The 129,047-nt window shown below is 42.0% G+C and overlaps 2 protein-coding genes across 9 annotated transcripts; one reads left to right on the forward strand and one right to left on the reverse strand.

The window, feature by feature from the left end:
• Positions 1 to 1,870: 1,870 nt before the first annotated feature.
• LOC112261467 (G protein-coupled receptor 137Ba) lies at positions 1,871 to 38,625 on the reverse strand. The gene is made up of 7 exons (XM_024436804.2): positions 37,948 to 38,625; positions 21,488 to 21,537; positions 19,986 to 20,238; positions 19,469 to 19,618; positions 15,514 to 15,639; positions 11,136 to 11,260; positions 1,871 to 9,210 (listed from the first exon to the last, which is right to left on the reverse strand). The coding sequence occupies exons 1-7, from the start codon at positions 38,332 to 38,334 to the stop codon at positions 8,952 to 8,954; spliced, it is 1,350 nt and encodes a 449-aa protein (XP_024292572.2). The 5' UTR covers positions 38,335 to 38,625; the 3' UTR covers positions 1,871 to 8,951.
• A 383-nt stretch (positions 38,626 to 39,008) lies between these two features.
• On the forward strand, positions 39,009 to 91,153 carry txndc16 (thioredoxin domain containing 16). Of its 8 annotated transcripts, XM_024436805.2 has the most exons (20): positions 39,009 to 39,125; positions 39,331 to 39,541; positions 40,188 to 40,270; positions 40,766 to 40,839; positions 41,014 to 41,088; positions 42,693 to 42,814; positions 43,158 to 43,248; positions 49,713 to 49,869; positions 50,213 to 50,379; positions 50,930 to 50,990; positions 53,070 to 53,181; positions 53,538 to 53,684; positions 57,108 to 57,167; positions 57,609 to 57,783; positions 58,562 to 58,698; positions 58,790 to 58,874; positions 72,599 to 72,737; positions 79,037 to 79,212; positions 79,626 to 79,816; positions 90,481 to 91,153. In XM_024436805.2, exons 2-20 carry the CDS (start codon positions 39,385 to 39,387, stop codon positions 90,735 to 90,737), a joined length of 2,466 nt encoding a protein of 821 aa, XP_024292573.2. In that variant the 5' UTR covers positions 39,009 to 39,125; positions 39,331 to 39,384; the 3' UTR covers positions 90,738 to 91,153. The 8 variants fall into 8 exon arrangements, with proteins under 8 accessions (XP_024292573.2, XP_024292576.2, XP_024292575.2 ...); XM_024436808.2 differs by lacking the exon at positions 39,331 to 39,541; XM_024436807.2 differs by lacking the exon at positions 90,481 to 91,153 and adding an exon at positions 80,951 to 81,079 and having other exon boundaries at positions 39,009 to 39,541.
• Positions 91,154 to 129,047: the final 37,894 nt, after the last annotated feature.

Genomic DNA, 129,047 nt, shown 5'->3' on the forward strand with positions numbered 1-129,047 from the left:
TGTTCCTGGGTCTTCTCCATTCCCAGGTGTGCCCCCAACAGGTGGGTGTGGGCCAGCTGAAGAACGGTTCCCACATACCGTCGGGGCAGCAACACTGCCTGTTGAAGTTCCCCCTGTTGGTGTGACACCTGATACAAAAGGTTATTCTTGATTTGGAAATGGGTTTATCACCAGTCATTCACCCCCGGAAGTAGCTGTCCATCCAACGCTATCACTTGGGCTGCGGCGGCTTTTAAGTTCGGATCCTCCCAATGGGCAGTCCCGAATTGTCCCCTCAGTTGGCCCCCCGCGTGCGTCTCGACTGGTCCCTTGAAATTGAGGAGGGGGAGGATGGGCTCCTCCTCCAGTGGGTCACTCAGACTCCGGACTTGTAGATAGAGGTTTGTCAACCGCTTGGTTCCGGGCCGCGCAAGCGACAGGCCGTCTTCGGCCGACTCATACCTTTTTCCTCAGATCATGCCTCCACAGTGCTGCGAACAGCAGGTCAATCTCGTCCCACGAGGAGGGGTACCGGCAACTCCGGTACAACACCCACTGCCATTTGGCAGCACCCTTGTGGCATCACGATATTGTCCCATACGGTTGGATACCGCTTTGTGTCACTGAGGACACAGGAAATGGACATCTCCCTACCACGTTTGGTCCCCTGGTTCAGCAAGCTCGTGGTTATTAGCATTTCTTCCGGAGTCTAATTGAGCTTCCGTGTCGTGTCCGTCAACCTTCACCGGGACCATGGGTGCCGTTGATTTGTGGTGCGCCCAACAGGAGGTGAAGTAGTTCACTGCGTGGCCCACCTCGCCTCCGGGGCTTGCTGATGGCATCGACTTCTCTCGAGAAGGGCAATTACAGGCAAGGTGCCCCCAGGCGCCACAATCAAAAAACCTCCTTTGGTCTCCATCTACCTGAGGTCATCGGTGGCGGGTCGGCTCTACCCCAGCCGTCTCTCCACGGGTATGCGATCCTTTGGCCCTGCCGACTGTCGGTTTGGGGTACACAGTGGTAGGGCTGTCCTTCCGTCCCTTTGGACGGGTCCCGACTCGGTCATGCTCCCACTTGATTTTTAAGGGTAGGGAGAAGTGCAGTGAATAGTGCCAGTTTTTAGAATGTCAATATAAATTCATGTAATTATGGTTGTTTGTAATTTTGTCTTGCCTTTTAATCATTATATGTGTTATTGTTTTTACCATCGAGGACCACTTTGGAAACAAGTGTTTTAGTTCTTTCAAGTGATATCCTCTGGGTCCACATTGTACATTTTGTTGTATGTCTGTTACCCAAAATAAATTAAATTCATCGTCAGGACTTTAGGATGACTTTCAGGATGATATCCAGGATAATGGGCTGCATGGGCTGTGTTAAGTGAGTGAACCGGAAAGTTCCCTTAACTCTGTGTGTGTGTGTGTTGGGGGAGGGATATTTGACTGCTCAGAAACATATTGTTGTGATACAAAGATCTATTTTAGTTAGTGAGGTAATAGTGTGGTTATACTGTGACCATTGTAGGTGACAGTAGGTCAGTGGAGACTTCTCAGATGAGGAAGGGGAGGACCATTCTCCTCAAACAAAATAAAAATATAACAAAAATATATTAAAGTCACCAAATCATTGATTAAAACTCACTGTTTTGCAATGAAGGCCTACAGTAACCTCCACAGCACCGTAGGGTAGCACAATGGTGTAGCCGGAGGACAACTAGTTTCCGTCCTCCACTGTGTACACTGAAATGTGAAAGTCCTGACAAGTGACTTACAAGGGATGCAACAAAACAAATAAAGGAACATGGACCGTAAACCAATACCGTTTCAGCTACATGGCACTTTGATACTGTATCAGGGTAAAAAAATTATACTTTGCACCATTTTTCTTGCAATAGCTTTTCATAATCAATTTATTGGTGAATGGTGAATGTTACTCACATGAAATATTTTGTATACACATGTAAAACGTGTTGACCAATCATTGATAGAATGTGTACAATACTCAGGGCCTTTCGAGGTGCTTATCCAATCTTTCTCAATGGCAGATTGGCTGTAAGGTAACTGAATGTAATTTGATGTAGAGATTATTTTCTATGACTGAAATAAATATAGGTCTGTACACAATCTGTTAAGTAAAAACATAAAGAACACACACCCTCCTTTCGGTGAGGTGCACACGAGCGAAAGATACTATACAAAAAAATAAAAAATTTGCACACTCATCTCTTCTTGCTGTAAGAGTAAATAGCTTGCCCAATCTCCTATTCCTGTAGCATGAGGCTGCTTAATGTACAAGTACACCCCATGGTCAAGAAGATGGTCTTTCGCACGGCCATATGCTGAGTGCCAAGCAAAGAGGTGTTGAGTCTTCTTTGGTTATAACTCACCCGGGGATTGAACCCCCAACCTTCCAATCTTTAGGCTAATCTCTGAGTGGCGATCAGTTTCACGGTTTCATATAAGTCTCTTAAATCAGGGTGAAATACTCTGATGAAGGCTTTTTAGCCAAAATGTTAGTAAAATTAAGAAGAGATGAATGTGCGGCTATCTTTTCCCTATCAAGGTCAGTAGCCTTTGAAATGATACACATTTATCATTGTCATTTCCAATCCTCCTCCAGCACATCAAGGATTATACACTTTACATGCCATCACCAGTACACAAACATGTTTTTTAATCCAAAAAAAAAAAAACACTTTCATAATGGATTTCACTGCCTATCTGTTCCAAGTGAGGCAAAACACTGGCTTTGATAACTCCTCACACGGACAGTTTTGACCACATGCTTGAGCATCCTTGTGAATATTGGTAAAGGCAGAAGGGTGTTGATTATGGATCAACTGTGAAATCAACATCAGTTGCATGATTAGATGCGAATCTGTGAAGCCAAATCTTGATCATACATCTTAAATCAGAGATGAGTGGGAATACAGTGGATTGAACAGTCTTGTCAAAACACACAGGAGCTCAAACCTGATCCGCTTTAAAACACGTATAATTGAATCATAGTCGAGGGTTCGGCCAAGATACAAAACCCAATTTCGACATCGTCGTTCACAGACCAGAGAAACCTCTGTGAGCTGATAATGTTGGTCAGGACTTAGGAATGCAAACCAACTCTTAACGCACTGGTTATGGTTTGCACCATCAAAGAAAGTGGGCGATTCATATTTATGTTTGATTTATCAATTGCAGTCACATTGTTAACCAGAGGGTTCTTGAGCCTTCAGAGAACTGGACTGTGTTCAAAACACAACGAAACAGGGAGACACTACCTGGACATCAAATAAGAAATGCAAATGTTAATTTTCTGTTGCAAAACAATTTAAAACGGTGTCCATTGCATGTTTTGATAAACATGCCCCCTCTTTGTTATTTTGCTATGTATAGAGTACCACAATGTGAGTCATAATATCCATAAAACCTAGGGGTCAAACAGGGAAATGGTTCCAATCAATTTCCACCATTTTAGAAACACTTAAAATGAAGTCTGTGTTTCTTATAGGCGTACCCTGGCATTATGTGTTGATAACTGTGCAAATCTCTTCAGGACAAGGTGACTTTTATCAATAGATTCGTCTGTATTTACCTCCCCAAATAGAAATACTAATTAGCTGCTAATGTGGCTATCCTAAAAAAAAAACTACAAATGCCATGATGATCTGGATGAGACCGCCAAAATCGAGGCAAAGGTAAGAATATAAGGGATGAACTATCTATAGCGGGAGTAGACGTGACACTATCTAATGTTAGCTAAATGTAGTAATGAATAAATTGGCTAAATTTCTTTAAATTGAAAATTCTGCAAACTGTCTTGTGCACATTTTAAATCGACACAATACCTGTTAGCAAAGGTGTCCGCTAGAGATGATGTGCAGCAGGAGTTTGCAGGGATTTGTAGTTTTTCATGATGTCTACTTTGATACTAATTAGCATATTCAAATCACAGTAAATAGAGCCAAATATATTGATGAAAGTCACCTTGTCTGAGAGATTTACATGGTTATAAAAACTTCACGCCAGGGTAAGCCTACATGAAACACAGCCCTTATTTTAAGTGTTTCTAAAATCCCCTATGGGAAAAATGAAGGATGGAAAACAAATGGAACCATTTCCCTGTTTGACCGCTAGGTTTTTGGGGTATTATGACATCTCCACAATGGGGCTCTATCATGCCCTTGAATGCAGCCTCTAGTTCTGCAGAGGACTTTTGTTATACCTTCTGTGTTCAGATGAAAATATTTATTTTAACAGGGTAGTGCTTGCAAACATCTTTAGTGATCTATGAAAGATGGGTAAACATGTTACATTCATTGGCCACCAATAAAGAATTTGAGACAAATTATAATTATTATAAAAGGCTAAACCTGCTCTTTGCTAGACACAAGCGCTTATATAGCAATAGATTTCACAGAAACAAAATCAGCAAAAAAATACAATACTTTCAACTCATACATTTGAACATAAGTTGCTGTTAAACAGATAGTTGAATATTTTTGCAAATAAGCCCTTTATCTAGTTCCCCAGAGTCAGATGAACCCATGCATACCATTTTTGTGTCTCTGTGTTCAGTTTGAAGGAAGTTGCCGACTAGCGATAGCGTAATTGCTAACTAGAGCTATAGCAATAGTCTATTGAACTAACGCTAGCTAGTATTGGCTCACAAAAATACCTCTAACTCCCTTCACACTGGACGCAAAGACATACAAAATGTTATCCACGATTTCATCGGACTATCTCTTTAAGTAAGGATAATTTGCAATCATGCCAGAGATGTATGTTCTTGGATATAAGGGTGAAAATATCAACATTTGCCAGTATTTTCCCATTGATTATAGCGGTCTGCTCGCTTTTGCTTACTGACAGAGATTTGCTGCAACCATCACACACGTATGCAACTTAGTTTGAGACTCCAAAGCAAATTAAAGGAAAGACAACCATCTGTTTGTTCCTACACCCAAATCCATTACCCTGCAGAATCCACCTCTAAAATTATTTTTTTTAAGGAAAAGGGGGAATAAAATACAATAAAAATCTTTAAAGCAGTTCCCCTGGCTGGCCGGAATTGGCTTATGGCCCTGGGAGGGTGAGAGGAAGTTCAACCTGCGGGTATACTATTGAGATAAATAGAGGACTCATATGTGTATCTGTGCCATTCTAGGGTAATAGACAGCAGCTCCATTAAGGCTATCTTTTAAAATAGTACATTTTCAATTGGCTAATCCCTCCTAATGACCCAGTTGGAAATGACTCCAACCGGGTCATCAGGAAGGATCAGCTAATGAAGATGGAAGTCCCACCCAATTGCCTACATTAAAAATGGGGGAAGCCCTCAATGGCGGTGCCCATGCTAAAACAGCCTTTTGGCCACTAGAGGCCTCTATCATTCTCTGTGGGTTATATGTTTTCACTTCCTGTCGAACTGGACATTTCCTGTATGACCACCACAGCACCAAAGGTCAAAAGGTGACATCAGCCATATGATGCAATGACAGTCCCAAACACAGAGATGTTGGGAGAAAATAGCATAGAATATACATAAAAAGCCTCCCGAGTGGCACAGCGGTCTAAGGCACTGCATCGCAGTGCTTGAGGTGTCACTACAGACCCAGGTTCGATCCCGGGCTGTGTCACAACCGGCCGTGATCAAGAGTCCCACAGGGAGGCGCACAATTGGCGCAGCATCGTCTGGGTTAGGGGAGGGTTTGGCTGGGGGGGCTTTACTTGGCTCATCGTCCTAGCTCCTTGTGGTGGGCTGGGAGCCTGCAAGCTGACCTCGGTTGGAGTTGGAGCGAAATTGGGGAGAAAAGGGGGCAAATAAAAACATTTAAAAAAATAATATACTTAAAATATGATTGCATTCGTCAGCAGATATTAATTGACATAACTCGTATAACGTCAACAACGACAACACTTGATCTCAGACATTCATGGAAGAAAGGAAACAAGAAAAGAATGGCAAAATAAAACCAAACAAAAAATTAAATATGATTAGAAGGCATATCAAATGTGTAGAGAGCAATTCCTCTTGCCCTCTCTGAACAGGTTTTTTTTTAATTTTTACTGTTCAACAGTAACAAACAAAGGAAAGTGTCACATCTGTGCCCACTACACCCTCTGGTGTTCATCCGGTGTCTTCCTAACCTTCAGTTCTCCCCCTGTATACACTCTCCCTTGGTGTGATTGTGTGGTTGGAAACAGGTGTGCTGGGGTCAGAGCTGATCCCTACCAGCTGCAAATCATCCAATAATCAAGATCTCTACATATACTCATCCCTGCCACCTCCACTCGGCCAGATCGTAATCTCTGCTCAGTCCGTTATCACGCTAGCCTTTTGTCTATTCTCAAGATCCTGTTACTTTGCTTTGCTCGTTTTCCTCCCGTACACAATTTTTTTTTGTCCTCCTCTTGCAGTTACCGCTCTGTCTCCTGTTCCACATCTCACCACCAACCACGTTGCTCTGGATATCACTCACCACTATTACCTTGGATTCCCCTCAGGACCCGTTCCCATGTTCTACTCAAACAACTCCAACCTCACTCTACACTCCTGGTTTTTGCAACTCATCTGAGCTACCCTGGTTCTGCACTCCCCAATTCTCTGATGAATGCACAAAAAGGTTTATTGATCCCGGCTTCCTCTTCCGAGTCCGCTCTTGGGTTCCCCCCCTTCGCTCATCGTAACAGGAAAGGAAAGACAATCAACAGTTTTCTTACCTCCTACCTAAACACTTTCTGTGCATATAAGCATGTTTAGCAAACACATTCACGCACATACTCGCCCTGTTTACCTGGGCCGTACCACTATCTCGACATGGAAAAGTCCAAACTAGTAGCCATGGAGTATAAAAAACAAACACAGAATCCAGTTAAAAATGAAAAAAGTAGGTGGTCATAAAGCTTATTAATAATTTTTGATATATACAGCATTTTGTGCAAGATGTTTTCCATAAGGAAAAAAAACTAACAATAACATGTAATGGCACATTTTCAGGTATCCTTGTATGGTGGTGTAGCCTGGTCTCAGATCTGTCTGCTATTTTTCCCAACTCTTATGGCCAATGGGGTGACTATGACCAGAGGTGCTGGCAAGACAAAACAAACAGATCTGGGTCCAGGCTAATGATGGTGATCGTGATGCTGTAAACTACCACATGGATACAGCTACTATTATAGTCAAGATATAGAGAGGGAGGGCGTCTTTAAGCCCATCTGTCACCGGTTAACCTGGTCCCAGATATTTTTGTGCTGTCTGGTGACAATGACCATTAGAGTTGTAAAGAAAACACAAACTGAGCTGGGACCTTGCTAGTGCTTTGCCAGGAGTAGCCTACTGTACTATAAAACTGGACCACAAACATTTTGATCTGATCACTCCGCCGATCCACACTTAGTCCGTACGTTCACTTTACTGGGTCCAGATCAGAAAATTCATTCAGAAACATATTGTTTCCCCACAGTCTATGCTCCATTATGGGCCTCTCGTCGAAACGGAGTTCCCAAGGAGCTAGGAAAGCTGGAGGCTCGAGACTACATTTTACACCCAACTCTCGATCTGTGCCCTCTTTGGCAAAAGTGGCCTTCCTCTTCCACACAGTCTTTGACAGTGTGAAAAATTCAAACACACAAAGTATTAACCCTTCCCACAGTGTCCCAGTGCACATTGGGCTCAAATACTGAGAGCATTGCCCATGATTCTAGCCCCATTTGGTGCTGGTTTAGAAGGACATTGCTCAGATAACAACTGGTCTTTACAGGGAAATGAGACATGGTCCAGGGAAGGAACACAAAGTCTGAGATTGTATAAAGACCAAGTTTACATTAAAGCCAGAGTCTTGTCCTCAGAATGTGAAGTGAGGGGATTTTTTCAAGTGCAAATGTCACCTCCAGACTCATGGAGGGGAGTCTGTGTGCAGGGGGTAGCGGGGAGAACTTCCCACTGGACCAAAGCAAAATAGGACATTTGGAGTGAAAGTCCATGTACTTGTCTGGTCCTTGAAAGAGATAGAGGACTAACTTTTCTGTTTGATGTCCGACAAACAGAGTGCGTGTGTGTGGAAAAGCTGAGAAGCACAATCCTTTCCTTACAAACACTTCTTAGGAATAGTACAATGTTCCAGGAAGAGCCCTGCACGGACAAGAGTGTAAAGCCCGAGCCCTACCCATGCCCACAACGTTCAGGCCCTACACTACCCAGGCCCAATTGCTTCTGCCAAATTTAATGCCCTGCCAAAAACCCAAAATCAGAAATAACTTCCTCAGTTTGTAAATCCATTAGCTGCTCCTACGTCTGTCACTCGCTCTGCATCTGCTCAGCTCATGGTGGCTCTGAGTCTGAGTATCCATAGCAATGGCTCTGCTTGGGCTACTTTTCATCACTCTAAACTCCTAAAAAACTCAAGGAACATTATTATTTTCTGTGAAATAATCTCTCCTGTTTTATATGTAATGTGGTTGAAGAACTTAGTTAAATATGACTGTACTGCACAGCAGAGAACACACATGGTTCAGCTTCAAAATGTTAGTGATCAATCTAGTGATACCCGAGCCCTGCCCGTTCTCTAGTTATTGATGAAAAAAAATAGACCCTACCTGGCCCTAACCCGATGTATAATGTCGGGGGCCGTTGGGCTCGGGTTGGTTAGCAGACCTCTGTTTCAGGACTGTGGTAATAGACATGTTGGAAAGCTTTTTTAATAAACAGAATATCACTCAGCTGACCATTCCCTAACCACCACTGACCTCAAATGATCTCCCCTCGTCTGGCCCTAGAAATCCCAATGGTCGTCACCATGCCTACAACAAGACGGGTAGTTAAGTAGCCCTGGTGGGGTGGGACCGGGTCGAAAGCTGGAATGAGGGAGGCGTGGCCACACACCGCCAGTCACAGGATCGCCAGGGTAACCCAGAGGGTCGTAGCCATGTAGCTGAAGGTCAGGAGCGCCCCTTTCCTGAGTGTTTTCTGGATTACTTTCAGGGGTATCTACTGGGGACGGCGGGGGTGGTTAGTTCTGGGGGTGCAGTAGTGATTCTGGGGGTAGAATAGTAGTTCTGGGGGGTGGAATAGTAGTTATGGTGCTGATTGGCCTGGATGTTGCCGTAGGCTAGGATAAGGGGTGCAGTGGAGGTCTGGGAGCCGGTGGGGAGATGGGGGATCCCTGTAAGGCTGCCGTTCCTCTGGGTGGAGCTGTACCAGCTGGGGTCCAACTGGGGCGTCGAGGACAGGAAACTACTGTGGAATGGAAGGGACAGGCTTAAATCAGCATTGTATCTGTATGGGGGATATAAGACGTTAGGTTGACTGGGGGATGTAGAATGTTATGTGTGACTGTATGGGCGACTGTGTAAAGGGAATATAGGAAGTTATATGTGACTGTGGTGCATATACAGTGCTTTGAGAAAGTATTCACACCCCTTGACTTTTTCCAGATTTTGTTGTGTTACAGGCTTAATTTAAAATCTATTAAATTGAGGTTCTGTCTCACTGGCTTACACAAAATAGTGGAATTATGTTTCTAGAAATATTTAGAAATTAACAAAAAATGAAAGGCTGAAATGTTTTAAGTCAAAAAGTATTCAACCACTTTGTTATGGCAAGCCTAAATAAGTTCAGGAGGAAAACAATAGCTTAATTCACAAAATAAGTTGTATTGACAATAATAGTGTTTAACATGATTTTTGAATGACTACCTCATCTCTGTACCCCACACATACAATTATATGTAAGGTCCCTCAGTCGAGCAGTGAATTTGAAACACAGATTCAATCACAAAGACCAGGAAGTTTTTCCAATGCCCCTATTTGTAGATAGGTAAAAGAAAAGCAGATATTGAATATCCCTTTCAGCATTAATTACACTTTGGATGGTGTATCAATACACCCAGTCACTACAAAGATACAGGCATCCTTTCTAACTCAGTTGCCGGAGAGGAAGGATACCGCTCATGGATTTCACAATGAGGCCAATGGTGACTTTAAAACAGTTACAGACTTGAATAAGTTTAATGGTGGTGATAACTGAGGATGGATCAACAACATTGTAGTTACTCCACAAAACTTACCTAAATGACAGGGTGAACATGCATCTTGTTTGCAATAAAGCAAAACATGTTTTTTTTTAAATGGCAAAGAAATTACATTTATGTCCTGAATACAAAGCATTATGTTTGGGACAAATCCAACAAATCACAGAGTACCACTCTTCACATTTTCAAGCATGGTGGTGGATGCATCATGTTATGGGTATGTGTGTCATTGGGAAGGACTAGGTATTTTGTTGTTGCTGATCAAATGAAATGGAATAGAGTTAAGTACAGGCAAAATCCTAGAGGAAACCCTGGTTCTGCTTTCCAACAGACACTGGGAGACAAATTCACCTTTCAGCAGGACAAGGCCAGATATACACTGGAGTTGCTAACCAAGAGGACATCGAATGTACCTGAGTGGCCTAGTTACAGTTTTGAATTAATTTGTCTTGAAAATCTATGGCAAGACATGAAAATGGCTGTCTAGCAATGATCAACAACCAATTTGACAGAGCTTTAAGAGTTTTTCAAAGAATAATGTGCAAATATTCTACAATCCAGGTGTGCAAAGCTGTAGGATGTTAGCTGTAATCACTGCCAAATATGATTCTAACATGTATTGTACAAACAAATATGAAAATGTATGTACTCACTACTGTAACTCGCTCTGAATAAGAGTGTGTGCTAAAAATGTATTAAATGTATTGACTCAGGTGTGAATACTAAAAACATGGTTTTCACTTTCATTATGGGGTATTGTGTGTAGATGGCTGAGAATTTTTTTAATTTAATCAATTTTGAATTCAGGCTGTAACACAACAAAAATGTGGAATAAGTCAAGGGGTAGGAATACTTTCTGAAGGCACTGTAGGTTGTTATAGATGACTTTGTACAGGGGAAATATGACGCGATAAGCGACTGTATAGCTGGAATGTAGGATGTTAGCATTGTGTACACGGGATATAGGTGACTGTGGGGGGTAAATAATGGCAATACAGTATGGTTTTAGGTGACTGTATACGGACAATATAGGATGCAATATAGGTGACTATGTACAGGGGATACAGGATGTTATAGGTGACGGAATTTACAATATAGGATGTTATAAGTGATAGAGTATCCTGTTACCCACTTCGGTCGATCTGCTCTGGAGTTGTTGCTCCTGGACAGGTCATCATCGCTGTCGTACCTCCGGGGGTTATCAAAAAAATAGGCCTTGGAACTGAAGCTGTGACTGTTGATCATTCCTCCTGGTGCCTGGGGAAAAGGACACACTCACAACTTAATAAGTAATATAGGACACGAAAAACATGCTTAAAGACTTTACATGAACTTATACCATAGTAATAAGACTGGAAATATTCTTGTAAGTACATGTATTGTGGGACCAAATCATTTCCAATGGGTCTCATGTGGCTCAGTTGGTAGAACATGGAGCTTGCAATACCAGGGTTGTGGGTTCGATTCCCACGGTGAACCAGTAGGAAAAAAGTAGCACTGCTAAATGACTAAACTGTCATCCTTTGTGTTTCAAAGTCAGTGTGGTTGTACCTTCCACCTGTCTGATAAATGAATGTCAATTTACAATGAGCAAAAATATAAACGCAACAATTTCAAAGATTGTACTGTGTAACAGTTCATATAAGGACATCAGTCAATTTAAATTAATTCATTAGGCTCTAATCTATGGATTTCACATGACTGGTCACAGATACCTTTAAAAAAAGTTAGGGGCGTGGATCAGAAAACCAGTCAGTATCTGGTGTGACCACCATTTCATGCAGCCCTTCACAGAGTTTATCAGGCTGTTGCCTGTGGAATGTTGTCCCACTCCTCTTCAATGGCTGTGTGAAGTTGCTGGATATTGGCAGCAATTGGAACGTGCTGTTGTACACGTAAATCCAGAACATCCCAAAATATGTTCAATGGGTGACATGTCTGGTGAGTATGCAGGCCATGGAAGAACTGGGACATTTTCATCTTTCAGCAATTGCATATAGATCCTTGGGGCATATTTGTGCATTATCATACTGAAACATGAGGTGATGAATGGCATGACAATTGCCCTCAGGATTTCGTCACGGTAGCTCTGTGCATTCAAATTGCCATGGGGCACTCTGACATCAGCAAACCACACGCCCACATGACACCATACGTCTGCCATCTGCCCGGTACAGTTGAAAACGGGATTCAGCCGTAAAAGCACACTTTTCCAGCGTGCCAGTGGCCATTGAAGGTGAGCATTTACCCAAAGAACGCCGAACTGCAGTCAGGTCAAAACCCTGGAGAGGATGACGAGCGCACAGATGAGCTTCGCTAGGATGTTTTCTGACAGTTTGTGCAGAAATGATTTGGTTGTGCAAACCCACAGTTTCATCAGCTGTCTAGTCTCAGACGATCCCGCAGGTGAAGAAGCTGGATGTGAAGGTCCTGGGCTGGTGTGATTAAATGTGGTCGGCGGTTGTGAGGCCGGCGGTTGTGAGGCCTGTTGGACAGACTGACAACTTCTCTAAAACGACATTGGAGGTGGCTTATTGCAGAGAAATGAACATTACATTCTCTGGCAACTGCTCTGGTGGACACTCCTGCAGTCAGCATGTCAATTGCAACACTCACTCAAAACTTGAGACATCTATGGCATTGTGTTGTGTGACAAAACTGCACATATTAGAGTGGCCTTTTATTGTTCTCAGCACAAGGTGCAACTGTGTAATGGTCATGATGTTTAATCAGCTTCTTGATATGCAACACCTGTCAGGTGGATGGAATATTTTGGCAAATGAGATGCTCACTAACAGTGATGTAAACAAATGTGTGCACAACATTTGAGAGTCATTTCTGGGATCTTTTATTTCAGCTCATGAAACATGGGACCAATACTTTACATGTTGTGTTTATGTATTTGCTCAGTATTGTTACGGCTTTCTTCCGTCGAAGGAGAGTCGGACCAAAATGCAGCGTGATGATGATTCATGATATATTTTAATGAAGGAAAACCTATACATACAGAAACTACAAAACTAACAAAATGAAATAATGAAAACCGAAACAGCCTATCTGGTGAAATACAAAACACTAAGACAGGATCAATCACCCACAAACACACAGTGAAACCCAGGCTACCTAAATATGGTTCCCAATCAGAGACAACGAGAATCACCTGACTCTGATTGAGAACCGCCTCAGGCAGCCATAGACTATGCTAGACACCCCTACTAGCCACAATCCCAAAACCTACAAAAAAAAAACATACATAAACACAACACAAAATAAACCCATGTCACACCCTGGCCTGACCAAATAATAATAGAAAACACAAAATACTAAGACCAGGGCGTGACAAGTATAGATGTACTGAGGTAGGCAAATATTTGACTAATGTGCATTCAAACACATATGATTCATGTGAGCTCCTTGTAGGGTTGGGCAATATATCCAATTCATTTGAATGTATGTTTTTGCACGATATTCCAAATGCCTGTCTCGCAGAATCAAGTTTTTGAAAATATTTTTCAATTTTATGAGCGTTTATGTCAGCTTGTTCACATTGTCTTTTTGGTCTCGCTCCTTCTGTACTGTGCACCTTCCCATTTACACCAGAGATCTGTATATAATGATGAGATGCTCATGTCTCTGCCCTAACAATGGGAGTCATTGTCCCAAAGGCAGGAAGGCAGACCTTTGGGACAATTCAAAATAAGCGCATTGGGCTTATTATTGACAGACTTTTGCGAGAGTGAAACCTCTCGCTTCTCATCTCCCTGCCGGTCAAACCCTCCCCTAACCCGGATGACGCTGGGCCAATTGTGTGCCGCCCCATGGGTCTCCTTCGACCATTGCGCCGCTCGGGAGGCCTCGTCAAACGGTTTTAACTCGCTATTTGCATTTGACCACGTACCACGTATCACTAGCGGCATTTTAGTCAGATAAAGATATACTAGCTGTTTAGTCTGTGTCTTATAAATGCACAACAAGCATAAAACAATGATAAGGAATTGTCAACTTGTTCTCATTCTGAGAAATAAGGTAGTGATTTCAACATCGGAACACAGAGGACAGGCTAGCATGCTGTTCAAACAGTTGGAGACGGACAGAAGGTTGTTCACAACAATTCAACTGTTTTGCCTTGTTACCTGAATTCAGAGCTTGTGTAATTAAACCTAGATCCAAGTTGGCTATCCTTGAAATATAAATATTAGCTGGCTACTCACTATCATGTGGGTTTGTGCTTGAGAGATTGTTTATGAGACCGGTGTTCATTTTCTATAATGCCTGCTACATTATTAGTGAATGTGCATTATGCATGGTTCTGATTAAATGTGTAACATAAAGGGCATTTTTATAGACAGACCTGAATGCCAGATCAGTGATTATTGCAACAACAACAAAAAGCAGGTACAACTATGTTGATCAAAAAATTACATCATTATTGGGTCTTATGGTTGTGGAAGGCATACTTTCTTTTTTTTTTTTCTTTTTTTTTAACTAGGCAAGTCAGTTAAGAACAAATTCTTATTTACAATGACTACCTAGGAACAGTGGGTTAACTGTTCAGGGGCAGTACGACAGATTTGACCTTGTCAGCTCAGGGATTCGGCCTAGCAACCTTTCGGTTACTGGCCCAATGCTCTAACCTAGGCTACCTGCCAACCCCGCATATATTCAGCCTAGGTATAATTTCACAAGCTCTGAATTCATTAGATTATTGCTTACTGTTTTAAATGCAGTATATTTTACCTTCAATTGTACAACAAAGCTTATTTAGAGAAAACATAAAACAAATCGAGATACAGTATATATCGTGAGTCGCCCATAAGTTTGAAAAATGTTAGATATTAGTTTTAGGCCATATCGTCCAGCCTTAGCTCCTTGATTGACTGGTATACAATCGTAGCACGCGCTCCAGCAGGTATATCTCACTGGTCACCCCCAAAGCCAATTCCTCCTTTGGTCGTCTTTCCTTCCAGTTCTCTGCTGCCAATGACTGGAACAAACTGCAAAAATCTCTGAAGCTGGAGACTCATATCTCCCTCACTAGCTTTAAGCACCAGCTGTCAGAGCAGCTCACAGATCACTGCACCTGTACATAGCCCATCTGTAAACAGCCCATGTATCTATCTACCTCATCCCCATACTGTATTTATTCATTTAACTTGCTCCTTTGCACCCCAGTATCGCTACTTGTACTTTCATCTTCTGCACATCTTCCATTCCAGTGTTTAATTGCTATATTGTAATTACTTCGCCACCATGGCCTATTTATTGCCTTAACTCCCTTATCTTACCTCATTTGCACTCACTGTAAATAGACTTTTTGTTTTCTTTTGTTCTACTGTATTATTGACTATGTTTTGTCTACTCCACGTGTAACTCTGTGTTGTTGTATGTGTCAAATCACTATGCTTTATCTTGGCCAGGTCGCAGTTGCAAATGAGAACTTGTTCTCAACTAGCCTACCTGGTTAAATAAAAAATAAATAAAAAATACCATCAGGAAGTAAATGGTCTTACTAGGTTCTGATTGGGCCTCTGTACCCTGAAGTAGACCACGACCAGACTGGTGGGTAGCAGCTCCCAGAAAAAGAGGATGATCCCAAAGATGATGTAGGCCTCTCCACTGATCTTCTCTATGTCTGCCTGGAGGGAAAACACACACAGATCCAACAATTAGAGAAATGAAACACAGAAAAAAATACACACATGGAGACACACACAAGTGCACATAATAGTTTGTAAGCCATACAGTTCGGAAGCTACAGACGATCGGTGGATGTGGTGGATTGAGATGCATTCCAATGCAAAAAACATATCTCTAGTTTAAACTATACATATACAGTACCAGTCAAAAGTTTGGACACATCTACTCATTCAAGGGTTTTTATTTCTTACGTTGTATAATAGTAGTGAAGACATAAAAACTATGAAATAACACATATGGAATCATGTAGTAAACAAAAAAGTGTTTAACAAATCAAAATACATTTTAGTTTTTGGATTCTTCAAAGTAGCCACCCTTTGCCTTGATGACAGCTTTGCACATGCTCTCAACCAGCTTCATGAGGTAGTCACCTGTAATGCATTTCAATTAACAGGTGTGCATTGTTAAAAGTTAATTTGTGGAATTTATTTCCTTCTTAATGTGTTTGAGCCAATCAGTTGTGTTGTGACAAGGTACAGTAGGGGTGGTATACAGAAGATAGCCCTATTTGGGATGATTAGGTCTGTTCAAACTTTTGACTGGTACTGTATACTTCTCGTGGCCAAAAGTTTTGAGAATGACACAAATATTCATTTTCACAAAGTCTCCTGGCTCAGTTTGTATGATGGCAATTTGCATATACTCCTGAATGTTATGAAGAGTGATCAGATGAATTGCCATTAATTGCAAAGTCCCTCTTTGCCATGCAAATTAACTGAATCCCGAAAAAACATTTCCACTGCATTTCAGCCCTGCCATAAAAGGACCAGCTGACATCATATCAGTGATTCTCTCCTTAACACAGGAAAAAAGCTTGTCTGGAGAAGACAAGGTGAGTGCTACCATCAGTCTTGTGTCATGCCAACATTAAAGCATCCTGAGACCATTCATGTGTGGGGTTGCTTCTCAGCCAAGGGAGTGTGCTCACTCACAATTTTGCCTTAGAACACAGCCATGAATAAAGAATGGTACCAACACATCCTCCGAGAGCAACTTCTCCCAACCATCCAGGAACAGTTTGGTGACGAACAAAGCCTTTTCCAGCATGATGGAGCACCTTGCCATAAGGCAAAAGTGATAACTAAGTGGCTCGGGGAACAAAACATCGATATTTTGGGTCCATGGCCAGGAAACTCTCCAGACCATTGAGAACTTGTGGTCAATCCTCAAGAGGCGGGTGGACAAACAAAAACACACAAATTCTGACATTGATTATGCAAGAATGGGCTGACATCAGTCAGGATGTGGCCCAGAAGTTAACTGACAGCATGCCAGGGCGGATTACAGAGGTCTTGAAAAAGAAGGGTCAACACTGCAAATATTGACTCTTTGCATCAACTTCATGTAATTGTCAATAAAAGCCTTTGACACTTATGAAATGCTTGTAATTATACTTCAGTATTCCATAGTAACATCTGACAAAATATCTAAAACCACTGAAGCAGCAAACTTTGTGGAAATTAATATTTGTGTCACTCTCAAAAGTTTTAGCCACGACTGTAGACTGATGAGGGGGTAAAATAATTGTATCAATTTTAGAAAATAAGGCTGTAACGTAACAAAATGTGGAAAAAGTCAAGGTGTCTGAATACTTTCCGAATGCTCTGTATATATACTGAACAAATATAAACTCAACATATAAAGTGTTGGACCCATGTTTCATGAGCTGAAATAAAATATCCCAGAAATGTTTCTCTCAAATTCTGTGCACAAATTTGTTTACATCCCTGTTAGTGAGCATTTCTCCTTTGCCAAGATAATCCATCCTCCTGATAGGTGTGGTATATCAAGAAGATGATTCAACAGCATGATCATTACACAGGTGCACCTTGTGCTGGGGAAAATAAAATGTGCCGTTTTGCCACACAACACAATGCCACAGATGTCTCAAGTTGAGGGAGTGTGCAATTGGCATGCTGACTGCATGAATGTTCACCACTGCTGTTGCCTGCGAATTTCTCTACCCTAAGCCATAATTAGAGAATTTGGCAGTATGAGCCCCACAACCGCAGATCAAGTGTAACCACGCCAGCCAAGGCCCTCCACATCCAGGTTCTTCACCTGCGGGATTGTCTGAGACCAGCGATCCGGACAGCTGATGAAACTGAGGAGTATTTCTGTCTGTATTAAAGCCCTTTTGTGGAGAAAAACTCATTCTGATTGGCTGGGCCTGGCTCCCCATGGCTGCACCCCTGCGCAGTCATGTGAAATCCATAGATTAGGGCCTAATTAATTGATTTCAATTGACTGATTTCCTTATATGAACTGTAACTCAGTAAAATCATTCAAATTGTTGCATGTTGCATTTATATTTTTGTTCAGTATTGTTTGGGATAGCTCAACAGAAAAAAATCTTGGCCAATCAACAACCTACCAACCAACCAATCAACCATTTGACTAAATGGGGTCAGCCCTCAACTGAGACAGAAACATACTTTAAGATAATTTCTCAGATAATCCCAAATACAAACACAAACCGACGTGGATAGATTAGATTGTAGACATAGAAACAGAAACAAAGACACGTGAGTGTGAGTGTGTGTGGGTCTGCGAGTGTATGTATTTGTGACACACTTACTCAACAAGACACATTTAAACCAATAAACCAAGACAGACAGTCACCCAAACACACACAGTGGCCCAAGACTAGCCTAGGGAACTAGGAAAACCTCCAGTACAGGGCCGTCTGTCTCAGGGTTTGAGACCAGATCTAGGTCACTAGCACCAGGCAGTCCTTTGCTGTGATCCCCCCCCCCTCTCATCGCCTGGCCTAGCTGGGTTATTTATAGACAAATTAAGACCTTTCCCCCACAGAGCCCATATCCTCCCAAATCCCCTCAAATGGATTGTTGCTGCAGAAGCCACATTGCTCTCAGCCACTCAGCAAACAGATCTGGTTAGAATGGCTCTGTCATCAATGTCTTCTGGACGGATTGAACTCAAGCCAAGTGTCAAATTAGAAGGGAGACTATGGAGAATGGTCGTAAACATGAGATGTATGCACAGATACACACAGAGGGACTCATACACACATACGGTACATATAGTGCTCGTCCTTAAAGATGAAACAACCGGATTTTGTGGATAGATGAAAAAGTATGAATTCAGTTATCAAAATGAAATTATAATTGAAAACATGTTATTTCTATCAGTACATGTGTGCTTTAGTGTTGTTTCTTTGGCAACTGTTGTATAAGTGGCATATACACTTAAATATAGAGTCATATAAAAAAGCTTAGTGTTCACAGGCACAAACAACACATGCACGCACACAAACACAAACGCTTATCGGAGCGTACGTGCGCACAGACACACACACAGAGTCATGTAAAAGCAGAACACACACAGACTTGAACATACATATCCACATTGTACACACATTGACACTTAAATTGGGCATACGCGTGTGCACAGTTGAGACAGAGAAAACCAAAAAAAATGTGTGTGAACTATCATCTATGCAACTAACGCAGAATGGATGTGACTGCGGATTAGTTGCAGACATAGCCTAATCATACAGACACACACACACAGTGTTTGCAGACTGATCAGCCCTATAATAGATGATTAATTATGTCAGACACCCGGGGTGAGTGTTTGGCTGGCAGAACAGCAAGCTCTGAATGTCTAGGACAGCAGAGTTCACTGAAGGTTTAACAGGTCTGACCCACACGCCCCTAGTCCTTTCAGTGACTTAACACTAACAATCTTCATGATCATCGTCAACATTTTACGCTTGTGTGTGTGTATTAACCACGGCTATCCTACCTGATCAGAGACGTTGTACCAGCTGTAGTTAAAGGCGCTGGGACGGTTCTCTGGAGAGAGAGCCACCACCACCAGGTTATAGCTGGCCCTGGACGTGTAGAGCAGGATGACTGCAGCACCTATGACAGTAGCTTGGCACACTGACGTACCCTATAGTGTAGGTAGGGAGAGGGTGAGAGAGATATTGTATACATTTTTTTTGAATTTTAGTCATTTAGCAGACACTTGTCCAGAGCGCCTTTCAGGAGCAATTAGGGTAAAGTGCCTTGCTCAAGGGCACAGACAGATTTTTCACCTAGTCGGCACAGGATTCGAAACAGCAACCTTTCAGTTACTGGCCCAATTCTCTTACCCGCTAGGCTACCTGCCGTATGGTGCAACTCTAGGGCACTAAGGGATGATATAGATGATTAATCAATGAATTGATTGATTAAGTAACTGATTGGTTAGTTGGCTAATTGGTTAAGTGACTTATTGGCTAATTGATTGATTTAATACTTGATGGATCGCCCAGTACCTTGGATTCGAGGTAGACGTTGGACGAGGACATCTTGGCAATCTTGAAAATGCACAGAGCCAGCGAGATGGCGCAGAGTACGAAGAGGCTGTCGTTGACCAGCACCCGGGCCAGCACCACCTGCCGCACCTCTGCCTCACCCGCCTCGCCCCCCATGCCACCCCCTATGCCCCCCTGCACCAGCATGGCGCATGTCAGGTTTACTACGAGGAAGAAAAGGCTGGCAAAGATGAACGCCAGACGCATGGGCAGCCTGCGGGAAAAAAACACAATTATAGGTGGTACAAGAACTAGCTTCCAATACACACCATTACAATAATTCTATACAACAATAAATGAATAAAGCTTAAAACACCCAAAACCTCATTCCATTCTACTGCATTGGCTCAGTCAATCTTCCCAGTTCCCCCTCCTCCACCTGCTCTTCTCCTCTCTTCCTTTACCCCCTCCCCCTTGCAGGATGTGTGTATGGGTTGTGTTTGTGAATGTGCGTGTGTGTGCATTTGTGCATGTGTGTGTAACCTACGTGTGTGGTGCTTGGGATTGTAGAGGACTGGGATGGAAAGGAGGGAGGAGGGTGTGTGGTGGATTTGGGGATTTGAGCTTGCAGCTTTTCATTTCGCATCAGACATTAATCGGCTGGGTGATCAAAGTGTTTATTAGTCCAGAAATTCAGACACCACCTTCCCCCGTCCACATCAAACAGTCAAGGGTGGAGACAGCTGAGACGAAGCTCAGAGGCATTATTAGACTTCATCAAGGTTACTGGACAGTCCGTTCCACTGTATCTACAATAACACACTCTAGGCATACAGTGAAAGTCAATCATTGATACTGTACAGAGCTTGGCCAACTTGGTTTTGTAACTAGGGCTCTGAGTATCTGAACGAGAGCCATGTTGTCACCAAAGGTTTGATCGATCCCATTCTAGTAAGAACGTACTAGAGTGTTGTTTTCATGTTATGTTATTCCCATTGAGTCATTTGCAATTGGAAGAAATGGTAGCAACTGCAATGCATCAACCCCTTTCACTTAGTAACAGATGACAGTGAAAGTACTGGTACCCCATTAATAATTTCATAGTAATAACACACTATCTTACATGATGGTGACCAGTGTGAGGAACTCAGTAGTCCATTATAGTTCAGCATTATAGACGGACGGAGAGTAAAAGGATGTTCAACATTGTTCAACATATGACATTAAAATGACACTTCGCTACAGATGACCGGTACATTTCGGAGGTTTGGGGGGGGGGGGGTTGACAAGGTCCCACCATAAGACTTAATTGTGTGTCTTTTCAAACAGCCATGGCATTTCAACTCTCATGGTATCATTTTAAGAAAACACTGTCCATTCCCATACACCAGCTTTCATTTGGGTTATTGGCCATTTGATGCCCTCCTGCCCAACATTCTCTCCCCTGCATTGTCCCTCGCCTCACCCCAATCAGTATAAACTCAGACTAACCCAGACACGGAGTCAGCAAAAATTCCACTAACTTGTATTTGTTGAGCTCTGGAGAATACTTTGCTTTGGCTTTAAACATTACCTGGGGAGACAGAGAAGGGACACATTGTTAATAACAGTTTACTCATCATTAAATATTCACACATTGATATTGCTGAGGAGCACAGAAAAGCATGTGGTGGCAGCAGTGTCACTCAAAACAGATAGAAATAGACGCCAACATGAATCAAAGGTGGGTGCCCTGCTGGTGGGCTACGAAAGGGGGTAAAGCATTGAATACATGCAATCAGTATTAGGTCTTCAAAATACTTTTCACAGTACCGAGCTGAACAGAGCCGAGCCCAACCAAGCTGTACTGAGCTGCCCTGATTACACAGCCACGGTCCACCATAGCCAGTCCAGTTTGGGACAGCACAATAGTGTGAAAAGGGTACAATTCTGGGGACAAAGGAGACCCCAACCGTTCTGCAACGTCTGCTGACTGACCGTCGGGGGACGCAGACGCCGATGGGGTTAAGGTCTCTAGTGACAGTGCCTTGGCATTCTGCCACAGAGGCTTGTTGAGAAATTATCAGTCAGCGTCTACAACTGAGGCGTGCCCAGATAGGCCTAAAATCTTGGCTAAATTTGTGGGGCTGGCTGGAAGCCAAATGAAGAGAGGGGAGCAGCGGGGGAGATAGAGACTCTTCTCCTCTTCCCTCTGCTCTTTTACTCTCCTCCACCTCTGAACCGCTGTGTCCCTTCCCTTCTTTCTAATCTTCACTGATGAAGCAGTCCCAGAGCAAAAAGAGTAGAGCACAGAGCCATCATGGGGCCTATTAACACATTCCTCGATACAGCAGTTTACACAACATGAGGATAATGTTAACAAGGCAAGGAAACTGTCCTCTATGTGTATTTCTAGTCGAATGTGGCTGTCTCGGACTGTGCCATGTGACAAAATAGCAGCCTTTAAAATTCTGGGGGTGACATTTTTATAGTTTCATCATTTTTGCGCTATGCACAATTATTTTGCATTATGGCAATGTTGCCCTGAATCTCTAACAGAGATTCTAACAAAACATCATCAAAAAGGACACTGCCACAGAAAAGGCAGCCATCATGATGAAAGAGATCCAGAAAACATTCTCTCACAGATGCTTCTCCCATATCAATGGTCTTCAAAGCAGGCCATTTCACGCTGTTATTATCAGTATCACTGGTCACCCTAGCGGAGCTCTGTCTGGGTGATCTTTGATATCTGACTTAGTGGTGAAATGCCTGTACAATGGGTTCCCAACACTTCTTCCCCTGGCAGAGCTATATCTCTGTGTGTGTGTGTGTGCGCGAGAGCAATATAGAGAGAATGAGAGAGAAAAATCATGTGTGAGCAAAGAAGAGGGAGAGTGCTTGTCATTGACACTATGGACAGTTGAGTGACACGCCTTACTAGATATGACACATTTTGAGTGAATCAACGGCCACTGCGAATCAAGAATTATAGCAAGCCACACACACAAACACACACACCTTGAAGGCTTCAATATTCACACACTCTAAGTATAAAACAAACAGGTAACACTTTATTTGGATAGTCCATATGTACTCTTGTTGACAGCTTTGCAAGCACTCAGCTCTCTTCATTGCGTATATGTTTGTGTTTCTCTAGATACTCATCCTCTTGCAAGGGACCGTGATTCTAATTAGAATCTACAAACTGACTTCTGTACAAAAAAAGTGCGCAAAAATAGTTTGTCTGGCATTTCTATTCTAACACTTATAGGCGTGTCCAGTGTCTACATTACTGTCCCGATTTGTTATGGGAAAGCCCAGCACAAACAGAAACTGAACTCTTCTTGCAAAGGAACCTCAAATACTCTTTTCACAATACTAAGCCGAGCCAAGCTGTACTTCGCTGGCTTGCACACATCCACCATAGTTACTGAAACCATGCTGGAAAGTATAATATGAAGTATTTTTTTTAAAACAGAGTCAGCACAATAGTGCGACCTCAGATCAGCACAATAGTGTGAAAATAGTAAAATAGGGGCACAAAACACCCGTATGTATGTATCCTCAACAGAATTCCCTAAAAATGGAAGCCATTACCAGGGCTGAAGGAAGTTCCAAAATGCGGAAAGGGTAGAAGAGTGGGTACGTGCTGAGCTAGTCCACAACTGTGAAATTCAGTCTGTGTCGAGATTCCCTGACACCTTTGGGAGAGAACGAGAGGGTTCGGATTCCATGGCACTGAACTCTACACATCACCTGATGCTGACAGTTATTTATTGGAGAGGGCATCGTTAAGTGTTTGTGTGTGTGTGTGTGGACCTAAAATGTTGTGTGCTCTTGCAAATGACCTGGTTCAGAGCTCATGAGCATGCATTGTGTGTTGTGTGTGTGCAATGTAATAATGTGTTGAAATATTACCCAGTTCAGAGAACGTGTACTAGTTTATGGGTCTGTATCTGAATGTTCCTGTATATGTCTGTGTAAGTGTGTGTGTGTGCATCTGAATTTTCCTCTTCATGTCTGTGTCAGACTGCTTGTGTCAGTCAATGTCAGTGTGTTGAGGGGGGTTTGGGGAAGGATTAACACCTGTGTAGTGGAGGTTTCCCAGTCTCTCCAGCCTGCCAGCCAGTCAACCAACCAGGCAGAAAGCCTGAAGCTAATCTGATTGCAGACTAAGGCTGGACTGGGCCAGATAGAGAGAGGGCTGATGGGGAGGCAGACAACAGAGCTGGGAAAGGAGGGTTAGTAATCAGGGCGTCATGCTCCCTAAAAATCTGTGGGGGCACAAAGTACGTGAGGATGACTTGGCGGGGCTAGGCCTGTGTCCTTAAATTGGCAAAAAAAATACTAATGTAAACACCCTTTTCCTGCACGCTAGAGCCATAATCATTATGCTTAATTCCATGTCAAAAATTTTGATTTTTCTGCATATTTAAGCATACCTCGAGCGGTTTGTATCCTCCTGACTGGTGTTAATTTGTACATTTTTAAAGAAACTAAATGTGCTTCTCTACAACTCTGCTAAAATCTGGGTGAACGATTGAAAGGAATGAGAGTCTTATTCAGTACATTAACCAATGGCTTGCTTCTACCATGTCTACCAACCTTGCCAGCAGGCATGCTAGCTAAGATAGTTAGACAAGCTTGCCACTCTAACATCATTGGTAACCTGAAATGGCTTACTGGTAGCTAGTTATGAGGTTGGGAGATTGGGAAACTATGTGGGCAAGCTAGTCAACTTCATAAAGTCAACTTTAAGTCAGCTAAGTCAACTTCATAAAATTGCTAGGTGGCTAGTAGTATTACAGAGAAACCCCCAAAAATATATATATATATATATTTTTTTTAACAGGACAAATCTGAATAGGACACATTTTTTAAACATGCTCCCTATGGCATGACACCTTTGTTAGTCATTCCTGCTTGTCCCCTATTCGACTAGCTACCCGGGAATCCACACTGAATTTTGTTCACCACTCCATTTTGAGAGTGAAACAATTGCGAAAAGGAGCAACATTTAGTTTGTATTTCAGCCTGATACTAAATTCTTAGACTCCTGGGCTTGGATTACTTGTCTACAACACTGGGTATTGGTTTGTTAATGTCTGTCAGTCAATCTAAGTCACCTGATTCTTAGCATAGATGGAAGGCAATGTCCCCTCTAAGCTGTGCACGTGCGCAGAGGAAATATCAGCCCATGGAGAGAAGCGTGAGATTGAACTTCACTCAACTTTCTTGAGTTTTCCATGTTAGTTAACACTATCGACATTTCCCTTAACCGTGGACATTGTGATCAAATCAATGCAATATTAGTCACTTTCAATGCAACATACCGAAACAAAAGGCTTAACGCATCGGAGTAGGATTCTATTGTGTATGACTCAGCCCGTAGACCAATTCGGCATAACCAATCAGAGCTGCAGTAAGCCTATATGCAAATGAAAATTGCCATATATGGATCTGTGCCCTTTACTTTGAACTGGACTGTGTTAACAGCTGTGGTCGTTAGTAGATGCACTTGTTTTGAGATCAAAGCAACATTTGCATGTAGCCACCTGTGCACATTTTGTTCATATCCTTTGCTAGTTAAAGATTTATTAGCCCAGTTACAGATCATTTGCAGTCAGCAATAGGGGAGTCATTGCTTCCTATAAGAGAAAAAAAACATTCATTTCTAGACATCTTTGAAATCAAATCAAATTTTATTTGTCACATACACATGGTTAGCAGATGTTAATGCGAGTGTAGCGAAATGCTTGTGCTTCTAGTTCCGACAATGCAGTAATAACCAACAAGTAATCTAACTAACAATTCCAAAACTACTGTCTTATACACACAAGTGTAAGGGGATAAAGAATATGTACATAAAGATATATGAATGAGTGAAGGTACAGAGTGGCAATAGGCAAGACACAGTAGATGGTATCGAGTACAGTATATACATATGAGATGAGTATGTAAACAAAGTGGCATAGTTTAAAGTGGCTAGTGATACGTGTATTACATAAAGATGCAGTAGATGATATAGAGTACAGTATATACGTATACATATGAGATGAATAATGTAGGGTATGTAAACATTATATTAGGTAGCATTGTTTAAAGTGGCTAGTGGTATATTTGACATCATTTCCCATCAATTCCCATTATTAAAGTGGCTGGAGTTGAGTCAGTGTGTTGGCAGCAGCCACTCAATGTTAGTGGTGGCTGTTTAACAGTCTGATGGCCTTGAGATAGAAGCTGTTTTTCAGTCTCTCGGTCCCAGCTTTGATGCACCTGTACTGACCTCGCCTTCTGGATGATAGCGGGGTGAACAGGCAGTGGCTCGGGTGGTTGTTGTCCTTGATGATCTTTATGGCCTTCCTGTAACATCGGGTGGTGTAGGTGTCCTGGAGGGCAGGTAGTTTGCCCCCGGTGATGCGTTGTGCAGACCTCACTACCCTCTGGAGAGCCTTACGGTTGTGGGCGGAGCAGTTGCCGTACCAGGCGGTGATACAGCCCGCCAGGATTCTCTCGATTGTGCATCTGTAGAAGTTTGTGAGTGCTTTTGGTGACAAGCCAAATTTCTTCAGCCTCCCTGAGGTTTCTTCACGATGCTGTCTGTGTGGGTGGACCAATTCAGTTTGTCTGTGAACTTAAAACTTGCTACCCTCTCCACTACTGTTCCATCGATGTGGAAAGGGGGGTGTTCCCTCTGCTGTTTCCTGAAGTCCACAATCATCTCCTTAGTTTTGTTGACGTTGAGTGTGAGGTTATTTTCCTGACACCACACTCCACACTTGTTGGTAATCAAGCCTACCACTGTTGTGTCGTCCGCAAACTTGATGATTGAGTTGGAGGCGTGCGTGGCCACGCAGTCGTGGGTGAACAGGGAGTACAGGAGAGGGCTCAGAACGCACCCTTGTGGGGCCCCAGTGTTGAGGATCAGCGGGGTGGAGATGTTGTTGCCTACCCTCACCACCTGGGGGCGGCCCGTCAGGAAGTCCAGTATCCAGTTGCACAGGGCGGGGTCGAGACCCAGGGTCTCAAGCTTGATGACGAGCTTGGAGGGTACTATGGTGTTAAATGCCGAGCTGTAGTCGATGAACAGCATTCTCACATAGGTATTCCTCTTGTTCAGCCAGCTGGTCTGCGCATGCTCTGAGGGCGCGGCTGGGGATGCAGTCTGGGCCTGCAGCCTTGCGAGGGTTAACACCTTGAAATGTTTTACTCACCTCGGCTGCAGTGAAGGAGAGGCCGCATGTTTTGGTTGCAGGCCGTGTCAGTGGCACTGTATTGTCCTCAAAGCGGGCAAAAAAGTTATTTAGTCTGCCTGGGAGCAAGACATCCTGGTCCGTGACTGGTTTTCTTTTTGTAATCCGTGATTGACTGTAGACCCTGCCACATACCTCTTGTGTCTGAGCCGTTGAATTGAGATTCTACTTTGTCTCTATACTGACGCTTAGCTTGTTTGATTGCCTTGCGGAGGGAATAGCTACACTGTTTGTATTCGGTCATGTTACCGGTCACCTTGGCGCTTTCAGTTTCACGCGAATGCTGCCATCAATCCACGGTTTCTGGTTTGGGAATGTTTTAATCGTTGCTATGGGAACGACATCTTCAACGCACGTTCTAATGAACTCGCACACCGAATCAGCGTATTCGTCAATGTTGTTGTCTGACGCAATACGGAACATATCCCAGTCCATGTGATGGAAGCAGTCTTGGAGTGTGGAATCAGATTGGTCGGACCAGCGTTGAACAGACCTCAGCGTGGGAGCTTCTTGTTTTAGCTTTTGTCTGTAGGCAGGGATCAACAAAATGGAGTCGTAGTCAGCTTTTCCGAAAGGAGGGCGGGGCAGGGCCTTATATGCGTCGCGGAAGTTAGAATAGCAGTGATCCAAGGTTTTGCCAGCCCTGGTTGCGCAATCGATATGCTGATACAATTTAGGGAGTCTTGTTTTCAGATTAGCCTTGTTAAAATCCCCAGCTACAATGAATGCAGCCTCAGGATGTATGGATTCCAGTTTGAAAAGAGTCAAATAAAGTGAGTCAGGTAAAGATATTTTTTTGTCTTAAAGGGGCAGTGTTGTATTTTGAGACAAGCTTCAATAACCGAAAGGCAGAGGGTAGCATAATTTGTCTGATTCTCTGTAAAAGAATTGTATGGGAATAAAAATGCATTTTATTTTGTCAAGTGGTTTCTTCCATTAAACAACAACAACATTTTCAGTCACCACCTTGTCTGAAGGACAAGTGGACAAACAGGTTAATGTCAAGCCCTGCATGTTTTTTTTCAAAAGTCTCATGGAATGTAGGTCAACTGTACATTGAACACCACACATTGGCTGCTACTGTAGGCTGAATGATAGAATAGCTATTTCCATGTTAAAATGTTATGGGGTGCATTTTCTCCATTGTTTTTGATGGTCGGACTCGTGACACCTACCGAGGGTGGCTCCCCTTCCAGGTCGGGTGGCGCTCGGCGGTCGTCGTCGCCGGCCTATTAGCGGCCACTGATTGTCTTTCCCCCCCCTCCTTGTATGTCTATTGTTAGCACCTGTTAGTGAGTCATTAGTTGGGATTTATTAGACAGCCGGCCCGCCTGTTTCTTTGTGCGGGATTAATTATTGTGACCTTCGGTTATGTAGTAGAGGAACGTGTTTGTTCCTGGTCGTGTATTCTGCTGTACTGTTTTCGTCCCCCGTGTTTGGGGCATTTGGTTTTGAGCACCCAGTGTTGCGTGAGTGCATTAAAGAGCACAGTATTGCACTCTCTGTTTCCTGCGTCTGACTCCACACCCACGACACCCGGAGCGTTACAGTAGGCCACTCTGGTAGGCCTACATGATGATCAAACAGCTACAGTATCCTACTTGGCAAATGTTAAAATTGCAGGACATGAAATTTGCTCAATGCCAAAAAAGATTAGAGGGAACATTGGTGGTAGGGTTTTTTTCTTGGATGTCTCATCGGAAACTAAAACATCCTGCGAAGATCCATGAGAAAGCACCGCTTCTAGGATGGTAGTGAAAAACCGAATTGTAATTGGGTCATAAGATACTTGGGTGGGTAGAGTGGTCAGTCACTCTTGAAAAACAGATTTTTTTTTCCCCCAATGAGAGTAACTCCGATAAACAGAAGTTCAATACAAAACGGACAGCAGGGAGGTTAGAGAGATGTCAGTATTCAGGAAAGTGTTCTAACTCTAGAACAGTGGTACCCAACCTTTTTTTTGAATCGTGGAACACCTTGATGGATCTATGAGTTTGATAGTTGCCATGGCGCCATAGTAGCAGCCTAGGCAGAGAGCTCCTGTAAATGTGTATTGTTTTTAAGTATTATTACGTCTTTTTTTATTCATTTATTTTGTTAGCTTATTTAGTATTGATTATAAATATAATCGATCCACAGTTTTAAGACTGGCTAGTCAGTTGGTGTGCTAAGATAACTGAGAGACCAGCTAACTAGCTACTTAGCCATTGTTTTAATTTGAAAAACAGAATAATTTGCTTGGAGATGGTAAAATCTTGTTGAAATTGTGCAGATCTCCAAAGTGGTTACTCCAAGACTTTTCCAGTAACTGATGTGCAGTGATCCTTTGGCGACCTAGCAGCACTTAGCTGGCATCACCCAGTTGGGTGCTACACGATGTTGGAGGAATAGTTTACCACAGACCCTACAGAGACTCTGGGGATGGCAAGGAGGTGCCTTGATCACCGGCTCCAGGCGTGTCTTCCTGACCTCCAACATGATTGGAACTACTTTTATTGATCTCACATACCACAGCTGGTTGGACAGGAGGATGGTACAGTGCTGGTGGAAAGCTATGGCTGGCAACAACACCTGACTCCGTACTTCAGGACGCTGCCACAGATCAAGAAGTACCAGGACCTCAGGTGAATTTAATTTTCATTGCATTGTATGAGGTTATCCTTCTTACTCAGTTTACTCTACTTAAGTTTCATACAACCACATAAATTCGGCCTTTAACTTGTCATGGTCTCAACTCACTGCGTCTGGATCATGGGATCATTGTCATGGTATAAATATTAGACTTGGCATGACCCTGAATATTAACTTAGTCTTTGGTTTATAAACCATAGGCAATCCAATTTGAAGGAGAAGACAATATTCACTGACAACCCAGTTGACTACTCTTGAATGTCCAATGCAGGCATTTGTTTTCTCTCAATTAAGTACCTAGCAAAAAATAATATGTTTCTTTTTCACCATTTTGATTGAAAATAATCAGTAAGGTACTTAATTGTTACCCAGAAATGATTTGATATTGAGATAAAAAGGGCTACATTGGGCATCAAAATGATCACTACTGTGCATGGTTCTCCCTTTATTGCAACTTTTTCACTATGTTGTTTTGATATTGACAAATTTAGTGGGGTGGTAAGGAATTCAGGTAAATATTTCAAATATGCAACACAAACTAAGTGTGTGAGTAGTATTTATGTCTACCTGACATATGATGGAAGATGTGTGTGCTGATTTTGTGGGGGAAAAATAGGATAAAAATGTGCATCACTTCTGTAGAATGGCCCATATCTACTGAAATAAAATAATCTTCGATCAATATTGTATAGTAATAGGCCTCCCATGTGGCGCAGCAGTCTAAGGCACTGCAGTGCTTGCTTGAAGCATCACTACAGATCCGGGTTTGATCCCGGGCGGTGTCACAGCCGGCCACGACCGGGAGACCCATGAGGCGACACACAATTGGCCCGAGTCTGTACGGGAGTTGCAGCAAGACTGTAACTACCAATTGGATATGACAAAATTGGAGAGAAAAAGCGGTAAAAAGTTTAAAAAAATATATATATATATAAAAATATATATATTGCATAGTAATACAAACACAAAACAGTTACCTATGCCTCGGCAGAAAAATGCCTTCTCTCAGGGTTTCCCAAACTCGATTCTTGGGACCCAAGGGGATGCACATTTTGTTTTAGGCCCTAGCACTACACAGCTGATTCAAATATTCAACTGATTATCAAGCGTTGCCCTATCTTCTATTGTGTCCCTAGGCAGGGAGTCTTGGCATAACTTTTATATAACTATGGGTTAACTGTGAGAAAGCCCACATACACACTCTTGGTAAATCGTCCGTCTGATGACTCAGCTAAAAAAAAATAAGCTTCTTCAACTAAATTACCCTCTTTATCCCTGGCAGTCTCGGTGGTTTTCTGGCAGATTTACAGGGGCTTAAACACATCATTTCCTGTTGACCTTTTCCCTCTCTATGAGGATGAACAACCCATTCAGAACTGCAGAAGCATCCCCTAGCCTTTACACTCACAGCCCCGGTCATCTTGTACACAGGTTAAAAATGGCAGATTTGGTCATTGAAATGTGCCTCAATTGGAACACAGTGGCTGTACAGTAACATACTATATATATATGATGTCAGAGCTCAGTCTGTCCACTTTACAGGGCTGTATGGGTTTCCCCATTCTAAATGTGTGTACCAAGCGCAACAAAAAGATGCCCCCATCCCCATTGTTGCTATCTGAGTGAGGGCAATGCAGTAAATCAGGAGGAGTTGATGTGTTCGGAAAGATGAGATGTTGAGGATTATAATAAATACCGCTTTGATGTCATGCAAGCAAACACCGGTGAGTACAAATGTGCATTTCACATTTCAAAATTTAAACTCATTTAATTTATAGTATAAACATTTATGATCGCTATGAATGATGTACAGTCAATAGAATGACATGCGTCATACCCTGGGTTGTCCTGAACAGAATGAGCCATATTGTGAAGAAAGTTAGTCGCGGAACACGCACTTGAATGCCCTCATGACTCCGTTAAGTACCTTGTGAAAGCCTAACACTGTAAGATCTGTAAAATACCATAAAAAAAGATTGTATTCTATAATTTAGCTAGTCATGTTGGCAATAGTTGAAATTATGCCCACCTGACCCAGATTAAGATTTATAATGGAATGTTTTTGCATTGAGTAAACAACAACAGCAATTGTGTTATGGTGGGGATACAGAGCTGTGTTCCCTACAAAAAAACTACAATGTGCTTGTTTCAGTTCCTCAACAGCAAAGCTAGTAGAGCAAAAAAAAAGCCCCTTATATTTTAAGGTTCTTTCTTTCCTTGAGTCATAAAAGTGCATTAAAATGACATAGGAACTGTGCCATTTGGAGAGATGTGTAGCCACTTGGAGAAACTAGTTAGGCCTCTCACTCAAACCCTTGTAACAGTTTTTTTCTTATGTTGCAACTACCCCACAATTTCAAGGAATATTCTTATTATATTACTGAATGTGTCCAGAGTATTTTCAGATTTTGTTATAGAAAAATGCTTCAATAACAGTGTAAAATGCACATAAAATCAACAGTGTAATCTTTGGTCTAATAATTTCCCCATAATCTCCAAAGTGCATTTTCTATTTATTCTGTTAGAAACATTTAAATATTGCCTTATCCATATATGCCAATTTCCATGAGTGTAAAGGGTTAATGTAATGTAATCCTTTAGTCAATCACAGTGGACTGACTCTAAGGTAAAGATCAATGTATACTGAGGTATCAAATCTGGGAGATGTGTCTACGCAGATTTCTCAAAAACGTATGTTATTCAAAAAAAGTTATTATGATTGTAGTAACAGCTTTATAAATAATATCGATTAATATATGCCATTTAGCTGACACTTTTATCCAAAGTGACTTACAGTTATGCGTGAATACATTTTCTGTATGAGTGGCCCCAGCGGGAATCGAACACACAATCCTGAAGTTGCAAGCGCCATGCTCTACCAATTAAGACACAGAGGAACACATCTAAACTTTAGAAGCTTTCAGTTGAGGGCAAAAGTTGAGAGTAGTAGATGAGAAAAAGTATTTTGAGCATAATAAAGAATACTATGGCACTGATGCAATAGGAAAGGAAGCCCATTGGGTTAATACATCTGGGTTGTGTTCAGTAGGGCACACTGTCACTCACCACTTTGCATTAAAAACAAACAAAAAAGCAGTGTTTTTATTGGAGAAGTTCAGGCACCTCCCCATTTTACTCTTGTTTCATAACATTTTGTCCCTAATGAATGCATTGCAGATTTCAGCAGACAGATGTTTATAAGGGAGAGTTCGAACCGTAGGTTATATGAGTTCAGTATTGTGAAGATATGCAGGGTCATGACTTCAAGTCAGAGGAATGCACCATTCTATTGTGTTCTCGGGGTCTAGCGCTTGCTTTGACAACGTCACGACTGGCCTTAAGCCAGTTTCATTCATGACTTGGGGTCAGGCTGTAAAAACCATTTGACTGGAACTTGAACACAATAATCTGACAGACAAAAACACTGAGACCTGGAAGGGCCTCTGTTTTCAATGCATGGTCCTCTTGCTACCAAGAAAAACCTGTTTGTCCAACCGGAGGCAGACAAACAGAGACAAACAGACAGGCCCCGTTTCCCAGCCTTCTCTCCATCACTCACAGAGGGGAGAGAGAGAAAAAGAGACACTGGGAGAGAAAGAGCAAGAGAGAGAGAGTGAGCGACTAAAAGAGGGAGCGAGAGAAAGAGATCGAGACTGGGAGGGAGAAAACAACAGAGAAAGACATTCGAAAGAAAGAAAGGAGATTTAGGTTTTGAGGAACAGGAAACTCATGGTGGAAAGGTTGTTGAGTCAGATGCAGATGACGCTCCACACATGGCCCATACTGTCTGAGTCACAGGTCACATGCACATGACGGGTGTAATGTTACACAAACGTTTGTGCAACACCTGCGGCCAGACAGTCACATTCATGCCACTCTCGGGAGCATAAGCAGAGGCTACCAAAGAGGTAGCAGAGACATGCACCTATATGGCAGATGTAGCTAGCCTAACTATCCTATCCACATCCTCACAAATTGTAATAAAATTGTAATCAATGCTTTTCATTTGCAATCACGACGGAAGAAAAACCGAAGGATGGACAATTTCTTGATTTCATTGATAACCACATTCAGGCAAGTCCAGGGGAAGAAACAAAACAACATTCCTGAATCCTGGTATTCCGAAAGGAAACAAATGATATTGGTGAATAAGAGCTCTGTTGGACTGGTCTGGTCACCTACTTCCACTGTGTTTGTAGGGTGAAGTTGCCCCAATACGCAGATCTTGGGTCAATTTAGCGTTTTCCCCAGATTTGGATTGGGGAGGGGAAGCTGATCTTAAAATGTAGGGTAAACTTCACCCCGGAGCGTATCCCACAGTCAGGTCTGTAGAATTCATAGGGCTTTGGCTGCCAATACTGTGCCATAGTGCCAACTCTGGCCTAGATAGTTAAACATTACGACACCGTACTACGTTCAACACCGCTCCAATCAGTCAATGGTGGTGCAGAAATCTTCATGAGACCACTTGTCTGTGTTGGAGTTCGAGTAGTCTCCTGTTTTTCGCCAATCTTCCACTCTCAGATCATTTATATCGCCAGGGCTTGCATAGCGATATCCAGTCGGAACGCATTATCTTTGCAAAGACACACCAGCTAACTTGTTACACACTTGTTTATTCTCAGGTGTTTGAAAAAGAGTGAATCCCCTTAAAAGTTGGAATCAATATTTCCTAGTTTGGGCAGAGAATGACACACCTTTTGATGACAAAGAGTCTTTAGTCAAGATGGTACCATTTGCTGTCTCTCTCTCGCCTCCCCCTCTCTCTCCCTTGTTTTTTCTCTCCGCTCTTTTCAATGTTGCATAAGTCACATGTCAGTTTAACTGTAATATCACACAGCAGCCAGCCGGGCTCCGGCAATGCATGCATTAGGCCAGACAGCAATTTTCACAGATCACATGCATAGGGGAATGGTTGTTTAATGTAAACAGTTGGTATTCAAGACACAGCAAGCCATAATGTGTTTCTGCCACACAACCAGGAGAGTTGCTGAAAGTGTAATCTGACAAATGAATTGTTTATCACTTCGCCCCCATCTCCTGGGATGAGGTGGGAGGGGAGGAGGGAGAGGGAGTATGGATGGAGGTAGACTTTTACAAGGGGAATACAAAAGCACATGACACCTCATGCATGGCTGTGTCATCGGAAAAGAGGACAAAAAAGCCTTGACACCTGACTTGTCTGTGAAACAGTCAACACACACACCTTATGGCAACAACTCCAGACCTAGCCTCCCCTTGATGGAATGCCATGTCAGATAGGGCTGTGACGATACCAGAGCTGCAATATTTTTTCCATGGCAAAAATGAAAACACGAAGCAGACCTAACTCTTTGGTCCTTCAAAACCAGGAAAATAAATAACTGACTCTGGATGAGAACATAATGAACTGTGTTTCCGACATTAGGGGCTGTTTTCCTAAAGAAGTTAAATACACTTCGTGTTTTGTTTCCTTGTCGCGATACTGATATCGTCCCGGCCCTAATGTCAGAACAAAGAAAAAATTATCAAATCACCAACTTTACTGAATTACCACAATTACCTAGGTATATTATAGTGTTACCCACAGATGACCTATTTCAATCAGAACTGTCATCATGATGCACCATACGGACTGTAAACACAAATCATCAACTAATTGGGGCATGTGTTACTTGAAAATTGCAACAGCAGGTACCAAGGGATATCCCACGGATTGTCCTCATAAACTCATGACGAACATACATTGAACAGATGATGAAGGTCACTGCCAAAGGTAATGGGATGCTTCCAGGTGCGATCTCCCTCACACAACAACCCCTCCAATACACTATGACCATCCTTATCCATCTTTACAAGAAAGGGTCTATATTTGGCAGATACATTTGAGAGACTTCAGATGATCTATGCTATATGTGAGGCAGAGGGCTAGAGCGCTTTGCTCCTATACTGCTCGCTGCCTACAAACCCCTTTTTGTGTGACTGGAATAGTACAGGACAAAGAAAGGGGTGATGTTATGCTTCTGATTGGCTACCATGTTTAAATGCCACCTTGTGGCAGTATCAGTGCACTTGCAGCCTTTCACTCGAGCAAGAGAAGCTTCGCTTTGCTGAGACTTGGGGAGAGAAAAACATTCACACACCCCTCTCTTTGCTCCTCTCCAAGCGATGGACATATGCCACACAGAGGATGCCAGTACTGCTCTGGGACACAGTAGGGATTGTCTTACAGGTTTGAGGGTTGTTGTTGCTGCTGTGTGCAGTGAGTCAGTACACAGTGGAACAAAGACAAGAGAAAGGGTGCATGAGAGTGACTGCTGTAGCCTACAGTGTGAAGAAGAGCTGATTGGAAGCAAGCATCAAACTATTTTCAGATGTGATAAGAGTCAAATTTAGACAAACAAGATAGGTTTTGAGGCTGTGGGAACCAGGTGAATAGTCATGATAGCAGGGTTGGTTTTAGTCTGCAAAGGAGATCTACTCTTTTGCACTGGATTTTCCTGCAAATGACTATAGGTTAGATTTGAGACTATTTTTCCAGTTGATAGTGATGTATCCTAAATAGGTAGACAAAGGTAGAAATATGCAATATACTCCTTTGTATATTTGGGTATTATTCTACACACTTTCTATTATTTTAATGAGCTCCACCACTAAGAAAGTACAGCACAGCAGAGCTCAGTAGAGTAGAGTACAGCACAGTAGGGTTCAGTACAGGAAGGTCAAGTAAAGTATAGTTCATTACAGTACAGTATAGTATACTCAACTCTACTGTACTGATCTCCACTCTATTCTACACTACAGTACTGTACTGAACTATATTCTACTTTTCTTTACGGTACAGTACTGAACTATACTTTTCTTTAATGTGCTGTACTGCGCTCTACTCTACTGTACTTTACTGTCTATACTTGTGAAACACAGACGTCTATGTTTGGGCCAAATGAAGGCCGGTCCAGACGTTCCTTGGATGTTGGAATCAAGGCCAGGGCGGACTGACCAAATTTCAACAACTTTTCAAAATGTATGGACATCCGGTGTTGGTCGGTGCTCAGTCGGTGAGGATGCTGCTTACAGTAAATGGAAAGAGAGGGATCTCATGGGTAGGTGCCTACCTCCTAACTGTTCTACATTTGCACACACTGTACATAGATTTTTCTATTTTTCTTTTCTATTGTGCTATTGACTGTACGTTTGTTTATGTGTAACTCTGTGTTGTTGTTTTTGTCACACTGCTTTGCTTTATCTTGGCCAGGTCGCAGTTGTAAATGAGAACTTGTTCTCAACTGGCCTACCTGGTTAAATAAAGGTGAAATAAAAAAAATAAAAAGGTGTTAGTAAGAGCTGGGAGAGGTGGCATTAATTAGAGAGAGGGGCTGTCTAGACTGTTCACACTCTTGCTTTGACCATCAGATGACAGAAAGAGAAAGAAAACAGTTATCAGCTGAACATGACAGTACTATGCCAGTGGAAAGGAGATGGCCCAATGGCTTGTGACTTCTATGATTTCCCATTGTAGCTTGCAATTTTTCGGAAATGTTGTTACCGATTTTAATCACTTAATAATTAATAAACAAAGTCGATATTAGTAAAAACACTAGAACTGATTGATAGGTCTACCTTTACTTCTGTGAACTTTCATTATCCTCCCTCCTCATGAGGGAGATAAATGAGACAAATGAGACAATATCTTCAAGATATGTATTGATGTATTTCTAATATCTTTTAAAATTTGTTGTGGTATTTTTTTTATAAGACTCCTTTTCCATCTGTCTGACAAGAATTCAAAACCGTTTGTTATTTGTATTTTTTGGGATGGAAAATAGTTGAAAAATGTATATTTGCCTTAATTTCTCAAAAATACAGACTCAGCTTTCATTTGACACCCAATTTGTCATGCGCCTGTGAACTTTACATGTTGGTGCTCATGGGTCCTTTTACATGGAAATGGCCCTATAGGCATATTGTCTGGAGACACACTCTTTACTCATAAATGTAGCATGATAAATTACACATACAAAAAAACATGATAAACATGTTTAGTTGATAGGCCTATAATAAAAATGGCGTATGACAGATTGTGTGTACATGAAAAACATGACATTGCAACATCAGAAAATGTATCAACATGCACTTACCTGTGCAAAATAAAGATTTAGCAGACACAGAGTGAAAAATTGGAGGCATACTGGAAAACAGTACAACAGCCAGTAAGGCAAAGGCTGCAACTGGTTTGCTTGGACAACGTTCTTGAAGTAGAATGAAAATAATGTAGTCCTTAGCGCTGACCACAGCAAACAGAGAAAAAGAAAGACACTCTGGTAGCTGAAGCGCTTGTGTCCATAACGCAAAATGAGCCAAAGTTGCAAGTAAACAAACACAAAAAGTAGCGAATATAGGATGGTATAAACAATGGTGAGTCCGAGCTCCACAGACGGAGGAACCGCAGCTCGAATCGGTTCATCACTTGAGTCCGTTACAGACGTGAAAACACTTAAGCTGACATGGTTTTCTTTCAACAACATAGCGAACGGATAAGTATAACAACAACGACTTAAATAAGCATATCTAATGTTTTATTCTAATATAGTAGAAGATCCAGTTTTTTATGTATTTTCCACGAATTTTGTATAATTTATTTTTTGATGTCCACTCAAAAACAAATGCACGAGCTTGATAATACTACACTAACTAACTAACCACCTACCGACATAAATCCGAGGGTTAACGACAGAACGGATGACTTAACAGCTATAGGTATAAAACAGACAAACAAGAAAACCCTCCAGTCTCTGCAAAGCAGCTCATCTGTGCAAAAAAACAACTCAGGAAAAAAAGGGGACGTGAAGTAGGGAGAGATCAGCTGAGTGAAGCTGCAGTTTTAGAGCCCGCCTACTGACCAATAAGCTGCAGCCTTGAACTAGCTCTCTTCCAACGCCATCTTGGCTCCCTTTCCATCACACATTGTGTTGAAATTACTGAAATGCCTCGCTTTAGAACCACAATGGTGTCCTTTTCAGTCCATATCGCCCTGTAGAGTTTTCTCTCCACCCACTATTTCAACATTGGTCAGTATGGTACCCAACCTCCAGAATCCTTCTTTGTGATTGGCTTGCAATGATGTCAGCTCTGAAGGCGCAGGCCCCTTAATTTTCGATTGGCTGTCAACCGCTTTTAAAAATCCATCACTCTGATTGGTTAGTTAGGTGGGACACAGGAAGATGAAACAGCAAAAATGTTCTAGCGGCCCTCTTTCATTTGGGTAGTTTAGCTACATAATTGAAGGTGAAAAAAAAACTGCTCGTTACCAGGTCGTGTAAGTTGTCTAAAAGCTAGTTCTATAAAATGCTTCTGCAATGTATTAAGAGTGCCCATATCGTGGTCATGGAATTTAAATGGCCCTTGTCTGGCTACTTTACCTAGGTAACGTTAGCTGAATAACGTAGCCAACGCGTTATGCCATAACAGACCTAGCCAGCTTGCATCGTCGAATGTAACTTAATTCCATTCATTTCTACTAGATTGTGTCGGTTCTATTGAACTGTTCTATTGAACGGTTCGATCCTTCATCGACCATGGCATGGTTCATATGTGTCGTCATACTTTTGCTCTGCTCAAAAAGTGAGCAATGCACCACTGGAAATGCCTCAAAACTCATTGAGCACACAGCTGCCCATTTTTTCGAGAAAATGCAATCAGGAAAGATGTATTTTATATACTTTGGAAAACAAGGTAAGTGACATTAACGGGTGAGGAAAAATATGAGCCCCCCAAGATGCCCTGTAGACTTGCTGGTGGACATATTGCACCGAATACTCTAACAATTGCAGTTCACGACCCTTGCTCAGGTAGGGACATTAATCTCCCCAAAGTGTCTGGAAGGCCCGGATTCAAGACTTGCAAGGGGTGTTGCACTAGCACCATTTGCTAAATTGGTGTCAGGAGTTGGATGGAACCCTTGAGGCCCTCGATAGTGCAACACGCTTGCACTTGCGTGTCTCAAACCAGGGTCTCTCAGCCTGCAGGCAAACTCGCTAGCCACTGCTCTAATAGGGTTAACTCGCTCTGAGATTGTAATGAGCCTACCTAGGTATGGGTTAATAAAATACTAAATTGTATTGTAATGACCCTAGGTAATAATTATCATACCACCTTCCCCATGGGGATTATATCCTAATTGGGGTTGTGGCTATTGGTTAGGGCATTTGTCATTGGGTTCACTGCTCGCTAGTTACCTCGTGCTATTTCCTTGTTTCATTACAGTATGTTTGCCTTTTTGCAGTGCAGTTGAATAATGTATTTCACACAATTGTTTACTATTAACGTTGGTGCCTTCTAACCCCACAGACTAATTCAATTTCTTTTTCTTGATTACAAGTCAATCCAACCATAGGTCTCTTCATTGAACAGCTGGAGAAGTCTGCAGATGTTCTAGAAGATTACGGTATTTCAGTTGCTAAGGTAACCAACACAAATCTTTATCCCTCGATTTACTCCAATTACCACTGGCTTTTGCTGAGTCAATGTTGCACAAGGAGAAATTAGATATTGATGGGAACCTTGGGAGGTTGTAGCGGTATTTAGATATATTTTCATATCTGTCTTAAAGTTTTATTTTGACATCACTGGACTACTGGATTGTTTGAGAACACAGCATGTTGTTGATTCTACTTGCAAATTGGAGCAACTTTTGTTCATTCCACAAGTAAGACAAATCCTCACTGGCTTATTGTTACTATAAGAAATGGTATGGGTCTTTGAAAGGACTGTATTGTTGTCGGCTGTAGAATGCATTGCTGGCTGCCAAAGGCCTCCTGTTAGAGAGACCTGGACTTCAGGTATTCTCTTTGACCACTTTTTGATCAACTTTGCACTACAAGTTCACTTATGTGAAGAGCAAAGTAAACAAACATCTGTTTAGAATGAATTGTTTTCATTGTCTATGCATGTTTGCAGGTAAATTGTACTAATGAACACATAGCAAAGTACTGCACTGGAGAGAAGCTGATGAAAAAAGTTTATTTGTTCAGGTGTGTATTGTATCTCCATTGTGGATCTTAAGGAGCTTGATTAAATATTGTGCTAACAGTACATGCATATTACACCTAATACAATGTCATTTTAGAATGCATTTTATGGTTTAAGATGAACAGATGGTTCTCACAAAAATGAACATAACTATTATATTATTTGTTGTCTTGCAGGGGTGGCAATGTCCTGAAGAGTTTTGACACAGACACCGTCTTCGATGTGAACGCCATAGTGTCTCACGTTCTCTTGTGAGTAAAGAGTTAACATTTCCCCTAAACACTGATACAGGGTTAGATATTGTATAACCTCTGTAGTGGTTGAAGGGGCAATCAGCAGTTGCTTACTACATCCATTTTTGGACATTTGTAAACATTTATGATACAGTATGTACCCATTTGATTCTTATATTCTTGAAGAATATGACTTAGAAATGCCTCATGAGCTTAGTTTAACTGTTGTATCTATACGACTCAAAATAAGCTTCTATTCCAATGTTTGTAAATCAAATAAAAAAATGCTGTATAGCTTCAAAATATGGTTAAAACAATAATTGTCATATCATGACTATGAATTTCAGTGACTACATTTCTCCAGACCCATCCCTCAGCTTTTTACTGAAACAGTGACGGGGATAATGCTTTGTTTCAACTGCAGGTTGGCCCTTTAAGGGTAGGGTAATCTGATCCTAGATCTGTGGTTAGGGGCGACTTCTACCTTGAGCTGGGAGTACAGTAGCTCACCTAGGGGTCAATCGATGTATAACTCTCACCTTTGGAACTCTTGCAACTCAGTCAGTCGGTGCCTGCCGAGTCAGTGTCTTTGTAGATGGTGTCTCCAATTAACAAATAATGGAGACAACTGATGGGTTATTTGAGCTAATCCATACTTTGAGCTTGGCTTTAGGCAGCTTCTCGCTTCAGCAGAAGCGCTGTAGCCTTACTGTTAGGAAGAGGCTTTGACAGACCTTTGACAGACCCGGGGCGGCAGGTAAACTAGTGGTTAGAGCGTTGGGCCAGTAACCGAAAGGTTGTTAGATGGAATCCCTGAGCTGACAAGGTAAACATATTGTAGTTCTGCCCCTGAACAAGGCAGTAAACCCGAAGTTACACTAATTTTATTTATCAAGAAATGACCGGTCACTTTAAAGGGTGACTGCACTTCTGTATTTGGCCTCGTTTTAGATTTGGTTCATTAACCAAAGGCAACCCAAATTTACCAAACGCATTATGATTGGGTCATCTGAATTGATGTTTACTTCTGTGCTGACAGCTGTGGGCAGGATTGAAACAAACCCAACCTTCATTTACGTTGTGATGCAGTCACGACCACAATTCTCGCAACTGTTTTGGACGAGACTGACTTTATGACCAATATTATCCTATTTACACTTTGTAGTCAATTTTGACAGTATAATAAATGCTTCTAACTCAGGCTGTTTTAAAAAATATATATATATATTATAAGTTGGTTTTTAGGGCCAGTTGCTCTTTAATTCAACATGTACGATATAGAGTACACTGACAAATGACATACCATTTTTCATTTGTGTGTACATAATGAATAGATATTCCCACACACCTTGCTTCCAGAGTCTCTATTATTGATTGTGCTATTTTGTGATGCAAAGTCAATAAATAATACCCTTTGAAAGCACTGTATGAAGGGACTTTTTAAAATTAATTTTAACTATTGTAGGGTTGAGTAAATCTTGAATACTGTTGCACAATGGAACGTGAACATGTACGAATGCATTTCACTCATTTGTCTACCGCAACCTGCTTAGGCGAGGGAATTTATTTATTGAATGGCCATATTAATGTAATGGTATGTATGTGACCTGTCCCTCCCTCAGCACTGTGCTTTTTGACGAGGTGAGGTACGTCCATACAATTGCTGAGCTACAGTCAGTGGAGAGGGCAGCTAAAGGCAAGGCTGATATTGTGCTAGGCCATGTCCAGGTCTTGGGCTTACCAGGTAAGGTCCAGTCTCCCACACTACCATAAAAGGTTAATAATAAGGAAGGAAACCACAAGGGGTGCATCTCAATTAGTCTGAGGTTTCCTCACTCCTCATCTGAGGGCATATTGCTTTCACCCAGCCTGGGTTTTTAGATTTAAGAGAAATCCATTTGACTATTGACTTGTTGCCAAGGATGAAAGTAGTTTTCATATCATACATTTCTTTTTCTCCAAAGCTATAGAAAATTATTTTGCTATTCAACCCCTTGGTTCCATTTTAGTACAGCCTAACACTTTGTACCAACTTCTCTGAGTTTTGTCATTCGGTGTAACCTTCACGTCCCTGTTATTCTATCCAGAGCACCGAGCGTTGATGGAGACAGCATTTGTGTACGGAGTCAAGTACCAGTTTGTGCTGACCACAGGAGGCCCAGTGCTGACGAACATGGGGTCAGTGTTCTTCCATCCATAGCCCCCTCGGGAACCCCAGGGAGAGGCCACCTCTCCCCAGTCACAAGATAAAGCTGGGTTGTGTTCAGTAGGGAACAGCGTGGCAAAACAATTTTCAAAGGAAAATAGGTTTGTGCAGTAGACCGTGTATTATTTGGAAAAGTGTTTTCATGAATGGGAATATTTTTAAGTGAACACCTGCAGTCAACTCTTGCAGTTTTCTTTAAATATATTTTTTCATTATGACGCTCACCGGTAATTCCCAGTCACGTGGTGTTTGTTTACAAGCACACAATGACAAGAGACCTGAGTCACTTACTGTCCGTTTATACTATACAAGTGTCACTCCTCCTAATGTGGGTGCTAGGTAGTTCTTCTTAAACTCAGCAAAAAAAGAAACGTCCTCTCACTGTCAACTGTGTTTATTTTCAGCAAACTGCACGTGTAAATATTTGTATGAACATAACAAGATTCAACAACTGAGACAAACCGAACAAGTAACATAGACATGGAAATGGAATAATATGTCCTTGAACAAAGGGGGGTGTCAAAATAAAAAATAAGTCCGTATCTGATGTGGCCACCAGCTGCATTAAGTACTGCACTCCTCCTCATGGACTGCACCAGATTTGCCAGTTCTTGCAGTGAGATGTTACCCCACTCTTCCACCAAGGCACCTGAAAGTTCCCGGATGCTTTTGGGGGGGGAATGTCCCTCCCCCTCTGATCCAACAGGTCCCAGATGTGCTCAATAGGATTGAGATCTGGACTCTTCACTGGCCATGGCAGAACACTGACATTCCTGTCTTGCAGGAAATCACACACAGAACAAGCAGTATGCCTGGTGGCATTGTCATGCTGGAGGGTCATGTCAGGATGAGCCTGCAGGAAGGGTACCACATAAGGGAGGAGGATGTCTTCCCTGTAACGCACAGCGTTGATTGCCAGCAATGACAACGGGCTCAGTCCGATGATGCCATGACACACCGCCCCAGACCATGACGGACCCTCCACCTCCAAATCGATCCCGCTCCAGAGTACAGGCCTCTGTAACGCTCATTCCTTTGACGATAAACGCAAATCCGACCATCATCCCTGGAGAGAAAAAAAACAACTTGTCAGTGGAGAGCACTTTTTGCCAGTCCTGTCTGGTCCAGCGACGGTGGGTTTGTGCCCATAGGTGACGTTGTTGCCGGTGATGTCTGGTGAGGACCTGCCTCACAGCAGGCCTACAAGCCCTCAGCCCAGCCTCTCTCACCTGATTATGGACAATCTGAGCACTGATGCAGGGATTGTACATTCCTGGTGTAACTCTGGCAGTTGTTGTTACCATCCTGTACCTGCCCCGCAGGTGTGAAGTTCGAATGTATTGATCCTGTGTAGGTGTTGTTACATGTAGTCTGCCACTGTGAGGATGATCAGCTGTCCGTCCTGTCTCCCTGTAGTGCTGTCTTCGATGTCTCACAGTACAGACATGGCAATTTATTGCCCTGGCCACATCTGCAGTCCTCATGCCTCCTTGCAGCATGCCAAAGTCACATTCACGCAGATGAGCAGGGACCCTGGGCATCTTTCTTTTGGTGTTTTTCAGAGTCAGTAGAAAGGCCTCTTTAGTGTCATAAGTTTTCATAACTGTGACCTTAATTGCCTACCGTCTGTAAGCTGTTAGTGTCTTAACGACCATTCCACAGCTGCAATTTCATTAATTGTTTATGGTTCATTGAACAAGCATGGGAAACTGTGTTTAAACCATTTACAATGAACATCTGTGAAGTTACTTGGATTTTTACAAATTATTTATTATTATTATTATTATTATTATTATTATTATTATTGAAGGACAGGGTCCTGAAAAAGGTACATTTTTTTTTTTTTGCTGAGTTTATTTACTGGATTAGCTGACAATGCTGTTGCGGTTGGAAGCTAATGGTGCGCTTTGATTGGTCACTCGCGTCACATCAGAGGATTTGAATAAACTTTAATCCTGCCCTGTTCAGCTCCCTCGCCTATGTTCGCATTGCTCATCGTTCCCCCAGCACAGTCTGCTTCTCTCGCTTTCCTTCCATTGAAAATTAATGGATCCAATGTTTCACCATGCTATGCTGCTTCCTAGTGTAAACGCAGAGTCACTGTTGTGCGCCAGGTGATCTACAGTGGTTCATCCTTTAAAAGTTGCAGTCTACTGCGGCGCAGCTTGTAGGGTGCCGCAGAATTCTATGGCACGTTATTTAAGTGTGAATCACTGGTACCATTAATGCGAGTTAGTGCTAGTTTGACAACCAGAGGGCATCTTTGAGAAGCATTTAATAGCCTTCAATAGTGGCTGTACTAGAGAATTTAAAACCTTTTTTTTTTAAAGCACATAGTATTTGGGACTGATTTTAAGAAATTGTAATATTATTGTGTTTCTATTCTAAGAAAAGAAAAAAAAACTTTCCGTTTCTGAAAATATGGCGCTGTACAGTGTGACGGTCAGGAGTACAGTACTGGGCTATTTAGCTAAAGAATCCCCATACTGGGCATGTGGGAGACCGGGGTTCAATTCCCTGGCAGGGAGGAAGGAGTAGGCTGTCCTTTTAAGTAAGAATTTGTTCTTACTAGACTAGTTAAATGGGGCGGCAGGGTAAATGGGGTGGCAGAGCGTTGGACTAGTTACCGGAAGGTTGCAAGTTCAATCCCCGAGCTGACAAGGTACAAATCTGTCGCTCTGCCCCTGAACAGGCAGTTAACCCACTATTCCTAGGCCGTCATTGAAAATAAGAATTTGTTCTTAACTGACTTGCTAGTTAAATAAAGGTAAAACATAAATAAATAAAGGTTACACTAAGAGCATAACATTTTTACTGTATAATTGTAGTCTAATCAATACCCAAACAGATTCAGTGAAAAATCTAATTGATCTACGTTGTTTTAGTTTGAACGTGCAGACTGCCACTAAGAACAGAACGGGGGAGTCAGCGCCATTATTAGTGCAATGCCCCTTAAAGTGTTGCACGGAACTCAAACCAACTGTGCGCATGCGCCATCGTGCATATCTGTATTTTGTCCCCCCACAACAAACGCGATCTCAACACAAATGTTAAAATATCAAAACAAACTCTGAACCAATTATATTAATTTGGGGACAGGTCGAAAAGCATTAAACATTTTATGGCAAGCTAGCTAGCTTGCACTTGCTAGCTAAATTGTCCTATTTAGCTAGCTTCTATTGCTAGCTAATTTGTCCTGGGATATAAACATTGAGTTATTTTACCTGAAATGCACAAGGTCCTCTACTCCACCAATTAATCCACACACAAAACGGTCAACCGAACCGTTTCCAGTCATCTCTCCTCCTTCCAGGCTTTTTCTTCTCGTGACTTTATATTGCGATTGGCAACTTTCATGAATTAGGTAACCGCCACTGACCTATTTTGTCTTTCAGTTACCCATGTGGGTATAACCAATGAGGAGGCACGTGGGTACCTGCTTCTATAACCCTATGAGGAAATGGGAGAGGCAAGAATTGCAGTGCGATCTGCGTCAGAAATAGAACTAACTTCTATTTTAGCTCTTCAACGCAGATGCTTGTTGGCGCGCGCAAGCAGTGTGGGTGCAATAATTGAATAATATAGATTTCAACATTTATTTTGCGACGTGAGCGGTGTAGTCAACCTGTTACTCTGTTCTACCCGGGGTGGGGGTCCACCCCTCCCTCCCTCCCTTCCCTGTGGGCTAGGTCGGTCTTCTGTGCGCAGCTCTGCTGCTCGTCCCGTGTCCCCTGCCCTCGTGCATCGAACCTTGCGCGCTTTCAGTGGATACAGCTGGAGAACTGCAAGGCAATCCCATTGTGCCCCACTCGGGATCCATGACCAATATATATTGTCCTGCTAATAACAGGGTTATTAATATATCTGTGAGAATATCCAATGGGCTTTTATTATAATCGCTTTGTTTAAAAAAAAATATATATATATATATATATATATTTGGAGTTTTCATTTTCAAATAACGTAAATTGAGCGAGGATAAAGTTAAGGCCGGCACGGGTATGCAGTGTCTTAGACCGTTGCGCCACTCAGATACTGTTACAATGTGACTGGTCGGGAGTGGGTTTAAGAGTAAAATAACCTTAGTAACAACAATTTTAGTACCGTAAGTAATTCTGAAATCGTGCACAATTATCCGTTTTTCTATTTAGGTTTGTCGCCCATTCATTGTCAGACACAGTAAGAGCACTGATGATACTTTTCGGTCCAACTCCCCCTTGCGCTGGTCTGGAGCAATGAAGTGGTGACGCAGGGTAAAGTACTAAACCACAAATTCTTATGAAATACTTTTTTCTTTACATAGTTGAATGTGCTGACAACAAAATCACACAAATTATCAATGGAAATCAAATTGATCAACCCATGTAGGTCTGGATTTGGAATCACACTCAAAATTGAAGTGGAAAACCACACTACAGGCTGCTCCAACTTTGATGTAATGTCCTTAAAACAAATTAAAATGAGGCTCAGTAGTGTGTGTGGCCTCCACGTGCCTGTATGACCTCCCTACAACACCTGGGCATGCTCCTGATGAGGTGGCGGATGGTCACCTGAGGGATCTCCTCCCAGACCTGGACTAAATAATCCGCCAACTCCTGGACAGTCTGTAGTGCAACGTGGCATTGGTGGATGGAGCGAGACATGTCCCAGATGTGCTCAATTGGATTCAGGTCTGGGGAACGGGCGGGCCAGTCCATAGCATCAATGCCTTCCTCTTGCAGAAACTGCTGACACACTCCAGCCACATGAGGTCTAGCATTGTCTTGCATTAGGAAGAACCCAGGGCCAACCGCACCAGCATATGGTCTCACAAGGGGTCTGAGGATCTCATCTCGATACTCAATGGCAGTCAAGCTACCTCTGGCGAGCACATGGAGGGCTGTGCGGCCCCCCAAAGAAATGCCACCCCACACCATGACTGACCCACCGCCAAACCGGTCATGCTGGAGGATGTTGCAGGCAGCAGAACGTTCTCCATGGCGTCTCCAGACTGTCACGTCTGTCACGTGCTCAGTGTGAACCTGCTTTCATCTGTGAAGAGCACAGGGTGCCAGTGGCGAATTTGCCAATCTTGGTGTTCTCTGGCAAATGAAAAACGTCCTGCACGGTGTTTGGCTGTAAGCACAACCCCCCCCACCTGTGGAGTCTACCACCCTCATGGAGTCTGTTTCTGACCGTTTGAGCAGACACATGCACATTTGTGTCCACCTGGAGGTCATTTTGCAGGGCTCTGGCAGTGCTCCTCCTTGCACAAAGGCGGAGGTAGCGGTCCTGCTGCTGTGTTGTTGGCCTCCTACGGCCTCCTCCATGTCTCCTGATGTACTGGCCTGTCTCCTGGTAGCGCCTCCGTGCTCTGGACACTACGCTGACAGACACAGCAAACCTTCTTGCCACAGCTCGCATTGATGTGCCATCCTGGATGAGCTTGCACTACCTGAGCCACTTGTGTGGGTTGTAGACTCCGTCTCATGCTACCACTAGAGTGAAAGCACCGCCAGCATTCAACAGTGACCAAAACATCAGCCAGGAAGCATAGGAACTGAGAAGGTGGTCCCCACCTGCAGAACCACTCCTTTATTGGGGGTGTCTTGCTAATTGCCAATTTCCACCTGTTGTCTATTCCATTTGCACAACAGCATGTGAAATTTATTGTCAATCAGTGTTGCTTCCTAAGTGGACAGTTTGATTTCACAGAAGTGTGATTGACTTGGAGTTACATTGTTGTTTAAGTGTTCCCTTTATTTTTTTGAGCAGTGTAGTTTCAGACTAAATAAGATGCTCGCAAAGCGCTCAGTAGCATTTAGCTATGGAAATTTACAAATACTTGTTAGCATTGCTAACCTTCAGATTACAGAGCCTCAGTGGTGTTTGAAAATAGTGCCCCTTGTGTTCAGTGTCTGTATTACCAAATATCCTGGGATGGAACAAGGTCGGTATGAAAATCTAGATACCACCCAAGTCTAACTAAAAATATTGGTCAAATACAGGATGTACATCCCCTTTCACTCTTGTTTCAAACAGATTTCTCTCTACTGACCATGACCGTGATGATACGGTGTATAAAAGAATATGCTATTGAAATATAATTCCCTCTTCTGTATGAAATGTGAAAGTCAGATGTCTAGTCCTGGATGATATACGTAGATGCCCGTTTGGTATGCATGGAATGTATGACCAAATGGGTCTGCACCATGACAAGGTAACTAGAATCCTCTTTCTATATATCTATAGCTTAGACTTTTGCTGAACTCCCAAATGACCCCTAGACATTTTGTGTATATCTGAAAGTTTGGATACCTGAGACTTTGATAGCCTAAATATACTTATTCCAATATTGCTTATACTTATCTTTCTTTCAGATCACACAAAAGGGCACAATTTACAATTCGGCATATTACGACTATTGGTGTCATCTTCCTCTTGTGCTACATTGCAGGGTGGAGGATATTTCATCTTTGACAGCAGGTCTGTGGTTCCTGCACTGTAAGGGTGCATCCCAGCACTCAGACTCCTGTCCACACACGGCCCTAAGGAGAGCCCTCACCACCCTCCACATCTACACCTTCCTCCAGCTGATGGAAGCCCCACTGGTGGTGAGAAGCCAGGTTGCCCAGTCTCAAATCAGTCTCTACTCCCTTGCTGGTGGTTGATTTAAGACAGAGTGAATACTGGAGCCACCCTCCTTCTGGCAGTCCCTGCCACAGTGTCTGCGTCCATTGTCAACAATATATTCACTTCAAAGACAACTTCAAAATTCAAAACAAGCAAATAAAACAGCCTTCTTGCTAAGACAACCGTTTGATTAGCGATTCTTAGGCTACAGGCAGAATACATATATCCCTTGTTGGTGGAACTCTAGTGATTTTGCTCCATCTTTTTGTTGTTATTGTTCATGTCTGGGATTAAAAAAGTTTACACAATTTCTCTCCCTATCAGAGTGAGGCCTCAGTGGAGCCCTCAGAGGTGAACATGGTCCACAGCCACCTCCAGGTGCCCCTGCTCTTCCTCTTCTCTCAGCCCCACACGGTGGCCCTTGACCGGGTCACTGCCCAAACTCTAGCCTGGAGGCTGAGAGGCCAGGTGGGCCTGGTGCTCATCCACAGGTCAGTACCAGCGGAGGGCCATGACAACACTGGCTCATCCTACCTTTTGTTGGGATGTGTTAATTTTTTATGAAATGGAAGAAAACAGTCTGGAATTGAGTTAAACAGGTTGTGTGTGTCTTATAAGAAATGCTTGTTTTTGTTTTCTTTTGTATGTTTTACATTTTAGTAATTTAGCAGACTCGCTTATCCAGTGCAACGTCATTCCCTTTTTTAAATGGGATTTTGAAACGTTTTGCTTCAGTGTTACCTAATTTAACATTACCCTGGTTATAGTCATCATGGGTTGGTAGTTCCTACCTATTGCAATATGGCTTGGTCCATGATCTTTATATCCCCTACCCTCTATGCACTCAAAGATCTGAAAGGATTTGTAGAGTGAGCAATATGGTAGTAGTTCTGATGAGCTTGGCACTGGACCCCCACCCTGTATTGTGTGTACCTATTCAATCCTTTCAGATGTACTTGACATGACCATTGAATTAACATGTAATCTATTCCAACAACACAAGCAAAGAGTAAACTGACTATTCTTTCTGATCTGTGGCAGAGAGAGTCCTGATGTAAAAATCCCACTGGAATACAATGCTGCTTACAGACTACCAGGAGAGGTGAGTCCCTTTTTTATTATTTAGCAAGTTACATAAATTGCTTTATAGAAAGCAATCCATTTCTCCCAACAAAATATTATTTGTGATGGCTATACCACCATGCTTATTTACAGTGAGCTCCAAAAGTATTGGGACAGTGACACTTTTTGTTGTTTTGGCTCTGCATCCAGCATTTTGGAATTAAATGATACAATGACAATGAGGTAGAAGTGCAAACTGTCCGCTTTAATTTGAGGGGATTTTCATCATATCGGGTGAACCGTTTTAGAAATTACAGCACTTTTTATACATAGTCTACCCCATTTCATGGGACCGAATTCACTTATGTGTATTAAAATAATAAAAAGTGTTGTCTTTGGTCCCATATTCCTAGCATGCAATGACTACATCAAGGTTGTGACTCTACAAACTTGTTGGATGCACTTACTGTTTGTTTTGGTTGTGTTTCAGATTATTTTGTGCCCAGTAGAAATTAATGGTTAATTGTGTTGTCATCGGATTCACTTTTGTTGTAAAATAAGAATATAATATGTTTCTAAACACTGCTACATTAATGTGGGTGCTACCATGATTACGGATAATCCTGAATGAATTGTGAATAATGAGTGCGAAAGCTATGGACGCACAAATATCATACCCCCCAAAAACGCTTAACCTCCCCTGTTATTGTAATGGTGAGATGTCTTGGGGGTATGATATTTGTGCGTCTAATTTTCTTACCCATCGTTATTCACTATTCATTCAGGGTTCTGTAATCAAGGTAGCATCCACATTCATGTAGAAGTGTTTAGAAATGTATTATATTCTTATTTAAAATAAGTGACTCAAATTGCAATACATTATTTATAGGGCCCTCCACTAATTGGCACCCTTGGTAAATATCAGCAAAACGGGCTGTGAAAAAAGTATTGTTTATCCTCTTGGTCTTTTATTCAAAATATTCACACCTAACTTTTTTTTAAAGTAAAATAATTGAAAGAATTTTTATCATAAACAAATATGTGTGCCCCAATTATTGGCACCCCTTCATTTAATACTTTGTGCTGCCTCCTTTTGCCAAGAACAGCTATGAGTCTTCTCTTAAATGCGTTGAGGTTGGAGAACACATGGCAAGGGATCTGAGACCATTCCTCCATACAGAATCTCTTCAGATCCGAGGTCTATGTTTGGAGTCTCTTCAGCTCATCCCACAGGTTTACTATGGAGTTTAGGTAAGGGGACTCAGATGACCATGGCAAAACCTTGATTCTATCGTCAGTGAACTGTTTTTGAGGTGTGCTTTGGATCATTGTCCTGCTGGAAGATCCAACCACGGCCCAGTTTAAGCTTCCTAGCAGAGGCTGTCAGGTTTTGATTTAATATCTGCTGGTACTTGGAGTCCATGATACCATGTGTCCTAACAAGTTCAGTTTGTTTGATGACCGCAAAGGCTTTTTTATGGCAACCCTCCCAAACAACTTGTGGTTATGTAGGTGGCATCCGATTGTAGTTTTGGAGATATTCTGACCACAAGACCCAACTAAGGTCTGCAATTCTCCAGCTGTGATACTTTGGAGATTTTTGGGCCACTGTCCTTGTCCTGCAAATATAAATATATATTCCAACAATAAATGTATTTTTCTAGAACTACACTATGCATTTAGAATTAAATATGCAGTGCTCTGCGTACCTTCAAAAGCATTCAGCAACCATTTATTCGAGAAACACTTTCTATTATTTGTCGCAAAGAAAGTTTGACGACAAAGAGAAATCCACCTGTCGAATGGATAAAAATGTTGTTGAGCTTTAGAAAATGTCTGCTATCTGCCGTTTCCATTCCACATGTCAATGTTTATGACAAATACTTTTGACAAATTAATCTCCGTCCATGAAAACCTGCCTACTCTCCCAATACTTTTGGCGCTCACTGTATGTGGTATAAAGAAGTCCTGTTTATTACCATTGTAGTGTACAATCAAAATGGCCTCATTTTCAACAGAAGTATATTGATTGGTGTTTGTCCTTCAAGGAGAAATTCTTTCCACAGCTCAAAAGTTACATAAACACACTTCGACACTAACAAAATGCTGTGTTTGTCAGGGTTCAGAGGTCAAGTACCTGATTCTGAACAATCTAGAGGAGGTTATCGACCTGTTCAGAGATGAGAGCACTCCGGAGGAGGAAGATGACGATGATAATTGGGCCACTCTTGGTAAGAAGGGGTCTTGTTGTAGATATATTTGTATTTCCTTTTCCTTGTTTCAGGTCAACATCATAAACAAATTGTACATGTATTGTAATGCCAACAAGAAACCAGATCACAGAATTTAAATGGTGACACCGAACATTTTTAAATTTCACTTTCAGTTCTCTGCACTCTACAATTTTTCATTAACCCTAAACACTTTTCATTATATTAAATTAGAAGGGGCATTGTAGAAACGTGTCTAGCCCCTCCCTAGGCAGGTGTGTAGATAGAAGTGGGTTGTTTATGAGTGTGCATTAATTTAAATGTTTATAGCACTCTGCTCCCACTGTACAATTGGTTGACTGCTTCTTTGTCACTAGATGTGCTTGATGATGAGGTGGCGGAGTCTGTGTACAGAGACAGGGCCCAGAGTCTGGACATGGATGCTGTCACAGAACTCACTGCTGACACGTTCCACAACGCAGTGGCAGAGAGTGACTACACGGTGGTGCTGTTTTACGTGAAATGTGAGCATGTTGCTTTTATATTGTTCTGTATGAGGTTTTAATGTGTAATCTGTTATTTTATTTATCACCTGTGGCCACAGCATGAAATGAGGCTAGAATTCAAGTGTGTGTGTGTGTGTGTGTGTGTGCGTGTGCACGCACATTCAACGACACTTAAAATATGATTTATTTGTATTATAAAATGGACAACTTAAACTATGGACTCTGATGTGTAAATGTGGCCAGGATGTTTAAAAAAAGGGCCTATCTTGGTTGCCAACTTGATTCTTACACGTACTACTAAAGTTAAAGCATTGGATTGGTTTAAACCAGGGGTGTAAAAATAATTTAAAGTATTACTTAAGTTGTTTTTTTTTTTTGGGTTCTGTACCTTATTTTACTATTTCATATTTTTGACAACTTTTATTCCACTACATTCCTAAAGAAAATATTGTACTTTTTACTCCATACATTTCCCCTGAGAACCAAAAGTACACTTTGAATGATTAGCAGGACAGTAAAATGGTCCAATTCACACACTTACCTAGAGAACATTCCTGGTCAATCCTACTGCCTCCGATCTGGCAGACTCACTAAACACAAATGCTTTGTTTTGTAAATGATGCCTGAGTGTTGGCGTGTGCCCCTGGCTATCCGTACATTAAAAAAAAAAAAATATTAAACTGTGCTGTCTGGTTTGCTTAATATAAGGAATGTGAAAGGATTTTCTCAAGTACATTTAAAACCAAGTGCTTTTAGACTTTTACTCAAGTAGTATTTTATTGGGTGACTAACTTAGTAGAGAATGACAGAAGTAATCTTTACTTTTACTATAGAATGATAATTGGGTACTTTTTCCACAACTGGTTTAAACATGGGTGTGAGCGTTTCCTTCCTTCCATATATTTTGCACCAGTCTTTGCTCTATTCCCTTTTTAATTCCAAGTCACATTGAGATCGACTTTTATAATTTCAACTTTAGGTCTTGAACCGAAGGCCATACAGCCATAATGCTCTCATTTGCACAATTGACCCCAGCGGGGGCAATGTGCGCAACTATACCGACACTCTGTCTACACGTTAATAACCACCGCATGCAATAAGGTTTTGGAACATCAGAAATTCTACATTCCTAGCACCCCAAAAATGATTTTACAAAATATACACTTACTGTGCATCGTTATAACACAAATTCCCACGAAGGTGTTGGAGAAACAAATAACTTTCTTCTGAAACTCGTCAGTCTATTCTTGGTTTGAGAAATGAAGGCTATTCCATGCGAGTAATTGCCAAGAAACTGAAGATCTGGTACAGCACTGTGTACTATTATTTGTTCTTAACTGACTTGCCTAGTTAAATAAACTATACAACCCAAATAGCTCCTCTAACGTTAGTCTTATTCTGAAATTGACTAACTTTTTTTTATTTTTTTACTTCATCCACACACTACCCCATAATAACAAAGTGAAATGTTAGCAAATTTATAATTTTAACATACCTTTATTTACATAAGTATTCAGACCCTTTGCTATGAGACTTGAAATTGAGCTCCGGTGCATCCTTTATCCATTGATCATCCTTGATGTTTTGATAACTTGATTGGAGTCCACCTGTGGTAATGATTTGGAAAGGCACACAAGCTGTTTATCTAAGGTCCCACAGTTGACCCTGCACGTCAGGGCTAAAACCAAGCCATGAGGTCGAGGGAGTTGTTGTGCACAGATCTGGGGAAAGGTTCAAAAACATTTCTGTAGCTTTAAAGGTCCCCAAGAACAGTGGCCTCCATTGTTAAATGGATGAAGTTTGGAACCACCAAGAAACTTCCTAGAACTGGCTGCCTGGACAAACCGAGCAATCGGGGGGAGAAGGGCCTTTGTCAGGGAGGTGACCAAGAACCCAATAGTCACTCTGACAGAGCTCCAGAGTTCCTCTGTGGAGATGGGAGAACCTTCCAGAAGGATGACCGTCTCTGCAGCACTTCACCAATCAGGCCTTTATGGTAGAGTGGCCAGACGGAAGCCACTCCTCCAGTAAAAGGCACCTAAGGACTCTCCGATCATGAGAAACAATTCTCTGGTCTGATGAAACCAAGATTGAACTCTTTGGTTTGAATACCAAGCTTCACGTCTGGAGGAAACCTGGTACCATCCAGGCTGTAATCTGTGCTAAAGGGTCTGAATACTTATGTAAATGTAATTTTTCTTTTTTAAAATTTGTAATAAGTTTGCCAACATTTTTTCAGTTTGTCATTATGGGGTTTTGTGTGTAGATTGAGGAAACATTCATTTAATCAATTTTAGAATAAGGCTGTTGTGTAACAGTGGAAAAAGTCTAAGGGTTTGAATACTTTCTGAATGCACTGTATGTGTAGAAATAGTTTTATGTAACTAAATCAAAATGAGCACAAACTAACAGTGAATTTATTTTTTTATTTTTTTTATTGTAGAAATTAAAACTAATAAAATCCCAAAACTATATAATAACCTTGCTCAGACAGGTGTTGGCTATGCCAGCGGACCATGGCTATGTTTCTGAGCTTGTACCTCCCAGTATTGCACTCAAACTCGAGCTGGACGCCAGCATAGGCTGAGGAGGGGTAGAATGTAAATAGTGATAATTTGAAATAAAGTACAGGCTATAACAGGGCTACACTGAACTCGCTAAACCGTCTGGAATTATTACTCCTGCCATGTACAAATGACTGACATGGCATATGCGAATAGGACTAGAATTACCTATGTGTGGTGGTTTGTGCTTGTGCATAACCCGACCACCCCCAGTAAAACTAATCCCGTCCGAATAGGGCTGTTTCCTCGTCTGCTGTTGCCTCTGCTGCATTGTTCTCAATCTCAATATCCCGGTTAATTTTGCTATTATGCACATAGCAACGTATGGAAAGGCGGCAATTCTTCTGAAGATTGTTTCAGAACCGCAGACAGCGACTATATCCAACATGGTAGAAAGCGCATTTGTTATAGAGTAACATTAGATTTATTAGTGTTGCGCCATTTTATTTTTTACTTAATATAACCATATACCTCTTCAGTATCACGTCTTAAAATGGACTGTGCTATCCCCGTGGCCTCAATGGATTAGTCCAGTGCAAATCATTCTACTAGTTTTCCTTTGATTATCATTTTCAAATGTATTTTATGATTCAGAATTGCCATGGCAAAGAAAGTCTCACACAGTTCTGTATAAGACAATCAGTGTACAAGTAGCATGGTCTCAGATTTGTTTGTGCTATCATGTCAACTCCTTGCCATACCAAACTTGTTTGGCATGATGACAGGTGCCCAGGCTAGTGTAAAAGACACCCCTCGGTCCTGTTATTTAAGATAATGTGGAATCCATAACATGTTTATTTGACTACTTTTACAATTCTGTTACGATTACACTACATTTCTGTATTGAAATGTAAGTCGGTCTATTTTTCTCCACCAGGGGATGCTGTCTCCATGGCTTTCATGCAGTCCTACATAGAGGTGTCAGAATCCCTAGAAGGTAATGCATTAAGACATGCATTTGAATGGTTGATTCAGCAGTTCTCCTTTCAATGTTATTGTAAATCACTGTACTTGAAGCAAAAGGGGTTAGGTAAGTTCCCTGATAATCTTGACAGTTAATCAATATGACCTTTTTTTTTGGCACTGTCAATAAGACGAGTCCTACAAAGACACTGTGGTCGATAAGACAATTTAGGCTCGGTCAATAGAACTATTTTCATCTGGTCAGTCAGATCAATATGCCTGACTGTCGGATACTTATTCCATTTGCATGTATATCTTTATGTATTTGATATCCAGATCTGTTGATTGTATCTATTTGGCATCTTAAGGAATGTGACGGTGTACTGTATATGTAGCCTATCCATTTTACATCAATGTGTCAGTTGTCTTTATGCATGTATCTAACGTGTCCTGTCTATCCGGATGTATCTATAAGACGCTGACGTCAGCGACGTGGAGCTGGCTGTGCTGGATTGTGGAGAGTGGACTGACGTGTGCAGCGCTCAGAAAATCCGCTCCTTTCCCACAGTCCGTCTGTACCGCCCACAGGAGCCTAGCCAGCCCTACCAAGGCATGCTGGGTACTGAGAGCCTGAACAGGTTCATCATGCTGTGAGTGACACCTCCACTAAAGTAAAATAGAACATATAGAATATTCTATTGCATTTATGGACATCTCCTTCAAACTAGGTATATGGGGCCAGTTCAGGTGGGTTCAAAGTTGCAGAATGTTCGGCTATAAATGTGTTGTGTACAGTAGATATATTGTTTACCCTCGAAGGAAGGCTCAAAAAACTAAAGCTAGAACTTCCTTCATTTACATGTGTGTTACTGTAATGCCTTCATTTACACGTTCTATTAAAAGGCCATTATGTAGAGAGAAAAAAGGATGGGAATCGCTGTGAGGTTACAATGGCAGTCGAACTTTGAAGGTGCTCAGAATAAATAAATAAAATTCTAGCTTAATTTACTTGTTACCGTAATGCCTTCATTTACATATTTATAATAACAAAGTGACATGGTAGTGTGTTACATATTACCTTAATGCTTTGTTTACATGTTACCTACCTTTCTCAAATTTCACCCTTTTCTGCACATTTATCAATTTGTTCTTATAACGGGTGCATTCTTTCCTCATCTGGAAGATGAGTGTGTGTGTGTGTGTGTGAGACATTTTTTTGGGGGGGGAAACACCGTTCTAAAGGGTGCCCAGCCATGTCTTCTTTCATAAAGATTTTAAAGCATTTTTGCATGTTAGTCAGACAGCTTCGAGTGGGGGAGAAAGGGATCAAACCCCTGTCTGAGCGGTTGCGTACATGTGATAAGACCGTCAAACCATGGGGCCTTTACATCACCATGTCTGTGTTTTTTCTTTTGGTGTGTGACCCAGGAGTCGTTTGGTGTCCCCTGTCCTCCTGTCCTCTCCTGATGAGGTGACATCATTCCTGGAGGGGGACATGTACCAGCGACATGCAGCTATCGCCCCTGTCACAGTACTAGGCCTGTTCAGCTCCACAGCAGACGCAGGTAGCGTATGTGTGTGGCATTAATATATATATATCATACAATCATGAATTAAAATGGAGTTCTCTCGTCTCATAGTGTGTGTGTCTCTCAGGAGTGCCAGTGTTCAAGGAAGCAGCAAAAGCACTCAGAGGAGAGACGATGGTCGGGTTGTTTGCTGACAGACAAGCAGAAATATGGTACAGTGCTAATTTAAAATCATGTGTGTATCATACTGGAGGAATCTATCACACCCAACAAGCTAGTTTAGGTGCAGGAACATAAGAACTAAAAGTAGTATTTATTTATCCAAGTGTGTGGGGACTTTTTTTTCAGTCTTCTCAAAGTGTATCATACTCCTAGGATTTTTTTTTTTCTCCATGGATTTTGCTTATGTATGTATCAAATCAAATTTTATTTGTCACATACACATGGTTAGCAGATGTTAATGCGAGTGTAGCGAAATGCTTGTGCTTCTAGTTCCGACAATGCAGTAATAACGAGCAAGTAATCTAACTAACAATTCCAAAAAAAACTACTGTCATACACAGTGTAAGGGGATAAAGAATATGTACATAAGGATATATGAATGAGTGATGGTACAGAGCAGCATAGGCAAGATACAGTAGATGATATCGAGTACAGTATATACATATGAGATAAGTATGTAAACCAAGTGGCATAGTTAAAGTGGCTAGTGATACATGTATTACATAAGGATGCAGTCGATGATATAGAGTACAGTATCAACGTATGCATATGAGATGAACAATGTAGGGTAAGTAACATTATATAAGGTAGCATTGTTTAAAGTGGCTAGTGATATATTTACATCATTTCCCATCGATTCCCATGATTAAAGTGGCTGGAGTAGAGTCAGTGTCATTGACAGTGTGTTGGCAGTAGCCACTCAATGTTAGTGGTGGCTGTTTAACAGTCTGATGGCCTTGAGATAGAAGCTGTTTTTCAGTCTCTCGGTCCCAGCTTTGATGCACCTGTACTGACCTCGCCTTCTGGATGGCAGCGGGGTGAACAGGCAGTGGCTCGGGTGGTTGATGTCCTTGATGATCTTTATGGCCTTCCTGTAGCATCGGGTGGTGTAGGTGTCCTGGAGGGCAGGTAGTTTGCCCCCGGTGATGCGTTGTGCAGACCTCACTACCCTCTGGAGAGCCTTACGGTTGAGGGCGGTGCAGTTGCCATACCAGGCGGTGATACAGCCCGCCAGGATGCTCTCGATTGTGCATCTGTAGAAGTTTGTGAGTGCTTTTGGTGACAAGCCGAATTTCTTCAGCCTCCTGAGGTTGAAGAGGCGCTGCTGCGCCTTCCTCACGATGCTGTCTGTGTGAGTGGACCAATTCAGTTTGTCTGTGATGTGTATGCCGAGGAACTTAAAACTTGCTACCCTCTCCACTACTGTTCCATCGATGTGGATGGGGGTGTTCCCTCTGCTGTTTCCTGAAGTCCACAATCATCTCCTTAGTTTTGTTGACGTTGAGTGTGAGGTTATTTTCCTGACACCACACTCCGAGGGCCCTCACCTCCTCCCTGTAGGCCGTCTCGTCGTTGTTGGTAATCAAGCCTACCACTGTTGTGTCGTCCGCAAACTTGATGATTGAGTTGGAGGCGTGCATGGCCACGCAGTCGTGGGTGAACAGGGAGTACAGGAGAGGGCTCAGAACGCACCCTTGTGGGGCCCCAGTGTTGAGGATCAGCGGGGAGGAGATGTTGTTGCCTACCCTCACCACCTGGGGGCGGCCCGTCAGGAAGTCCAGTACCCAGTTGCACAGGGCGGGGTCGAGACCCAGGGTCTCGAGCTTGATGACGAGCTTGGAGGGTACTATGGTGTTGAATGCCGAGCTGTAGTCGATGAACAGCATTCTCACATAGGTATTCCTCTTGTCCAGATGGGTTAGGGCAGTGTGCAGTGTGGTTGAGATTGCATCGTCTGTGGACCTATTTGGGCGGTAAGCAAATTGGAGTGGGTCAAGGGTGTCAGGTAGGGTGGAGGTGATATGGTCCTTGACTAGTCTCTCAAAGCACTTCATGATGACGGATGTGAGTATTGGAGTTTAATACGTGTGCCTTTTGGAATATCCTGTAATTCTACAATAACACCACATATTCAACAAATCCTGTACACCTAATGTTTGTCCTCTTTAGTAGAGGATGTTTATTAGAAGAGTTTTGAAATGATACAAATAAGGAAGATGGAGGTGAAGGAGATGGAAACTGGTTTGGTCAGCAGCAGTCATCTTGGGCAATGTAGATACGTGAATTATTTCTTCACTTTCCACACTCTGGTAAAGACTCCTCAAAGCCCTACCCTTTTCTTCAGCTTTTTCTTCGCTGGGACATTAAACATCCTTTTAAACATTTGCCGTATTTAATTTGAGTTGTGACCTAAAGAGTTATCTTGTCAGGTTGACACATTAATGAATGTCACTCACCACAATGGGCTGTAAAAAAATAAAACAATTAGATCTTAGTTTACTTTTACAACCAGCCAAAATATTGAAGATATTGATATTGCACTTGGCACTAACAATAAAGTTTGTTATTAGCAGTACATTGAAAGTAATTAATATGGTCAATAAATAGTAATAGTCTTTGGTTGGGGTCTGAGCAGATTATTTGTTGCGATTGCAAGCAATAGCTAGTCCAGGGTTGTGGAAACCTTTTAGATCCACTATTTATTCCATGGGACAAAACTAGATCTAGGGTATGACTGTGGCAATGCGTAGGTTCGGAGACATGTTGGACAAAACCCACTGAGTCGATGATTGCTTCGAAAGCCTTTTTGGAGTGGGTCTGTGGACTTTTCCATGTGAATATTGAAGTCACCTAAAATGTGAATATCTGCCATGACTGTGAGGTCCAATCGGAATTCAGACAACTAAGTCAGATAAGCTGTATCTAAGCAGGCCCAGGAGGCCTGTAAATGGTAGCTATAAAAGTGATTGAGTAAGCTGCATAGATTTTATTACTAAAGACAAATGTAGTCCTTTTTTCGTATTGAAATTTGCTGTCGTTAATTTTAGCAACACTTCTGTCTTTCGAGGGATACGGGGGGTGTGTGTATGGTTACTATTGTAAAACGGAGGACAGGCCTCATGTAACACAGTAAATAGGATTGAGGATTGAGCCATGTTTCAGTCATGCCAATCACATCGAGGTTATGATCAGTAATTTGTTAATTGACTGACTGCCTTGGAAGTGAGAGAACTAACATTAAGTAGTCCTTTTTTGAGATTATCACAATCTCTTTCAATAATGACTTTATTCCACTGAGATTGCTAAAGCGAACACTGCCAAGTTTTGCCTGACCAAGATCGAGACACAGACACCGTCTCAAGGGGGAAAGCTGAGCTTACTACACTGACTGCTAGTGGCAGACATTCTTCAGCAGGCCAGGCTTGGTCTGGTTTGTGGGAGAGTCTCAAAGGAGGCCAGTTATCTAAAACATCGATATTTTGGGAGTGGGCAGAAAACAGTTTTCAACCAGCGATTGAGTTGTGTGAGACTGCTGTAGAGCTCAACACTCCCTCTAACTGGGAGGGGGCCAAAGACAATTACTTGAGGCCAACATCTTTCTCTGACATGGTGAGTTTGGACCCAGGTACAGAGAAGAGACCAGATGAGAAATCAGTGGTTAGGGATAAACATAATACATTACTGAGAAACTGTAATGGAGGGAAGAGTGGGAAAACAACAAACACTAAGTCTCAAACTTAGGAGACAAACGCACACGGCACATAATTCAAACTTCAGCAAAGGACAACCAAAAACACACCTTTTTAACAGGGAAATCATAACTATTAAGTAGGACGCACCTGAGTGTCGTTAATGGCCCTAGGACGGCCTATGCTGCTCTGGTGACAGGTGGAACCATGACAGGACAGTACCTCCCCCTTCTAGGAGCAGCTCCAGCCTTGGAGCCAGAGCGACTACCACGTAGTTGGTTGGAGTCCCAGAACCAGGATGTCCCGAGCAGGCAGCCATGCTTCTTTAACAAAGCGCGCATCCAACCCGGAAACACCGTACACCTAGCGACCTGATCAGTGTGCACTGCGCCCGGCCCGCCACAGGATTATTTTTAAACAGCGCCCGGCCCGCCACAGGAGTCGCTAGTGTGCGATGAGACAAAGATGTCACATCTAGCACTGTGATGCAGTGCCTTAGACCACTGCGCCACCCGGGAGGCTCGAGTCCTACTTTTAAGGGAAGATCACCGGTGGACAGCCACACTCGTTGACCCGGTCGGAGGAGCCGAAGAGGCCTTCGGTGGCGGTTTGTGTGTTGGTGTCGAGCAGATGATCGGAGAAAGGTTGATCGCCCTCTGATCCAGGTGAGGCGACATCTTCGAATGAAAGCCTCGGATGATGACACCCCCTCTTCGGCATCTTGTTCAGAAAACGGTAGGCGAACCAGAACTGACACTCAATCGGCGACAGTCCATTGGACGAGTTCAGCAATGTGTTGTGAGCATACTCAGACGAGTAACTTGCACCAGTTGGCCTTTGTGGAGACAAAAACAGGGGAGGAACTTCTCCAGCTCCTAGTTGGCCTGCTCTGTTTGCCCATTCGACTGTGGGTGGAACCCTGAGGAGAGACTCACCGACACCCCCAACAGGGAGCAGAAGGCTTTCCAATACCGTGTGATGGACTGGGGCCCACGATCCGAGACAATGTCCTGAGAAAGTCTGTAGTCTCAAGACTCCTTCGCTGAGGGCAACTTTGGTAATGCAATGGGCTACCTTGGAGAACTGACCAACGACGACGAGGATAGTGGTAAGCCTTTGGGATGGAGGTAACCCTGTGATAGTCTACGGACAGGTGGGACCAGGGCTGGCTGGGGATGGGCAGAGGTTGGACCAACCCAGCCGGGGCTCTGTTTTTACGACTTGCTTTAGCCACGTGCAACATAAAGTCTGTTAGTGGGACCCCCGCCAGGGTCAGGTTCTCGGGTCTGGGCTTGTCGTACCATGGTTTCTATATTCCATAACAAGTGGAGAGACAATGCGGGAGCTGGGGATGATGGGCTCTCAGTCCCTCCTTGACAGGGCATCTGCTTTCTCGTTCTTGGATCCCGGGCGATTAGGCTGGAGTGAAGTTGACCCTGTAAAACGGAGCCCGCCTGGCGAGCATTCAACCTCCTGGCTTCTTGAATGGAGACCAAGTTCTTATGGTCTGTCCAGATCACGAAAGGATGAGGTGCCCCCTCCAACCAGTGTCTCCACCCCTCAAGGGCCCACTTGACTGCCAAGAGCTCTGTTGCCCACATCGTAGTTGCATTCCGCTGGCGAGAAACGCTTGGAAAATGTCCAAGGCATCCACCTCTACCACAAAGGGACGAGTAGGATCTGGATGAACGAGAATGGGTCCGGAGATGAAGTGTCCCTTGAACTCCATGAATGGCCTGTCAGCTTTGGGGGTCCAGCCGAAACAGGTCTGGGACTTGCAGGGTAGGGCTGTGAGAGGCACTGCCACGGCACCAAAGTTCTGTAAAACGCCTGTAAAAATGGCCAAACCCAAGGAACTGCTGGAGGAGTCTCAGGACTTGGCAGGCTTGCAGGATGTGTTCCGGAAGGGTCTTGGAGAAGATCAGGATGTCATTGAGGTAAAAAAAGACGAACCGACTCAACGGTTGACCAATGCTTGGAAGACTGCCAGTAAGTTAGATCATCTGAATGGCATGCTAAATACGCATAGTGGACACTAGGGGTGTTAACTTCTTGGTTACTGGGGGGGCAGTATTGAGTAGCTTGGAAGAATAAGGTGCCCAGAGTAAACTGCCTGCTACTCAGCCATAAAATCTAGAATATGCATATAATTAGTGTTTTCTATCCAAATATACTAATTATAAAGTTTCTAAAACTGTTTGAATGATGTCTGTGAGTATAACAGAACTCATATGGCAGGCGAAAACCTGAGAAAAAAAATCCAAGTCATGTTGCAATTCCTAAGGCTTCCACTATATGTCAACAGTCATTAGACTGTAAAGGAGGGGCTCTTTGAGTCAGTGGTCTGGCAGAGAGCCACGGGCTCGTGACGCGCGGTCATGAGTTAGCTCGCATTCCATTGCTTTTCTACAGACAAAGGAATTGTCCGGTTGGAACATTATTGAAGATTTATGTTAACATCCTAAAGATTGATTCTATACATCGTTTGACATATTACTACGGACTGTAACGGAACTTCTTGACATTTCGTCTGCTCCTAGTGAACACGCTTCGTAACTTTGGATTTGTTTACAAAACATGCTAACAAAAGTAGCTATTTGGACATAAATGATGGACATTATTGAACAAATCAAACGTATTGTGGAACTGGGATTCCTGGGAGTGCATTCTGATGAAGATCATCAAAGGTAAGTGAATATTTATAATGCTATTTCTGACTAATGTAGACTACACAACACGCTGGATATTTCTTTGGCTGATTTGGGCTCTGAGTGCCGTAGATTATTGCATGGTGTGCTTTTTCCGTTAAAAAAGATTGGATATTTATTTATTTAACCAGGTAGGCAAGTTGAGAACAAGTTCTCATTTACAATTGCGACATGGCCAAGATAAAGCAAAGCAGTTCGACATACAACAACAGAGTTACATATGGAATAAAACCAACATACAGTAGAAAAATAAGTCTATATACAATGTGAGCAAATGAGGTGAGATAAGGGAGGTATGGCAAAAAAGGCCATGGTGGGGAAGTAAATACAATCTAGCAAGTAAAAGACTGGAATGGTAGATTTGCAGTGGCAGAATGTGAAGTAGAAATAATGGGGTGCAAAGGAGCAAAATAAATGCAGTAGGGGAGAGGGTAGTTGTTTGGGCTAAATTATAGATGTGCAGTAATCTGTGAGCTGCTCTGACAGCTGGTGCTTAAAGCTAGTGAGGGAGAAGTGTTTCCAGTTTTTTGTAGTTCGTTCCAGTCATTGGCAACAGAGAACTGTAAAGAGAGCCAGCCAAAGGAGGAATTGGCTTTTGGGGTGACCAGAGAGGTATACCTGCTGGAGCGCGTGCTGCTATGGTGACCAACGAGCTGAGATAAGGGGGGACTTTACCTAGCAGGGTCTTGTAGATGACCTGGAGCCAGTGGGTTTGGCAACGAGTATGAAGCGAGGGCCAGCCAACGAGAGCGTACAGGTCGCAGTGGTGGGTAGTATATGGGGCTTTGGTGACAAAACGGATGGCACTGTGATAGACTGCATCCAATTTATTGAGTAGGGTATTGGAGGCTATTTTGTAAATGACATCGCCAAAGTCGAGGATCGGTAGTATAGTCAGTTTTACGAGGGTATGTTTGGCAGCATGAGTGAAGGCTGCTTTGTTGCGAAATAGGAAGCCAATTCTAGATTTAATTTTGGATTGGAAATGTTTAATGTGAGTCTGGAAGGAGAGTTTAGTCTAACCAGACACCTAGGTATTTGTAGTTGTCCACATATTCTAAGTCAGAACCGTCCAGAGTAGTGATGCTGGACGGGCGGGCAGGTGCAAGGAAGCGATTGGTTGAAGAGCATGCATTTAGTTTTACTTGCATTTAAGAGCAGTTGGAGGCCACAGAAGGAGAGTTGTATGGCATTGAAGCTCGTCTGGAGGGTTGTTAACAGTGTCCAAAGAAGGGCCAGAAGTATACAGAATGGTGTCGTCTGCGTAGAGGTGGATCAGAGACTCACCAGCAGCAAGAGCGACCTCATTGATGTATACAGAGAAGAGAGTCGGTCCAAGAATTGAACCCTGTGGCACCCCCATAGAGACTGCCAGAGTCCCAGACAACAGGCCCTTTGATTACACACATGGAGCTCTATCAGAGAAGTAGTTGGTGAACCAGGCGGGGCAATCATTTGAGAAACCAAGGCTATCGAGTCTGCCGATGAGGATGTGGTGATTGACAGTCGAAAGCCTTGGCCAGGTCAATGAATACTGCTGCACAGTAATGTTTCTTATCGATGGCGGTTAAGATATCGTTTAGGACCTTGAGCGTGGCTGAGGTGTTTGTTCACTTGGCTTTCGAAGACCTTAGAAAGGCAGGGTAGGACAGATATAGGTCTGTAGCAGTTTGGGTCAAGTGTCCCTCCCCCTTTTGAAGAGGGGGGTGACCGCAGCTGCTTTCCAATCTTTGGGAATCTCAGAGGACACGAAAGAGGTTGAACAGGCTAGTAATAGGGGTTGCAACAATTTCGGCAGATAATTTTAGAAAGAAAGGGTCCAGATTGTCTAGCCCGGCTGATTTGTAGGGGTCCAGATTTTGCAGCTCTTTCAGAACATCTGCTGACTGGATTTGGGAGAAGAAGAAATGGTGAAGGATTGGGCGAGTTGCTGTGGGGGGTGCAGTGCTGTTGACCGGGATAGTGGTAGCCAGGTGGAAAGCATGGCCAGCCGTAGAAAAATGCTTATTGAAATTCTCAATTATAGTGGATTTATCGGTGACAGTGTTTCCTATCCTCAGTGCAGTGGGCAGCTGGGAGGAGGTGTTCTTATTCTCCATGGACTTTACAGTGTCCCAGAACCTTTTTGAGTTAGTGTTGCAAGAAGCACATTTCTGCTTGAAAAAGCTAGCCTTGGCTTTTCTAACTGCCTGTATATAACTGCTTCCCTGAAAAGTTGCATATCACGGGGCTGTTCGACGCTAATGCAAAACTCCATAGGATGTTTTTGTGTTGGGCAGTCCGGTCTGGAGAGAACCAAGGGCTATATCTGTTCTATATCTGTATCTGACACAGCGGTTGCATTAAGGAGAAGTTTATCTAAAGTTCCATGTATAATAGTTGTATCTTTTATCAATGTTTTATTATGAGTATTGATGTGGCTCTCTGGAACTACTGCACATAACACGCCAATGTAAAATAAGATTTTTGGATATAAATATGCACTTTATCGAACAAAACATACATGTATTGTGTAACATGAAGTCCTATGAGTGTCATCTGAAGATCATCAAAGGTTAGTGATTTAATTTTATATTTCTGCTTTTTGTTACTCCTCTTTGGCTGGAGAAATGGCTGTTTTTCTGTGACTTGGTGGTGACCTAACAATCGTTTGTGGTGCTTCTGCTGTAAAGCCTTTTTGAAATCAGACACTGGCTGGATTAATGAGAACTGTATCTTTTAAAATGGTGTAAAATACTTGTATGCTTGAGGAATTTTAATTATGAGATTTTTGTTTTGAATTTGGCCCCCTGCACATTCACTGGCTGTTGGCGGGGTGGGACGCTACCATCCCGAATATTCCCGAGAGGTTAAAGGAAGTCTCCCACTCATCTCCCTCCCTGATTTTTCACCAGATTGTAAGCGTTGCGGAGGTCCAATTTGGTAAAGAATTCAGCCCCCTCGGTCAGCTCCAAGGCGGCAGACATCGGGTAGGGGGTAACGGTTCTTAATTGTGATCCTGTTCAGCCCTCGGTAGTCGATGCAAAGACACAGACCTCCAAACCTGCACCATCTTGGGATGTTGAGGAGTGAATGAAACCTGCCTCCAGCAACTTGTGAATATAATTGTCCATTACTGCAGCTTCAGGGATCAAGAGGGAGTAAATACGGGCCCGGGGAGGGGTGGTGCAGTCATATGGACAATGAGGAGGGAGGGTGTCCGCTTGCCTCTTACTGAAGGCCTCCCAGAGGTCGACTTATTCGGGGGGGAGAGCGGAGATGTCTTGGACTTCAATAGATGCAGGGGGACGCGGCGAGGCTCTAGGCGAGTCTTAGACATTTAGTCTGGCAGTTTTTACCCCAGTCTAGTAGGTGTCTTGTGAACCAGGAGAGTCGTGGCCAAAAGTTTTGAATGACACACACATTCATTTTCACAGGCTGCCTCAGTTTGTATGATGGCAATTTGCATATACTCCAGAATGTTATCAAGAGTGATAAGATTAATTGCAAAGTCCCTCTTTTCCATGCAAACATTTCCACTGCATTTCAGCCCTGCCACAAAAGGACCAGCTGTCATCAGCTGATTCTCTAATTAACATAGGTGTGAGTGTTGACGAGGACAAGGTTGGAGATCATTCTGTCATTTTGATTGAGTGTGAGTAACAGACTGGAAGCTTCAAAAGGAGGGTGGTGCTTGGAATCATTGTTCTTCCCCTCTCATGGTTACCTGCAAGGAAACGTGCCGTCATCATTGCTTTGCACAAAAAGGGCCTGCTGCCAGTAAGATTGCACCTAAAATCAACCATTTATCAGATTATCAAGAACTTCAAGGAGAGCGGTTCAATTGTTGTGAAGAAGGCTTCAGGGCGCCCAAGAAAGTCCAGCAAGCGCCATGATTGTCACCTAAAGTTGATTTAAGCTGCGGGATCGGGGCACCACCAGTACAGAGCTTGCTCAGGAATGGCAGCAGGCAGGTGTGGGTGCATCTGCACGCACAGTGAGGCGAAGATTTTTGGAGGATGACCTGGTTTCAAGAAGGGCAGCAAAGAAGCCACTTCTCTCCAGGAAAAACATCAGGTACAGACTAATATTCTGCAAAAGATACAGGGATTGGACTGCTGAGGACTGGGGTAAAGTCATTTTCTCTGAATCCCCTTTCCGATTGTTTGGGGCATCCGGAAAAAACTTGTCCGGAGAAGACAAGGTGAGCGCTACCATCAGTCCTGTGTCATGCCAACAATAAAGCATCCTGAGACCGTTTGTTGGGTTGCTTCTCAGCCAAGGTAGTGGGCTCACTCACAATTTTTCATAAGAACACAGCCATGATTAAAGAATGGTACCAACACATCCTCCGAGAGCAACTTCTCCCAACCATCCAGGAACAGTTTGGTGATGAACAATGCCTTTCCAGCATGATGGAGCACCTTGCCATAAGGCAAAAGTGATAACTAAGTGGCTCGGGGAACAAAACATCGATATTTTGGGTACATGGCCAGGAAATTCCCCAGACCTTAATCCCATTGAGAATTTGTGGTCAATCCTCAAGAGGCGGGTGGACAAACAAAAACCCACAGATTCTGACAAACTCCAAGCATTGATTTATGCAAGAACGGGCTGCCATCACTCAGGATTTGACCCAGAAGTTAATTGACAGCATGCCAGGGCAGATTGCAGAGGTCTTGAAAAAGAAGGGTCAACACTGAAAATATTGACTTTTTGCTTCAACTTCATGTAATTGTCAGTAAAAGCCTTTGACACTTATGACATGCTTGTAATTATACTTCAGTATTCCATAGTAACATCTGACAAAAATATCTAAAGACACTGAAGCAGCAAACATTGTGGGAATTAATATTTGTCATTCTCAACTTTTGGTCACAGCCACTACTGTATCAACATTTAATTTTCCTTATTTTATTTTTAAGATTAGCCTTTGTCGGTAGCCCTTTCCCCTGGTAAACAATGTATGATTGCGAGATTATTTTTAAGTCTAATATTGTGGGTAATGGAGTCTCCAATGACTTGTTTTCAATTTGCCAGAGCTAATGGTGCGAGGCTTCGGCGGCTCAGACCCCACTAGCAGAGGTGGGCAATTCCAATCCTCAGGGGCCTGATTTGGTGTAGCAATTTCTTTCTCCATCCCTAGCAAACACAGCTGATTTTAATCAAGTTGCATTCTAAAATGATCATGATTAGGTGATTGGAGTCAGGTGTGTTAGCTGGGGCAAAGCTGTGACACCACTCAGGCCCCCGACGACTGGAATTGCCCACCCCTGCGCTTAACACAGACCTGAGAAGGCTGGCTCTGGCTAGTTGCTTAGTGGGGGAAACCGGTTGAATGTGTCTATCGTCTGAATGAGCGACACCTGTTGAGCATGCCGACCAGCATGTCTTTCCAGAAGTCATGGGAATACGGTCCAGCTGCGGGGACTGCGCAGAGGAATTAACACTAGTACCTGTATTTATTGGTGGCACAGATGCTGGATCCTTCTTTCCTACACTTAAATTGCCCTTGCCTAATGATTTGTGTCTACAGCGGAGCTTGCAACTCGTCTATCCTCACCACAAGGCGATAGTTCTCCTGTATACAGTGCATTCGGAAAGTATTCAGACTCCTTTTCCCACTTTTTTACGTTACAGCCTTATTTTAAAATGGATTAACCCCCCCCCATCAATCTACACACAATACCCCCCTTTTTTTTCCTTGCAAATGTATTAACAATCTGAAATATCAAATTTACATCAGTATTAAGATCTTTTACTCAGTACTTTGTTAAAGCACCTTTGGCAGCGTTCACTGTCTTGGGTTTGATGCTACAAGCTTGGCACACCTGTATTTGGGCAGTTTCTCCCATTCCTCTCTGAAGATCCTCTCAAGCTCTGTCCGGTTGGATGAGGAGTGTTGCTGCACAGCTATTTTCAGGTCTCTCCACAGATGTTCGATCAGGTTCAAGTCCGGGCTCTGGCTGGGCCACTCAAAGACATTCAGACGCTTGTCTCGAAGCTACTCCTGCATTATCTTTGCTGTGTGCTTTGGGTCGTTGTCCTGTTGGGGTGAAGATTCACCTTCCAGTCTGAGGTCCTGAGTGCTCTGGAGCATGTTTTCATCAAGGATCTGTATAATTTGCTCTGTTCATCTTTCCCTCGATCCTGACTAGTTTCTCAGTCCCTGCTGCTGAAAAACATGGTGTCAGGTTTCCTCCAGACATTTCCTGGCATTCAGGCCAGAGAGTTCAAACTTGGTTTCATCAGACCAGAGAATCTCGTTTCTCATGGTCTGAGAGTGTTTAGGTGCCTTTTGGCAAACACCAAGCGGGCTGTTGTGCCTTTCGCTGAGGACCAGCTTCCGTCTGGCCACTCTACCAAAAAGGCCTGATTTTGGTGGAGTGCTGCAGAGATGGTTGTCCTTCTGGAAGATTCTCCCAGCTCCACAGAGGAACTGGAGCTCTGTCAGTGACCTTCTGGTTATTGGTCATTTCCCTGACCAAGGCCCTTCTTCCTCGATTGCTCAGTTTGGCCGGACAGCCAGCTCTAGGAAGGGTCTTCTCCATTTAAGATTGATGGAATCCACTGTGTTCTAGGGGACCTTCAATGCTGCATAAATGTTTTGGTACCCTTCCCCAGATCTGTGCCTTGACACAATCCTGTCTTGGAGCTCTACTGACAATTACTTTGACATAATGGCTTTGATTTTGCTCTGACATGCACTGTCAACTGTGGGACCTTTTTATATAGACACGTGTGTGCCTTTCCAAATCATGCCCAATCAATTGAATTTACCACCGGTGGACTCTAATCAAGTTGTCGACGCAGCTCAAGGATGTTCAATAAAAATAAGATGCACCTGAGCTCAATTTCAATTATAGTAAAGGGTCTGAACTTATGTAAATAAGATTTTTAAGTTTTTTTAAATTTGCAAACATTTCTACAAACCTGTTTCGCTTTGTTATTTGGGGAGGGGGGGGGTGGATTTGCTGAGAAAAAATAAATACATTTTAGAATAAGGCTGTAATGTGGAAAAAGTCAAGGTATCTGAATACTTTCTGAAGGCACTGTATTACGAGTACAGCAACTGCAATCAGAAGGAATAATGTTACTTAGCTTTTATTTTTTGGTCCAGAGGAGGCCCTGCAGATCTAAGGCATTGAATTAAAAAGACTAAATGAGGACCTTGGTAAGCAAGTTAAATACAGAGTTTGATGAAATAAGTTATTCAGAGTTGAAAAGTGAAAAAGTTGAGCCGGTAGCCAAGTCACAACAAGCAGTATGGAGACGGAAGGTGGAAATGCTTTGGGTCACCAGTCAAAAGATCCAACTAGACTGCAAATATCTGATGTCATGACAAATGTATGTACTAGTCTCACTTCGACTCATGGCGCTCATACGGCGACTGTGGGAAGAGACTACAATGAATGTAAAATAGATATGCCAACCTCAATATTTATCTGGAATAGGGTGCTTATTTGGGTATAGGCTTTTTTTTTTTTTTGTAATATAATGAATATTGATGTTCCTTCTGGGAGGGAAAAAGTTATTCTAATGTATTTCTGTTCTCAGGGCTGTGGAGTATTCTGTGACGCTGCCTGCCATTCTGGTGTCACGAGGACCTACAGGCCAAACTGAGGCTCATTCTCTCAACCTCTCCATGCCGGACCAACTGGTTACACACATCCAGAGAGCATTACTGGATACATTTGTAAGTCTGTGTTTGTATCACAGGTTGATAAACTCCATCCCCCAAAAATAATCCATCAAACATTTGAATGGATATAGTAAAAAAAAAACTATATTTGTGTGTGTGTGTGTGTGTAACAGTATAACTTTAGACCATCCCCTCGCCCATACCCGGGCGTGAACCAGGGACCCTCTGCACACATCAACAACTGACACCCACGAAGCATCGTTACCCATCGCTCCACAAAAAAAGAGCAAGGGGAACCACTACTTCAAGGTCTCAGAGCAAGTGACGTCACCGATTGAAACGCCACTAGCGCGCACCGCTAACTAGCTAGCCATTTCACATCCGTTACATGTACACATACTGTATGTGCAGACAGAGAAAGAGAGAGGCTATATATGGCCTGATTCAAAGATTTTATTAGTGGAATCAAGTGTGTAGTACTAGTTCAAAAATATATACCCCTTTGGGTCCCCAGGACCAGGATTTAAGAAACATGGACCTAAAAAATGAAGGGGTACGCCAGTGTTTTCATACTAGGGTGTCGGTCTGTCCGTCTATACGTGTGTTCATCTGTACAGCGTCCTTCTAAAATATAATATTTTTGGTCATTGTAATAATTTGAATTGTTGAACCAGGATGAGTGTAACATCTTCCTCTGAACAAAACAGAAACCGCTACTGTGTAAATATTTATTTTAAGTCGTATCACGCAATCTGATTTGATTTAAAAACGTAGAAACACTGATTACAATTTGCCACCAAATATTCTTAAGAAATAACAATTTCTCACTACCAGATATGAGACACATCACAGAAAATGTTTTGACACACACAAACCATTTGTTAAGATTACAAAAGCGTTCCCAGTATGGCATCTCATTTACGAGTACTTAACAGAGTATTTCCGGCCACCCTACAGTGGTTGCTCAACTAAAAGATTATGCTGTGAGATTTAGAGGTAATTTGCGGGTGTCTCTCCCTCTAAAAACAGAATAACAAACTGGCTTTATTTACAAATTAGTAAATAACCCCATGTTCAAGAATGGCCTTTTTTCTCATTCACTTCAGGTTATTTGAAAACAAAATATTGTTTTAAACAAGCAATAGAAAGTTGGTTGCAATTTCAGTTTAATCCACCAGAAAAGACAGAACAAATAATACAGCAAATATTGTGGTTAAACTCAAATATACTAATTGATTAAAAAAATACTTTATTAGCTGTACTAGATTTTCCGTTCCTCCTGAAAGCCCTAATCTGCTCACTTAAATTAATAGAAATCCTGGTCATGGTGCAACACTGTTACAGCATAGTCAAAGTGAGGAGAATTGGCGTTCTGCTGTATACTTATGGCCTATAAAAGTCACACCTTTCCAGTACTCCTCACCCCGGCCCCAACTCCACCCTTAACACAGTTACTATTCAGCTGTTTATTAAAAAAAGTGACTTTGAGCAAAGAGAACACACATTGTTTTCCTCAAACCAGCTTATTTTTATGGTGCTACCCGTTCCAGGGTTAGGACAGTAGGAAATGAGCCGGCCCTGAGAGGATCACCAAAACTAAAGGTATTTTGCCTTCAGTGCATTTTCTTAATAAAAAAATGTATATAGCCTATCATTGTGTAGGCATACTGTGTAATAAAATAGTTTAAATGAAGGTTAAATAAACAAATAATTGTGTACTAAAAACATGATGTTTTTGCAGAGCATACAACCATCCCTTGAGAAATGTGGACAAAGGGCTGGACAACAGGCCGCATCAGAAAAACGCATGATTGCCAAGAAAGCAGTTAGTTTTGCTAGATTCTTAAAATATGTGCACAGCATTTGTGTTGGAGTCACTTTTAATTCTTAATTGATCTACCGTTTCTATCATAGGCCACTGTAATCGATGGGGGCCATTCTGCTCATCTGATGAAGGTGCACATGGATCAGATTCAAACTTTGAAGACCGAGATCGAGTCATTGAAGGCACACCAGCAGAAAGAGAAACATTATCTGACAGAGATACAGGCAACAGCTGATGCATTGGTCCAGAGCCAGGCGGCATTGATGGAGAGTCGGCGGTAAATGACACAGTTGAAGAGGGCGAGGAACGAGATGGAGTCACAATCCATGCCAGGCACACCTGTGAGCTCTGGAACTCCACCTCCGACAGGCAGACTCAACATATACTACCGTTCAAATGTTTGGGGTCACTTAGAAATGTCCTTGTTTTTGAAAGAAAAGCAATTTTTCTTTGTCCATTTAAAATGGCATCAAATTGATCATAAAATCTGTGTGGACATTCAATGTTGAAAATGACCTTTGTTACTGGAAACAGCTGATTTTAAAATTAAAAAAATGGAATATCTACATAGGCGTACAGAGGACCATTATCAGCAACCATCACTCCTATGTTCCAATGGCACGTTGTGTTAGCCTTTTAAAATGAGAAACTTGATTAGCTAATTGATCATTAGAAAACCCTTTTGAAGTGATAGCACAGCTGAAAAATTTAGATTTAAAGAAGCAATAAAACTGGCCTTTAGAGTAATTGCGTGTCTGAGCATTTGTGGGTTTGATTACAGGCTCAAAATGGCCACAAACAAAGAACTTTCTTCTGAAACTCACTCTATTCTTGTTCTCAGAAATGAAGGCGATTCCATGTGAGAAATTGCCAAGATACTGAAGATCTTGTACAACGCTGTGTACCACTCCCTTCACAGAACAGTGCAAACTGGCTCTAACTAGATTAGAAAGAGGAGTGGCATGCCCCGGTGCACAACTACGCAAGGGGACAAGTGAGGCGTCCGTTTCTCAAACTAGACACTAATGTACAAGTCCAACTGGCAGCTTCATTAAATAGTACCCGCAAAACACCAGTCTCAATGTCAACAGTGAAGAGGCAACTCTGGGATGCTGGCCTTCTAGGCAGTTTCTCTGTCCAGTGTCTGTGTTCTTTTATCCATCTTAATCTTTTTTTTTTTTTATTGGCCAGTCTGAGATATGGCTTTTTCTTTGTAACTCTGCCTAGAAGGTCAGCATCCCAGAGTCACCTCTCAATTTTCAATTTCTTAATTTTCAACTCTATTTCATTCAAAACTGTAACTACTATTTTTTTTTAAGCTCTTTGAAGATGTTGGATTGTGGCTTGATGGCAATTTTCAAGTCTTTCCATTTTCCAGCAGATTTAAGTCAAAACTGTAACTTGGAAAATGCAATGTCTTCCTGGCAGTGGTGGGAAAATTACTCAATTGTTATACTTGAGTAAAAGTGAGTCACCCAGTAAAAAAGTACTTGAGTAAAAGTATTTGGTTTTAAATGTACTTAAGTATTGTTAGGTTCTAATTTTCAGAGTACAAACTCAACAGACACTAGGAAAGCTTTAAACAAAGTTTATTCTGCCCAGAGGGTCAATACAGCTGCATTAGACAAAAACATGGTTTTACTCATGGTAGTATCAATACCACACTTTGGGTGGAGTCTCCTCCTTATCACTAAACATTGCATCATTATTGCAGAGAGCTGAGTGATATGGGCCTTACACGGTTCCTCCCCTTATCAGTACTGCTACTTGTGATTTGTTTTCCCTGCACTCAGCCCTTCCCAAGCTTACCGATGGCTCCCTTCATGTCTATTAAACCTAATGATTAATAATATAAAGCTCAGAAACCAAACCTATCAGTATTAAAAGTAAAATCATTACACATTCCTTCTCTTAAGCAAACCAGACAGCACAATTTTCTTTTTTCTTTTCGGATAGCCAGGGGCACACTATCATTTACAAATTAAGCATTTGTGTTTTGAGTATGTCAGATCAGAGACCTTAGGGATGACTAGGGATGTTCCCTTGATAAGTGTGTGAATTGGACCATTTTCCTGTCCTGCTAAGCATTCAAAATGTAATGAGTACTTTTGGGTTCCAGGGAAAATGTATGGAGTAAAAAGTACATTACATTCTTTAGGAATGTAGTGAAGTAAAAGTTGTCAAATATAAATTAAGTACAGATACAAACACAAAAAGGTTGTATTTTTACCTAAGTACATTACACCATTGCTTCTTGATAAACAATTCCAGTGTAGGTTTGGCCTTCTGTTGCAGGTTATTGTCCGGCGGAGGTGAATTCCTCTCCCAGTGTCTAGTGTAAATGAGACTGAAGCAGGTTTTCCTCTAGGATTTTGCCTTTGCTTAGTGCCATCCCGTTTATTTTTATCCTGGATATGCTGATGTCAAGAATACCCATCCCATGAAGCAGCCACCAACATGCTTGAAAATAAGGCTGCAGTTACTCAGTGTGATGTGTTGGATTTGCCCCAACCATAAGGCTTTGCATTTCGGCCAGAAAGTGTATTCCTTTTTTTTTTTTTTTGTAATATTACTTTAGTGCCTTGTTGCTTACAAGATGCATGTTCTCTATATTTGTATTCTTCCTTTCACTCTGTCATGGGTAGGCAGGTAGCCTAGTGGTTAGTGTTGGACTAGTAACTGGAAGGTTGCAAGATCAAATCCCTGAGCTGACATGGTAAAAAACTCTGAACAAGGCAGTTAACCCACTGTTCCTAGGCTGTCATTGAAAATAAGAATTTGTTCTTAACTGACTTGCCTAGTTAAATAAATAAAAATGTATGTACTTATTGTGAAGTCACTGCAATGTTGATCCATCCACAGTTATCTGCCATTGAACTCTGTTTTAAAATCACCCACGGCCTCATTGTAACATCCCTGAGCAGTTTCCTTCCTATCCTACAGCTCAGTGAAGAACGACGGTTATCTTTGTCTGGGTAGTTTAAAACATAATCCACAGCACAATTATTAACTTGACCATGCTTAAAGAGACATTCAGGGCCTCCTGAGTGGCGCAGTGGTCTAAGGCCACTAGAGATTCTTGGTTCGAGTCCAGGCTCTGTCGCAGCCGGCCGCGACCTGGAGACCCATGAGACGGTGCACAATTGGTCCAGCATCGTCCGGGTTAGGGGAGGGTTTGGCTGGCAGGGATGTCCTTGTCCCATCGTGCACTAGTGACTCCTGTGGCGGGCTGGGTGCAGTGCACGCTGCCACGGTCACCAGGTGTACAGTGTTTCCTCCGACACGTTGGTGCAGCTGGCTTCCGGGTTAAGTGGGCATTGTGTCTTGAAGCAGTGCAGCTTGGTTGGGTTGTGTTTCGGATGACGTACGGCTCTCGGCCTTCGGCTCTCCCTAGTCCGTACCGGAGTTGCAGCGATGAGACAAGACTGTAACTACCAATTGGATACCATGAAATTGGGGAGTTAAAAAAAAGTGATATTCAATGTCTGATTTGTTATTGTTTTTACCCATCTACCAATGGCTGACCTTCTTTGAGCTTTCAAAATGTTCTCTTAGTCATTCAAAAATCATTTCAACCCCTATCATTTTCCATATAACGTATGTGATTTAAGCCAAAATTTAGGCCTAAACAAAGGAGCTGAGTACTTGTGCAACGACTAATATGTGTGTGTGTGTGTGTGTGTGTGTGTACAGTTGAAGTCAGAAGTTTACATACACTTAGGTTGGTGTCATTAAAACTAATTTTTCCACCACTCCACAAATTTCTTGTTAATTAACAAACTATAGTTTTGGCAAGTCAGTTAGGACATCTACTTTGTGCATGACACAAGCCAGTTTTCCAACAATTGTTTACAGACAGATTATTTCACTTAATTACAATTCCAGTGGGTAAGGAGTTTACATAGACTTAGTTGACTGTGCCTTTAAACAGCTTGGAAAATTCCAGAAAATGTCATGGCTTTAGAAGCTTCTGATTGACATCATTTGAGTCAATTGGAGGTGTACCTGTGGATGTATTTCAAGGCCTACCTTCAAACTCAGTGCCTCTTTGCTTGACATCATGGGAAAATAAAAAGTAATCAGCCAAGACCTCAAACAAAATTGTAGACCTCCACAAGTCTGGTTCATCCTCAGCTATTTTCAAACGCCTCAAGGTACCACATTCATCTGCACAAACAATAGTGCACAAGTATAAACACCATGGGACCACGCAGCCGTCATACCGCTCAGGAAGGACATAAAACTGAATATTTACTAGGATGAAATGTCAGGAATGGTGAAAAACTGAGTTTAAATGCATTTGGCTAAGGTGTATGTAAACTTCTGACATCAACTGTATGTGTGTGTGTGATATAGTTTTATTAATATTTAAAAATGTTCTATTTTGTGTAGATTGTGGACAAAAGAATGACACATACATTTTAATCCCACTTTGTAACAAAATAAAATCCAAGGAGGATGAATTCTTTTGCAACACATTGTATTTCTCATTGATCACCTTTTTTTGCCCTCTCTGTACCCCTTCCAGCCAGAATTGACAGTGGAGAACCTGCCCCTGTATCTGGAGGTTAAAAAAAAACTTCTGCTGCTCTTTGTGGGAGAAGAGGAGAGTGGGAGGAAAGGGAACAAGAGAGTATTGGATGATATGAGGAGTCTGCTGAACACAGGACTGCTCAACCCCTACCTGCCCTGCTGGATCCACCTGTATGTACCGGAGTATTACGTGTCCCACGTCAATGAAGGGTTGCAGTAGGTTTCAGAGTGTCGGGAACACACAGTTCAGGGCAAGGCAGCCATAGCCCACTTATGTAACAGAAAGGTTTAGTTCTAGTGGCATTAGCATTAAATGTTCATCATTTTCTTTATCTTGTCGTCCACTTGGGAGGAACATTTCAATATACTGTTTCAAGGCAAAGTATAATTCAGAATTGGGGTTTTATAACTCCATTGTCTTTTCAACTCTGTTTTCTGCCAATGACCCACTATTTTCAACACGGATTGTGTTTTACTTTTGTCTTTGAATTGAATCTCAGCTCATTGACTGAGTCATGGTTGGATGGAAAAACCAGTGAATGCAGGGTGTATTTTTGTGTTGAGGGGTATCTTGTGTGTTCCAGGGGTCGTACCCCTGCAGGTAAGGCTGTCCTGGAGGCATACCTGGGTTTCCTGCCCCTGCTTCCTGCCCTGGTGGTCTCCCAGCTGGCCACAGGAGGAGAGGTCTTCCACTACCCCACTGGCAGACCCTTAATGGTACAGCCCATTCTGCAGTGGCTGCAGAGAGTGGAGGATGGTGAAGAACCACCTGCAGGTATGGGGGGGGTTGTTAACGTACTTGGTTGGTACAGTGTCTCCTTGATTTACACACTTTACACTGGCAGTGACAAATGACCACTGTTAGAAATAAGTATCAGCAAAGAACAATTAAAGAAAAATAACTTTAAACTTGTACTTTACTTCCCCATATGGAAGTGCACTCTATGATGATTGACGAATGCTGCATTTGCACCTGCAGTTTCTGGCCTTTAAGGGGGTCACAGCCCTGCTGCCATGGCTGCAAGTTGAAGGCTCTGACTACCAGCTCCTATTTGCACATTCCCAACATCAGTTATTTCATTCACCACTGCCCATATGTATTACTTGTGTATAGAAGTGTTGTGCTACATATGCAAATCTAGGCATATCTGGTTGTGTTGAGAAGAGATGGTACTTTGTCTTCATGCACAGAAAGTGTGCATTGCATCACATTCTCCAGATCACACACATAATCTATGTAATCATGTCAACACAACCTATTAATCAACATAATCACATACATTTCCCATTCTCTACTGTATGGGTCAGTGAATAATGGAGTAGGCCGATCTTCTGGTCTTTTTCCTGATTGTGTCATTCAAGCCATTCTGTGTACGTACTGTATTTGCTTTTTTGTCAATTGAGTCTTTGCCAAGAGTCTGTAATCTCAGGTGGCGGTGTCCTGTCTGAGTATTGTACCACACAGCTCCATCTGTCACCACCATTCATGAGATCACCTCTATTTATTAATTCATTCAAACCTCTTTCTCCAGTGCCTTTTTGAGCTAATCCAATTGCTTTTGTTTTGTGGGCAGATTAGTATTGTATATGTGTGTGACAGACTGATGCCTTGCTGGTTTCTACCCAAAATGCACACTCATCGACAAACCTCCAAAGACTAGGCGTCAAGTTTTTATTTTAGTTATTCCACTTCTAGTGACAGGGGAAGCTGAAATGAAGGAAGTACAGTAGAGGAAGGCGGGTGTTTTCCTGAGACGCTTCTAATCCACTTCCTCTGTCTCTGGAGGGAACTGTATCTCTTAATTGTGTCTGATGGTTGCCAGTTATAGTCCTGTCATCATACAGCACTCACCATAGATTGAGGTTCTTTTCAGGCTAATGCCCCCTCTTTCTGGTTTGTGTTCATTAGGCATCCAATGGAAGAAAACGGACTGAAACAGGGATGGCCTACCTAGAGTTGTCCAATAAACGCTTGTTTTTTGTTTACTGTTCCAAAATGTTAATGTTTTGCATTACGTGCACTAATGAACACCACCCTGCGCTTTCTCTGTCTGGAGAAGCACATCATTCGTCAACTTGAAGTGTTCGACGTTTAGACCATGTTGATGTTTTTTATTTTCTGGAGCTGACTCGAGAGTTTTTATTCATCTATCATAATCAGAAACCCTATAGACATCAATTACAGTGGTTCAGTAATACGGTTGTTAAACTTTGACGGAAAGGTACATTTACTGTTAGGACATCTTATAATACTCGTGTTTCTATACCAAGCTTACTGTATCTTACATTTTGATTTGGGGTTTGAGCCGTATTAACATTTTGTTCAGTTACGAAATGTGGAAATATCGTTTAGAAAAAAATCTATACACCGAAGTTCTGTACACCGTTGCAGATAGCGCTGCGATGTCTAGAGCTGACACTACTCCCAATTCCACAAACTGAACCAGTCTGCTCTATACAATACATTTCTGTCTGGACGTTTGGTAACATTTCACCCTCCCGAACAAATCCGAGGTCTTTCCCACCAAACTCCTTGCATTTACCAGAGGGATCCAAACCCATTGAGAGTATGGTAAATGACTCCTTTCAAGCTCGACCAGGTGATAATGCACACAACCTGTGCATATATCTTGGCTTCTCCTCATTTATGTGTAATTCAAACAGACCCATTGTCTCAGTCTGAGTATATGACATTTACAGTTGCTTTCAAAGGCAAGCCCAATCCCACTAAAGCCTGAATTGACAGTAGAGTGGGTCATTGGCTCACATTTCTCTCCTCTCTATGCATTGATGGCTAATGCCATATCATATGGAAATGTCTTGTTTTATTTCAACCCCTTCTAGACACACTCACATTTGAGAGGTTGGAGCACAGGGTCAGTCATGGTAAGGAGACCATGGAGCAGTTTATGTTAAATGCCTTGCTCAAGGGAACAACAGTAGGAGATGGCCTTCAGGATTTGATACCAGCTACCCCTACCAGTAGATTTTTTTCAGTACCTCTTGTTGCTGGCACCCCTATTTAACCTCTAGGATCTACACCCATTGGCAGGTTGACAAAGTGGCTTGTATCAATTCCGACTGTAAATTTGACCTTTCAGTCGAACAGGCAATAATGCACAAAACCTGCATCATTACTCTGTGTAATTCAAGCATTGACTCATTGTCTAAGTACATTACATTTTACAGTTACTTTCAAAGATGAGCTCAATCCCACCAAAGCCTGATTTGACAGTAGTGTGTTGGCTCATGTTTCTCCCCTCTCTCGCTACGCATTAACTGCTAATGCATTCAACTCTCCACACAATGATCATTGTCCATTTTATCACAGAGCTGAACATTTGACTCTGCTTCATCCCAACTCTTTGAAAAACACACACACACAGCGAGAAGAGTTTTGAGCCGGAGATGAGCCAAAATGCAGGAGATGGCATCTAGGATTTGATACCAGCACATTTTTCAGACAGACCTGTGATTTGAAAGGGCAACCCTCTGGTTGATGGCATGCCTCTCATGTCTAGGATCTGCACCCATTGGCAAGGTGAAAAAATGACTCCTTTCATGGTCGACCAGGTGATAATGTACACAACCTGACTTTATTGTGTAATTCAAGCATTGTATTGTTGTAAATGTCATGTACTCAGACGGTTACTGTCAAAGACCAGCCCAATCCCACTAAAGCCTGAAATGACAGTAGAGTGGATTTTTGGCTCATGTTTTACCCCTCTCTACACATTGACGGCTTATGCATTCCACTCACCACACAATGAAGATGATTACTTTATTGTCCATTTCCTTGAGACAGCCACAAAGTCTCTTAGTCACTCTCTCTGTAAGCATGGAAATGGAAGATGGAATTGGCCCCATATTAAGTAACTGCTGTAAAAGCTGTATATATAAGTTGTATATAATGCAAAAATACAAAAATAAATAACACTGAACTATATTGTATGCAACAACAAAAAAAGTGAATATTTTATACTAATACAAATTGCTCAGATTTTGGTTTAACAAATAATAAAACAAATCTCAAAGATAGGCACCACAATTATTGGCTCACCTGTTTTCAATACTCCAACACCCTCCCTTTGCAAGGATAACGACACTGAGCTTTTTTTTCTAAAATGTTTGATATTGGAGAATATTTGAGGGATCTTAGACCATTCCTCCATACAGAATCTTTCCTGGTCATTGATATCCTTTGTCTGCACTTCTGAACTGCTCTCTTCAATTCAAACCACAGGTTGTCAATGTGGTTCTAGTCCGGAGACTGAGATGACCATTGCAAAATGTTGATTTTTGTGGTCAGTTAAGCATTTGATGTGCTTGGGGTTATTGTTAGACCGTTGCGCCACTCGGGAGCCTTAAGGCACTGCATTTCAGTGCAAGAGGCGTCACTACAGTCCCTGGTTCAAATCTAGGCTGTGATTGGGAGTCCCATAGGGCGGCTCACAATTGGCCCAGCGTCGTCCGGGGTAGGCCGTCATTGTAAATAAGAATTTGTTCTTAACTGACTTGCCCTGTTAAGTAAAGTTTTTTTAAATATATATTTTTTTTAAATAGAAGGTTTTTGGCTAAAATGTCCTGGTACTTGGTAATGTTCATGATGCCGTTGATCTTAACAAGGGCCTCAAGACCAGGCAAATAGTCCCATAACATCAAAGATCCATCACCAAATTTTACAGTAGATATGAGGTATTTTTTTGATATGCTGATATGGTCAGATGACATGAAAATCGAGCTCTTAGGCCACGCACACCAGTGGTGGGTTTGGTGTTGGAAAACGGACGCATATGCAGAAAAGTAACATTCATGTATAAGAGTTGTTGGTTTCATTTGAAATAATGTACATTCAGAATTATTTTCAAATACATACCAAGTATTATTTTAAAAATTCTTTCAAATACTTCCAACGATACTGTATGTATTTGAAGTAATTGTAAATACATGGCAATACCTTCCAAATAGTATTTTCAAATGCATTTCAATATTCAACTACTTGTTTATATGAAACAACAAAGGTTATCTGAATACTTTTTGACATTTTAATGAAAGGTAATTGAGGTGCCTGGTAGTATTTGAACCCAGGTCTGTTATCTGAGCTGACACTGTTCCCCGGGCCCCAAAGACGTTGTCGATTTAAGGCAGCCCCCCGCACCTCTGAATCATGCGGGAGACACATTTCAGTTGATGGCATTCAGTTGTACAACTGACTAGATATCCCCCTTCCCTTATCCGCAAGGAGAGGGTTATAGATTATTGAAAACGGGTGCCAATATATTTTCTAGATTAAAAAAATACATTTTGTTGAACAAAATCTCTCTGAGCAATTGAATTAGTATAAAATATAATGTTCCCATGTTTTTGACCATACAATCAATATAGCTCAGTATTTGTATTATTTATTTTGAACAGTATTTTTTGCTCCTCTTTATCAAGGGTGCCAATAATTTTGGATCTGACTGTATATATAGATCATGAGTATTATCTGTGAAGGGTCAAGCCCTTACTTTTAGTGCTACAAAAGTGTACAGGCTATCACATAAGCGTCTGGGTGTATATAGCACTTTTCTAGAACACAATGTGGTGGTGTTATTATTAACATGAATTGTACCCTTCTCTCTTAAAGGTATAGGTCACTCAAAGACGATTTTATTTGTTGTTAATACAACCCTAAAAAAGTGTGCATGTCGGTAGTCAAGTTTTAAAGATAGAGAACTTTCAGTACAGAGCAAAAACTGTGATGCAATTTGCATGTTAAGTGAACTATCCCTTTAACTTTATCTGTATCTGGTGTTTGATCCTGCTGGTCATTTTAGACTTTTTCTTCTGCTGTATCTATTTCGGAGCGCCAGTGGAGAATCTAATTCTAAATTGAAGTTCCACATGTTTTCATGGAATTATTCCTTATGTTCAGCAACCTATCCGTGACCTTGCACTAAAACCCAGCTGCATATTTGGTATTTTATTAGGATGCCCATCAGCTGCCACAAAAGCAACAGCTACTCTTCCTGGGGTTCACACAAAACCTGAGACATGACATAATACAGAACAGCTCAGAACTCAGAAGGACAGAACTACATTAAAACATGTTTTTGTCAAAGGCACACGCGTAGCCTACATATAAATACATGCACACAAACTATCTAGACCAAATAGGGGAGAGGTGTCGTGAGGTTTTGCTTAGTTTTAAAAAAAACAGGTTTGCTGTTTATTTGAGCAATATGAGATGGAACGGAGTTCCATGCAATAATGGCTATGTAATACTGTATGCTTTCTTGAATTTGTTCTGGATTTGGGGACTGTGAAAAGACGTGTGTGTGTGTGTGTGTGTGTAAGTTGACTATGCAAACAATTTTGGATTTTCAACACAATGTTTCTTTATAAAAATTAGTGATGCAGTCACTCTCTCCTCCACTCTTAGCCAAGAGAGACTGCCATGCATTGTATTTATATCAGCCCTCTGATTACAATGAAGAGCAAGGCGTGCGGCTCTGTTCTGGGCCAGCTGCAGCTTAAATAGGTCTTTCCTTGGAGCACTTGACTACATGACTGGACAATAATCAAGATTAGACAAAACTAGAGCCTGCAGAACTTGGTTTTTGTAGTGTGGTGTCAAAAAAACATATCTTCATCACAGACAGACCTCCCCCCATCTCTGCAACCATTGAATCTATATGTTTTGATCATGACAGTTTTTAAATTACTTGGCATTACCTTAGATTTGAGTCTCCTCAACTTGTTCAACAGCCACACCATTCATTACCAGATTCAGTTGAGGTCTAGAACTTAGAATAATTTGTACCAAATACAATGCTCTTAGTTTTAGAGATGTTCAGGACTAGTTTATTACTGGCCACCCATTCCAAAATGGACTGAAACTCTTTGTTAAAGGTTTGTGACATCATTAGCTGTGGTTGCTGATGCGTATATGGTTGACTCATCAGCATACAAGGATACACATTTTTTGTTTAATGCAAAGTGGCAGGTCATTGGTAAAAATAGAAAAGAGTAGAGGGCCTAGAGAGCTGCCCTGCGGTACACCACACTTTACAGGTTTGACATTAGAGAAGCTTCCATTAACGAAAACCCTTTGAGTTCTATTAGATAGCGCTGCCATATCATGGATTCAGAGGTTGAAAAGCCATAACACAAGTTATTTTCAACAACAGGTTATGGTAAATTACTTCAAAGGCTGCACTGAAATCTAACAGTACAGCTCCCACAAATCTTCTTATCAATTTCTTCCAACCAATCATCAGCCATCTGTACAGTACATGTTGGGTGCCCTTCTCTATAAGCATGCTGAAAGTCTGTTAAAATTTGTCAAACACAATTTATTTCCAACAGTTTGCTAAGAGCTGGCAGTAGGCTTATAGGTCTGCTGATAGAGCCAGTAAAGGCCGCTTTACCACCCTTGGGTAGCAGAATTACTTTGGCTTCCCTCCAGGCCTGAGGACAAATACTTTCTTCTAGGCTCAGATTAAAGATATGACATAAAGGACTGGCAATAGTCAGCTTTACCATCCTCAGTTGCTTTCCATCTAAGTTGTCAATGCCAGCAGGTTTGTCATTGTTGATCGATAAATCATTTTTTCACCTCTCCCACTAACTTTACAAAATTCAAACTTGTAATGCTTTTCTTTCATTATTAGTTTGTTTTATGCATGATGGCTCACTGCTCATTGTTGGCATTTCCTGCCTAAGTTTGCCCACTTTGCCAATGAAGTAATCATTAAAATAATTGGCAACATCAAATGGTTGTGTGATGAATAAGCAATCTGAATTGATGAAAGGAGTTGAATTTGTCTTTCTGCCCATAATTCAATTTAAACTACTCAAGTTGTTTTCCATAATTCTTTATATCATTGATCTTGGCTTCATAATACAGTTTATTCTTGTTTTTGTTGAGTTCAGTCACATCATTTCTCAATTTGCAGTAAGTAAGCCAGTCAGATGTGCAGCCAGACATATTAGCCACCCCCCCATCTCTTTCAACAATACAATTGTTAAATTCCTCATCAATCCATGGAGCCTTAACAGTTCTAACAGGCGGTTTCTTAACAGGTGCATTTTTATCAGTATTTGAAGAAGCAATTTCATAAATTCATCAAGTGCAGCGTCGGCATGCTCCTTGTTAATCACATCAGACCAATAAATATTTTTAACATCATCCACATAAGTCACAGCTTTATCTGAGCTCTTATACACTATTGAAGGATGAGATTGCCAAAAGGCCAGACTATTTGGCATGACAATTACATAAGTAGTTCACAAGAGGGCAGAAACCGACTGGTACCCAGGCTAGAACCGTTCCCCTTCTCACAGGTGTTCCTTCTCCATCTATTTAGTGGAAAAGGGTACTTAGGTATTCTACATACAGTACCAGTCAAGTTTGGACACACCTACTCATTCAAGTTTTTTTTATTTTCACTGTTTTCTACATTGTAAAGTAATAGTGAAGATATCAAAACTATGAGATAACACATGGAATCATGTAGTAACCAAAAAAGTGGATCCGCACCTTTTCTATTTTCGTCTAAAATGACATACCCAAATCTAACAGGCCAAGGATATGCATATTCTTGGTACCATTTGAAAGGAAACACTTTGAAGTTTGTGGAAATGTGAATGGAATGTAGGAGAATATAACACAATAGATATGGTGTAAGATAATACAAAGAGAGAAAAAAAGTTTTGTTTTTGTACCATCTTTGAAATGCAAGAGAAAGGCCATAATGTATTATTACAGCCCAGCAGCAAATTAAATTTTGCCCACTAGATGGCAGCAGTGCATGTGCAAAGTTTTAGACTGATGAAACATTGCATTTATGTTCAAAACATTGTATCAAGACTGCCCAAATGTGCCTAATTTGTTTAACTTTTCATGTTCAAAACTGCACACTCTCAAACAATAACATGGTATTATTTCACTTGAAAAAAAATCAAAATATATTTTAGATTCTTCAAAGTAGCCACCCCTTGCCTTTGACAGCTTTGCACACTCTTGGCATTCTCTCAACCAGCTTAATGAGGAATGTTTTTCCAACAGTCTTAAAGGAATTCCCACATATGCTGAGCACTTGTTGGCTGATTTTCCTTTACTCTGTGGACCAACTTATCCCAAACCATCTCAATTGGGTTGAGGTCAGGTGATTGTGGAGGCCAGATAATTTGATGCAGCACCCTCACGCTTCTCCTTGGTCAAAAATCCCTTACACAGCCTGGAGGCGTGTTTGGTCATTGTCCTGTTGAAAAAGAAATTATAGTTCCATTGAGCACAAACCAGATGGAATGGCGTAGCGCTGCAGGATGCTGTGGTGGCCATGATGGTTAAGTGTGCCTTGAATTCTAAAGAAATCACTGACCGTGTCACCAGCAAAGCATCCCCACGTCATCACACCACCTCCTCCATGCTTCACATTGGGAACCATACATGCAGAGATCATTCATTCACCTACTCTGTGTCTCAAAGACACAGCGGTTGGAACCAAAAAAATCCCCAAAATCTCAGATTTCCACCAGTCTATCCATTGCTCGTGTCTCTTGGCCAAGCAAGTCTCTTCTTATTGTTGGTGTCCTTTCTTTGCAGCAAACCAAGAAGGCCTGATTCACGCAGTCTCCTCTGAACAGCTGATGTTACTTGAACTCCGTGACGCATTTATTTGGGCTGCAATTTTTGAGGCTGGTAACTCTAATGAACGTAGTATCCTCTGCAGCAGAGGATCTGGGTCTTCATTTCCTGTGGTGGTCCTCGTGATAGACAGTTTCATCATAGTGCTTGATGGTTTTTGCGACTTGAAGAAACGTTGAAAGTTTGGAATTTTCTGGATTGGCTGACCTTCATGTCTTTAAGTAATGATGGACTGTCATTTCTCTTTGCTTATTTGAGCTGTTCTTGCCATAATATGGACTTGGTCTTTTACCAAATTGGGCTATCTTCTTGTCACAACACAACTGATTGGCTCAAACGCATTAAGAATTAAAGAAATTCCACAAATGAACTTTTAGGAAGACACATCTGTTAATTTAAATGCATTACAGGTGACTACCTCAATAAGCTGGTTGAGAGAATGCCAAGGATGTGCAATGCTGTCATCAAGGAAAAGGGTGGATACTTTGAAGTCTAAAATAAATGTATAAAACACTTTTTGGGTTACTACATGATTCCATGTTATATGATAGTTGATGTCTTCACTGTTATTCTACAATGTAGAATAACAGAAAGTAGTAAAAATGAAGAGAAACCCTGGAATGAGTAGGTATGTCAACTTTTGATTGGTACTGTATGTGTGAACAAACATTCACTCTCCCCAAATAGGGGCCTTCATCTGTATATTCTTATACACAGATAATGGGGTTCATCATACTTTTCACCCATAATTTTTTATGGCGGCTTTGGAGCAGGGGCTCCTTCCTTGCTGAGCTGCCTTTCAGGTTATGTCGATATAGGACTAGTTTTATAGATTTTATAGGTACTTTTGTACCTGTTTCCTCCAGCATCTTCACAAGGTCCTTTGCTGTTGTTCTGGGATTGATTTGCACTTTTCGCACCAAAATACGTTCATTTCTAGGAGACTGAACGCGTCTCCTTCCTGAGAGGTATGACGGCTGTGTGGTCCCATGGTATTTAGACTTGCATACTATTGTTTGTACAGATGAATGTGGTACCTTCAGGCCTTTGGAAATTGCTCCCAATGATGAACCATATTTGTGGAGGTCTACCCATTTTTATATGAGGTCTTGGCTGATTTATTTTGATTTTCCCATGATGTCAAGCAAAGAGGCACTGAGTTTGAAGGTAGGCCTTGAAATACATCCACATTGACTCAAATTATGTCAATTAGCCTATCATAAGCTTCTATAGCCATGACATCATTTTCTGGAATTTTCCAAGCTGTTTAAAGGCACAGTCAATTTAGTGTATGTAAACTTCTGACCCACTGGAATTGTGATAGTGAAATAATCTGTAAACTATTGTTGGAAAAATGACTTGTCATTCACTAAGATGTCCTAACCGACTTGCCAAAACTATTGTTTGTTAACAAGAAATTTGTGGAGTGGTTGAAAACGAGTTTTAATAACTCCAACCTAAGTGTATGTAAACTTCCGACTTCAACTGTATGTAGGTAGGTAGAAATGGAACCAAATGATCTGCTTGTATTCAATCCTTTTTTAAATAGGATATATGGGCTACTGTATAGGTGGAATGTGATAGTCTGCCTATAACCAGCCTGAGTAAGTTTGTTCTATTATAAGGTTACTGTATGCTCTCAAAAAACAACCCCTAGCACATCTTTTCATGGGTTAGTTTACTGTTTTACAGATTTCTTGAGCTTTTTCTTGTTTCTGTTCCTTCAGGTTTTTGTGTTCTACTATTTGAGTATGGTGCTTTCTAAACAGGTTCTGCTTCTGTTCTTCTCTCTCTCCCCCACCCAGGTGTTATTGTGGATGAGAAATGGATGCCCTCCATGCCCTTCTACGATTTCCTGTCCGTCATGGACCAGGAAGTACCGGGCTATGCCTCCCAGAGGAGCGCTAAGACAAAAACAAACCGGATTGAGAGAGCAGAGGGAGAGAAAGAGAAGAGCAGCAGTGGTGGTGGTGAAAGACAAGCCCGAACTGGAGCACACGACCCCCAAGGGTCACCCACCACCAAGCCTCCACAGACATCTCACCACCACTCTGAGCTATGAGGGGGATAGAGCAGCAGCCCTGACCTCTGAAAGCTGGAGGAAACCAATGACCGCTTTGATCAGATTCACCTCTAACAGATAAGCTACACTGAAGCTATTAGATAGTGATCGCTTTATGGGCTGTGAGATCCACTGAGCCTCCTAGTATGTGGTTTAGCTGTTTTACAGTGCATTGGGAAAGTATTCACACCCCTTGTCTTTTTCCACATTTTGTTATATTACAGCCTTATTCCTCATCAATCTACACACAATACCCCATAATGACAAAGCAAAAACAGGTTTTTAGACATTATAGCCACACAAAAAATACATTAGCATAAATATTTAGACCCTTTACTCAGTACTTTGTTGAAGCACCTTTTGCAGCGATTACAGCCTCCAGTCTTCTTGGGTACAGTATGACACTACAAGCTTGGCACACCTGCATTTTGGGGAGGTTCTCCCATTCTTCTCTGCAGATCCTGTCAAGCTCTTTCAGGTTGGAAGGGGAGTGTCACTGCACAGCTATTTTCAGGTCTCTCCAGAGATGTTCAAGTCTGGGCTGTGGCTGTGCCACTCAAGGACATTCAAAGACTTGTCCTGAAGCCACTCCTGCAATGTCTTGGCTTAGGGTCATTGTTCTGTTAGAAGGTGAAACTTTACCCTAGTCAGGTCCTGAGCGCTCTGGAGCAGGTTTTCATGTGACTTTTACTGAGGAGTAGCTTTCATCTGGCCAGTATCATAAAGGCCTGATTGGTAGAGTGCTGCAGATATGGATAATTGAAATGCATTCCAGGTGACTACCTCGTGAAGCTGTTTGAGAGAATGCCAAGTGTGCAAAGTTGTCATCAAGGCAAAGGGTGGCTACTTTGAAGATTCTCAAATATAAAATATATTTTGATTTGTTTAACACTTTGGTGTTACTACATTATTCCATATGTGTTATTTCATAGTGTAGAAAATAGTAAAAATAAAGAAAAACCCTGGAATGAGGTGTCCATACTTTTGACTGGTATTATGTATGTACATAAACTCAGCAAAAAAAGAAACGTCCTCTCACTGTCAACTGCGTTTATTTTCAGCCAACTTAACATGTGTAAATATTTGTATGACCATAACAAGATTCAACAACTGAGACATAAACTGAACAAGTTCCACAGACATGTGACCAACAGAAATGGAAATATGTGTCCCTGAACAAAAAAGGGGGGGGTCAAAATCAAAAGTAACAGGCAGTATCTGTTGTGGCCACCAGCTGCATTAAGTACAGCAGTACATCTCATCCTCATGGACTGCACCAGATTTGCCAGTTCTTGCTGTGAGATGTTACCCCACTCTTCCACCAAAGGACCTGCAAGTTTCTGGGGGGAATGGCCCTCACCCTCCAACCAAACAGGTCCTAGACGTGCTCAATGGGATTGAGATCCAGGCTCTTCGCTGGCCATGGCAGAACACTGACATTCCTGTCTTGCAGGAAATCACGCACAGAATGAGCAGTGTGGCATTGTCATGCTGGAGGGTCATGTCAGGGTGAGCCTGCAGGAAGGGTACCACATGAGAGAGGAGGATGTCTTCCCTGTAACGCACAGCGTTGAGATTGCCTGCAATGACAACTAGCTCAGTCCGATGATGCTGTGACACACCGCCCCAGACCATGAAAGACCATCCACCTCCAAATCGATCCCGCTCCATTAGTACGCGCCTCGGTGTAACGCTCATTCCTTCGACGATAAATACGAATCTGACCATCACATCATTTACAATGAAGATCTGTGAAGTTATTTGGATTTTTACAAATTATCTTTGAAAGAGAGAGTCCTGAAAAAGGGCCATTTCTTTTTTTGCTGAGTTTGTATATTCACCGACTGTATATATATTCACAGATTGTATTTATACTTAATGGAATAGTTAATTATGTTACAACTTGATGTTAGACGGTTACTCACCCTGAAAGTAAGGTACGGTTTGGCTTTCTCTAAACACTCACGTTCACTACACTAGTGAACAATGAACAGAAGTAGATTTTATTTTTAATTTTTATACTCTTTCAATATTGTTTCTAGACTGGCACAACTTTGGTTTTAGAAATGGGGGGGCATAACCTGTCTGGGGTCCTCCCTCAGATTTTTGGAGGGCAACTAAAGCTCATTTCCTGCATCTATACACAATCTACATATGTCCTTTTTGGGGGCACTTTTATTGTAATTAAAGAATATAATGTTTCTAAACACTTTCACATGAATGTGGATGCTACCATGATTAAGGATAATCCCGAATGAAGCGTGAATAATGATGACTGAGAAAGCTATGGATGCACAAATGTGACCAACCGGCTCAAATCAGTCTTATGTCGCAAAATTTGAAATTGTGTTTTTTACATTGGATAAAAGTAGACTCAGAGCTACAAAATGGCATATCACACACTGTTCCTCTAAAATGCAATGGGAAAGTAATTCTGCTTTGAAAATAGATAAACTTGTAAACTCACTTTTGAGAAATGGGCCTTTGAATTTTTGGTACCTACTGGAGAGCTCTCCTTTGTCTACACCTATTCAGAATTGTTCACGCCCCATCCATCTCTTTAAGGATTCACATGTGAGGTCATGTGCTAAACAATGAGTAGTGTAGTAAAGACTAAAAGTTGTAAAAGTAGTAGCCTACAATTAAGGATAAGTTCCACGTAATAAAGTGTCCAGATGAAAATATTTAATAAATATTAGATGACACTCAGACACACTTGTCTAAATTGATGGGTCATGTGAAAGAAATACTATAACCCCTAGCCGCATCCAGTGGTGGAAAAAGTACTACATTGTCATACTTGAGTAAATGTAAAGATACCTTAATAGAAAATTACTCCCATAAAAGTCACCCAGTAAAATACTACTTAATGTAAAGTCAAAGTATTTGGTTCTAAAAATAAAGTATCAAAAGTAAATGGAATTGCTCAAATGTAAAAGTATAAATAATTTAAAAATCCTTATATTAAGCAAACCAGACGGCACCATATATTTTTTTGACGGGCTAGCCAGGGGCACACTCCAACACTCAATACATTAATTTACAAACTAAGCAATTGAGTTTAGCGAGTCTGCCAGATAAGATGCAGTAGGGATGACCAGGGATGTTCTCTTGATTAATGTGTGAATTGGACAATTTCTGTCACAATGTCAGCAGCATACCACCCTGCATACCACTGCTGGCTTGATTCTGAAGCCTAGCAGGGTTGGTCCTGGTCAGTCCCTGGATGGGAGACCAGCTGCTGCTGGATGTGGTGTTGGAGGGCAAGTAGGAGTCACTCTTTCCTCTGGTCTAAAAATATCCCAATGCCCCAGGGCAGTGATTGAGGACACTGCCCTGTGTAGGGTGCCGTCTTTCGGATGGGACGTTAAACGGGTGTCCTGACTCTGAGGTCATTAAAGAATCCATGAATCCTTGTCATAAGAGTAGGGGTGTTAACTCTGGTGTCTTGGCTAAATTCTCAATCTGGCCCTCAAACCATCAACGGTCACCTAATAATCCCCAGTTTACAATTTGCTTATTCATCCCCCTCCTCTCCCCTGTAACTATTCCCCAGGTCGTTGCTGTAAATGAGAACGTGTTCTCAGTCAACTTACCTGGTAAAATAACGGGAAAATACATTTTTTAAAACAATGTAACGAGTACTTTTGGGAGTCAGGGAAAATGTATGGAGTAAAAAGTACATTATTTTATTTCGGAATGTAGTGAATGAAAGTTGCCAAAAATACACTGCTCAAAAAAATAAAGGGAACACTAAAATAACACATCCTAGATCTGAATGAATTAAATATTCTTATTAAATACTTTTTTCTTTACATAGTTGAATGTGCTGACAACAAGATCACACACATTTATCAATGGAAATCAAATTTATCAACCCGTGGAGGTCTGGATTTGGAGTCACACTCAAAATTAAAGTGGACAACCACACTACAGGCTGATCCAACTTTGATGTAATGTCCTTAAAACAAGTCAAAATTAGGCTCAGTAGTGTGTGTGGCCTCCACGTGCCTGTATGACCTCCCTACAATGCCTGGGCATGCTCCTGAGGTGGCGGATGATCTCCTGAGGGATCTCCTCCCAGACCTGGACTAAAGCATCCGCCAACTCCTGGACAGTCTGTGGTGGATGGAACGAGACATGATGTCCCAGATGTGCTCAATTGGATTCAGGTCTGGGGAACGGGCGGGCCAGTCCATAGCATCAATGCCTTCCTCTTGCAGAAACTGCTGACATACTCCAGCCACATGAGGTCTAGCATTGTCTTGCATTAGGAGGAACCCAGGGCCAACCGCACCAGCATATGGTCTCACAAGGGGTCTGAGGATCGCATCTCGGTACCTAATGGCAGTCCGGCTACCTCTGGCGAGCAGATGGAGGGCTGTGCGGCCCCCCAAAGAAATTCCACCCCACACCATGACTGACCCAAACCGGTCATGCTGGAGGATGTTGCAGGCAGCAGAACGTTCTCCACGGCGTCTCCAGACTGTCACGTCTGTCACATGTGCTCAGTGTGAACCTGCTTTCATCTGTGAAGAGCACAGGGCACCAGTGGCGAATTTGCCAATCTTGGTGTTCTCTGGCAAATGCCAAACGTCCTGCACGGTGTTGGGCTGTAAGCACAACCCCCACCTGTGGACGTCAGGCCCTTATACTACCCTCATGGAGTCTGTTTCTGACCGTTTGAGCAGACACATGCACATTTGTGGCTTGCTGGAGGTCATTTTGTAGGGCTCTGGCAGTGCTCCTCCTGCTCCTCCTTGCACAAAGGCGGAGGAAGCGGTCCTGCTGCTGGGTTGTTGCCCTCCTACGGTCTCCTCCACGTCTCCTGATGTACTGGCCTGTCTCCTGGTAGCGCCTCCATGCTCTGGACACTACGCTTACAGACACAGCAAACCTTCTTGCCACAGCTCGCATTGATGTGCCATCCTGGATGAGCTGCACTACCTGAGCCACTTGTGTGGATTGTAGACTCCATCTCATGCTACCACTAGAGTGAAAGCACCGCCAGCATTCAAAAGTGACCAAAACATCAGCCAGGAAGCATAGGAACTGAGAAGTGGTCTGGTCACCACCTGCAGAACCACTCCTTTATTGGGGGTGTCTTGCTAAATGCCTATAATTTCCACCTGTTGTCTATTCCATTTGCACAACAGCATGTGAAATATATTGTCAATCAGTGTTGCTTCCTAAGTGAAAGTTTGATTTCACAGAAGTGTGATTGACTTGGAGTTACATTGTGTTGTTTAAGTTTTCCCTTTATTTTTTTGAGCAGTGTATATTCTAACATTTTTTTGAGTGTATATCTATCCATCTATGTCCTTCAGTATAAAGGAGGAAATGTTGCTTACTTGTTGAGCAAAATCAAAGCTGTAATGCATCCTGATGTCTTTGCTTGCTGGTTCAGTAGGGCCCCCCAGAGACAACTGCAGGTCTTGATAGGTGGTCTTGCAGTCAACAACCATATTCTGGTAGACAGACCTCGCACTCTTAACAAGCAGGAGATGCTGCTCTTGCTTCTTCAGCTTGGCTGATTTAACAGCTTCTGGCAGATCTGAAGACCTGATAGTTGTTCCTCTGGCACTGCCAGCACAGGTCTGTCCTGGGCTTAGTGCTTGACATGCAGGGCAGCAATTTTCTCCACAGATTCTTGAAGGAAGACAGCCTGACTACAAGTAGCTCTGGAAAACACATAAATAATGTGAGATCAATAAAAGTAGTGCCAATCATGTTGGAGATCAATTAAATAATCAAAACATGTTTATGCTTTACATACCAAGTGTTGCCATCGATTCCTTGTGGAGGTGCCACACTGCTGCTATTGTCACATGGGATGGCAGCAGCTTTCCACCAAAGTGTTTGTGTCCTGGGTGGCGTCCTGGTAATATGACTGGTGGAGGAGAGTCAGGCGTGTTCTACTGATGCTGAAAAACAAATTCCATGTACAAATATTTTAGCATTATTATACAATTGATGCGAAATGGCATTCTGAGAACATCCCTACACACAGTTCATACACGTAATGTTAGCTAGCAAGCCAGCCAGCCATCTAATGTCAGCTAGCTAGCTAACAGCAAGCTTGTCATAGCTAGCTAAAGTTAACCAAATTGGTTCAATGTTAGATAGTTAGCTAGCTAACAGGGTGTAACTAGCAACACAAAATTCCATTCTGAGAAAACATCACTAATGTTAAACTCAGGTCATACACGTAAGTTAATGTTAGCTATAGCAAGCCAGCCATCTAACATCAACTAACGTTAGCTAGTTAACAGCAAGTTTTAACTGGGGGTCTTTTGTTTAGACATGTAAAGTTAGCTTGCGAAACAAACTATAATCCCAATCCATAGAGTACTAGCAATACAAACCGATTGTCATAGCTAGCTAAAGTTAACCGTCTGCTTTTGGAGCAGTGGCTTCTTACTTGCTGAGCTGCCTTTTAGGTTATGTCTATGGGACTCATTTTACTGTGGATATAGATACTTTTGTACCTGTTTCCTCCAGCATCTTCACAAGGTCATTTTGCTGTTGTTCTGGGATTGATTTGCACTTTTCGCACCAAAGTACTTTCATCTCTAGGAGACAGAACGCATCTCCTTCCTGAGGGGTATGACGGCTGCGTGGTCCCATGGAGTTTATACTTGCGTACTCTTGTTTGCACAGATGAACGTGGTACCTTCAGGAGTTTGGAAATTGCTCCCAAGGATGAACCAGACTTGTGGAGGTCTACAATTTTGTTTCTGGGGTCTTGGCTGATTTCTTTTGATTTTCCCATGATGTCAAGCAAAGAGGCAGTGAGTTTGAAGGTAGGCCTTGAAATATATCCACAGGTACACCTCCAATTGACTCAAATTATGTCAATTAGCCTATCAGAAGCTTCTAAAGCCATGACATAATTTTCTGGAATTTTCCAAGCTGTTTTCCAAGCATGCAGAAAGTAGATGTGCTAACTGACTTGCCAAAACTATAGTTTGTTAACAAGAAATGTGTGGGTGGCTGAAGAATTTGTTTTAATGACTCCAACCTAAGTGTATGTAAACTTCCGATTTCAACTCTATAAACAGTTTTTGCTTTGTCATTATGGGGTATTGTGTGTAAATTGATGAGGGGGGGAAACGATATTATCAATTTTAGAGTAAGGCTGTAACTTAACAAACTGTTGAAAAGTCAAGGGGTCTGAATACTTTCCGAATACATACATACATACATACATACATACATACATACATACATACATACATACATACATACATACATACATACATACTGTACAAACAGAAATACTCTTCAGTTTCATCAGCTGTCCGGGTGGCTGGTCTTAAACGAACCCGCAGGTGAATAAGCTAGATGTGGATGTCCTGGGCTGGCGTGGTTACACGTGGTCTGCGATTATGAGGCCGGTTGGACATACTGCCAAATTCTCTAAAACGAAGTTGGAGGTGGCTTATGGTAGAGAATAAAAACATTTAAATTCTCTGCCATAGGCTCTGGTGGCCATTCCTGCAGTCACCATGCCAATTGCATGCTCACTCAAAATTTGAGACATCTGTGGCATTGTGTTGTGACAAACGGCACATTTTAGATTGGCCTTTTATCAGCCCCAGTCCAAGGTGAACCTGTGTAATGATCAAGCTGTTTAAAAAAAAATGTACACAAAACTTGAGAGAAATAAGCATTTTGTGCATATGGAACTTTTCTGGGGTATTTTATTTCAGGTCATGAAACATGGGACCAACACTTTACATGTTGCATTTATATTTTTGTTCAGTATAGTATGTTCTGTGGATGGTATTAAACTGCAGTAAATTATGTCTGAGATTTAAGAGCATGACTTGGCATTCAAACACATCTGTATGCATTAATCCTTGTCAATAGTGTCTCCCAGGTCGAACTCACTTTTTTGTTTTGACATGTTTTGTGTCATCAGGAAAAGCCTCTGTCAAACCTTGATACAGTTTGGAAATCAATTTTTAGAGGTTTGTGAAACTATTTTAAGGCAGTCTGAATCTTTGAAGCTTCTGGCTTGTCCTGTGTTTGCTGCACAGAGAGAATAAACTGTTGCATCTGCAAAAGTTTACCTCAGCGCTCTCACAGACTGGCCTTCCCTGGTTTCCTGACCCTGCTGAGACCCCTGTCACCATCTGATCCTGCTCAGATGAGGCATGACAAAGAATTACCTTGGTGTTTATTTATACATTATATTATCCAATAATATAATCAATGGTTCAATAATTGTAATGACCATTATTCCCACATCACAGACTGTAGCCTACCATCAACTCAAGGTGGAACTTTGTATCCATTCATATACTGCAAAATTCACCTGAGCTCTGTATACTGGTCTTCCCTGGCTGTCTGACCCTGCTGGGACACCTGTCACCATCTGATCCTCTTAAGATCCTCTTATGATGGGCATAGTGTTGTGTACTGACTGTGCACCATGACAGTGAAGCCTGTAGAGCTGTTTATAAACCGTGTCAGTGTGAAAAGTAGGGAATTACCAAGGGAAACTGGCAGATCATTAACGTTACAACGCTATACTGACTCTAATAAAAACTTACATTGCATTGTCAAAAAACGTCAGTATATCGGCCTAAATCCAGCCGGTTGCAACCGTCAAACAGCCTACCCAACCGCTCTGAGGCGTCTGCATGGTCCTAAAGTACACTGTTCCCACAATTTATATCACAGTGCAATGATAAAACTGGGGGAGACAAAAATGCATATTCAGAATGTGTGGGGGTCATGTCCCCCCTGTCCCCTGCCTCTAGATATTACTGTGCTGTTGGAGCTAGAAACAAACATTTTGCTGCACCTGCGATGACATCTGCAAATCTATTTACGTGACCAATATACTTTTTGATTTGAAATTTGGTTGGATGCTACTTAAAGGTTATTTGGCCATTAAAAATAACATGCACACACCTCATTCACTTCAAATTGATTGTTACCTAATGGTAACTAAAGTTAGCTGAAGTTTGTAGCAGCTGTTTAAAGAACCAAACCATGGATGACTGTTTCTTCAGGCCCAGGAGACTACTTTCAGAGTGAGAAAACATCAAGTTGCAAAATCCTGAACTTCCTCTTTAATTTCTACTGTGTTTAGTGTTTTTCCAAAACCTCTTTTAAGTACGTATGTAGACTACTCAGTGAGTAGAAAATAATGATAGATCATCAAATAGAATATAAAACAAATGGTGAGTACTGGTGAGTACACATTCCTCACATTTGTTTTGTACTCTATTTAATGATCAAAAGTATCAATCCATTCTGAGATTTTGTGTCATATAAATGTCCTCTTATTGGTTCCTGATGGGGGCCTGTGGTTTCTCTGATTGGCTCCTGGCTGTTTTCCCCACCATTCTCCTTTTCATTCCAGAGTGTCTGTGCTATGGAAAGGATATGTAAGGGTCGGGCCAATTACCAGCAGGAAAATGACCTATGTATTTGGTTACTCACATTAACTTTAACAATCACCGTCACATTAAAGTGTGTGTGTGTGTGTGTGTGTGTGTGTGTGTGTGTGTGTGGGGTGAGGTTAACAAAGTTTTAAAATGTATTTCCATTGGGGCAATGAAGGGTCATTTTAATTGCTGATAATCTTATTGACTCTTGAAGAACTGAAATGTATGGTTCAACAATCTTCACCTATCATAACCCCAAATTTAGGGTTGTATAACTCCATAATGTTTTTGGTGTTGGGTCTTTGTATGCAATCCAGATGTACCTTCAACATACAGTGCCTTGCGAAAGTATTCGGCCCCCTTGAACTTTGCGACCTTTTGCCACATTTCAGGCTTCAAACATAAAGATATAAAACTGTATTTTTTTGTGAAGAATCAACAAGTGGGACACAATCATGAAGTGGAACGACATTTATTGGATATTTCAAACTTTTTTAACAAATCAAAAACTGAAAAATTGGGCGTGCAAAATTATTCAGCCCCTTAAGTTAATACTTTGTAGCGCCACCTTTTGCTGCGATTACAGCTGTAAGTCGCTTGGGGTATGTCTCTCTCAGTTTTGCACATCGAGAGACTGAAATTTTTTCCCATTCCTCCTTGCAAAACAGCTCGAGCTCAGTGAGGTTGGATGGAGAGCATTTGTGAACAGCAGTTTTCAGTTCTTTCCACAGATTCTCGATTGGATTCAGGTCTGGACTTTGACTTGGCCATTCTAACACCTGGATATGTTTATTTTTGAACCATTCCATTGTAGATGTTGCTTTATGTTTTGGATCATTGTCTTGTTGGAAGACAAATCTCCGTCCCAGTCTCAGGTCTTTTGCAGACTCCATCAGGTTTTCTTCCAGAATGGTCCTGTATTTGGCTCCATCCATCTTCCCATCAATTTTAACCATCTGTCCCTGCTGAAGAAAAGCAGGCCCAAACCATGATGCTGCCACCACCATGTTTGACAGTGAGGATGTTGTGTTCAGGGTGATGAGCTGTGTTGCTTTTACGCCAAACATAACGTTTTGCATTGTTGCCAAAAAGTTCAATTTTGGTTTCATCTGACCAGAGCACCTTCTTCCACATGTTTGGTGTGTCTCCCAGGTGGCTTGTGGCAAACTTTAAACAACACTTTTTATGGATATCTTTAAGAAATGGCTTTCTTCTTGCCACTCTTCCATAAAGGCCAGATTTGTGCAATATACGACTAATTGTTGTCCTATGGACAGAGTCTCCCACCTCAGCTGTAGATCTCTGCAGTTCATCCAGAGTGATCATGGGCCTCTTGGCTGCATCTCTGATCAGTCTTCTCCTTGTATGAGCTGAAAGTTTAGAGGGACGGCCAGGTCTTGGTAGATTTGCAGTGGTCTGATACTTCTTCCACTTCAATATTATCGCTTGCACAGTGCTCCTTGGGATGTTTAAAGCTTGGGAAATCTTTTTGTATCCAAATCCGGCTTTAAACTTCTTCACAACAGTATCTCAGACCTGCCTGGTGTGTTCCTTGTTCTTCATGATGCTCTCTGCGCTTTTAACGGACCTCTGAGACTATCACAGTGCATTTATTTATACGGAGACTTGATTACACACAGGTGGATTGTATTTATCATCATTAGTCATTTAGGTCAACATTGGATCATTCAGAGATCCTCACTGAACTTCTGGAGAGAGTTTGCTGCACTGAAAGTAAAGGGGCTGAATAATTTTGCACGCCCAATTTTTGAGTTTTTGATTTGTTAAAAAAGTTTGAAATATCCAATAAATGTCGTTCCACTTCATGATTGTGTCCCACTTGTTGTTGATTCTTCAAAAAAAAATACAGTTTTATATCTTTATGTTTGAAGCCTGAAATGTGGCAAAAGGTCGCAAAGTTCAAGGGGGCCGAATACTTTCGCAAGGCACTGTATGTTAAGAACTTTTATATAGATCTCATGGACTGTCTGTCCTTTCTTGCATCCATAGTTCAGTCTAAAAATGTAAGAGTTTTCCACCAATTTTTCAAGGCCCCATCCCTCAAACGAAGTTGCGGCCAGGGCTGCCGCTGTGCTGAAAACACAAACTCCTGATTGTGGCTTTAAAGAAACCTAGCCTTGTCCAGTAGACTCACTGGTTGTTCTGTGAAATTACGCAGTCAGTTTCTGAGATTAATGAAGACTAAAACCGCCTGCATGTGATTGTGAGATTTGGACATGCGAACACAATCATGGTTCAAGGTAACAGATTTTTGACAGTCAGAGCTACACCAAGTATAGAGAAGTAGAAGTGCCGAGTGGTCATTATTGAGTATTCATGCCTCCACTCTCGGTTCCTCTCTCACACTTACACGCACACACTTGTGGTATTAATCCTCTTGTGAGATGTTAGATTAGTAAGATCCTCTTTTTCCTCTAAACATTGAATCTATATTGTGACATGGCTGACTGGTTCAGCATGGTCAGCCTTTACTGACATGCGGCCTTCACAGAAGTCAGAGTATTCATGCTTCGGGGAGCTTTCATACGCATCCAATAAATTGGTCTGCACCTCACCACTCGTAGTGATTCATGGCTAATCTCTATAGCCATCCAGCTATTTACAAGCAACTGGCTAAACAAAAAAGACAAGACCTTACTTCTTCTGAGATGTTGGAGTCCGTTTCCCGGTGTTTGACATAGGAGCTCAGCCAAGATAGCATGAAATAAATAGGCTGCACCGTTTTCACACCTGCATCTCCATCCCGAATCTCCCCATTTCTCCCCAGCAAAATTAGCCTACATTTAGGCTACTGTTTATATTGAGATAAAAATCTGAATGTAATGCTTGTATGGATGTCAAGCCCAGTACATGTTCATGTTATCATCAATCAACTGCATTACAGTTAAAAACTACTTTGACTACCACCGATTTGAGTTGGAGACGTGCGTGGCCATGCACTCATGGGTGAACAGGGAGTACATGAGGGGACTGAGCATGCACCTTTGTGGGGCACACGTGTATACAGTACATGACTTGACAGCAAGCAAGCATTTAGATAGGCTTTCTCTGCCCTACTCTGAATCATTTCACAGTTATGGGGATGGTTTCCCAGACACAGATTAAGTCAAGGTTTTTAGTCCACAAGCATGCTTAGTCTGGGAAAGCAGCCCATAAAGTTATGGGTGTTAACCTAGGAGCCTGTAAAACCAGAGGAGGTGTTGAGTGGATACAACATGACACATTACCCACCCTGTTGAGTGCGCTCTAGGGGAACGTTTCCCCTAGATCTAAGACCAGCTTCCTCTTCTTCAATCATAACCATAACCAATAGTGGGGAAAATACAAAAGTGACCCAAGATCAGCGTCTATCACACAACATTGTCTATCCTCTCTTTGCTGGGGCACTGGGTCTGAAATGCTGTCTGGGTCTGAAATGCTGTCTGAAATACCATTTTCTTGATACTGTTTTTAGGCTCTGTCTGACAGGCAGCAACCCTCTGCTTAAGTTTCCCTGTCTTCCAGACATTTTATACTACTCCTATGGGCACATTGTTGCTTCTCCTAATGGAATACGCCTCTGCTCTAAAGATAGTATTTGCCTTTTCAAAGGAATGGAAAAATAGCAAATAGGGTATCCTTTTGGTTTGTATGCTCAGATCAAGAACCTCCATTTTCAGCCATTGTTTTGATAGGTAACATTGCTTATGATCCTTTTACTCCAATCGGTGTTCGTTAAAGAGTCGGTCAATGCCTGGATTCTATTGTCATTTTGTTGCAATGCCCTCATTTAGTGAATTGTTTTCAAAGACTGTGTGTGTTTTTTCTCTCTCCAGGCCCCTTTTGTCTAATCCAAACCTTCTGGTTGGTTCTCTGTGGAAGCTAGTCAGATATGAGAGATGACAGCCAGATCAGACACTGGCAAGACGGAGTGTTGGACAGGATTGCAGGAAAACAGTCTGCTCTGACAAGGTAAGATTGTGTTACACACACACACACACACACATTCTTTCATGTATTGTACATAGTCTGACTCCCATTTACACACATACTGTCACATACTGTGCATGTGCACAAAGACTGACTCCCATTTCCACACTCTCTCTTTTTCTTTCTCTCTCTCTCTCGTTCATACTGTACATGTGCTCAAAGTCTGACTATTTTCACACACACACTGTCATGTACTATGCATGGCCACATAGTCTAACACCCATTTCCAGGACATCTCATTTCCACCCGGACCCGTCCAATGAAGACCAGATGAGCGGTGATTTGATGCCGGGTCTCTGTGACTGACTACATCAGTGTTATGTATCTCTCTATCATATAATGATCATATGAAATTGAGTAATAGCGCTTGTCTGTGTGATTTGATCTATAGTTTGAGGGAAGCATCTCTATGAGCACAAGACTTTTAAAAATACGTGCTCTGGGATAGAGGTACTTGAACATTTGAGGCTAATGGATAACACTTAATTTCACACGTAAGGTCTATGAAAAGATGAACGATTGGGAGGGGTGAACTGCTTCAAAATGGACCATTACATTTGTGGTGGAGTTTGAGGGGAGCAATCCATTTCCAATGGGATTATTTCATCAGTCAAATTGAGGCGGTTGCTGTACTTACAGAAAGATTGCATCAATGCTGAGTAGTGTCTGCGTCATCTGGTCAAATGGAAGCTAACCATAGGGACTGGGAAGAGTATGGGTATATTAAATCGTAATGCGAAGGCGACTTTGGGGAGAGTTCACTAACCAAGGTATCACATAATTGAAGTTGAAGGAGGTTTTCACTTAAAATCTCACAATATACATGGCCCCATTCATTCTTTCCTTTACACGGATCAGTCGTCCTGGTCCCTTTGCAGAAAAACAGCCCCAAAGCATGATGTTTCCACCCCCATGCTTCACAGTAGGTATGGTGTTCTTTGGATGCAACTCAGCATTCTTTGTCCTCCAAACACGACGAGCTGAGTTTTTACCAAAAAGTTATATTTTGGTTTCATCTGACCATATGACATTCTTCCAATCTTCTTCGGGATCATCCAAATGCTCTCTAGCAAACTTTAGACGGGCCTGGACATGTACTGGCTTAAGCAGGGGGACATGTCTGGCACTGCAGGCTTTGAGTCCCTGGCGGCATTTTTATTTGATTTTAGTTCACCTTTATTTAACCAGGTAGGCAAGTTGAGAACAAGTTCTCATTTACAATTGCGACCTGGCCAAGATAAAGCAAAGCAGTTCGACACATACAACGACACAGATTTACACATGGAGTAAAACAAACATACAGTCAATAATACAGTATAAACAAGTCTAAATACGATGTGAGCAAATGAGGTGAGATATGGGAGGTAAAGGCAAAAAAAGGCCATGGTGGCCAAGTAAATACAATATAGCAAGTAAAACACTGGAATGGTAGATTTGCAATGGAAGAATGTGCAAAGTAGAAATAAAAATAATGGGGTGCAAAGGAGCAAAATAAATAAATTAATTAAATACAGTAGGGAAAGAGATAGTTGTTTGGGCTAAATTATAGGTGGGCTATGTACAGGTGCAGTAATCTGTGAGCTGCTCTGACAGTTGGTGCTTAAAGCTAGTGAGGGAGATAAGTGTTTCCAGTTTCAGAGATTTTTGTAGTTGGTTCCAGTCATTGGCAGCAGAGAACTGGAAGGAGAGGCGGCCAAAGAAAGAATTGGTTTTGGGGGTGACTAGAGAGATATACCTGCTGGAGCGTGTGCTACAGGTGGGAGATGCTATGGTGACCAGCGAGCTGAGATAAGGGGGGACTTTACCTAGCAGGGTCTTGTAGATGACATGGAGCCAGTGGGTTTGGCGACGAGTATGAAGCGAGGGCCAGCCAACGAGAGCGTACAGGTCGCAATGGTGGGTAGTATATGGGGCTTTGGTGACAAAACGGATTGCACTGTGATAGACTGCATCCAATTTGTTGAGTAGGGTATTGGAGGCTATTTTGTAAATGACATCGCCAAAGTCGAGGATTGGTAGGATGGTCAGTTTTACAAGGGTATGTTTGGCAACAAAGGATGCTTTGTTGCGAAATAGGAAGCCAATTCTAGATTTAACTTTGGATTGGAGATGTTTGATATGGGTCTGGAAGGAGAGTTTACAGTCTAACCAGACACCTAAGTATTTGTAGTTGTCCACGTATTCTAAGTCAGAGCCGTCCAGAGTAGTGATGTTGGACAGGCGGGTAGGTGCAGGTAGCGATCGGTTGAAGAGCATGCATTTAGTTTTACTTGTATTTAAGAGCAATTGGAGGCCACGGAAGGAGAGTTGTATGGCATTGAAGCTTGCCTGGAGGGTTGTTAACACAGTGTCCAAAGAAGGGCCAGAAGTATACAGAATGGTGTCGTCTGCGTAGAGGTGGATCAGAGACTCACCAGCAGCAAGAGCGACCTCATTGATGTATACAGAGAAGAGAGTCGGTCCAAGAATTGAACCCTGTGGCGCCCCCATAGAGACTGCCAGAGGTCCGGACAGCAGACCCTCCGATTTGACACACTGAACTCTATCAGAGAAGTAGTTGGTGAACCAGGCGAGGCAATCATTTGAGAAACCAAGGCTGTCGAGTCTGCCGATGAGGATGTGGTGATTGACAGAGTCGAAAGCCTTGGCCAGATCAATGAATACGGCTGCACAGTAAAGTTTCTTATTGATGGCGGTTAAGATATCATTTAGGACCTTGAGCGTGGCTGAGGTGCACCCATGACCAGCTCTGAAACCAGATTGCATAGCAGAGAAGGTATGGTGAGATTCGAAATGGTCGGTAATCTGTTTGTTGACTTGGCTTTCGAAGACCTTAGAAAGGCATGGTAGGATAGATATAGGTCTGTAGCAGTTTGGGTCAAGAGTGTCCTCCCCTTTGAAGAGGGGGATGACCGCAGCTGCTTTCCAATCTTTGGGAATATCAGACGACACGAAAGAGAGGTTGAACAGGCTAGTAATAGGGGTGGCAACAATTTCGGCAGATAATTTTAGAAAGAAAGGGTCCAGATTGTCTAGCCCGGCTGATTTGTAGGGGTCCAGATTTTGCAGCTCATTCAGAACATCAGCTGAACGGATTTGGGAGAAGGAGAAATGGGGAAGGCTTGGGCGAGTTGCTGTGGGGGGTGCAGTGCTTTTGACCGGGGCAGGAGTAGCCAGGTGGAAAGCACGGCCAGCCGTAGAAAAATGCTTATTGAAATTCTCAATTATGGTGGATTTATCAGTGGTGACAGTGTTTCCTATCTTCAGTGCAGTGGGCAGCTGGGAGGAGGTGTTCTTATTCTCCATGGACTTTACAGTGTCCCAGAACCTTTTTGAGTTAGTGTTGCAGGAAGCAAATTTCAGCTTGAAAAAGCTAGCCTTGGCTTTTCTAACTGCCTGTGTATAATGGTTTCTAGCTTCCCTGAACAGCTGCATATCACGGGGGCTGTTCGATGCTAATGCAGAACACCATTGGATGTTTTTGTGTTGGTTAAGGGCAGTCAGGTCTGGGGAGAACCAAGGGCTATATCTGTTCCTGGTTCTAAATTTCTTGAATGGGGCATGTTTATTTAAGATGGCATTTAAAAAAAATATCCAGGCATCCTCTACTGACGGGATGAGATCAATATCCTTCCAGGATACCCCGGCCAGGTCGATTAGAAAGGCCTGCTCGCTGAAGTGTTTCAGGGAGCATTTTACAGTGATGAGTGGAGGTCGTTTGACCGCTGACCCATTACGGATGCAGGCAATGAGGCAGTGATCGCTGAGATCTTGGTTGAAAACAGCAAAGGTGTATTTAGAGGGCAAGTTGGTTAGGATGATATCTATGAGGGTGCCCGTGTTTAAGGCTTTGGGGAGGTACCTGGTAGGTTCATTGATAATTTGTGTGAGGTTGAGGGCATCAAGTTTAGATTGTAGGATGGCTGGGGTGTTAAGCATGTTCCAGTTTAGGTCGCCTAGCAGCACAAGCTCTGAAGATAGATGGGGGGGCAATCAGTTCACATATGGTGTCCAGAGCACAGCTGGGGGCAGAGGGTGGTCTATAGCAGGCTGCAACGGTGAGAGACTTGTTTTTAGAGAGGTGGATTTTTAAAAGTAGAAGTTCAAATTGTTTGGGTACAGACCTGGATAGTAGGACAGAACTCTGCAGGCTATCTTTGCAGTAGATTGCAACACCGCCCCCTTTGGCAGTTCTATCTTGTCTGAAAATGTTGTAGTTTGTAATTAAAATGTCTGAATTTTTGGTGGTCTTCCTAAGCCAGGATTCAGACACAGCTAGAACATCCGGGTTGGCAGAGTGTGCTAAAGCAGTGAATAGAACAAACTTAGGGAGGAGGCTTCTAATGTTAACATGCATGAAACCAAGGCTATTACGGTTACAGAAGTCGTCAAAAGACAGCGCCTGGGGAATAGGAGTGGAGCTAATGTATGTAGAGTATCTCATGATAAGCTGTAGACCACACTATTTACCAAGAAAGTTTTCATCTGTAGATTTCGTAGCGATCTATTTACCACCACAAACCAATGTTGGCACTAAGACCGCACTCAATGAGCTGTATAAGGACATAAGCAAATAGGAATACGCTCATCTGGAGGCGGCACTCCTAATGGCCGGGAAATTTAATGCAGGAAAACTTAAATAAGGAGCCTTTTGGACCTAGACTTGGCGCTCCAGTACCGCTTGCCATGCGGTAGCAGAGAGAACAGTCTATGACTTTGGTGACTGGAGTCTTTGACAATTTTTGGGGCCTTCCTCTGACACTGCCTAGTATATAAGTTTATATATGTTCTACCCTCGCTAGTGCCATACCAGGTGGTTATTCAACCGGTCAGGATGCTCTCGATTGTGCAGCTGTAGAACTTTTGGAGGATCTGGGGACCCATGCCAAATGTTTTTAGTCTCCGGGGGTATTGTCGTGCCCTCTAAACGACGTGAAGATTTTTTTATCAAAGATTCTCTGTAATTAGTATTACGCGATCAAACTGATTAATCATGTAACTGTAATTAACTAGGAAGTCGGGGCACCAAGGAAAATATTCAGATTACAAAGTTATCATTTCCTAAAATAACTTTTCAGATATTTTATATCTGATCAAATAAGTCTTCTGATTAATTAATTATTTACTTTACCTCACGTTAGTCTCATTCCAAATTGTTGGTTATCTACACGAACCCAGTCTTCACTATGAGTCATCCATACATCAATTGTCTTAAACCATTTATGTATTACTAACTAAGTCATTCACAGAAATGCATAAACAAATAAACAAAGTCAATATGGTTACAAGAAATGATAAGGGAATGTGCCCTAGTGGGCTAAACCAGCATCGCGGCTTGGTGGACAAAACGGGGAATGGAGGTCAGCTGAGAAGTCACTACAGAGTTGATAATTATAACAATTGAAATGCTAATCCTTTACACATGAACGCTCACTCATTCGGGAACAATTGCAATCAATATATATATATATTTACGCTCAGTGTGTTGTCTTCATCGCTGTTGAAAAGTTTGTTTCTTTTGTAGAATTGTCCGTCTCTCTCTCTCTGTCGTCTGTTGTGGTTAGAGTGGTTTGTTCAGAGTGACATTCATTCATTTGTTATAGAATGGATGTTTCGGCGGTTGTCGTTCTTTGCGTTCAATGATGCCGAATTCCTAGCTGCAGACTAGTAATTAATATCAAAGACTTGTTCTTATTCTGTCGGTATCGATAGTCTAATAGTTTAACCACGTGGTATGGTTAAAATATTCAGCAATGGTCTGCAACCTTTGTACTCCCATGATTGAGAGAAACACGGTCTGGTGATAATTTCTCAAAGTTGGGTTTTATTCGGAATTGCAGAAAAGGAGCTGTCCCAGGATGCCTGACCCTAACTGGTTTCAGAGGCTGTCCTCTGATTTAGTTCAACTCCAAAGGGAATTGGAGTTTCCTTCCTTAAACAGTCCAAAATCATATTGTAAAATTGTGTAAACAGTATCATACTCATATATCATTCATCTTATACAACAATTAGATGTAAACCTCATATCTGAGGCTATTATATAAACAGCGTAATGTGGCCACACCGTCTCCCATGAGCTTCCCCAAGTTGTAACAAACGGACCAGTTTGTAATTGGATTCTTCACCAATCTTTTATACCTTTTCTGGAACATGAAATTTGTTTGGACCTCAAGTTCTGTGAGGTGAAAGAAATTCCTTTGTTCTCTATGAAAATTCACTCTGTCTCTTATACTGTGTGGCCATGAGGCAGGGTCTTCTCCTCAGGAATTTACGACCTCTCTCTGACCACAGCAGCCTAGTTGAAGGAGGCAGGGGGAGGCAGGGAGAGGGGGATGGGGCTTGCTGTACCCAAAGAGGGCAACGTCATGACAGTGATGTGGACACCAAAGGAACTCAAAACTCTCCCGTCGATGTGAATCGTCGTTGCGTGTTCGGCCCTCCTTTTCCTGTAGTCCACGTTCATCTCCTTTGACTTGCTCACATTGAGGGAGAGGTTGTTGTCCTGGCACCACAGGTCTCTGACCTCCTCCCTATAGTCTGTCTCATTGTTGTCGGTGATCAGGCCTACCACCATTGTGTCATCACCAAACTTAATGATGATGTTGGAGTCGTGCTTGGCCACGCAGTTGTGGGTGAACAGGGAGTACAGGAGGGGGCTGAGCACGCACCCCTGAGGGCCAGTCAGGAAGTACAGGATCCAGTTGCAGGAGGTGTTTAGTCCCAGGGTCCATAGCTTAGTGATGAGCTTTGTGTGCACTATGGTGTTGAACACTGAGCTGTAGTCAATTAACAGAATTCTCACATAGGGGTTCCTTTTGTCCAGGTGTGAAAGGGCAGTGTGGAGTGCGATTGATTTTACGTCATCTATGGATCTTCCGGTGGCGATATGCGAATTGGAGTGGGTGTAGAGTCTGGTGGTCCGCTTGAAACATGTAGGCATTACAGACTCTGAGAGGTTGAAAATGTCTGTGAAAACACTTGCCAGTTGGTTTGTGCATGTTCTGAGTACACGTCCTGGTAATCCATCTGGCCCTGGGGCCTTGTAAATGTTGACCTGTTTTAAGGTTTTGCTCACATCGACTACGGAGAGCGTGATCACACAGTTGTCCAGAACAGCTGGTGCTCTCATGCGTGCTTCAGTGTTGCTTGCCTCGATGCGGTCATAAAAGGCATTTAGCCTGTCTGATTGGCTCACGTCACTGGGCAGCTCCCGGCTGGGTTTCCCTTTGTAGTCTGTAATAGTTTGCAAGCTCTGCTACATCCGACGAGCGTCAGAGCCAGTGTGGTAGGATTAAATCTTAGTCCTTTATTGATGCTTTGCCTATTTGATGGTTCGTCTGAGGGCATAGCGGATTTCTTATAAATGTCCGGATTAGTGTCCCGCTCCTTGAAAACGTCAGCTGTAGCCTTTAGCTTGGTGCGGGTGTTGCCTGTAATCCATGGCTTCTGGTTGGTATATGTATGCACGGTCACTGTGGGGACGACGTTGTTGATGCAGTTATTGATGAAGCCGGTGACTGAGGTGGTATACTCCTAAATGCCATTGGATGAATCCCGGAACATATTCCAGTCTGTGCTAGCAAAACCGTCCTGTAGCATAGCATCTGCGTCATCTGACCACTTCCATATTGAGCGAGTCACTGATGCTTTCTGCTTTAGTTTCTGCTTGTAAGTAAGTTTCTGCTTCTTTGACCAGTTCGAGCTGAGTAATCATTGTTCTGATATCCATAAGCTTTTTTTGGTCACAAGAGACAGTAGCATCAACATTATGTACAAAATCATTTTAACAATGCGAAAAAACACACAAAATAGCACAATTGGTTAGGAACTTGTAAAAAGAGCCTGCGATGAATCGGTTCAATGGGCATTTTATGGTAAATTTGATGGTCCATTGTGGTATTTAGAGAAACATACTGGGCATGTAAGTAGTATTAGGGCTCTATTTAATCCATATCGCGGAAGGTCAGTGTTACAGCGAGATTGGAATTTAAAGGCAATATTACCACGCTTAAGGAGACTGCAGTCAAGGTAAACACTGCAAATGTCGGCTCTTAAGGAGACTGCAGTCAAGGTAAACACTGCATATGTCGGCTCAATTGGAAATGACCTTTAAATTACTATCGCACAATCTGTAATGCTTCAGCGATACGGATTGAATAGAGCTCTTAGTCAGGCTATGAAACCCCAGTTTCTTTGTTTTGTCTCAGGCCATCCAACAGTATGTCACCTCGGAGATCATAGGGCTTTTTATAGGTCTGTGGTTCAAACTCAGGAATGAGGATTGAGAGGACATTCTTAGGCCCAGTTGTGTGTGCACTTGTGTGTCTAAGAGCACATCTTTTATTGGGTAAGCAGCACACAATTGTGGGAAAGAGAACACAATACCTAGGGATCAGTGGAGGTTCCTCAGAGGAAGAAGGGGAGGACTATCCTCCTCAAGTGAATTTCATAAAAGTAGACATATTAAAGAAATATTAAAGTTATCCTTTTTAGCTAAAATTATACTAAATATATTTACAAATAATTGCTTAAAACACACTGTTTTGCAATGGTCTACAGTAGCCTCAACAGCACTCTGTAGAGTAGCACCATAGTGTAGCCGGAGGACAGCTAGCTTCTGTTCTCCTCTGAGTACATTGACTTCAGTACAAAAACTAGGAGGCTCATGGTTCTCACGGCCTTCCATAGACTTCCGCTGATTCTGTTGAAAAATGTTTCTTAAACAGAAGCAAACGGAATGAAACAGAGATAAACATACCTAAATATGTCCAATAGAACTCTCTTTTGCAACTGATGATTACACCCTAGATGGCCTAGATGCAGACAAGAGTGTGCAAGGCGGTATTGGAAGTGTCACTGTCTGCCACCTTGAGTACTCCAATGTTTTTCTCGACATGTGCACCTACGTTGTAAACTTTCATTCATAGGCTAGTATGTACAAACCTTATGATGGGTATAGTAGCCTAAACCTATCGATGTTACATTAAGCTGGGTGAATGGAATATGAATGACAGTCATCCAATATGCTGTAATAGAAATAAGTCCATGCTCTTAATTTTTTTTGCCCTCCCTCATCTAAAACGTCACTGACCCCCACTTCTAGGGATGCAGGTGGGTACCTGGTGAGAAGCCTTGCTTCGAGACTTAGTGGCTGTGTGGGTACAGTAAATGGAAATCTGGACATTATTTCAGTGAGCTCATAGGGGAAATGTGCAAATAGACATAAATATGATGTCACTTCCTGTCCGTGTGGTCAGTGTCTTAATCACAGAGGATTTGAGCTGTGTCTGAAAACATTACTAACTGTCAAATCCTTGCTTTCTCCATTCTTTTTTCCTCAATTCCTCCCAAGCTCATGTCAGAGGGAGGGACCTTGGATCCTCTCCTCCAATGCGCTTTGAAATCAATAGAGGAAACAAGGACGTAGGAAGACAGGATTTGACAGCAAGCAAATCCTGGACAGGCTAGATGCAGTTTCCATACACCAGTTATTTCCTTTCAAATCAATCAAGGCAACTGAACAAGTGCACATTTTGGGAGAAAGGAGAGATTATTGGGATGCAACCAATGTCTCCTTCTAGACCAGAGGTGCACAATTGGCAGACCTCGGTCCGGATTTGGACCGAGTGAAGGTTCTATCTGGACCTCGACACATTTCTCATAAATAATTGATAAATTAAATACTGATGAAACAACCCTTTTTTTCAATATACACATATGCGCTGGCTCAGCGCAGCTGGGAAGGTCCCAGACAGCGCCCCATACTGTCCAATCACGTGCATTATTTAAATCACTTCATGAAACTCAGCCAATCAAGTGAATGTTTACAATGCCAGTTAGGAGACTGATGTCTGGGGCGGCAGGTAGCCTAGTTGTTAGAACGTTGGATAAGTAACCGAAAGGTTGCAAGATCAAATCCCGGAGCTGACAAGGTAAAAATCTGTCGTTCTGCCCCTGAAAAAGGCAGTTAACACACTGTTCCTAGGCAGTCATTGAAAATAAGAATTTGTTCTTGCCTTGTTAAATAAACGTAATAAATAAATAAAATGTCAGAGAGAGAGACAGCGAGAGAAGTAAAGGCGGAAGTGAGAGGATAAATTATAGAATGGTGTGGTCAAAAGTTAGGAAAGTCGATACAGAAAATCAAGCTTTCAAAGAGGAGTGGACAGACATATGCTTTTATCCTTCCTGCAGTGAGTGTCAAACCACTCTGCCTGATATGTTGAGAGACTATGGCTCTGATAAAAAGTGCCAATGTGAAGCGCCACTACGGGACAAAGCACAGATCTTTTGAGCAAACATACCCACAGCAGACTGAGGTGAGGGTACGCAAAATAAACAAACTCAAAGCCCAGTATAATTGGTCCACCAGAGTCCTCTCCCATGCATTCACTGCCCAACAATATGCAAACGAATGTTCACTAAAAATAGCGTGGATTTTGGGTCAACACCAAAAGCCATTTACTGACGGGGGAGTGGTGATGGAGTGCATGAATGCTGTTGCTGAAACTTTACTTGACGGTAAACAAAAAGATGAGCTGTGTGAAAGATCAAGCAAATCCCAATGTCACATACAACAAGAAAGAGTGAAATACTAACAGATGTATTAACACAGCGTGATGAAGCTATATGGAATGCACCATGCATAGCATTAGCTGTTGATGAATCTATGCAGTGATAATGTCTATGTGAGTGATAATGCCTAGCTTGTGGTGAATGTTCGATTTTACCACACAGGGAAGAAGGAATTATGTGAAGACCTGTTAGGTACCACTCGAGACACATACAAGAGGAAGGGACATATTCATGAGAAAGAGGGGGATAGGTCTAAAACAAGTGGCCTCTCCCACCTCAGACGGGCCCTTGCCATGATAGGAAGTGAGCGAGGAGCTGCGGTACGGCTGAAAGAGGACAACCCTGATCTCACAGCGTACCACTGCATCATTCATCAGTCTGTCATGTGCACCAATCTGTCAGAAGAGTATGCTGAAGTGATGAATACAATGATGAAACTCATCAACTTCCTCATCTCATCAACATCGCCTGCTGAGAGAATTCCTGAAAGAAATTGAGGCAAATGCAAATGACCTACTGCTGCACAACAACGTAAGATGGCTCAGTAAATGTAGGGTGTTGGAAAGCTTTTGGTCCATTCAAAAGGAAATAACAGCTTTCCTAGTACAGCTCAAGAGTCAGAAGGCAACCAAGTTTGAACTTTTTTTGCAAGATGAGAGCAAAATGGATATTGTTGCTTTTTTGGTAAACATCACATCACACCTTAATGAGCACAACGTGAAACTACAGGGCAAGAACAATTCAGTTTGTGATTTGATGACATCTGTCCTCTCCTTCCAGAGGAAACTGGAAGTGTTCGATGAAGATCTTCAAGGAGACTGTGCACACTTCCCAAAATTGCAGGAACAGATTCAGGGTGAGAGAGATGTTTCTCCTCATGTTGTCTTCATTGATAAGCTGATTGGAAACTTCAGTAATCGCTTTGACAGCTTCAGCCTTGGACAGCAGCTCCTTCTTCTAATTGAGAATCCATTCCTCGTCACAGATGTCAGGGGATTTTCAAAGGAGGTGACACAGACCTTCAAGTGGGCACATGCTGGATCTCTACAGATGGAACTGATTGATCTGCAAGCAAATGTTGCACTAAGAGAGCACTTTCAACTAACTGATCATGACCCTTTCTGGCTGCAGGCTGTGTCTGAGACTGTTTTCCCTGGTCTAACCAAAGTAGAACTACACACCTTGACCATGTTTGGCTCCACATACAGTTGTGAGTCTTCTTTCTCCACTATCATTAAAAATAAGTACTGTTCTAGACTCACCACATATGTGCATGAGAATGGCACTGACTGACTCCATTCCAGCCAAGGTTCAAATTACTGGCAGGGTAAGCAACAGCCCGTTTCTCTCACTAAAGAAGAGAGATGGAGAAGTGAAGTGGGAGAGAGTCGGAAAGATAAATATTAGACCTGTGGTTTCTTATTTGTAAAAAAATCTAAGCACTTTTTTCAGAAACAGGCACTTTTGTTATTTTTGGGGGGAAGATGCTATCTTGTTTTGCTTGAAATACTTTCACTTACGATTAGGCTGCATATTTATTTTACCTCATCTTTAATGTGTCTGCATTAAAAATGTGCAATGAATATTGTTGAAATGTTATTGAAATGTAGTCCTTTGTTTATTAGCTACACATATACAAGAACACATATGCCCCCAAATCATAGCGCACATTAGACATTTTAATGGTTTGGGCCTTTTGAGGAAGAAAATGTTAGTCACTGGACCTCTTTAAATTCTAATTGTGCACCCCTGCTCTAGACAGCCATGTTGACTCACTGTGATGATGAATATCTGAACTGGAGAATCCCTGTCACTTCCAGAACGAGACATTAGTACTGTTATTCTTCCTGTGGCTAACCTCACTTTAGCCTGGGAAAACCACGTTTTCCAGCTGCTGTCCTCCCTTCATCTTCCAAAATGTAATTTCAGAGATATTAATGGCTAAAGCAGTCTGGAGACTGTTCAAATGCTAGTATAAATCCCCAAGGAGTAGTAAATGACTATTCATAATTTACACTGTGACTTTTTTCCCACCTCTACTCTCCTATAATTGTCCCAAACCCTGTAATTTCAGGCCCAATTAGATGTTTTAGAGGCTTTTTAGAGAGGCAAACTGTGATGAAGAGGCTTTTCTGCGACATCGCACTGTGACTATTTCCTTTAAAACCCACGCCTACAGGCATGCACACATACACAAACACTGGGCACGTTCCTCTGACAAGGCGTTGCTGATGCATGCCAGATCTTACTACACCTGGATAGGTATTTTACGTACCAGCTAACCACGTAACATATTGTGTTATAGCAATCTGGTGCCTGACGGCACAGTCGGTGACGTGGCACTCAACCATTGGTTGATTCATGCAACGTCTGAGCAAGGGAATGCGACCACTATCATTCATTAATTCACGCCATTCGTTAACCTAGACTCAAACGCCTGTATACTTACCTGAGGGATGGCCGTCAGCTCCATTTTGTGTGCTCGTAGTAACATTGCTACATTTTACTTTAGCTTTACCACACTGAACCACACTAGCTGAACCACACTAGCTCCATTCGTCATAGTTTGTCAACATTGGTACATCCTACTCATATTACTGGTCACAGTCACAAAATCACACAGACACAATTACAGGTTTAGTCCAAACGTATTATTTTGTTAAAGTTTACAGCCAATGTATTTCACTATAGTAAACATACCGTTCAAAAGTTTGGGGTCACTTAGAAATGTCCTTGTTTTCCATGAAACATGCATGAAATGAGTTGCAAAATGAATAGGGAATATAGTCAAGACTTATAGTCAAGGTTATAAATAATTATTTTTAATTTAAATAATAATTGTTTCCTTCAAACTTTGCTTTCGTCAAAGAATCCTCCATTTGCAGCAATTACAGCCTTGCAGACCTTTGGCATTCTAGTTGTCAATTTGTTGAGGTAATCTGAAGAGATTTCACCCCATGCTTCCTGAAGCACCTCCCACAAATTGGATTGGCTTGATGGGCACTTCTTACGTACCATACTGTCAAGCTGCTCCCATAACAGCTCAATAGGGTTGAGATCCGGTGACCGTGCTGGCCACGCCATTATAGACAGAATACCAGCTGACTGCTTCTACCCTAAATAGTTCTTGCATAGTTTGGAGCTGTGCTTTGGGTCATTGTCCTGTTGTAGGAGGAAATTGGCTCCAATTAAGCACCATCCACAGGGTATGGCATGGCGTTGCAAAATGGAGTGATAGCCTTCCTTCTTCAAGATCCCTTTCACCCTGTACAAAGTTCCCACTTTACCACCACCTTGGTGTCAAGCACTCCTCCAGCATCTTTTCATTTTTTCTACATCTCACGAATGTTCTTCTTTGTGATCCGAACACCTTAAAATTAGATTTGTCTCTCCATAACACTTTTTTCCAATCTTGCTCTGTCCAGTGTTTGTGTTCTTTTGCCCATCTTAATCTTTTTTTCTTTTTATTGGCCAGCCTGAGATATGGCTTTTTCTTTGTAATTCTGCCTAGAAGGCCAGCATCCCGGAGTCGCCTCTTCACTGTTGACGTTGAGACTGGTGTTTTGCGGGTACTCTTTAATGAAACCGCCAGTTGAGAACTTGAGGCATCTGTTTCTCAAACTAGACTGTCCTCTTGCTCAGTTGTGCACTGGGGCCTCCCACTCCTCTTTCTGTTCTGGTTCGAACCAGTTTGCGCTGTTCTATGGAGGGAGTAGTTGTACGAGATCTTCAGTTTATTGGCAATTTCTCGCATGGAATAGCCTTCATTTCTCAGAACAAGAATAGACTGACGAGTTTCAGAAGAAAGTGCTTTGTTTCTGGACATTTTGAGCCTGTAATCGAGCCCACAAATTCTGATGCTGCAGGTACTCAACTAGTCTAAAGAAGGCCAGTTTTATTGCTTCTTTAATCAGAACAACAGTTTTCAGTTGTGCTAACACAATTGCAAAAGGGTTTTCTAATGATCAATTGGCCTTTTAAATTGATAAACTTGGATTAGCTAACACAACGTGCCATTGGAACACAGGAGTATTGGTTGCTGATAATGGCCCTCTGTACGCCTATGTAGATATTCCATTCAAAATCAGCCATTTTGAGCTACAATAGTCATTTACAACATTAACAATGTCTACACTGTATTTCTGATCAATTCGATGTTAAAAACAAGGACATTTCTAAGTGACACCAAATGTTACTGTACTTCCTGGTAGCCTCCACTGTGAATATTAAATGCATGGCCGCCGGTCTGATGCAGGGTTTTGTCTAGAAGCTTTTGTCAAAATGTACTTTACGTAACAGGTTTAGGAGAACTTACACAGCAGGTTAGGAAAATTAACTTAGCAGGTTAGGATAATTAGGTTATGGTTATGAAAAGGGTGCTAAATAAATGCTAAATAAATCAACTTTTGGTGTCAATTTGACAAAAACTGTATCCCATCTAGACATGACCTAGATGCCGTGGTTATAGGGAAGGTGACATCATCACTTTCTGTAAAACATAATTAATTATGCCAACTAAAGGTTTTTTTCATAATTATTACAGTCTGGAAATGTTGGATATGCTCACCTGAATGTCAATTATTATTGTATTGATTGTGTAATTGTGTTGAACTTACCTGTTTACTACTGTAGGGGAAGTTGAGTCCTCTGCTGTTTGTGAGACTGCATAGTCCCAAGGAGGGAAAGGCAGCCTCACTCTGTTATTTAACCAGTCAATTTCAGACCTCCAGGACGTTGAGCAGCACAATGTTGTTGAAGCTCTGTCCCAACTCAAAGCTAACTCATGAGCTAGATTCCAATGTGCTGTGTAAACTATAAATGTTTTCAGGCTGACTTGGTAAAGTTATTTTTTATTGTTTTTCATTTTTCCATTGTGAGATTTTTCACTGTAAATATTTTTGAAACTGATTATTTCACCTGGTACGAAAAATGGTAAACTAAGAACATTGTTGTCCTGCATTTCCCTGACATCTCCCTAGGCTCTCAACATTATACTTTTCTACACAAACAAAGAACAATTGTGTTAATACTTACCTCCAGGGAGAATCCGGCACCGCTTTAGACAGAGAGGAAGTTGGCGAATGTTATTGTCCTGTTACCGCACTACTGTCTGACATAAGGTCATAGCCACGAGGCGATAGCAAAGATTATGTATTATATTGACAAGATAGTCAAGTGACCACTCAAACAATGGAAATACATGTCCTCAAAGATGGAAGAGCATGCAGGAGGAGACGAGATTAGGTGGGATCATTCTAGCCAATGAGAGGGCAGATATGCGTGTGACCAACAGGCACAACTCTGATATAAAGTCAGATTTTTCAAAGTTGCCGAAAGGCCATGAGTGCATTCATAACAACTTAACTATTAAAAAACTTATATTAGATCAAATAAGCCTCACGTAGCAAATTAGCAATTACATTTTTTATTGACCAAATTCAACACTCTCATTGACCTCCATTCAAAAATTCCTCACTTCGTGATCTTATTTTCATGGCCAGATATGGAGTAAACTCTCTCGCTTTCCCCTTCTTCTCTCTGGTGATAGGGACTGAAGGGTCAAATGTCAATATGCCAGTTGATTTACCCAGGGGGAAAATTGCATGTTGCATGTTTACGACCGTCTCTAACAAGCAGAAGCGGATGGGTTTCAGTGGGAGTTTTGTGTTAACATTTTTCCACCCCTCGAAATAACAGAAACTGAGAGGAGGGTTGTTTAGACCGGGTCATTTAATAAAATGAAACCTCAAGCTCTGGCAGTTAATGAATTCCTTGCTCAACACCCTGTAATCAACAAGCCTTTATTAGTAAATGTAATACAAGTAACCTGAGACTAACCTCCCTGTGTTATAGAATGACTGAGACTGGAGAGAGGGTTATAAGGTCATCTTCGCTGGAATCCTCCTGTGAACTTTGTTTGGTAACACTTTATTAACTGTAAGTGTAATTAGGCTTTGGGCCCGCTTTCCTGATAGGAATGGAATTTAGGCTTATGAGTGGTTTAACAATGCGTCTTTCCTACAACAGCCAAATATGTGGCATGTGTTTCCCAAAACACCATGCAGAGAGAACGTTGTTAACTCTTTAGAACACATAGCGGACGTTGACGGCCTTTCTTTGAATTACTATAGGGCTGCGAATGGCCTTGTTATTCTAACAATAATATCTGTGTCAATATCGCAAAATGAACTTGTTAACAAACATTGTTGTATTTGTGTGGCTGTTGTCATCAATCAGGGTATGCTGTCACTTGACTTTTCAATGTTTTTTTCACTTCATGATTCAAAATGACGGCGTCGAAGAGGACATGACTTTTCACTGTTAAAGAGGTTGTATCTCTATGTTGGTTGGTGATACGGATTTGGACACATCCTTGAACTTTAAAAGTGATGTCGAGGTGAGTGAAATAAGTAAACAGCAGATATGTGTTTGGTTTTGTCGATGTTTGATGCTGTGAAACTTGGGGAATAGCTCTCAGATTAGCAAGTCCTGTGTCATTGGTGGAGCTCGAATGATTGCTCTCTGTCTCATGGAAATAGTTGCAGTGTTTAGCTGTATATAGTCAGCAAACTAGTTGGTTGTTTTGTATCGTTTCTACCAATGTAATTTATATGGAAACCGCCCAACCTGGTGACCAGATTTCTGAAATGAAAACCGGGGGCATTTCCAGTTTCATGTATTTTGTCTAACAGGCACACTGTGACAGAGAAAACAACTATATTACAGAAACACTATAGACAAGACAGAACTGTCAGATCTGAACAGCCATTCAGGGGTCCTGGTAGTCTGGGTAGAATAACAGCAGAAGAGAACATGAGCAAAATTGAAAAAAACGGACAATAGTATATGTGAAATACTTAACATAATAAAGAAATCAGATGCTGATGAGATTGGTAACTACATAACATACTTATACCAACCTAATCTGTATATTTCTCAGAAGAATGTATTTTCTTCAGGATTGCTCTGTCTTTGGCCAGCTTCTTCATGAACTCCTGGCAGGGGAGGTTTAAGTCTGTCTTTACAATAAGCATGGCCATGATGGTAGGAGCAGTGAACCTATTTCTTGCTGCTGTCCATAGAGCATTCATTTGGGAGAACACTCTCTCAACTGGTGCATTACTTCCAGGTAAGCAGATGACAACAGACGCTAATCTAGCCAGGTTAGTGTATGGGTTGTCATTCTCTTTGAAATCGATAACCACCATGCTCCATCTTTGACTGAGTGGTGTCTCAGATGTTTTCCATTCTTCAAGCGATCCCCCCTTTAGGAACTCTTGCAGGCCAGTAACCTCATCACACAATGCATCCTCATTGATGGTCACATTGGGTCGCAGTCCGGAACCTACCAGTCCGGGTCCGGAACCTACCAGTCCGGATCCGCCAGAGTCTCCCTCCAGTCCGGATCCGCCAGAGTCACGCCCTGACCTTAGTATTCTTTGTTTTCTTTATTGTTTTGGTTAGGTCAGGGAGTGACATGGGTGATGTGTTTTTGTACTGTCTAGGGGTTTTGTAGGTTTATTGGGTCGTTTACTATCTAGGTGTTTATATATGTCTATTGTTGCCTAGATTGGTTCTTAATTAGAGGTTGCTGTTTATCGTTGTCTCTAATTGGGAACCATATTCTTTGGGTATTTTGTGGGTTATTGTCTATGCCTAGTTGCCTGTGTCTGCACATTTAGATTATATAGCGTCACGTTCGTTTGTAAGTTTGTTTCAGTGTTCTTTCTTCATTAAATATAGAACATGTATTCATATCACGCTGCGCCTTTGTCTCCTCACTACGACGACCGTGACACTGCTAATGTTATCAATGAACATTTCTAACAATATTTTCACAATACTTATTATAATGCCAAACCATTAAGATTGTAATCTACAAAAATATTCTCAAAATTAATTGTGCATTCGTTTAATACAATCAAATTTTGAAAATAGCCCGTCCACTGCATGTTTACATGTGAACGTTTTTTAACTTAGCTATAACAGTAGCTAGCTAACTTAGGTTATGCTAGCTAATGTTAGCTATGTAGACTATTTAAAACCTTATAGAGCAGATCATCTATCTATATAATAAATTGTGACATAACATCACTAGCTAGTATCTCAAACGATTGTAACTTACCTGGCTTGAAAAGACGTTTGTGGTGACGTTGTGCATTCACTTGACACTTGCTAGCTTTTGGCTGAGTTTTCCACAGCAGTTTTCTCTAACACTATCGTGAGCAAGTAGTTAGTAGAAGAAGAGAGAAGGAAGCTGCTATAGCGAGCTGCCCCCTCTGCTGGACAAAACAAGCGTAACGTGGTCTTTCTTGCCAAGTAAAATATATCACTTTGCGGTCTGTTTTTAACGCACAGTTAAAAACGGGGACATTTCCGGGGACAGCTCCAGCCGGGGACAGGCCACCAAAAACGGGGACTGTCCCCGGAAATCGGGGACGTCTGGTCATCCTATGCTACAGACAACCAGCTAACTAGCCATCGCAATTAAGGCCAGAGTAATTTGTGTTTATCTGTTGGGCTTAGATTATGGTTTGTAAAGTTTGCTAGGTGCAGTTATTCATAGGCTATATATTGCCTCGTGTTCCTATTTATTTGAAAGCTTAGCTGTTGTGTTAGGGTAGCTGCCTGTGGAGTGGAGTTCATATGAGTTCATATTTTTTTACATAGCCAGCTAACAAGTTAGCTGTTTTGTCCTGTTTCTACCGATTACCCAGCCTCGTAACTAATCAGCTAACATTGGTGAACTCTGTAGTTAGTCTGTCAGGCAAGAAAGAAAGAGTTGAGGAGAGAGGGTGTGTGTGTGGAATGGGAGGTGGGTAACTGTATCACACAATTTATTATGGAAACCCGTTATTGGGAAGAGAGTGTGTATAGTTGAGAAAAAGAAAGACAGGAAAGAAGACACAGACAGTGTGCGAGGGAGAGAGAGAGATTATCTTCCTGACCACAATTGCATCCTATTTATTGCTCCTCTCCTCTCCCTCTGTTATTCTGTTCCTCTAGGTCAGTGAAATTGAAGGAAGTGATGTGGACAGTCAGGGTTCAGCAACAAAGGGCAGGGAATAAGAGGAGTTAGAGATTATTGGAGGGATAGAAATGTGGAGGGAGAGAGGAAGAGGAGAGTGAAGAGGAGGGAAAGGATAGTGAAGAGGAGGGAGAGGAACATAGAGAGGAGGGGGAAGCAGAGGGAGAGGAGGAGGGAGGGAAAATGGGAGAGCACACCTGAGAGGGGAGCTTACGTTTCCATGGAGTGTGTCTGCACCAAGTCCCACCATTCACCCTTGTACCACACAGCCTAGGCCTAAAGTGACAGTGACAGGGGTTAAGGAGTTGTTTTTAAAAGTGGTAGGAACTTATACCTGTTCCAGAGCTTGTAATGGATTACAACAAGAAAATGGCTGGGTTGACCGTCTTGACCAATTGTGGAGCTATTATAATGTTGGACACAGGTAGAAAATGGAAAATGGTGGAAGCATGTGTTTTGGGGGATGCTCAACATTGCCATCATAAATGCGTACATTGGCTCCTTCCCAAATGCCGCTGGTGCTGATCACTGAAGGCATTCAAAATGCAGCTCATGCATTCACTTTGTGATATGGCTACAGTGGCAGGAAGAGGTGAGCCAAGAGTCTGGCACCAGGGCGGACTGAGATGTAACTCATTTGAAAGCAGGTGAAGTTTGAAGGGCGGAAGAGAGGGTGTGTGCTGTGCATCCGGAGTGGATGCAGGGCAAAGAGTGGAGATGTGTAGAAACCTTATTTGGGTGCTCCATGTGTTCTGTGCCACTTTCCAGGATGGAGCTGTGCATCCAGATGTTCCATGACATGGTGTAGGCTAAATGTAAACATTGAATTTATCCTACAAATCTTTTATTGTCTCTGTTATTGTTATCTGTCTATCTCATACTTGTTGCATTCACTGAATTGTCAAAGTAGGACACTAATTTCAACATTTTGTGTCAGGCCTAGTCTGTACTAAATCTTATTGAGAGAGGTTATCTACATTTTAAAGTCTAATTTTTACAGAAGTAAGAATCATTGTCAATCAAATCAAACCTACTTTGTGTGGGTTTTGAAATACTTTGAATGTTGTCCTCTGGTCAAATGATTTTTTGATAATTTTGAAAAATGTATATATAAATAATTTAGTCAAATTTACTACAATTTAAATACTCTAGGGTTTTTTGTTGTTGAGTGTTAATTCTTTTATAGTGTTTGTACACAATGGAAGATAACATGAGTGTCATTCTTATTGACATGAATGTGGTGCCATATTAAAACTAAGTTAATTATCATTTGTTCTTTGTTTTTGAGCTATGCTTGTTTGTTTGTTTGAAATGTGTGAGAAAATGTGATGAGCTTTATCTTGAACATTTTCAGTAATCTACATCAGCATTCTAGAAGTCTATTGGGGTCTAAAGAGTCTGTCATTGAAGCATATGTGGATACTGATAGGATCGAAAGAAAGGGAGCGCTGCTCTCGGATCAGCTTTCTCTATTAAAATCTTTCCTTAACATTATAATTATTTCACAATACTGACAACGGATCAGCTCCTAGAGAGATGTTACCACCTACGGCTGCAAATATTGAGGCAGCCTATTCTAATGCTTACCCAATAACAAATGCACTAAACCACCGATTTGGCACATCATTGCACACGTTAGGCTACACATCATAAAATACATACATAAATAAATACATACATACAAACCAGTCAAACGTTTGCACACACCTACTCATTCAAAACTATGAATTAACACATATGGTATCATGTAGTAACCAAAAAAGTGTTAAACAAATCAAAATATATTTTAGATTTTAGATTCTTCAAAGTAGCCACCCTTCGCCTTGATGACAGCCAATCAATTGTGTTGTGACAAGTTAGGGGTGATATACAGGAGATAGCCCTAATGTAGTAAAAGACCAAGACCATATAATGGCAAGAACAGCTCAAATAAGCAAAGAGAAATGACAGTCCATCATTTCTTTTGACATGAAGGTCAGTCAATACAGAACATTTCAAGAACTTTGGAAGTTTCATTAAGTGCAGTCGCAAAAACCATCAACCACTATGATTTTTACCCGGATTTGAGAAATTCTCCCACGACCCCATTTTCAAATCAGTGACCCCTAGTTTGGGAACCGCTGAGCTAGACTCATCCTTTTCATAAGCCGTATCGCAATCGAGCTCCACAGTGTCATGACATTGGCCTGTTGGGGGAGGTTTATGACCCCCATAAATACCTTTCCCCTTTTTTCCCTCTCTACTCTACCGATATGGATATTGAAAGTCCCTTTGTTAACATAGAGAGTCTGGGAACATCAAAAGGTGGGAAACGGAACCGTATTTCGGTAATCCAACCAGTTGAAAATATGCGTCGGTACTTCATGAATATGATGTCATAGAACAACCCTCCTCAAATCAGATCAGTCTGAGACATTATTACTGATGATATAAACTGTATATTGGAAAGTCTACACATTCTAGTTATCAGATTCACATGGAATTGTTGTGCAATTTAAATGTTTAAATATGGAACTATTTGTGAAAAGATTAAATGAAATTTTAGCTTCTAAATGAGAGAATTGGTTTTCATGAGTGAACTATGCTCAACTCAGTGGCCCCGCCCATGTGAACAGACATCGGTTGTAAACTATGAAACACGGCCCTCTCTCCCAACCCTATATAAGCCCCTTTACGAAAATGTAACTTCCTGTTCCAAGGACGTGAGCACTTGCAGTCCCCACGTTGAAAGGATAAAGACCACCTACAGAACTAAGCCAACCTCAGCAAGAACCTAACAAAATTAGCATCGAATTTCAATGTGAAGGTGACGACCTACACGCCAGAAGGATGAATTTCGACTATACCAGCCAGAATATAGCATGAGCATATAGCATGGCAACTTGGTATGAATTTTGAACCCTTATTCACTAAAGAAGTGATACCTCCTAGCCATTGCGTTAGCGCAGCAACTGTAGACTTGGGCTAGGAGAGGACGGACAGAGTATCTGGCCTACCGCATGACGACGGAACTACCATGTATCCAGTTTACCACCAGAGACATTCTTCAAAGGACAAGAGATCCCTGCTGGGCAACCCGGCCTACTACCTATGACCAATCTACCGAAGCGCAGCTCAGAGTAAATATTTATTGCATTTTCCTTTTTCAAATGGCCAGTAATTTAGAATGCATTACAAATGCAATTTGTAATCAATGTATGATCCATTCTGTGTAGATGTAATTCTGTGTGATTATTTAGTAAATAAATAATTAAATCATATTTTGTATTGCTAATTCAACTTGTTCAGCCAGGGTTCGTGAAGATAACCCAAGAATTTACAACTTTCAGATGAGACTAAATAAAGTGACGATTGCTACTTATGTAAAAGATTACTAGGTCTTTAAGAGTTTATTCGGAAGATAACAGCTCTATAAACATTCTTTCGTGGTGTCCCGACTTTCTAGTTAATTACATTTACATGATTAGCTTAATCAGGTAATATTAATTACAGAGAAAAGTTTTTATAGAAGAGCATGTCATATCACTTAAGACACGACAACAGTCAGAACAAATCTATCCTTTGTCTGGATAGGCCAGAAAAATGTGACTTGTTGTTCTCCATGAAAATGAGGCGCTAGATTTCATTTCACAGATTTCATACACACTGCATCTCATAGCAGGGGACACACTGGATGCATTCCTCTGCACAGGTGTTGCTGACGCCTGCCAGACCTATAGCAATCTCTCAGCCGATGACACAGTCGTTTAGGTGGCACGCAACCATTTGTTGATGCATGCAATTCCTGAGCAGAGGTATGCGACCACTCTTTTCACATTATGTGGCACGGTGGCCAGTGCTATACATCAGGATGGGTTTCAAAGTGCAAGGACTGTCCCATGCATGACCACGTTCAACCGAAAATCTTCTGCCTGGGACCTCGTTCAGAAATTAAGGTTAGACTTTATAGTTTACAATTGCGCTTTCATATTTGTACATCATTTTGCTTTATTTTAACTGATGATTGCTATCTACCAAGTAACTGGATGAGTTTTCCCAAAAGTGAATGATGTGTACAGTTTGTTTAGTTCATCAACAATGGCTATGGCGAAAAACACTCGTCAACTACAATAACGAGACAAGATGAGCTGTGTAAAAAACGCTAACTATTAGAAATTACTGACAAGAAGCAAATGTCACAAGACGCAAATTTCACATGAGACTAATAGACATTAATTTGACTTGAAGCTTCTTTTGACCAGTTTTGCCCAATGCTAAGCATGCATGCAGAGTACTGTATTTCATTTGGTCCTCACTTTGGCAGAATTGACATCTTTCAGTTGCATGGTCTGAATGAACTGATCTGCCTGGCTCTCCCACTCAGCTCCCAGGCAGTCACTTCAGTGATTTGTCAATCTTTTGAACTGATGCGAAGCCAAGACACTTGACTTGTAAGTAACCTCAACTAGAAACAAACACGTTTACTCTCTCTCTTACTTTTATGTTTTTTAGCTTTGATCCCATCAGAAGCTCTTTTCTCATGTGCAATGTTATTCAGTCATCTGTGTTGCTGCTCTCGCACAACGGTCGGCAAATGCGAGTGCTATTGAATATTAGGAGTACAATAGTACTTTTAGCATTTTTGTAAAGCTCATTCTCCTCTTTTCAAGGAAACCACTTTTATTTACTCTCCTTGATGGTTATGATGGGGGAGAAAAATAGAGCTGTATATTGTTTAACCTGTAGCCAAGGCTTCATAGCCTATATAGTTAACAATGGCTGGCATTGGTTACAATCTGCCACAATATCACTTTTGCCAGCTAAGGTATACGAGGGGATAGTAGACCTAGTTGGACAAGGCTATTTGAATGTGTACATGATGGAAGTTAGAGTTAGCCTAGCTATTCATTATTTAATCATTTAAAAAAGCACTGGCTATTATGTGACTTAAATGGCTGTGGAAGCCACAAGAGCATTAGTGAGTTTGGGCACTGATGTTGGGCGATTACGTCACGTTCTGACCTTAGTTCCTTTGTTTTGTCTTTTGTTTTAGTATGGTCAGGGTGTGAGTTGGGTGGTTATTTTCTGTCTTTGTGTATGTCGCTAGACAGGACTGTTTCGGTTTTAGTTTATTCATGTTTATGGTTTTGTTCCAGTGTTCTGTTCAGTTTGATTCATTAAATATTACATCATGAACACTTACCACGCTGCAAATTGGTCCTCCGATCCTTCTCGCTACTCCTCCTCAGAAGAGGAGGACGAGATCCTTTACAGATTAGGCCTGGTTTATCCATGCACGGTCACTTTACCTCTACCTACAGTTGAAGTCGAAAGTTT

Source organism: Oncorhynchus tshawytscha, linkage group LG11 (assembly GCF_018296145.1).
Source record: "Oncorhynchus tshawytscha isolate Ot180627B linkage group LG11, Otsh_v2.0, whole genome shotgun sequence".
Lineage (NCBI taxonomy): Eukaryota > Metazoa > Chordata > Actinopteri > Salmoniformes > Salmonidae > Oncorhynchus > Oncorhynchus tshawytscha.

Coding starts and splice junctions, on each gene's coding strand:
- LOC112261467 (XM_024436804.2), bottom strand. CDS start 38,334: ATGTTGTTGAAAGAAAACCATGTCAGCTTAAGTGTTTTCACGTCTGTA. Junction 11,261..15,513: donor AGAGGCCCAATCAGAACCTA/GTAAGACCATTT, acceptor CCTTTTCCCCAG/GCACCAGGAGGAATGATCAA. Junction 9,211..11,135: donor TCCAGAGCAGATCGACCGAA/GTGGGTAACAGG, acceptor TCCATTCCACAG/TAGTTTCCTGTCCTCGACGC.
- txndc16 (XM_024436805.2), top strand. CDS start 39,385: ATGGCATGGTTCATATGTGTCGTCATACTTTTGCTCTGCTCAAAAAGT. Junction 39,542..40,187: donor TATATACTTTGGAAAACAAG/GTAAGTGACATT, acceptor CTTGATTACAAG/TCAATCCAACCATAGGTCTC. Junction 42,815..43,157: donor CCAGGTCTTGGGCTTACCAG/GTAAGGTCCAGT, acceptor TATTCTATCCAG/AGCACCGAGCGTTGATGGAG.